The sequence below is a fragment of the Helicoverpa armigera genome, chromosome 29 (genome assembly GCF_030705265.1).
Source record: "Helicoverpa armigera isolate CAAS_96S chromosome 29, ASM3070526v1, whole genome shotgun sequence".
Taxonomy (NCBI): Eukaryota; Metazoa; Arthropoda; class Insecta; order Lepidoptera; family Noctuidae; genus Helicoverpa; species Helicoverpa armigera.
Window position 1 is genome coordinate 1,048,333 of NC_087148.1, and position 144,179 is coordinate 1,192,511.

The 144,179-nt window shown below is 36.4% G+C and overlaps 5 protein-coding genes and 1 long non-coding RNA gene across 7 annotated transcripts in view; 1 reads left to right on the forward strand and 5 right to left on the reverse strand.

Moving 5' to 3' along the window:
- Window positions 1-2,186: 2,186 nt before the first annotated feature.
- LOC110381395 (BLOC-1-related complex subunit 5) lies at window positions 2,187-71,739 on the reverse strand. 2 transcript variants are annotated; one of them, XM_064042546.1, is made up of 9 exons: window positions 71,440-71,739; window positions 70,972-71,054; window positions 9,383-9,486; window positions 8,958-9,071; window positions 8,520-8,686; window positions 6,871-6,946; window positions 6,226-6,338; window positions 4,940-5,074; window positions 2,187-4,262 (listed from the first exon to the last, which is right to left on the reverse strand). In XM_064042546.1, exons 3-9 carry the CDS (start codon window positions 9,477-9,479, stop codon window positions 4,182-4,184), a joined length of 783 nt encoding a protein of 260 aa, XP_063898616.1. In that variant the 5' UTR covers window positions 9,480-9,486; window positions 70,972-71,054; window positions 71,440-71,739; the 3' UTR covers window positions 2,187-4,181. The 2 variants fall into 2 exon arrangements, with proteins under 2 accessions (XP_063898616.1, XP_063898615.1); XM_064042545.1 differs by lacking the exons at window positions 70,972-71,054; window positions 71,440-71,739 and adding exons at window positions 10,401-10,512; window positions 11,194-11,222 and having other exon boundaries at window positions 3,218-4,262.
- LOC110381394 (ubiquitin-fold modifier-conjugating enzyme 1) lies at window positions 12,391-14,765 on the forward strand. Its single transcript, XM_021341711.3, has 4 exons — window positions 12,391-12,635; window positions 13,124-13,255; window positions 14,005-14,172; window positions 14,607-14,765. The coding sequence occupies exons 1-4, from the start codon at window positions 12,513-12,515 to the stop codon at window positions 14,691-14,693; spliced, it is 510 nt and encodes a 169-aa protein (XP_021197386.1). The 5' UTR covers window positions 12,391-12,512; the 3' UTR covers window positions 14,694-14,765.
- Window positions 71,740-81,574: 9,835 nt separating the features above from the next.
- LOC110381866 (uncharacterized) lies at window positions 81,575-84,315 on the reverse strand. The gene is made up of 2 exons (XM_021342280.3): window positions 83,995-84,315; window positions 81,575-83,324 (listed from the first exon to the last, which is right to left on the reverse strand). The coding sequence occupies exons 1-2, from the start codon at window positions 84,245-84,247 to the stop codon at window positions 81,607-81,609; spliced, it is 1,971 nt and encodes a 656-aa protein (XP_021197955.3). The 5' UTR covers window positions 84,248-84,315; the 3' UTR covers window positions 81,575-81,606.
- A 513-nt stretch (window positions 84,316-84,828) lies between these two features.
- LOC110381860 (fatty acyl-CoA reductase wat) lies at window positions 84,829-122,111 on the reverse strand. Its single transcript, XM_021342273.3, has 11 exons — window positions 121,934-122,111; window positions 107,184-107,379; window positions 94,536-94,629; window positions 93,830-93,952; window positions 90,549-90,703; window positions 90,010-90,126; window positions 89,124-89,233; window positions 88,833-88,894; window positions 88,028-88,247; window positions 87,111-87,291; window positions 84,829-86,580 (listed from the first exon to the last, which is right to left on the reverse strand). Exons 2-11 carry the CDS (start codon window positions 107,375-107,377, stop codon window positions 86,223-86,225), a joined length of 1,614 nt encoding a protein of 537 aa, XP_021197948.3. The 5' UTR covers window positions 107,378-107,379; window positions 121,934-122,111; the 3' UTR covers window positions 84,829-86,222.
- A 9,204-nt stretch (window positions 122,112-131,315) lies between these two features.
- Window positions 131,316-136,676, reverse strand: LOC135119061 (uncharacterized). Its single transcript, XM_064042516.1, has one exon. It carries the CDS (start codon window positions 136,674-136,676, stop codon window positions 131,316-131,318), a length of 5,361 nt encoding a protein of 1,786 aa, XP_063898586.1.
- Window positions 136,677-143,378: 6,702 nt separating this feature from the next.
- LOC110381864 (uncharacterized) overlaps window positions 143,379-144,179 on the reverse strand; it is a 1,150-nt gene continuing 349 nt past the window's right edge. The window contains exons 2-3 of the long non-coding RNA XR_010277965.1: window positions 143,862-143,930; window positions 143,379-143,461 (exon numbers count right to left, since the gene is read on the reverse strand). This is a non-coding gene — a long non-coding RNA (uncharacterized LOC110381864). The remainder of the gene's footprint in view (window positions 143,462-143,861; window positions 143,931-144,179) is intronic.

The following is a 144,179-nucleotide window of genomic DNA, read 5'->3' on the forward strand; positions in this document are numbered from 1 at the left end:
TTTCAAATCAGTTCAGTAACTTCTTCAGCCTTTAACAAACAAACAAAACAACTGTTTCTCATAAGTTTAGATCACTAAAGAGATAATATAAGTACCTACGTACTTGCAATAGGTAGGTACTGAAAATTATGGGCGGGTATTGTGACGCACGACAAAGGCTCAGAAAAACTTGTTTGTATACGTACCTACGTAATTCATTATTGTTGTAAACATATTATGAGAATTCTGAATGCATTTTTTTGTCTTATTACTCATATGCCTTTTACTCAAATAAGATGGGGTCGGCTTAAAGTTCAACTGTCTGCAGCTTAGTACGAATGTTTTACTTGAAGAGACTGCCATCTGGTCAAATCAACCCAGTTAGATATTTTTATGTAAGTATATATCTCATTAGATAATTCCTATCACATATATGTACTTCATGATATTCTATGGTGAATTGTAAAAAAAATAACCTAATCCAACCAGTGGTTTGGCCACAGGAATCATTTTTCTTTTTCATTATTTACAACATCATGTGTAAAGCAGAGATAAAGTTAGGAGTATTAAATGTTTTGACCAGTTGACAGCTGTCAGTTTCCAAGGCGAGAATTTCCTTTGTTTGTAATGACTGACTTTTATATGGTGTTCTAATTTTCGCACATTTTTATTTTATTGACTTTGTTTTTTATTATTATTTTTTGTGCTAATCGATATATATTAACCAGTATATTACCGTATTCAATTTAATGTGATTAGGTACGACACACTATATATACTACCTGATATGAAAAGGAGGATTTTTTTGTTAGTACCCTATTTCAAAAATTCTTTCTCTTTTGGATAGCTAGACCATCCCGAAGTGACATAGGCTCTATATTATCCCTGTGCAGGAAGTTGTTTCTATGTCATGACACTTGGTATGTACATAATTCATTAAAATTTAGCTTATAAAATACTAGCTGTTCGCCACGGTTCGACCAAAGTAAAATCTATACTAATATTATAAAGCTGAAGAGTTTGTTTGTTTGAACGCGCTAATCTCAGGAACTACTGGCCTGATTTGAAAATTTCTTTCAGTGTTAGATAGCCCATTTATCGAGGAAGGCTATAGGCTATAGGCTTTTTATCCGGGTTCGTGCCGTGGTTCCTACGGGATGCGGGTGAAACCGCTGACAGAAGCTAGTACTTAATAAAAACTATAATTTGGTACTTGAATATTGGATGAAAAGCAACTAATGTTTATTTTTTCTAGCTCTAGTAAATCGATTCAGCGTAGTTTTCGCATGAAATAGCGACTTTCCATAGTTACTTTCGCATTTTTAATATAACTAAGTAAATATATTTTTTTGTTTTTACAAGGAGAGATTTTTATCATAATCTATTATAAATATCTACATACAAATATGAAAATTTATATAAAATCATGATAGTATATAAATGGTCTAATATATAAAAAAAAACTAAGTAAAGATTTAACGTGATGATGAAATAAATAATAGTTGGTTAACAAAGCATGCTTATTGTTATTACATTACATAAATGAACGAAAACAATTTTTCTTAGCTATTTTTGGCACAAATCGCGCAATAGTAAAATTAAGTGCGTGCTCAATCAGGGTTTGACCTCTGACCTGCGAACTTGTACTGTAGACTGCACATCAGTGGTAACTGTCATGCACCTTAACTCAATAGTAATAAGTACGATTTTCCTATAAAACTGTTACCACTGACCTGAAGTTGACTGTAAGTCGAGGTCGCCTTGCTAGCATTGTAATAGATCTGCATAATTATCATTTGCAATATTTTATTTTTCTACACTAGATATCTGCCCGCGGCTTAACCCGCGTATAGTTCGATTATATCGCGTTTCCAAGAGAATTCTTCAAAAGTCCGGGATAAAAACTATCCTACGTTCTTTTTCAAGGTCAACTCTATCTCTGTACCAAATTTTATTAAAATCAGTTCAGTGGTTTAGACGTGAAAGCGTAACAGACAGACAGACAGAGTTACTTTCACATTTATAATAATAGAAGGGATTAATTGCACTGTTACAATATCCCATCTTGTTTTAACAGGCCACAAAAAATCACACAGTAGAAAGGCGTTTGTGTGTACGTTTGAACTTTAAACTTGCAAACGGTTGCACCCATTTTGATGAAATTTGGTAGGCAATGGTTATCCTGATGTGGGAAGTAAATCCTTCAGGTGGGTGAAACTGCAGGAGAAAACCAGTAGTAACTTTAAAACAAAATATTGTAGTATAGTTACCGGCACGGATATTGAGCTCTCGGCGGAAGAGTGGGGATCGCTTTGCGCACTGTACACATAAGGCAATAAACCAATAAATCACTTCTGCGCAGGTGAAGGTCAGGGCTCAATATCCGTGCCGATAACTATAACTTCAGGCTTCATTTATGTAATATCTAGGGATCTAAAAATAAAACTTCATATCTGAATATAATCATTATTATATTACACAACAAATTAATCATACATCATATGCTATACAGGTAACTTATATAACTACTTAAAAACTAGATATAATTATAAGTTTTTATAATTATATCTAGTTTTTTTTACACAAAGCTACTTTGAGATCTAAGCCTTATAATGTATACCTACTATTTAAACAATATCGAATTCATTGGATTTAAGCGTAAGCATACAATTCTTATATCGAACTACACATTAACCTTAGTACCACAAACACTACTAAACGTCTGTTGAACAGTTGTCTAAAAAAATGACGTTGATACAAGGTCCGATTTGCAGCTAATTTCTTTTTAAACAAGTGTTCAACAGATGTTTAAGTGTTTGTAGTGAGGCCAAAAATATCTATTATCTATCTATACTAATATTATAAAGCTGAAGAGTTTGTTTGTTTGTTTGTTTGAACGCGCTAATCTCAGGAACTACTGGTCCGATTTGAAAATTTCTTTCAGTGTTAGATAGCCCATTTATCGAGGAAGGCTATAGGCTACTTTTTATCCCGGTACGGGAAGTAGTTCCCACGGGATGCGGGTGAAACCGCTGGCAGAAGCTAGTAATAAATATTATAGATTATGCTATGAGTAGGGTAAACTCGTTAGAGTTGGCCATAGTTTTATCTAGACATAATAAAAACAAGAAAAAGTGTTGTTACAATCAGTCTTTTATTCTTATCATAATTAACAGTTATTAGTCTTGTAAAAATCAACGACAAATATCTTTTTATAATTCAAAACATATTAAAAACAATTTCTAAAAAAAAATAGAATTGGCCATCTCTCCCGGGGTATCAGGGTAAGTTGGCCATAGCTATACGGGATAGATGACCAGTACTTGATTTCCCTTTTCCCTTTCCCTTGTCCTGAAATTCGGCTCCTTTAGCTTCTTTTTTCTTCTTCTGTCCACATTTGGAGCACATATCATCAAACTCGGTACAGTTTTCATGATGACCTGTCACAAATAAGACACTGGAGCCAATCTTCCACAAGACGAGTCTTATAATAATTTTCTCCGCATCCAGCGCAGTTATCTGCTTCGTTTTCTTTATCTTCTTCGTCAGATGTATCACACAATACTGGTTCACTGAGATCAGAACTGCTTTCGCTAATACGCCTTACAGCTTTCCGTTTTCTATTCTTATCGTTCTTTTCGTATCAGTCTTCTTATCTTTGGGTTTAACCATATTTTTTTTGTGAATCTTCACTCCAACAACCACGAGTGGCTATGGCTTTTCTCTCATAATTATTTGGCATATGTAACAAAACACAAAACGCATTAATATCCCTTCACATAACAAGAATAATATGGCCATCTCAACCTGAATTTATGTGGTCATCTCTCCTCTTTGTGCGGGTGAGATGGCCATATCAAATTTTTGATTTAATTAAACATTAGCAGGCGCCATTTTGAGGTTAGAATAGACGTTAACATTTGATAAACATAATAAACTAAGCAAACATTTAAAAAATGCAATAAAAAGTAGTACCACATGATAAAATATGACCACACTGTACAATTTTTGCAATACCCTGTAAAATAAAAGTTTATTTACTTACTTTTTAACATAAATACGCGCAGCAGCGTCGTCGCACTGTGTTCCCGAGCGTGGCTTGCGGTGTACTGACGGCATTGTAGAGCCATCTAGCTATGCATGCCAAAAATAATTCGATTGGCCATCTCTCCCGTATGGCCATCTCTAACGAGTTTACCCTATCATTCGGTGTTCCATACAAATGGTTCCAAGCGTTTTTCCTCGGGCAGCAAAAGGTTTAATTCTTCTATGTCTATAAGAGTCTGAAACACAAAAAAAAAATATGTATTTAGTCTTTTCTTCACGCCTGAACTACTGATCCGATTTGTGTGAAATTTGATACAGACATAGTTTGGAACTTGAGAAAGGACGTAGGAAGTTTTTAGAATCACAAATTTATTTACAGTGTTATACAGTGTTCAGTTCTTAGCTGTCGTATATAGTATAAGTCCTGTAAAGATAGTCTAAGGTGTTTTAAAATAAATAAATGTAAAAGTTCTTCTTCCCAGCAAAACACATAGGAAGTGGTGAAGGGCGGGCGTTTTGGGGGCTGTCTTTTGTAAAATTGACTTTCAAAAAGTGCTGATATTCAGCCCACTTTGAATAAATGACTTTTGGTTTTGGTTTAGATGTTACCTGGTGATATGTCGTGGTGGCCTAGTGGGTAAAGAACCAACCTCTCGATATATGAGGGCGTGGGTTCGATCCCGGTCAAGCAAGTACCAATGCATCTTCTAAGTTTGTATGTACTTTCTAAGTATATCTTAGACACCAATGGCTGATATAAAGGTGAAGGAAAACATCTTGAGGAAACCTGGACTATATAGTCTGAAATCACCAACCCGCATTGAGCAAGCGTGGTGATTAATGCTCAATCCTTCTCCGTGTGAGAGGAGGCCGCAGCCCAGCAGTGGGACGATATAAAGGCTGTAACAGATACCTGGTGTAGCAGCGAGTTGCATCGAGACAGCTGGTGGGACAGCTCGTGCACGCGCGCGAGACGTTCCGCGTGGCGAGCGTTAGCGCGTTGCTTCTCCACCATAGCAGCGTATAGGCGGGACACTTCTCCATCAGCCTACACACGATAACAACTCATATAAGGCTAGCCGCTGATTGCAACTTTTCGTCACCGTGACTTTTTGTCACTTACGGCCAGTTTCTTCATCAAAAGATAAAGTTAAAGTAATGTCTAAAGTAAAAGTAACGGTCAAATTCGTTTTTTCAAGGCTAAAGTGACAGCAAAATTTATAGAAAAATTTAATTTAACCGTTACTTTTACTTTAGACATTACTTTGACCTTTACTTTGGCTTTAACTTTTGATGAAGAAACTGGCTGTTAGTCAAGTGCAATGAAAACTATACTGAGTGCGCTCATTATGGTGACAAATAGTTGCAGCAGGCAATGCCAGTGACGTGACTGTCACTCGCCCGGTACATTACAATGGGAGTCCGCTCACTGGTGACTTTTTGTCACTCAGCCGGCATACAAAAATGAACGCGATTTGTCACCCAAGAACAGATTCAGTGAGCGCATCGTGGGTGACAGCAGGTGACAGCGACAAAGAGTTACAATCAGCGGCGGGCCTAAGGTGATCAGCCAGCTGCGCAGGACATGTTATAGTGCACGAGCATTAGCTTGGACACAGGTGCACTCACTATTCCTTCACTCTCATAGCGCGATGGGACGGCAATCCGACACCACCGAAGAGAGATCACAAGCAGGACCGACATTTACGTGCGGGTTTATCAATCACCAACTTCCAGGCTCCAGGCAGCTTTGTAAAAGTTTGTAAAACTCGGCCCAACACGGGAATCAAAAACGAGACCTCGTGCTTAGCAGCCGCGCTTGCGACAGCTAGACCAACGAGGCAGTAGGTCTACTAAATTAATAATGTGACAATTGGATAACAATTGAATCTCAATAGCAGTTATAACCTTAACGGGTATTCTAAATTCTACTACTAGCATAGACATTGGTTTGATATTATATTAACCTGCCATTTGGTCTATAGGGTAGTCTGCTCTACAATCGTAAATTCATTATTGGTTCACAGAATAGGATAAAAACATTTATTTAAAACAAAAAAAGGAGGAGGAAGGGGGGAGGAGGAGGAAGGAAGAGGTAAAGGAGGAGGAGGAGGAGGGAAAGGAGGAGGAGGTAAAGGAGGAGGAGGAGGAAGTAAAGGAGGAGGAGGAAGACGAGGAGGAGGCGATGAATAATATTACCTCTTTAATTTTAGCAGCGAGTCCTATCTGTATGCCTGCGAGCGGATGTGCGCAGGCCGCGAGGTGCGCCTGCAGGCGACTCGTCACCCGCACCCACGGCCGGTAGTCCAGACCTACACCAATCAATAAATAATGTCGGGACATCTTACACACACGGTCGGTTAGCCCCATGCTAAGTTATTAATTAACTTGTGTTATGGGTGCTAACACAACTGATGAACTACATATAGCTACATAAATATACATATTGTAACACCCAGACCACGGCCAACAAGCATGCTCATCACACAAATGTCGACTGAACCGAGAATCGAAACCCGGTCCTCAGGTTCAGCAAGTATATTTTGGACACCAATGACTGTGTTTCGGATGGCACGTTAAACTGTAGGTCCCTGCTGTCATTGAACATCCTTGGCAGTCGTTACGGGTAGTCAGAAGGCAGTAAGTCTGACACCAGTCTAACCAAGTCGTATTTGGTTGCCCGGGTAACTGGGTTGAGGGGGTCAGATAGGGCAGTCGCTCCTTGTGGCACACTGGTACTCAGCTGCATCCGGTTAGACTGGAATCCGACCCCAACATAGTTGGGAAAAGGCTCGGGAGATGATGGTGATGAAATTAGTAAGTCGAAAACTTTGAAACACTTACCCTCAAGTACCTCAGGGTCCCGGGCTCCGGGCAGGCCGAGTGTCCCTCGCATTATAGGCAGGAACGTCGGTATCTCCTGAATCATATATTTATATAAGAACCCTACAAAAATTTTAAAACTACGAATTTTTATTCTAGTTTGTAGACCTTTAGTTGTAACATAGGAAATAATTTTAAGTTTGTAAATCCTAAATATCCTAAATAATATTATAAATGTGAAAGTAACTCTGTCTGTCTGTGTCTATCTTTTCTTCACACCTAAACTACTGCACCGTTGTGAAATTCGGTACAGACATAGTTTGGAACTTGACAAAGGACAGGATGGTTTATATTACAAAAAATAAAATTTATTCCGGACATATAGCGCCTATTGGTCAAACCAAAAATCTGCCGGAAGTCACTATTCCACGCGAACGAAGTCGCGGGTAAAAGCTAGCATAGTAATAGTTTTAATATCTGTTGTAAATCATGTATTATATTTTTGATAACTTAAATGTTTGATCCAGTCGTTACTGGTAGTCAGAAGCCAGTAAGTCTGACACCAGTCTAACCAAGGGGTATTGGGTTGCCCGGGTAACTGGGTTGAGGAGATCAGATAGGCAGTCGCTCCTTGTAAAGCACTGGTTCTCCGCTGAATCTGGTTAGACTGGAAGCCGACTCCAACATAGTTGGGAACAGGACTCGGAAGATGATGATAATGATGTTTAAATTATAAAGAGGTTTGAATTGAAAAATTAAAAGTTTTGGCACATTTTTGACACAAACTTCATCGCGTGTCTTCACACTTTCATAAACGGATATTTACTTTGGTAAAGCAAAACCAAAACTGGAACCATTGAGACTTCAAATTACATACGTAGTTAAGTGCGGAATTTAAAGGTAGAAAAAGAATAAAGGCTCGAGCAGACCGGATGCGTATGCGTAACCACGCGCGTAGTCACGCGCGTAGTTACGGCGTAACCATGAGTTGTAATGTATGGAAATGTATGACACACCGCTTGCGTAACGACGCGCGTGTCTACGTTACGCAAGCGGTGTGGCCTGTCTCATACATTTCCATACATTACAACTCATGGTTACGCCGTAACTACGCGCGTGACTACGCGCGTGGTTACGCATACGCATCCGGTCTGCTCGAGCCTTAAGTTAGCAAACAAACAAAACCATGTTATCTCAGTTACAGAGGTTTATGCGTATAAAATTCACTTGGTGTCTCATTTATAGAGGTAACTGTCATGATAAAACAAAATTACGAATTCCAGTTAAAGAGGTTTGCTTCGTCCCACTAACAGAGGTAAATCAATGCCAAGGTGATGGGACCGCAGCATGAGTTCCAGTTATGGAGATATTTCACTTATCCAGGTCCCACTTAACCAAGTTTCACTGTATTTTAATCTCATCGGGAATTTTATTGTAGACTAGCCGTTTTCCCGCGGTTTCACCCGCGTCCCGTGGTAACTACTGCCCGTACCGGGATAAAATATAGCCTATATTACTCGTGGATAATGTAGCTTTCGAATGGTGAAAGGATTTTTAAAAACTGTCCAGTAGTTTTTGAGCCTACTCATTACAACCAAACAAACAAACAAACAAAGTTTTCCTCTTTATAATATTAGTATAGATTTTCAGGGCGACGCCAAAAATCCTACCTGTAACCTCTGTATATCTTCGTCGAGCATCTGGTCTGCGGGTTGTTTGACGACGACGATGTCTCGCGGCCGCCGCGCTCGTCGCGGCTGCAGGCTCAACTGGCGACGCTGAAGTATTGACTTCTTGTTATCATTGCGTTGGCCTTTAGCTGAAGCTTTCGGGGAGTCTGGAGTAGTCAAAGTAAATTTATTCGCGTTTGTGACGCATAAAAGTACAAAACAGAACAAGCAAAAACATGGTGACATGTGGAAACTATGAACAAATGAAAAACATAAATAAAAATAAGTCAATAATAAGCATGACAACTGAAAAAAAGTAATTAGTCCGTCTTTTAGATAACCGTAAAATAATGGACACGTATTACTTTATTTTCTCTCACAAACAAAAAACAACGAAGATAAAACACGATTTAATTATTAGTCTGTATAAATGATTACCTCCAATAGGGCGGTCCACAGTATAAGATATGTATGGAAGCTCTGAGTCGGAACATATGCTCGTGCCTGGTGAATTGTTACCACTGGCGGGCAGCTCACTAGCTCTCCCAGGATCTGTGTCAGGAAACAATAAATCTAAATATATACAAATTAATGCCACCTTTTATTTATTTATTTTATTTTATTCATTTTAAGAAGGCTAATAGGATGTGGTGAAGGGAGGGAGTTTTTGGGGCTGTTTCATGTAATTCTAACGTTCGAAAACTGCTGTGTTTCAGCCTACTTTGAAGAAAACGATTTTTTATTTTGATTCTTGAATTTATACTGAGAAGGTCAGATAAGCAGTCACTTTGTGTAAAACAATTTGACTGTCCCTATAACATTGTATTAAGTTGGCAAAAAGGCTAGACAGATGATGACAATACCTGTAATGCTTGGAACAGCAATCGTGTGTCCTCTACGAACTGGTGGAGCCCTCAGGGTTTGCTTCTTTTGAGGAACGGACGACTGCTCCGAACCCATTGTGAAGCTAGAATTAATGAGCATGAACTTATTATCTTTACTTATAATTGGTGGATGTAAGTATGACGTCTGACAGAGAGGAATGGAAGAAATAGAATGTTGCGCCGACCCCAAATGACTTGGGAACAGGGCAGGAAGATGATGATGATGATGGCTTTCAAGGCCAATTCTGACCATGGCGGCTGTTTATTAGGAGATCAGCCAACTGGCTGTGTACGGGTGCTCACTCAATATTCCTTTATTCTCACAGCCTGATGGGACGGCATGCAATACCATCGGAGAGGCACAGGACTGTTCCAATAATTAAAACTGGAATTCACAAGTTCGATTGGCGGCCTTATCGATTTCCTCCAGACAACCTTTGGTATTGATGGCATAAATAACTCTTTTTCCCTAACGTCCGCTAGCAATATTCCATCCGCGGATTTTCTTACTAGATTGGTACCTACATTAGCAGGGGGGTTATCTCTTGATATAATTTTGAAATTAGCCCCATAAAAGTCCTAAGACGACCCACTGACCAAAATTTCAATCTCTAGAGTAAAACAACAGACAGAAAGAATATTATTGAGAATTTCACCCGCATCCTGTGGAAACCTCTGCACGAACCCGGATAAAAAGTAGCCTATAGCCTTCCTCGATAAATGGGCTATCTAACAATTAAAGAATTTTTCAAATCGGACCAGTAGTTCCTGAGATTAGCGCGTTCAAACAAACAAACTCTTCAGCTTTATAATATTAGTAAAGAAAAGATGGTCGTATGTAAGACTTAACACTAATCGAAGCAGTAGTAAAGTAGGTACCTACGTGATTTAATATTCGAGCCATTAAATAACTGTAATCAGGGTGTTGAATACCGAGTTTGGTAAACAATAAATGAGAAATACTGGTTAGTAGTACTAAAAATAGTTAGAACCTTACCTGTCGCTTATCAACAACAAGTTATAACGAGGAAAACATACTCAGGCACAGCCCTGTTTATTGAAAATCTAAATTAGATTCTGTTTGATAATTTTATCAAAACGAATCGAACGAAAGACTCAAAGAGTAAAGTAATATATAGGGAAAAGAGAGCCCTCTTGCGTGATAATCATGCAAACCTATTTGTCAATGCGCCATCTCTCTCTAAATTGGCCCCGAACTACCTACATAGCTATAGCTATAAAAAAATATATGCATCATATTCATAACATTTTCTATTAGGGTAAATAGCACCATGTAACTATAACATTGGTTATCGTTATAGTTACATTATGCTACTTACCCTAATAGAAAATGTCATCGTTAATATAGTAAAAGGTCGAAGGAAAACAAATAATTATTATGTATTATTACTTTTTATACGCGTGTACGCAGAATGCAAAAACCGCCATATTGATATTTTGTTATGATCGATGATCGGTTTTGTTAAGTTACTTGGAATACTGACACCAGGTCTTTTTAGATTAAAATTGATATTTGTGCTTTTTCAAACCGTATTTAATTTATTCGCCTATTTTATCTTTTTTTTAAGTGTCTAATATTTTCCTCATACTTTTCTCTAATTAATATTGCATAAATAATTTTATATTGACAAACAAAAACGATTATAGTGTAGTGCCATCTGTTGGTGATTTAAAGTATCTTTTAGATAGTAAATAGTTTCCGGGCCAAATAAAAGGTGGCGACTCTTCATTCACTTAGCTGTCAAAATGTACGGAGTGTCTCCCCCCTGGAAAGACTGTTGGAAATCCCTCTGAGAAACTCCGAAATAAGCTTTTTTTTCAGTAACAAGTAACAAACCTAGGTTTTGAAGTTTCAATAAATTACAAAATGTAAATAATCTGTGGTAATAGTGATGTACGTGGTTCATAATAACTTGACTAATGCCGGAATCGAACTTCGCTATGCGTTATTTGTTATGCGCGTTATTCGGCTACATACGACGAAATGTGGAGGGTTCCTTCGTCTATATTTGCCCGCATAAGGCATACGCGCGAATAACAAAAACTCCTATCCGTCCACCTGTCGGTTTTTGGCAAACTTCAAAGGACACTAATAAGCACACCGGTAGACCGGTATGCGGCACCAAGTTTGGCACACCACCGGCACGAAGTGTGGATGCCGTGTTTGGCGTTCGCGAATAGAGCATAGTCGCATGACAAATAACTCATAGCGAAGTGTGGTTTAAATCCCAGAAAACAAAAAAGAAGACGAAATAATTATTGTCACTCCCAGTAGCTCAAACATTTACGTTTTAATTAAAAACAGTGAGCGAAACTGGAGGTCTATCGTATTGATGCTACAAACGTTTTAGTCGATTTTATTTTAGATGCAACTTCACTATTCGACACGGCCACGTCACTTTGACGTTAACCTGAGTTCTTGTTGTCACTACGCAATGTTACCAAGTTAAGGTTTTCTCCGTAATTTAGGGAAAACTGGCAATACGCGTATTATAATTTAGGCCCTTATCTCCGTATTCTGTTAATCCTGTGGTGGATACTTACACCATAACTGAAAAACATCTCTTTGCCGCTTCCTCTTCAAACGTCTCTGCTATAGTGGTGTCTGGCCCTATTATATTACTACTAACTTGAAAGAACTGATTACTGTACTTCAGAAGACCATCCATCTGCCTAGTCTTTTCCCATCTACATTAGGGTTAGCTTCCAGCCTAATCGAATGCTGTACTAATATTTTACATGGATTGACTGCCGATCTGACCTAAACATAATTACCTAGGTACATTGGCTAATTGGCAAAACTGGTTGTCAAACTACTATTTAATTATTTTTACAATAATTAACATTAAAAACTATTCTAGTAAAACATATATAGTATAACAGATAAACATATTTGTTTCAGGGAATAATTTAGCATGCTATATGGCAACTCTAGTTTGACAATTAGAAAAGTCGGCCAAGAATAAATTTATAAAAAAAAAAAATTAGAAAAGTCACAAAAACACGTCCACACGATTTGTAAATTGTGTTCTAATTCGTAACTTTCTAAAATAAAATAACATGAAATAGTAAATAAATATACTACAAAATGGTAGACGAAAGTACTCGAAAGACTTTGAGTAGCATACCGTTGCTACAAACGAAAGCTGGGCCAAGAGATAAAGAGCTATGGACCACAAGGCTTAAAGAGGAATATCAGGCTCTGATCAAGGTGAGAACAGTAAAAATACCTTCATAATTTTCATTCAAAATATGTTAACAGAACATATACTAAATATGTCAACTGTTGACGGCATGAATAAATAATTACTATGTAAATATTGGTAGAATGTTTTATACCTATTAGAATGGAAGAGGCGTGTAAGTATCTTTGCTTTGCACTGTTTAGGAAGTCTTAGGTGATTAGATTATTAACAGAAGTACATTAACTTTGAAGCCGAACAAGTTAACAATTTAATAACTTAAGTGTACCTTTGTAGTGTTCAGACTGGCTACTTTCTGGCATTATTTAATCAGCTATGAAAAAGTAGTAGGTAACTATTTGGAAAGTTTTATGTAACAGTTATACGTAACTCTTGATGCAAGACAAATTACTGCAATTCAAGTTACTTCATATTCTATATCGGCTAGTATGATATATGAGAACAGCCAAGGCCGATAGTCGGCTAGTAACTAACAAGAAGTTTTCTGGTATTTCAGTATGTACAGAACAACAAGGCTGCTGACAATGACTGGTTTCGCTTGGAATCAGACAAAACAGGAACCAAATGGTTTGGCAAATGTTGGTACGTCCATAACCTGCTTAAGTACGAGTTTGATTTAGAATTTGATGTAAGTATAAAATTATTATTTTGATCTGACATTTATTCAGAACTAGTGGCTCCATTCATCCTAATCCTAACTTATATTATAAATGTGAAAGTAACTCTGTCTGTCTTTTCTTCACGCCTAAACTACTGAACCGATTTGTGTGAAATTTGGTACAGACATAGGTTGGAACTTGAGAAAGGACATAGGATAGTTTTTATTACAAAAAAATTAAATTTATTCCGGACATATAGCGCCATCTATTGGTCAAACCAAAAATCTGCCGGAAGTCACTATTCCACGCGAACGAAGTTGCGGGCAAAAGCTAGTTACAAATAAAATCCATAATTTTGCGATAAATGAAGAACCGCTCAACCGATTTTGACTTCACATAGGTAGTTGAATTCAGCAGTGTATTTTGATCACAGATGTATCAATATCTTGTAGGTGTTTTTGCAAACATTTGCGTTTGATACTTACAAGTGTTTTGGACTTATCTATCACGCATTGCCAATTGTTATTTTGTTGATTGTTGTCACAGCCAATGGTCCAAAAGCCTCGACAAACACGTCATAAGGCACTCTTTAGGCGGCTGGATCAAGGGACTGATGCAGTAGGCTGTACTCCTTGATACGGCGCGTACTGTGAGGAGGTTTCCGTCTCTAGGACCCTTACGACCTTGGACCCTGTGCCGATATTGGTGGCCAACTATTTTTTAAAAATTTTTGCCGTTCAATATTTGAAAATGTATAAATCTATGAAATAAATTTCAGATTCCCATAACTTATCCCACTACAGCACCTGAGTTAGCTTTGCCAGGACTCGATGGAAAGACAGCTAAAATGTACCGTGGAGGCAAGATATGTTTAACGGATCACTTCAAGCCACTATGGGCACGGAATGTGCCAAAGTTTGGTATCGCACATGCTATGGCTTTAGGGGTAAGGAATATTTTTAAAACTACTTCCCAAAATCAGATAAAATAAACCTTATAAATAGGGGATAGTTTAGCTTGCTAATAGAGCAAGTTTTTAAAACTCATTTCGGTTGTTTCGGAGCCTATAGTACAACGGTACATGTTATAATCAAATAAAAAAATTATTCCTTTTGATGAATAGAAGTATATCATCACCTAGCTCTATTGTCGACGAAACGAATTAAATGCAATTGGAGTATCATCATCTGCCTAGCCTTCTCCCAACTATGTTGGGGTTGGCTTCCAGTCTAACCGGATGCAGCCGACAACCAGTGTACCACAAGGAGCGACTGCCTATCTCAGAATTTAGAGAATAAACTTAATGTTTCCTCTTTATTATATTTGTATAGATATGAACAAGTTTCATCATCATGCTTATGCTTTGTTTTTTGTCTTCAGCTTGGACCCTGGTTAGCAGTGGAAATTCCGGAACTTATAGAAAAAGGTGTCATATCGTACCAGGAAAAGACAGAAGAAGCTAAATGACACACATGAAAATAATTGAATTGTATATATTATCTGTTATCTATCATTAATAAAAGCTTAATATGTTTTTTATTGCTGTATCTTCTTTTCAAATGTACCTCACCTGCCCGTGGTGCACTCTGCTCTGCAACAGGACGCTCTGGTTACCGATGTCGTGATGGCCTAGTAGGTAAAGAACGAACCTCTCAAGTACGACTGCGTGTGTTCGATTCCAGGTCATGCAAGTACCAATGCAACTTTTCTAAGTCTTTTAAATGTACTTCCTAAGTATATATTGGACACCAATGACTGTGTTTCGGATGGCACGTTAAAGTGTAGGTCCTGGCTGTTAATGAACATCCTTGGCAGTCGTTACGGATGGTCATAGTTAGGAAAAGGCTCGGGAGATGATGCTCTGGTGGCCGACTGGTAGGCGATATATTACCTCGACACAGCACCCAAGTGAGATATAAAAATGCCATGCTCGGAGATGGGCAGTAGCATCTCCGAAGCTAACCATATTAAAACCATACAAAAAACCGGCCAAGTGCGAGTCGGAATCGCGCAAGAAGTGTTCCATACCATTATTTAGAAAATGAGCAAAAAAACACGTTTGTATGGGAGCCCCCAAAATATTATTTTATTCTAGTTTTCAGTAGGTATTTGTTTATATAGCGACAACAGAAATACATCATCTGTGAAAATTTCAACTCTATCACGGTTTATGAGATACAGCCTGGTGGTAGACGGACGGACAGAGGAGCGAAAACAATAGGGGCCCGTTTTACCCTTCGGGAACGAAACCCTAAAAAGATGGACATTTGACGATGTGACGACGAATTTTCCATCGAGAAATCAAATAAAGTTTTATAATGGTAGTTGGAGCTGTAGCCACCAACACATGCATACTCGTAAGTACTTATCCAACCTGTCAACCGTATGTTTTATATTATTATGTTGCAATATTTTATTGCTAAAAATAAATTGCCTTGGAAATAGTACCTATACAGTGGTGAAATAAAGTCATAATTTTTATAATCTTATTATACAGTCGACTCTCCAAGCTAAACATTGGTATTCCTTAAAAGGTATTATTGCATTATATTTTGTAAAAATATATAAGCCTAAGGTGCTCGACAACATGAACGTTATACTTTCTTATAACATCCGTTTACTATCAATTTTTACGCATACCTACACGTTTCAAATGAAACAGTTTTTGAAAAGAGGACGTTTTTGTTATCGGAGAACTTGGGCCTTAGTTTTAGTCAAGACAGTTAAGACCGACCGCCACGTTAGACTTTGTCGAACCGATAATCGGACCAATTTGATGTAGTACGTTCTGCGTACTAAGATTCTACCGACTTTATGTAGAACGTGTGCGTTGCAATATTGCTATCAGTGACTTCTATTTTTCTCCTACAATAAATTGGTCACCGATTTATCGGAATAGGCGGAAGTACTCGATTTTCAACGTATTAAGAATTTGCTCTCCTCTCCGAGTCGGTCTGGCTGAACGGACCCTTAGGCCGCTGCCTCGAATTTTGCGGGCAGCGGGGCGGCAGCGGCGGCGGCGCGGGAGCGGCAGGATCTTACGCGTATAATCAAATGGACCGGCCCTCGAATACAGCGGCGCGGGGAGCGGGCAACGAGCGGTGAGCTCCAGTCAAACGGTGACCGCCCGCGCCGCCGCCGCTGCCGCCCCGCTGCCCGCAAAATTCGAGGCAGCGGCCTTAGGGTGCGTCTACAATATCGCCGGTGGGGGACTGGACGCCATAGATTCACAGACCCCCTCGAGGTCGGAGTGCCACTGGGCCTTTTTTAGAGGGTATACCGGGAACGTTTGTACCGCGGAGCCCCACATACCCCTCTCCCGTCCCCCGACGGGGCGGGCATGCGTAACAGCATTTTTAACCCATCCTACGAGCCTTTTCCCATCTATGTTGGGGTCGGCTTTCAGTCTAACCGGATGTAGCTGAGTACCAGTGCTTTACAAGGAGCGACTGCCCTATCTGACCCCCTCAACCCAATACCCTTTGGTTAGACTAGTGTCAGACTTACTGGCTTCTGACTACCCGTAACGACTGCCAAAGATGTTCAATGACAGGCGGGACCTACAGTTTAACGTGCCATCCGAAACACAGTCATTGGTGTCAGTATTTTTTACCCAGCGACAAAAAAAGGGTGCGCCTACACGGTGCATGTAGCTGGAGCAAGTTAACATGCGCAAGTGACAAGAGCACGCGGGCGGGTATTTTCCTTTGGTACATGCGCGAGTCGCTGGACCCACAAGTTTTTAAAATGCATGTACCTACCTACTCTGCGCATGTGCCGCAACTTACACAAGCTACTTGCAACGTGTAGGTGCACCTTTATTAACACAAGTTCGCTAGAAAAAGATCACGCAGGTTTCTTGAAATTTAAGATGTAACTAACGACATATCCTTTTCATCGCCCTAAGATTTGCTAGTAAAAAGCCAACTCAGGGTTAAGCTCGCCTCTGTAGGTACACACCTAACTGTATTGTGTGCAATTAATAGATAGGTATATGTCATACTGACTACACGCGCGAGTAAATACTCTAATGCCCTTTTTCACCAACAATCTCTTAACGTATCCCTTACTAAGTGTCACTTAGAATAAGGACTCCCCCAATAATAAAGGTTATAAGGGACACTTAAACTTTGGTGAAAACGAAATTCGTACTAAGTGTTCCCTAAATGCTCTTAGGGGATCCCTAAATTTAGGTATTTGTTGGTGAAAATGGGCATAAGAGGCTAGTTAGAATCTTTGCATCGCCAAATCGAACACACGTTCAAACATTATTCTCGAAATAGGCATATGTGCATAAGCAAATATTATCTAGGTACTTAGTTAAATATGTATTTAAGAAACTCCCCAGATCTTTGGAATAACGTCATCACTTATGATGACGAATATCCTTGGGCTTTCAATCCAGTAGGTATAGTTACCGGCACGAATCTTGAGCTCTGACCTACATCTGCGCAGAAGTAATTTATTAGCAAAGAACCAATCCCGAGTGACGGCTATGACGCGATGCACTGCGGGCCAATCACCGCTTTAGCCCGCCCCCGCGCCTCACTTCATACCACAAACGGGACCCAATAAATTACTTCTGCGCAGGTGAAGGTCAGAGCTCAAGATTCGTGCCGATAACTATAATGTGTCTATGTAATACTTACGTATTGGACCTACTAATGTAACATGCTCTTCTCAATTTTTTTTTTTTTTTAGAAAGAAAAATGAAAATTTTATGCATCCTTTTTGTGTTTTGGAGTCTTAGCTATGTGGTAAGTTATAAACCTATATTGGAATATTATTAGATTCAGTACCTACCTAACTCGATGTGTAGGTAATTGTTAAATGCGCGATACCTGAAAATAGTTTCATCAGAACAATGAGCAGAATCAACTAAACCACTTTCTAATAAAGGTTACATTTTTCGAAAAATCTTCATTAAAAATATTGCCATGTCTATTTATTAGTCTCGCCAAAAGCGTCGATCGCCCCGTCAAGCCCAAAGAAATGATACGAGTTGCCTCTAGAATTTACATTATAAACAGCTCATAAAACCGTTATTTTTCATCATTTTTTTCGGATTTCTAGATATTGGGATATGTGGCCTTTAAAAACATGCAACGAATTGAAGATATTGCTAATCTAAAAGCAATTCACATCACTGTTGGAGGGGCGACGACATTGAAGAAATTTTTCGAAAATTGTACCAACCTATTATGACTGCAACAGGGATATCTTAGAATCCCTTAATAACTAATTTACCTTAAATATTAATGTTGTTTTTTATTAATACAGCAAGCTGTAAGTACTTAAAAAATATGAACATACATATTTTATTTACATTAACTTAAAAACTACAAAAACATATTTTATTATATTAAATATTTAAAAAATATAGGTAATGAACGTCTAATAAAATAAGTTCAGATTATTATTCAACTCACCACATAGATGTTTGCCAAGATTCCAAGTCAGTAGCACGATAATTGTTAATTTCTCACATGAATGAAATAAAATGAAAGTTTAAAGCCCCGTATTCAAGGTAAACTCTTGCTAATGCCGGAACTACACTTCACCATGCGTTATTTGTCATGCGACTACGCTGTATTCGCTTGTAGCAGCAGTGCAGGTAATGTTTATATAAAACAGCGATGATGGTGTAAAGAGTATAATATACTCTTCTACTCGTTTTGTATTTACAAAATATATACTGAGTACAAATAAAAAAAGTACAAAAAATACAAAACGAGCGTAAGTGTAAAATCACAGGGGCCGAAGTAGTGCTAACGCTCAGGCGAGAGCGTCGCGCGATCGTCCAATAAGAACGCTCTGATAAGACTCTGTGAGTACCTAAAAGAAACGAGACAGATGCGCGCGCGAGCGAGATAGCACATGCGTAAATATAACGCGTTCGGCGCAAGCGGTCTTCATTCCCATGTTGTGGGTGGTGTAGCGAAGCGTACCTCACACGCTCAAATATTTGTTATGTGAGCGAACGCCAAACACGGCATCCACACTTCGTGCCGGAAAGGGATACTTTAAACTGCGTTTTCACATAACAGGCAGGAAGTAACCTCTAAAACTAATATTTCTGAAATATGTTGGACTTTATGAGAATGCTGATTTATTTTTATTATTTTCAGCAAGTAAGTAAGATTATTTTATCGATTACTGGCTGTTCCACGCAGTTGGATTCGCGTCCCGGGGAAACTTCTTCTCTTACCCGGTTAAAACATAGCCCATGTTTACCGCAGATAGTGTAGCAACTTAACAGTAAAATAATTATACAAATCGGTTCAGCAGTTCTACAACCTATATGATTCAAACAAACAAACAATCAATCTTCCCTTTACATTTTAATTAATAATTAACATAGACATAGGCTGTGTGCCCGCTTCCATAAGTGTATCATTAAATTTATTTTTAATGTATATTATGGATGTGAAGCATTCGTCCTTACATGTTAAAGATTTAATTTCTTGTATGAAATATGAACCTTGAAATATTACATCTCCTGAACAATATTTCGGTGCCAATTTATATTTGGTATTACAAATTACACTTGATACATTTTGCAGGGTGTAAGTACAATTTTTTGTTTATATCATTAAAATCTAGCTGTTTACCACGAAAAGAAAATGCATTTTGAGTTCAATGAGTTTCATGAACTCATATAGTCACTGTCGCCGTGTTTCCAAATGATTATCGTTATTTTATGAAATAGAATTACTAACAGATTATTTTATCGACTACTGGCTGTTCCACGCAGTTATTAGTTACAGAGCCTATTCAATTCAAACAAACAAACAATCAATCTTCCCTTTACATTTTAATTAATAATTAACATAGACATAGGCTGTGTGCCCGCTTCCATAAGTGTATCATTAAATTTATTTTTAATGTTTTTTTATGAATGTGAAGCATTCGTCCTTACATGTTAAAGATTTAATTTCTTGTATGAAATATGAACCTTGAAATTTTACATCCCCTTTAACAATATTTGGGTACCAATTTTTATTTGATAACATTTTCCAGCCGGTAAGTACAATTTTTTTTTTTATATCATTTAATTCTAGCTGTTTACCACGAAAAAAAAGAAAATGCATTTTGAGTTCAATGAGTTTCATGAACTCATATAGTCACTGTCGCCGTGTTTCCAAATGATTACCGTAATGTTATGAAGTAGAATTTCTGATTATTTTATTGACTACTGGCTGTTCCACGCAGTTGGATTCGCGTCCCGGGGAAAGTTCTTCTCATGCCCGGTCAAAACATAGCCCATGTTCACCGCAGATACGCATACGCAGAAAAGTATTATTCAAATCGGTTTAGTAGTTACAGAGCCTATTCAATTCAAACTAACAAATTTTAACTAGCTGACCCAACAAACTTCGAATCGTTTAAACCATCCCTAGATCTCTACAAACATTTTAAAACCAAAATAAGCAAAATTCGTTCAGACATTCCCGAGTTTTAAAGAGACTAACGAAAAGCTAATCATTTTTAAATAAGAAAATCTATTTATTTTTCAGGATGTAAGTACCATGATTTGTTTATATCATTAAAATCTAGCTGTTTACGACGAGAAGAAAGAAAATGCATTTTGAGTTCAATGAGTTTCATGAACTCATATAGTCACTGTCGCCGTGTTTCCAAATGATTACCGTAACGTTATGAAGTAGAATTTCTGATTATTTTATCGACTACTGGCTGTTCCACGCAGTTGGATTCGCGTCCCGGGGAAACTTCTTCTCTTACCCGGTTAAAACATAGCCCATGTTCACCGCAGATAGTGTAGCAACCTATCATTAAAATAATTAATAAAATCGGTTCAGCAGTTCTACAACCAATTCGATTCAAACAAACAAACTATCAGTTTTCTATTTACATATGAATTAATAATTAACATAGACATAGGCTGTGTGCCCGCTTCCATAAGTGTATCATTAAATTTATTTTTAATGTATTTTATGGATGTGAAGCATTCGTCCTTAGTCCTTACATGTTAAAGATTTAATTTCTTGTATGAAATATGAACCTTGAAATTTTACATCCCCTTTAACAATGTTTCGGTGCCAATTTATATTTGGTATTACAAATTACACTTCATAACATTTTCCAGCCTGTAAGTACCATTTTTTTAAAAATATCATTAAAATCTAGCTGTTTACCACGAGAAGAAAGAAAATGCATTTTGAGTTCAATGAGTTTCATGAACTCATATCGTCACTGTCGCCGTGTTTCCATATGATTATCGTAATTTTATGAAATAGAATTACAGATTATTTTATCGACTACTGGCTGTTCCACGCAGTTGGATTCGCGTCACGGGGAAACTTCTTCTCTTACCCGGTTAAAACATAGCCCATGTTCACCGCAGATAGTGTAGCAACTTAACAGTAAAATAATTATACAAATCGGTTCAGCAGTTCTACAACCTATATGATTCAAACAAACAAACAATCAATCTTCCCTATACATTTTAATTAATAATTAACATAGACATAGGCTGTGTGCCCGCTTCCATAAGTGTATCATTAAATTTATTTTTAAATTTTATGGATGTGAAGCATTCGTCCTTACATGTGTTATAAAGATTTAATTTCTTGTATGAAATATTAACCTTGAAATTTTACATCCCCTTTAACAATATTTGGGTACCAATTTTTATTTGATAACATTTTCCAGCCGGTAAGTACAATTTTTTTTTATATCATTTAATTCTAGCTGTTTACCACGAAAAGAAAGAAAATTCATTTTGAGTTCAATGAGTTTCATGAACTCATATAGTCACTGTCGCCGTGTTTCCAAATGATTACCGTAATGTTATGAAGTAGAATTTCTGATTATTTTATTGACTACTGGCTGTTCCACGCAGTTGGATTCGCATCCCGGGGAAACTTCTTCTCATGCCCGGTCAAAACATAGTCCATGTTCACCGCAGATACGCATACGCAGAAAAGTATTATTCAAATCGGTTTAGTAGTTACAGAGCCTATTCAATTCAAACAAACAAATTTTAACTAGCTGACCCAACAAACTTCGAATCGTTTAAACCATCCCTAGATCTCTACAAACATTTTAAAACCAAAATAATTTTTCAGGATGTAAGTACCATGATTTGTTTATATCATTAAAATCTAGCTGTTTACGACGAGAAGAAAGAAAATGCATTTTGAGTTCAATGAGTTTCATGAACTCATATGGTCACTGTCGCCGTTTTTCCAAATGATTATCGTAATTTTATGAAATAGAATTTCTGATTATTTTATCGACTACTGGCTGTTCCACGCAATTGGATTCGCGTCCCATGGAAACTTCTTCTCTTACCCGGTTAAAACATAGCCCATGTTCACCGCAGATAGTGTAGCAACCTATCATTAAAATAATAAATAAAATCGGTTCAGCAGTTCTACAACCAATTCGATTCAAACAAACAAACTATCAGTTTTCTATTTACATATGAATTAATAATTAACATAGACATAGGCTGTGTGCCCGCTTTCATAAGTGTATCATTAAATTTATTTTTAATGTATTTTATGGATGTGAAGCATTCGTCCTTACATGTTAAAGATTTAATTTCTTGTATGAAATATGAACCTTGAAATTTTACATCCCCTTTAACAATGTTTCGGTGCCAATTTATATTTGGTATTACAAATTACACTTCATAACATTTTCCAGCCGGTAAGTACCATTTTTTTAAAAATATCATTAAAATCTAGCTGTTTACCACGAGAAGAAAGAAAATGCATTTTGAGTTCAATGAGTTTCATGAACTCATATAGTCACTGTCGCCGTGTTTCCATATGATTATCGTAATTTTATGAAATAGAATTACAGATTATTATATCGACTACTGGCTGTTCCACGCAGTTGGATTCGCGTCCCGGGGAAACTTCTTCTCTTACCCGGTTAAAACATAGCCCATGTTCACCGCTGATAGTGTAGCAACCTATCATTAAAATAATTAATAAAATCGGTTCAGCAGTTCTACAACCAATTCGATTCAAACAAACAAACTATCAGTTTTCTATTTACATATGAATTGATAATTAACATAGACATAGGCTGTTTGCCCGCTTTCATGACTGTATCATGAAATTTTTTATTTATTCTACGAATGTAAAGCATTCGTCCTTACATGTTGAAGATTTAATTTCTTGTATGACTTGTTAACCCTGAAATTTTACAATCCCTTTAACAATATTTTGGTGCCAATTTATATTTGGTATTACAAATTACACTTGATAACATTTTCCAGGCGGTAAGAACCATTTTTTGTTTATATAATTTTAATCTAGCTGTTTATCACGAAAAGAAAGAAAATGCATTTTGAGTTCAATGAGTTTCATGAACTCATATAGTCACTGTCGCCGTGTTTCCAAATGATTACCGTAATGTTATGAAGTAGAATTTCTGATTATTTTATCGACTACTGGCTGTTCCACGCAGTTGGATTCGCGTCCCGGGGAAACTTCTTCTCTTACCCGGTTAAAACATAGCCCATGTTCACCGCAGATAGTGTAGCAACCTATCATTAAAATAATTATTCAAACCGGTTCAGCAGTTCTACAGCCTATTCGATTCAAACAAACAAACAATCAATCAATCGTCGCCGTGTTTCCATATGATTTTCGTTATTTTATGAAATAGAATTACAGTTTATTTTATCGACTACTGGCTGTTGAAATTTTTAATTTATTCTACGAATGTAAAGCATTCGTCCTTACATGTTAAAGATTTAATTTCTTGTATGACTTGTTAACCCTGAAATTTTACATCCCCTTTAACAATATATTGGTGCCAATTTATATTTGGTATTACAAATTACACTTGATAACATTTTCCAGACGGTAAGAACCATTTTTTGTTTATATAATTTTAATCTAGCTGTTTATCACGAAAAGAAAGAAAATGCATTTTGAGTTCAATGAGTTTCATGAACTCATATAGTCACTGTCGCCGTGTTTCCATATGATTATCGTTACTTTATGAAATAGAATTACAGTTTATTTTATCGACTCAGTTTCCACGCAGTTGGATTCGCATCCCGGGGAAACTTCTTCTCTTACCCGGTTAAAACATAGTCCATGTTCACCGCAGATAGTGTAGCAACCTATCATTAAAATAATTATTCAAACCGGTTCAGCAGTTCTACAGCCTATTCGATTCAAACAAACAAACAATCAATCTTCCCTTTACATTTTAACATAGACATAGGCTGTGTGCCCGCTTCCATAAGTGTATCATTAAATTTATTTTTAATGTTTTTTATGAATGTGAAGCATTCGTCCTTACATGTTAAAGATTTAATTTCTTGTATGAAATATGAACCTTGAAATTTTACATCCCCTTTAACAATGTTTCGGTGCCAATTTATATTTGGTACCTATTACAAATTACACTTGATACATTTTGCAGGGTGTAAGTACCATTTTTTTTTCATATCATTTAATTCTTGCTGTTTACCACGAAAATAAATGAAAATGCATTTTGAGTTCAACGAGTTTCATGAACTCATATAGTCACTGTCGCCGTGTTTCCATATGATTTTCGTTATTTTATGAAATAGAATTACAGTTTATTTTATCGACTCAGTTTCCACGCAGTTGGATTCGCATCCCGGGGAAACTTCTTCTCTTACCCGGTTAAAACATAGTCCATGTTCACCGCAGATACGCATACGCAGAAAAGTATTATTCAAATCGGTTTAGTAGTTACAGAGCCTATTCAATTCAAACAAACAAATTTTAACTAGCTGACCCAACAAACTTCGAATCGTTTAAACCGTCCCTAGATCTCTACAAACATTTTAAAACCAAAATAAGCCAAATTCGTTCAGACATTCCCGAGTTTTAAAGAGACTAACGAAAAGCTAATCATTTTAAATAAGAAAATCTATTTATTTTTCAGGATGTAAGTACCATGATTTGTTTATATCATTAAAATATAGCTGTTTACGACGAGAAGAAAGAAAATGCATTTTGAGTTCAATGAGTTTCATGAACTCATATGGTCACTGTCGCCGTTTTTCCAAATGATTATCGTAATTTTATGAAATAGAATTTCTGATTATTTTATCGACTACTGGCTGATCCACGCAGTTGGATTCGCGTCCCGTGGAAACTTCTTCTCTTACCCGGTTAAAACATAGCCCATGTTCACCGCAGATAGTGTAGCAACCAAACAGTAAAAGAATTATTCAAATCGGTTCAGCAGTTCTACAACCTATTCGATTCAAACAAACAAACAATCAGTTTTCTTTTTACATATGAATTAATAATAATTACCATAGACATAGGCTGTTTGCCCGCTTTCATAAGTGTATCATGAAATTTTTTATTTATTCTACGAATGTAAAGCATTCGTCCTTACATGTTAAAGATTTAATTTCTTGTATGACTTGTTAACCCTGAAATTTTACATCCCTTTAACAATATTTTGGTGCCAATTTATATTTGGTATTACAAATTACACTTGATAACATTTTCCAGGCGGTAAGAACCATTTTTTTTTTATATCATTTAATTCTAGCTGTTTACCACGAAAAGAAAGAAAATGCATTTTGAGTTCAATGAGTTTCATGAACTCATATAGTCACTGTCGCCGTGTTTCCAAATGATTATCGTTATTTTATGAAATAGAATTTCTGATTATTTTATCGACTACTGGCTGTTCCACGCAGTTGGATTCGCGTCCCGGGGAAACTTCTTCTCTTACCCGGTTAAAACATAGCCCATGTTCACCGCAGATACGCATACGCAGAAAAGTATTATTCAAATCGGTTTAGTAGTTACAGAGCCTATTCAATTCAAACAAACAAACAATCAATCTTCCCTTTACATTTTAATTAATAATTAACATAGACATAGGCTGTGTGCCCGCTTCCATAAGTGTATCATTAAATTTATTTTAATGTATTTTATGGAAGTGAAGCATTCGTCCTTACATGTTAAAGATTTAATTTCTTGTATGAAATATGAACCTTGAAATTTTACATCCCTTTAACAATGTTTCGGTGCCAATTTATATTTGGTACCTATTACAAATTACACTTGATACATTTTGCAGGGTGTAAGTACCATTTTTTTTTCATATCATTTAATTCTTGCTGTTTACCACGAAAATAAATGAAAATGCATTTTGAGTTCAACGAGTTTCATGAACTCATATAGTCACTGTCGCCGTGTTTCCATATGATTTTCGTTATTTTATGAAATAGAATTACAGTTTATTTTATCGACTACTGGCTGTTTCACGGAGTTGGATTCGCATCCCGGGAAACTTCTCCTCTTACCCGGTTAAAACATAGCCCATGCTTACCGCAGATAGTGTAGCAACCTATCATTAAAATAATTATTCAAATCGGTTCAGCAGTTCTACAGCCTATTCGATTCAAACAAACAAACAATCAATCTTCCCTTTACATTTTAACATAGACATAGGCTGTGTGCCCGCTTCCATAAGTGTATAATTAAATTTATTTTTAATGTATTTTATGGATGTGAAGCATTCGTCCTTACATGTTAAAGATTTAATTTCTTGTATGAAATATGAACCTTGAAATTTTACATCCCTTTAACAATGTTTCGGTGCCAATTTATATTTGGTACCTATTACAAATTACACTTGATACATTTTGCAGGGTGTAAGTACCATTTTTTTTTCATATCATTTAATTCTTGCTGTTTACCACGAAAATAAATGAAAATGCATTTTGAGTTCAACGAGATTCATGAACTCATATAGTCACTGTCGCCGTGTTTCCATATGATTTTCGTTATTTTATGAAATAGAATTACAGTTTATTTTATCGACTACTGGCTGTTGAAATTTTTAATTTATTCTACGAATGTAAAGCATTCGTCCTTACATGTTAAAGATTTAATTTCTTGTATGACTTGTTAACCCTGAAATTTTACATCCCCTTTAACAATATATTGGTGCCAATTTATATTTGGTATTACAAATTACACTTGATAACATTTTCCAGACGGTAAGAACCATTTTTTGTTTATATAATTTTAATCTAGCTGTTTATCACGAAAAGAAAGAAAATGCATTTTGAGTTCAATGAGTTTCATGAACTCATATAGTCACTGTCGCCGTGTTTCCATATGATTATCGTTACTTTATGAAATAGAATTACAGTTTATTTTATCGACTCAGTTTCCACGCAGTTGGATTCGCATCCCGGGGAAACTTCTTCTCTTACCCGGTTAAAACATAGTCCATGTTCACCGCAGATAGTGTAGCAACCAAACAGTAAAAGAATTATTCAAATCGGTTCAGCAGTTCTACAACCTATTCGATTCAAACAAACAAACAATCAGTTTTCTTTTTACATATGAATTAATAATAATTACCATAGACATAGGCTGTTTGCCCGCTTTCATAAGTGTATCATGAAATTTTTTATTTATTCTACGAATGTAAAGCATTCGTCCTTACATGTTAAAGATTTAATTTCTTGTATGAAATATGAACCTTGAAATTTTACATCCCCTTTAACAATGTTTCGGTGCCAATTTATATTTGGTACCTATTACAAATTACACTTGATACATTTTGCAGGGTGTAAGTACCATTTTTTTTTCATATCATTTAATTCTTGCTGTTTACCACGAAAATAAATGAAAATGCATTTTGAGTTCAACGAGTTTCATGAACTCATATAGTCACTGTCGCCGTGTTTCCATATGATTTTCGTTATTTTATGAAATAGAATTACAGTTTATTTTATCGACTACTGGCTGTTTCACGGAGTTGGATTCGCATCCCGGGGAAACTTCTCCTCTTACCCGGTTAAAACATAGCCCATGCTTACCGCAGATAGTGTAGCAACCTATCATTAAAATAATTATTCAAATCGGTTCAGCAGTTCTACAACCTATATGATTCAAACAAACAAACAATCAATCTTCCCTATACATTTTAATTAATAATTAACATAGACATAGGCTGTGTGCCCGCTTCCATAAGTGTATCATTAAATTTATTTTTAAATTTTATGGATGTGAAGCATTCGTCCTTACATGTGTTATAAAGATTTAATTTCTTGTATGAAATATTAACCTTGAAATTTTACATCCCCTTTAACAATATTTGGGTACCAATTTTTATTTGATAACATTTTCCAGCCGGTAAGTACAATTTTTTTTTATATCATTTAATTCTAGCTGTTTACCACGAAAAGAAAGAAAATTCATTTTGAGTTCAATGAGTTTCATGAACTCATATAGTCACTGTCGCCGTGTTTCCAAATGATTACCGTAATGTTATGAAGTAGAATTTCTGATTATTTTATTGACTACTGGCTGTTCCACGCAGTTGGATTCGCATCCCGGGGAAACTTCTTCTCATGCCCGGTCAAAACATAGTCCATGTTCACCGCAGATACGCATACGCAGAAAAGTATTATTCAAATCGGTTTAGTAGTTACAGAGCCTATTCAATTCAAACAAACAAATTTTAACTAGCTGACCCAACAAACTTCGAATCGTTTAAACCATCCCTAGATCTCTACAAACATTTTAAAACCAAAATAATTTTTCAGGATGTAAGTACCATGATTTGTTTATATCATTAAAATCTAGCTGTTTACGACGAGAAGAAAGAAAATGCATTTTGAGTTCAATGAGTTTCATGAACTCATATGGTCACTGTCGCCGTTTTTCCAAATGATTATCGTAATTTTATGAAATAGAATTTCTGATTATTTTATCGACTACTGGCTGTTCCACGCAATTGGATTCGCGTCCCATGGAAACTTCTTCTCTTACCCGGTTAAAACATAGCCCATGTTCACCGCAGATAGTGTAGCAACCTATCATTAAAATAATTAATAAAATCGGTTCAGCAGTTCTACAACCAATTCGATTCAAACAAACAAACTATCAGTTTTCTATTTACATATGAATTAATAATTAACATAGACATAGGCTGTGTGCCCGCTTTCATAAGTGTATCATTAAATTTATTTTTAATGTATTTTATGGATGTGAAGCATTCGTCCTTACATGTTAAAGATTTAATTTCTTGTATGAAATATGAACCTTGAAATTTTACATCCCCTTTAACAATGTTTCGGTGCCAATTTATATTTGGTATTACAAATTACACTTCATAACATTTTCCAGCCGGTAAGTACCATTTTTTTAAAAATATCATTAAAATCTAGCTGTTTACCACGAGAAGAAAGAAAATGCATTTTGAGTTCAATGAGTTTCATGAACTCATATAGTCACTGTCGCCGTGTTTCCATATGATTATCGTAATTTTATGAAATAGAATTACAGATTATTATATCGACTACTGGCTGTTCCACGCAGTTGGATTCGCGTCCCGGGGAAACTTCTTCTCTTACCCGGTTAAAACATAGCCCATGTTCACCGCTGATAGTGTAGCAACCTATCATTAAAATAATTAATAAAATCGGTTCAGCAGTTCTACAACCAATTCGATTCAAACAAACAAACTATCAGTTTTCTATTTACATATGAATTGATAATTAACATAGACATAGGCTGTTTGCCCGCTTTCATGACTGTATCATGAAATTTTTTATTTATTCTACGAATGTAAAGCATTCGTCCTTACATGTTGAAGATTTAATTTCTTGTATGACTTGTTAACCCTGAAATTTTACAATCCCTTTAACAATATTTTGGTGCCAATTTATATTTGGTATTACAAATTACACTTGATAACATTTTCCAGGCGGTAAGAACCATTTTTTGTTTATATAATTTTAATCTAGCTGTTTATCACGAAAAGAAAGAAAATGCATTTTGAGTTCAATGAGTTTCATGAACTCATATAGTCACTGTCGCCGTGTTTCCAAATGATTACCGTAATGTTATGAAGTAGAATTTCTGATTATTTTATTGACTACTGGCTGTTGAAATTTTTAATTTATTCTACGAATGTAAAGCATTCGTCCTTACATGTTAAAGATTTAATTTCTTGTATGACTTGTTAACCCTGAAATTTTACATCCCTTTAACAATATATTGGTGCCAATTTATATTTGGTATTACAAATTACACTTGATAACATTTTCCAGACGGTAAGAACCATTTTTGTTTATATAATTTTAATCTAGCTGTTTATCACGAAAAGAAAGAAAATGCATTTTGAGTTCAATGAGTTTCATGAACTCATATAGTCACTGTCGCCGTGTTTCCATATGATTATCGTTACTTTATGAAATAGAATTACAGTTTATTTTATCGACTCAGTTTCCACGCAGTTGGATTCGCATCCCGGGGAAACTTCTTCTCTTACCCGGTTAAAACATAGTCCATGTTCACCGCAGATAGTGTAGCAACCTATCATTAAAATAATTATTCAAACCGGTTCAGCAGTTCTACAGCCTATTCGATTCAAACAAACAAACAATCAATCTTCCCTTTACATTTTAACATAGACATAGGCTGTGTGCCCGCTTCCATAAGTGTATCATTAAATTTATTTTTAATGTTTTTTATGAATGTGAAGCATTCGTCCTTACATGTTAAAGATTTAATTTCTTGTATGAAATATGAACCTTGAAATTTTACATCCCCTTTAACAATGTTTCGGTGCCAATTTATATTTGGTACCTATTACAAATTACACTTGATACATTTTGCAGGGTGTAAGTACCATTTTTTTTTCATATCATTTAATTCTTGCTGTTTACCACGAAAATAAATGAAAATGCATTTTGAGTTCAACGAGTTTCATGAACTCATATAGTCACTGTCGCCGTGTTTCCATATGATTTTCGTTATTTTATGAAATAGAATTACAGTTTATTTTATCGACTCAGTTTCCACGCAGTTGGATTCGCATCCCGGGGAAACTTCTTCTCTTACCCGGTTAAAACATAGTCCATGTTCACCGCAGATACGCATACGCAGAAAAGTATTATTCAAATCGGTTTAGTAGTTACAGAGCCTATTCAATTCAAACAAACAAATTTTAACTAGCTGACCCAACAAACTTCGAATCGTTTAAACCGTCCCTAGATCTCTACAAACATTTTAAAACCAAAATAAGCCAAATTCGTTCAGACATTCCCGAGTTTTAAAGAGACTAACGAAAAGCTAATCATTTTAAATAAGAAAATCTATTTATTTTTCAGGATGTAAGTACCATGATTTGTTTATATCATTAAAATCTAGCTGTTTACGACGAGAAGAAAGAAAATGCATTTTGAGTTCAATGAGTTTCATGAACTCATATGGTCACTGTCGCCGTTTTTCCAAATGATTATCGTAATTTTATGAAATAGAATTTCTGATTATTTTATCGACTACTGGCTGATCCACGCAGTTGGATTCGCGTCCCGTGGAAACTTCTTCTCTTACCCGGTTAAAACATAGCCCATGTTCACCGCAGATAGTGTAGCAACCAAACAGTAAAAGAATTATTCAAATCGGTTCAGCAGTTCTACAACCTATTCGATTCAAACAAACAAACAATCAGTTTTCTTTTTACATATGAATTAATAATAATTACCATAGACATAGGCTGTTTGCCCGCTTTCATAAGTGTATCATGAAATTTTTTATTTATTCTACGAATGTAAAGCATTCGTCCTTACATGTTAAAGATTTAATTTCTTGTATGACTTGTTAACCCTGAAATTTTACATCCCCTTTAACAATATTTTGGTGCCAATTTATATTTGGTATTACAAATTACACTTGATAACATTTTCCAGGCGGTAAGAACCATTTTTTTTATATCATTTAATTCTAGCTGTTTACCACGAAAAGAAAGAAAATGCATTTTGAGTTCAATGAGTTTCATGAACTCATATAGTCACTGTCGCCGTGTTTCCAAATGATTATCGTTATTTTATGAAATAGAATTTCTGATTATTTTATTGACTACTGGCTGTTCCACGCAGTTGGATTCGCGTCCCGGGGAAACTTCTTCTCTTACCCGGTTAAAACATAGTCCATGTTCACCGCAGATACGCATACGCAGAAAAGTATTATTCAAATCGGTTTAGTAGTTACAGAGCCTATTCAATTCAAACAAACAAACAATCAATCTTCCCTTTACATTTTAATTAATAATTAACATAGACATAGGCTGTGTGCCCGCTTCCATAAGTGTATCATTAAATTTATTTTTAATGTATTTTATGGAAGTGAAGCATCGTCCTTACATGTTAAAGATTTAATTTCTTGTATGAAATATGAACCTTGAAATTTTACATCCCCTTTAACAATGTTTCGGTGCCAATTTATATTTGGTACCTATTACAAATTACACTTGATACATTTTGCAGGGTGTAAGTACCATTTTTTTTTCATATCATTTAATTCTTGCTGTTTACCACGAAAATAAATGAAAATGCATTTTGAGTTCAACGAGTTTCATGAACTCATATAGTCACTGTCGCCGTGTTTCCATATGATTTTCGTTATTTTATGAAATAGAATTACAGTTTATTTTATCGACTACTGGCTGTTTCACGGAGTTGGATTCGCATCCCGGAGAAACTTCTCCTCTTACCCGGTTAAAACATAGCCCATGCTTACCGCAGATAGTGTAGCAACCTATCATTAAAATAATTATTCAAATCGGTTCAGCAGTTCTACAGCCTATTCGATTCAAACAAACAAACAATCAATCTTCCCTTTACATTTTAACATAGACATAGGCTGTGTGCCCGCTTCCATAAGTGTATAATTAAATTTATTTTTAATGTATTTTATGGATGTGAAGCATTCGTCCTTACATGTTAAAGATTTAATTTCTTGTATGAAATATGAACCTTGAAATTTTACATCCCTTTAACAATGTTTCGGTGCCAATTTATATTTGGTACCTATTACAAATTACACTTGATACATTTTGCAGGGTGTAAGTACCATTTTTTTTTCATATCATTTAATTCTTGCTGTTTACCACGAAAATAAATGAAAATGCATTTTGAGTTCAACGAGTTTCATGAACTCATATAGTCACTGTCGCCGTGTTTCCATATGATTTTCGTTATTTTATGAAATAGAATTACAGTTTATTTTATCGACTACTGGCTGTTGAAATTTTAATTTATTCTACGAATGTAAAGCATTCGTCCTTACATGTTAAAGATTTAATTTCTTGTATGACTTGTTAACCCTGAAATTTTACATCCCTTTAACAATATATTGGTGCCAATTTATATTTGGTATTACAAATTACACTTGATAACATTTTCCAGACGGTAAGAACCATTTTTTGTTTATATAATTTTAATCTAGCTGTTTATCACGAAAAGAAAGAAAATGCATTTTGAGTTCAATGAGTTTCATGAACTCATATAGTCACTGTCGCCGTGTTTCCATATGATTATCGTTACTTTATGAAATAGAATTACAGTTTATTTTATCGACTCAGTTTCCACGCAGTTGGATTCGCATCCCGGGGAAACTTCTTCTCTTACCCGGTTAAAACATAGTCCATGTTCACCGCAGATAGTGTAGCAACCTATCATTAAAATAATTATTCAAACCGGTTCAGCAGTTCTACAGCCTATTCGATTCAAACAAACAAACAATCAATCTTCCCTTTACATTTTAACATAGACATAGGCTGTGTGCCCGCTTCCATAAGTGTATCATTAAATTTATTTTTAATGTTTTTTATGAATGTGAAGCATTCGTCCTTACATGTTAAAGATTTAATTTCTTGTATGAAATATGAACCTTGAAATTTTACATCCCCTTTAACAATGTTTCGGTGCCAATTTATATTTGGTACCTATTACAAATTACACTTGATACATTTTGCAGGGTGTAAGTACCATTTTTTTTTCATATCATTTAATTCTTGCTGTTTACCACGAAAATAAATGAAAATGCATTTTGAGTTCAACGAGTTTCATGAACTCATATAGTCACTGTCGCCGTGTTTCCATATGATTTTCGTTATTTTATGAAATAGAATTACAGTTTATTTTATCGACTCAGTTTCCACGCAGTTGGATTCGCATCCCGGGGAAACTTCTTCTCTTACCCGGTTAAAACATAGTCCATGTTCACCGCAGATACGCATACGCAGAAAAGTATTATTCAAATCGGTTTAGTAGTTACAGAGCCTATTCAATTCAAACAAACAAATTTTAACTAGCTAACCCAACAAACTTCGAATCGTTTAAACCGTCCCTAGATCTCTACAAACATTTTAAAACCAAAATAAGCCAAATTCGTTCAGACATTCCCGAGTTTTAAAGAGACTAACGAAAAGCTAATCATTTTTAAATAAGAAAATCTATTTATTTTTCAGGATGTAAGTACCATGATTTGTTTATATCATTAAAATCTAGCTGTTTACGACGAGAAGAAAGAAAATGCATTTTGAGTTCAATGAGTTTCATGAACTCATATGGTCACTGTCGCCGTTTTTCCAAATGATTATCGTAATTTTATGAAATAGAATTTCTGATTATTTTATCGACTACTGGCTGATCCACGCAGTTGGATTCGCGTCCCGTGGAAACTTCTTCTCTTACCCGGTTAAAACATAGCCCATGTTCACCGCAGATAGTGTAGCAACCAAACAGTAAAAGAATTATTCAAATCGGTTCAGCAGTTCTACAACCTATTCGATTCAAACAAACAAACAATCAGTTTTCTTTTTACATATGAATTAATAATAATTACCATAGACATAGGCTGTTTGCCCGCTTTCATAAGTGTATCATGAAATTTTTTATTTATTCTACGAATGTAAAGCATTCGTCCTTACATGTTAAAGATTTAATTTCTTGTATGACTTGTTAACCCTGAAATTTTACATCCCTTTAACAATATTTTGGTGCCAATTTATATTTGGTATTACAAATTACACTTGATAACATTTTCCAGGCGGTAAGAACCATTTTTTTTTTATATCATTTAATTCTAGCTGTTTACCACGAAAAGAAAGAAAATGCATTTTGAGTTCAATGAGTTTCATGAACTCATATAGTCACTGTCGCCGTGTTTCCAAATGATTATCGTTATTTTATGAAATAGAATTTCTGATTATTTTATTGACTACTGGCTGTTCCACGCAGTTGGATTCGCGTCCCGGGGAAACTTCTTCTCTTACCCGGTTAAAACATAGTCCATGTTCACCGCAGATACGCATACGCAGAAAAGTATTATTCAAATCGGTTTAGTAGTTACAGAGCCTATTCAATTCAAACAAACAAACAATCAATCTTCCCTTTACATTTTAATTAATAATTAACATAGACATAGGCTGTGTGCCCGCTTCCATAAGTGTATCATTAAATTTATTTTTAATGTATTTTATGGAAGTGAAGCATCGTCCTTACATGTTAAAGATTTAATTTCTTGTATGAAATATGAACCTTGAAATTTTACATCCCCTTTAACAATGTTTCGGTGCCAATTTATATTTGGTACCTATTACAAATTACACTTGATACATTTTGCAGGGTGTAAGTACCATTTTTTTTTCATATCATTTAATTCTTGCTGTTTACCACGAAAATAAATGAAAATGCATTTTGAGTTCAACGAGTTTCATGAACTCATATAGTCACTGTCGCCGTGTTTCCATATGATTTTCGTTATTTTATGAAATAGAATTACAGTTTATTTTATCGACTACTGGCTGTTTCACGGAGTTGGATTCGCATCCCGGGGAAACTTCTCCTCTTACCCGGTTAAAACATAGCCCATGCTTACCGCAGATAGTGTAGCAACCTATCATTAAAATAATTATTCAAATCGGTTCAGCAGTTCTACAGCCTATTCGATTCAAACAAACAAACAATCAATCTTCCCTTTACATTTTAACATAGACATAGGCTGTGTGCCCGCTTCCATAAGTGTATAATTAAATTTATTTTTAATGTATTTTATGGATGTGAAGCATTCGTCCTTACATGTTAAAGATTTAATTTCTTGTATGAAATATGAACCTTGAAATTTTACATCCCCTTTAACAATGTTTCGGTGCCAATTTATATTTGGTACCTATTACAAATTACACTTGATACATTTTGCAGGGTGTAAGTACCATTTTTTTTTCATATCATTTAATTCTTGCTGTTTACCACGAAAATAAATGAAAATGCATTTTGAGTTCAACGAGTTTCATGAACTCATATAGTCACTGTCGCCGTGTTTCCATATGATTTTCGTTATTTTATGAAATAGAATTACAGTTTATTTTATCGACTACTGGCTGTTGAAATTTTAATTTATTCTACGAATGTAAAGCATTCGTCCTTACATGTTAAAGATTTAATTTCTTGTATGACTTGTTAACCCTGAAATTTTACATCCCCTTTAACAATATATTGGTGCCAATTTATATTTGGTATTACAAATTACACTTGATAACATTTTCCAGACGGTAAGAACCATTTTTTGTTTATATAATTTTAATCTAGCTGTTTATCACGAAAAGAAAGAAAATGCATTTTGAGTTCAATGAGTTTCATGAACTCATATAGTCACTGTCGCCGTGTTTCCATATGATTATCGTTACTTTATGAAATAGAATTACAGTTTATTTTATCGACTCAGTTTCCACGCAGTTGGATTCGCATCCCGGGGAAACTTCTTCTCTTACCCGGTTAAAACATAGTCCATGTTCACCGCAGATAGTGTAGCAACCTATCATTAAAATAATTATTCAAACCGGTTCAGCAGTTCTACAGCCTATTCGATTCAAACAAACAAACAATCAATCTTCCCTTTTCATTTTAACATAGACATAGGCTGTGTGCCCGCTTCCATAAGTGTATCATTAAATTTATTTTTAATGTTTTTTATGAATGTGAAGCATTCGTCCTTACATGTTAAAGATTTAATTTCTTGTATGAAATATGAACCTTGAAATTTTACATCCCCTTTAACAATGTTTCGGTGCCAATTTATATTTGGTACCTATTACAAATTACACTTGATACATTTTGCAGGGTGTAAGTACCATTTTTTTTTCATATCATTTAATTCTTGCTGTTTACCACGAAAATAAATGAAAATGCATTTTGAGTTCAACGAGTTTCATGAACTCATATAGTCACTGTCGCCGTGTTTCCATATGATTTTCGTTATTTTATGAAATAGAATTACAGTTTATTTTATCGACTCAGTTTCCACGCAGTTGGATTCGCATCCCGGGGAAACTTCTTCTCTTACCCGGTTAAAACATAGTCCATGTTCACCGCAGATACGCATACGCAGAAAAGTATTATTCAAATCGGTTTAGTAGTTACAGAGCCTATTCAATTCAAACAAACAAATTTTAACTAGCTGACCCAACAAACTTCGAATCGTTTAAACCGTCCCTAGATCTCTACAAACATTTTAAAACCAAAATAAGCCAAATTCGTTCAGACATTCCCGAGTTTTAAAGAGACTAACGAAAAGCTAATCATTTTTAAATAAGAAAATCTATTTATTTTTCAGGATGTAAGTACCATGATTTGTTTATATCATTAAAATATAGCTGTTTACGACGAGAAGAAAGAAAATGCATTTTGAGTTCAATGAGTTTCATGAACTCATATGGTCACTGTCGCCGTTTTTCCAAATGATTATCGTAATTTTATGAAATAGAATTTCTGATTATTTTATCGACTACTGGCTGATCCACGCAGTTGGATTCGCGTCCCGTGGAAACTTCTTCTCTTACCCGGTTAAAACATAGCCCATGTTCACCGCAGATAGTGTAGCAACCAAACAGTAAAAGAATTATTCAAATCGGTTCAGCAGTTCTACAACCTATTCGATTCAAACAAACAAACAATCAGTTTTCTTTTTACATATGAATTAATAATAATTACCATAGACATAGGCTGTTTGCCCGCTTTCATAAGTGTATCATGAAATTTTTTATTTATTCTACGAATGTAAAGCATTCGTCCTTACATGTTAAAGATTTAATTTCTTGTATGACTTGTTAACCCTGAAATTTTACATCCCTTTAACAATATTTTGGTGCCAATTTATATTTGGTATTACAAATTACACTTGATAACATTTTCCAGGCGGTAAGAACCATTTTTTTTTTATATCATTTAATTCTAGCTGTTTACCACGAAAAGAAAGAAAATGCATTTTGAGTTCAATGAGTTTCATGAACTCATATAGTCACTGTCGCCGTGTTTCCAAATGATTATCGTTATTTTATGAAATAGAATTTCTGATTATTTTATTGACTACTGGCTGTTCCACGCAGTTGGATTCGCGTCCCGGGGAAACTTCTTCTCTTACCCGGTTAAAACATAGTCCATGTTCACCGCAGATACGCATACGCAGAAAAGTATTATTCAAATCGGTTTAGTAGTTACAGAGCCTATTCAATTCAAACAAACAAACAATCAATCTTCCCTTTACATTTTAATTAATAATTAACATAGACATAGGCTGTGTGCCCGCTTCCATAAGTGTATCATTAAATTTATTTTTAATGTATTTTATGGAAGTGAAGCATTCGTCCTTACATGTTAAAGATTTAATTTCTTGTATGAAATATGAACCTTGAAATTTTACATCCCCTTTAACAATGTTTCGGTGCCAATTTATATTTGGTACCTATTACAAATTACACTTGATACATTTTGCAGGGTGTAAGTACCATTTTTTTTTCATATCATTTAATTCTTGCTGTTTACCACGAAAATAAATGAAAATGCATTTTGAGTTCAACGAGTTTCATGAACTCATATAGTCACTGTCGCCGTGTTTCCATATGATTTTCGTTATTTTATGAAATAGAATTACAGTTTATTTTATCGACTACTGGCAGTTTCACGGAGTTGGATTCGCATCCCGGGGAAACTTCTCCTCTTACCCGGTTAAAACATAGCCCATGCTTACCGCAGATAGTGTAGCAACCTATCATTAAAATAATTATTCAAATCGGTTCAGCAGTTCTACAGCCTATTCGATTCAAACAAACAAACAATCAATCTTCCCTTTACATTTTAACATAGACATAGGCTGTGTGCCCGCTTCCATAAGTGTATAATTAAATTTATTTTTAATGTATTTTATGGATGTGAAGCATTCGTCCTTACATGTTAAAGATTTAATTTCTTGTATGAAATATGAACCTTGAAATTTTACATCCCCTTTAACAATGTTTCGGTGCCAATTTATATTTGGTACCTATTACAAATTACACTTGATACATTTTGCAGGGTGTAAGTACCATTTTTTTTTCATATCATTTAATTCTTGCTGTTTACCACGAAAATAAATGAAAATGCATTTTGAGTTCAACGAGTTTCATGAACTCATATAGTCACTGTCGCCGTGTTTCCATATGATTTTCGTTATTTTATGAAATAGAATTACAGTTTATTTTATCGACTACTGGCTGTTGAAATTTTAATTTATTCTACGAATGTAAAGCATTCGTCCTTACATGTTAAAGATTTAATTTCTTGTATGACTTGTTAACCCTGAAATTTTACATCCCCTTTAACAATATATTGGTGCCAATTTATATTTGGTATTACAAATTACACTTGATAACATTTTCCAGACGGTAAGAACCATTTTTTGTTTATATAATTTTAATCTAGCTGTTTATCACGAAAAGAAAGAAAATGCATTTTGAGTTCAATGAGTTTCATGAACTCATATAGTCACTGTCGCCGTGTTTCCATATGATTATCGTTACTTTATGAAATAGAATTACAGTTTATTTTATCGACTCAGTTTCCACGCAGTTGGATTCGCATCCCGGGGAAACTTCTTCTCTTACCCGGTTAAAACATAGTCCATGTTCACCGCAGATAGTGTAGCAACCTATCATTAAAATAATTATTCAAACCGGTTCAGCAGTTCTACAGCCTATTCGATTCAAACAAACAAACAATCAATCTTCCCTTTTCATTTTAACATAGACATAGGCTGTGTGCCCGCTTCCATAAGTGTATCATTAAATTTATTTTTAATGTTTTTTATGAATGTGAAGCATTCGTCCTTACATGTTAAAGATTTAATTTCTTGTATGAAATATGAACCTTGAAATTTTACATCCCCTTTAACAATGTTTCGGTGCCAATTTATATTTGGTACCTATTACAAATTACACTTGATACATTTTGCAGGGTGTAAGTACCATTTTTTTCATATCATTTAATTCTTGCTGTTTACCACGAAAATAAATGAAAATGCATTTTGAGTTCAACGAGTTTCATGAACTCATATAGTCACTGTCGCCGTGTTTCCATATGATTTTCGTTATTTTATGAAATAGAATTACAGTTTATTTTATCGACTCAGTTTCCACGCAGTTGGATTCGCATCCCGGGGAAACTTCTTCTCTTACCCGGTTAAAACATAGTCCATGTTCACCGCAGATACGCATACGCAGAAAAGTATTATTCAAATCGGTTTAGTAGTTACAGAGCCTATTCAATTCAAACAAACAAATTTTAACTAGCTGACCCAACAAACTTCGAATCGTTTAAACCGTCCCTAGATCTCTACAAACATTTTAAAACCAAAATAAGCCAAATTCGTTCAGACATTCCCGAGTTTTAAAGAGACTAACGAAAAGCTAATCATTTTAAATAAGAAAATCTATTTATTTTTCAGGATGTAAGTACCATGATTTGTTTATATCATTAAAATCTAGCTGTTTACGACGAGAAGAAAGAAAATGCATTTTGAGTTCAATGAGTTTCATGAACTCATATGGTCACTGTCGCCGTTTTTCCAAATGATTATCGTAATTTTATGAAATAGAATTTCTGATTATTTTATCGACTACTGGCTGATCCACGCAGTTGGATTCGCGTCCCGTGGAAACTTCTTCTCTTACCCGGTTAAAACATAGCCCATGTTCACCGCAGATAGTGTAGCAACCAAACAGTAAAAGAATTATTCAAATCGGTTCAGCAGTTCTACAACCTATTCGATTCAAACAAACAAACAATCAGTTTTCTTTTACATATGAATTAATAATAATTACCATAGACATAGGCTGTTTGCCCGCTTTCATAAGTGTATCATGAAATTTTTATTTATTCTACGAATGTAAAGCATTCGTCCTTACATGTTAAAGATTTAATTTCTTGTATGACTTGTTAACCCTGAAATTTTACATCCCCTTTAACAATATTTTGGTGCCAATTTATATTTGGTATTACAAATTACACTTGATAACATTTTCCAGGCGGTAAGAACCATTTTTTTTTTATATCATTTAATTCTAGCTGTTTACCACGAAAAGAAAGAAAATGCATTTTGAGTTCAATGAGTTTCATGAACTCATATAGTCACTGTCGCCGTGTTTCCAAATGATTATCGTTATTTTATGAAATAGAATTTCTGATTATTTTATCGACTACTGGCTGTTCCACGCAGTTGGATTCGCGTCCCGGGGAAACTTCTTCTCTTACCCGGTTAAAACATAGCCCATGTTCACCGCAGATACGCATACGCAGAAAAGTATTATTCAAATCGGTTTAGTAGTTACAGAGCCTATTCAATTCAAACAAACAAACAATCAATCTTCCCTTTACATTTTAATTAATAATTAACATAGACATAGGCTGTGTGCCCGCTTCCATAAGTGTATCATTAAATTTATTTTTAATGTATTTTATGGAAGTGAAGCATTCGTCCTTACATGTTAAAGATTTAATTTCTTGTATGAAATATGAACCTTGAAATTTTACATCCCCTTTAACAATGTTTCGGTGCCAATTTATATTTGGTACCTATTACAAATTACACTTGATACATTTTGCAGGGTGTAAGTACCATTTTTTTTTCATATCATTTAATTCTTGCTGTTTACCACGAAAATAAATGAAAATGCATTTTGAGTTCAACGAGTTTCATGAACTCATATAGTCACTGTCGCCGTGTTTCCATATGATTTTCGTTATTTTATGAAATAGAATTACAGTTTATTTTATCGACTACTGGCTGTTTCACGGAGTTGGATTCGCATCCCGGGGAAACTTCTCCTCTTACCCGGTTAAAACATAGCCCATGCTTACCGCAGATAGTGTAGCAACCTATCATTAAAATAATTATTCAAATCGGTTCAGCAGTTCTACAGCCTATTCGATTCAAACAAACAAACAATCAATCTTCCCTTTACATTTTAACATAGACATAGGCTGTGTGCCCGCTTCCATAAGTGTATAATTAAATTTATTTTTAATGTATTTTATGGATGTGAAGCATTCGTCCTTACATGTTAAAGATTTAATTTCTTGTATGAAATATGAACCTTGAAATTTTACATCCCCTTTAACAATGTTTCGGTGCCAATTCATATTTGGTATCTATTACAAATTACACTTGATACATTTTGCAGGGTGTAAGTACCATTTTTTTTTCATATCATTTAATTCTTGCTGTTTACCACGAAAATAAATGAAAATGCATTTTGAGTTCAACGAGTTTCATGAACTCATATAGTCACTGTCGCCGTATTTCCATATGATTTTCGTTATTTTATGAAATAGAATTACAGTTTATTTTATCGACTACTGGCTGTTGAAATTTTTAATTTATTCTACGAATGTAAAGCATTCGTCCTTACATGTTAAAGATTTAATTTCTTGTATGACTTGTTAACCCTGAAATTTTACATCCCCTTTAACAATATATTGGTGCCAATTTATATTTGGTATTACAAATTACACTTGATAACATTTTCCAGACGGTAAGAACCATATTTTTTTTTATAAAATTTTAATCTAGCTGTTTATCACGAAAAGAAAGAAAATGCATTTTGAGTTCAATGAGTTTCATGAACTCATATAGTCACTGTCGCCGTGTTTCCATATGATTATCGTTATTTTATGAAATAGAATTACAGTTTATTTTATCGACTCAGTTTCCACGCAGTTGGATTCGCGTCCTTCTTCTTTACCCGGTTAAAACATAGCCCATGTTCACCGCAGATACGCATACGCAGAAAAGTATTATTCAAATCGGTTTAGTAGTTACAGAGCCTATTCAATTCAAACAAACAAATTTTAACTAGCTGACCCAACAAACTTCGAATCGTTTAAACCGTCCCTAGATCTCTACAAACATTTTAAAACCAAAATAAGCCAAATTCGTTCAGACATTCCCGAGTTTTAAAGAGACTAACGAAAAGCTAATCATTTTTAAATAAGAAAATCTATTTATTTTTCAGGATGTAAGTACCATGATTTGTTTATATCATTAAAATCTAGCTGTTTACGACGAGAAGAAAGAAAATGCATTTTGAGTTCAATGAGTTTCATGAACTCATATGGTCACTGTCGCCGTTTTTCCAAATGATTATCGTAATTTTATGAAATAGAATTTCTGATTATTTTATCGACTACTGGCTGTTCCACGCAGTTGGATTCGCGTCCCGGGGAAACTTCTTCTCTTACCCGGTTAAAACATAGCCCATGTTCACCGCTGATAGTGTAGCAACCTATCATTAAAATAATTAATAAAATCGGTTCAGCAGTTCTACAACCAATTCGATTCAAACAAACAAACTATCAGTTTTCTATTTACATATGAATTGATAATTAACATAGACATAGGCTGTTTGCCCGCTTTCATAAGTGTATCATGAAATTTTTTATTTATTCTACGAATGTAAAGCATTCGTCCTTACATGTTAAAGATTGAATTTCTTGTATGACTTGTTAACCCTGAAATTTTACATCCCCTTTAACAATGTTTCGGTGCCAATTTATATTTGGTACCTATTACAAATTACACTTGATACATTTTGCAGGGTGTAAGTACCATTTTTTTTTCATATCATTTAATTCTTGCTGTTTACCACGAAAATAAATGAAAATGCATTTTGAGTTCAACGAGTTTCATGAACTCATATAGTCACTGTTGCCGTGTTTCCATATGATTTTCGTTATTTTATGAAATAGAATTACAGTTTATTTTATCGACTACTGGCTGTTGAAATTTTTAATTTATTCTACGAATGTAAAGCATTCGTCCTTACATGTTAAAGATTTAATTTCTTGTATGACTTGTTAACCCTGAAATTTTACATCCCCTTTAACAATATTTTGGTGCCAATTTATATTTGGTATTACAAATTACACTTGATAACATTTTCCAGGCGGTAAGAACCATTTTTTTTTATATCATTTAATTCTAGCTGTTTACCACGAAAAGAAAGAAAATGCATTTTGAGTTCAATGAGTTTCATGAACTCATATAGTCACTGTCGCCGTGTTTCCAAATGATTACCGTAATGTTATGAAGTAGAATTTCTGATTATTTTATTGACTACTGGCTGTTCCACGCAGTTGGATTCGCGTCCCGGGGAAACTTCTTCTCTTACCCGGTTAAAACATAGCCCATGTTCACCGCAGATAGTGTAGCAACCTATCATTAAAATAATTAATAAAATCGGTTCAGCAGTTCTACAACCAATTCGATTCAAACAAACAAACTATCAGTTTTCTATTTACATATGAATTGATAATTAACATAGACATAGGCTGTTTGCCCGCTTTCATAAGTGTATCATGAAATTTTTTATTTATTCTACGAATGTAAAGCATTCGTCCTTACATGTTAAAGATTGAATTTCTTGTATGACTTGTTAACCCTGAAATTTTACAATCCCTTTAACAATATTTTGGTGCCAATTTATATTTGGTATTACAAATTACACTTGATACATTTTGCAGGGTGTAAGTACCATTTTTTTTTCATATCATTTAATTCTTTGTTTAACGAAAATAAATGAAAATGCATTTTGAGTTCAACGAGTTTCATGAACTCATATAGTCACTGTCGCCGTGTTTCCATATGATTTTCGTTTTTTATGAAATAGAATTACAGTTTATTTTATCGACTACTGGCTGTTGAAATTTTAATTTATTCTACGAATGTAAAGCATTCGTCCTTACATGTTAAAGATTTAATTTCTTGTATGACTTGTTAACCCTGAAATTTTACATCCCCTTTAACAATATTTTGGTGCCAATTTATATTTGGTATTACAAATTACACTTGATAACATTTTCCAGGCGGTAAGAACCATTTTTTTTTTTATATCATTTAATTCTAGCTGTTTACCACGAAAAGAAAGAAAATGCATTTTGAGTTCAATGAGTTTCATGAACTCATATAGTCACTGTCGCCGTGTTTCCAAATGATTACCGTAATGTTATGAAGTAGAATTTCTGATTATTTTATTGACTACTGGCTGTTCCACGCAGTTGGATTCGCGTCCCGGGGAAACTTCTTCTCTTACCCGGTTAAAACATAGCCCATGTTCACCGCAGATAGTGTAGCAACCTATCATTAAAATAATTAATAAAATCGGTTCAGCAGTTCTACAACCAATTCGATTCAAACAAACAAACTATCAGTTTTCTATTTACATATGAATTGATAATTAACATAGACATAGGCTGTTTGCCCGCTTTCATAAGTGTATCATGAAATTTTTTATTTATTCTATGAATGTAAAGCATTCGTCCTTACATGTTAAAGATTGAATTTCTTGTATGACTTGTTAACCCTGAAATTTTACAATCCCTTTAACAATATTTTGGTGCCAATTTATATTTGGTATTACAAATTACACTTGATACATTTTGCAGGGTGTAAGTACCATTTTTTTTTTCATATCATTTAATTCTTGCTGTTTACCACGAAAATAAATGAAAATGCATTTTGAGTTCAACGAGTTTCATGAACTCATATAGTCACTGTCGCCGTGTTTCCATATGATTTTCGTTATTTTATGAAATAGAATTACAGTTTATTTTATCGACTACTGGCTGTTGAAATTTTTAATTTATTCTACGAATGTAAAGCATTCGTCCTTACATGTTAAAGATTTAATTTCTTGTATGACTTGTTAACCCTGAAATTTTACATCCCCTTTAACAATATTTTGGTGCCAATTTATATTTGGTATTACAAATTACACTTGATAACATTTTCCAGGCGGTAAGAACCATTTTTTTTTTATATCATTTAATTCTAGCTGTTTACCACGAAAAGAAAGAAAATGCATTTTGAGTTCAATGAGTTTCATGAACTCATATAGTCACTGTTCCAAATGATTACCGTAATGTTATGAAGTAGAATTTCTGATTATTTTATTGACTACTGGCTGTTCCACGCAGTTGGATTCGCGTCCCGGGGAAACTTCTTCTCTTACCCGGTTAAAACATAGCCCATGCTTACCGCAGATAGTGTAGCAACCTATCATTAAAATAATTATTCAAATCGGTTCAGCAGTTCTACAGCCTATTCAATTCAAACAAATTTTACATAGGCTGTGTGCCCGCTTCCATAAGTGTATCATTAAATTTATTTTTAATGTATTTTATGGAAGTGAAGCATTCGTCCTTACATGTTAAAGATTTAATTTCTTGTATGAAATATGAACCTTGAAATTTTACATCCCCTTTAACAATGTTTCGGTGCCAATTTATATTTGGTACCTATTACAAATTACACTTGATACATTTTGCAGGGTGTAAGTACCATTTTTTTTTCATATCATTTAATTCTTGCTGTTTACCACGAAAATAAATGAAAATGCATTTTGAGTTCAACGAGTTTCATGAACTCATATAGTCACTGTCGCCGTGTTTCCATATGATTTTCGTTATTTTATGAAATAGAATTACAGTTTATTTTATCGACTACTGGCTGTTTCACGGAGTTGGATTCGCATCCCGGGGAAACTTCTCCTCTTACCCGGTTAAAACATAGCCCATGCTTACCGCAGATAGTGTAGCAACCTATCATTAAAATAATTATTCAAATCGGTTCAGCAGTTCTACAGCCTATTCGATTCAAACAAACAAACAATCAATCTTCCCTTTACATTTTAACATAGACATAGGCTGTGTGCCCGCTTCCATAAGTGTATAATTAATTTTATTTTTAATGTATTTTATGGATGTGAAGCATTCGTCCTTACATGTTAAAGATTTAATTTCTTGTATGAAATATGAACCTTGAAATTTTACATCCCTTTAACAATGTTTCGGTGCCAATTTATATTTGGTACCTATTACAAATTACACTTGATACATTTTGCAGGGTGTAAGTACCATTTTTTTCATATCATTTAATTCTTGCTGTTTACCACGAAAATAAATAAAATGCATTTTGAGTTCAACGAGTTTCATGAACTCATATAGTCACTGTCGCCGTGTTTCCATATGATTTTCGTTATTTTATGAAATAGAATTACAGTTTATTTTATCGACTACTGGCTTTTGAAATTTTTAATTTATTCTACGAATGTAAAGCATTCGTCCTTACATGTTAAAGATTTAATTTCTTGTATGACTTGTTAACCCTGAAATTTTACATCCCCTTTAACAATATATTGGTGCCAATTTATATTTGGTATTACAAATTACACTTGATAACATTTTCCAGACGGTAAGAACCATTTTTTGTTTATATAATTTTAATCTAGCTGTTTATCACGAAAAGAAAGAAAATGCATTTTGAGTTCAATGAGTTTCATGAACTCATATAGTCACTGTCGCCGTGTTTCCATATGATTATCGTTATTTTATGAAATAGAATTACAGTTTATTTTATCGACTCAGTTTCCACGCAGTTGGATTCGCATCCCGGGGAAACTTCTTCTCTTACCCGGTTAAAACATAGTCCATGTTCACCGCAGATACGCATACGCAGAAAAGTATTATTCAAGTCGGTTTAGTAGTTACAGAGCCTATTCAATTCAAACAAACAAATTTTAACTAGCTGACCCAACAAACTTCGAATCGTTTAAACCGTCCCTAGATCTCTACAAACATTTTAAAACCAAAATAAGCCAAATTCGTTCAGACATTCCCGAGTTTTAAAGAGACTAACGAAAAGCAATTCATTTTTAAATAAGAAAATCTATTTTTTTGCAGGAAGTAAGTACCATGATTTGTTTATACTATTTAAAACTACCTTTTTAAAAAAAAGAGAAAGAAAATTAAATTTAAAAATAAATGAGATCAATGAGTTTCATGAACTTATAAAGTCACCGTCGCCATATGTATTTCCATATGATTATCGTAATTTTATGAAATAGAACTTCTGATTATTTTATCGACATATGGCTGTTCCACGCAGTTGGATTCGCGTACCGGGAAACTTCTTCTCAAGCCCGGTCAAAACATAGCCCATGTTCACCGCAGATAGTGTAGCACCCAAACAGCCCTTTACGCGGCAGTCCAGTTTTGCGTTACGGCATTTTACTGGATCCTGCAAAATGGACGCTGTGTTCACACGCAGTTTTGCAGAAGGTCGGTCCCGCAAAACTGGACCGCCGTGTGAAAGGGCTGTATCCTGTTTTTTGAACATCCCTACGCTAGTGATCAGGCGAAATTGACGTGAATACTTTGCTAGTCTATTGGTATTATCGACGTCGTCGGCAGCGAAGTAGAAGATTCTGTGTTCATCGTGACTCAATGCTCGACTTTATGTATTTTTGTCAATCACTTTCCCGCAAAAATCAGTGTCCAGCAAAAAATCGCATGCAGGAAGCCGTGTGAACACTGCTTTAGAAATATATGAGTCATTAAACGGGATCCCGCGTTTTACTGGACGAACGATCCAGTTTCAAGTGGCAAAACCGAATTGAACAAATCGACGGGAACAGCATTTTGCAGGATCCTGCATGCGGTTTGTTCATGTGAACACTAGCATATAATATCTTTTGCGATCAAACGGGATCCTGCAAAAAGATGGACTGCCGTGTGAAAGGGCTGTAACAGTAAAATAATTATACAAATCGGTACAGCAGTTCTACAGCCTATTCGATTCAAACAAACAAACAATCAATCTTCCCTTTACATTTTAATTAATAATTAACATTCAACAACACTAAAAATTCTATATTGTACTTTTGTTAGAAGCCACTTAGAGTACGCGTCTGAAATATGGAACCCATGTTACCACAAATATATTGACCGCATAGAGAGCATCCAAAAAAGATTTATTAAGTATTTGTGTTATCATCAAAAAGTAACGTATCAGTCTGAAAACTACCTCAACTTCTGTAAAAAATTTCATTTACTGCCTCTAGTTAATCGCCGCGAGATTTCTGATTGCGTTGGCTTGTTGAAGATTTTCAACAATAGTATCAACTGCCCTGATATTCTTTCCAAATTTTATTTCAATGCTCCTAAGAAGTCTAAAAGGTTTAATCCACCCTTGCGTGTGCCATTATCTTCAACAAATTATAGACAGAATTCGTACATTGTGCGTGCAAGCAGAAATTTCAACAGGTTGTGTAAGCAGCATGATATAGATCCATTCTTAACTAGTGTGTCCTGGGTCAGAAAGCGCTTAAGCCGAAACTTTTTCATTTAGCCTTCAATTAATATTAAGGTTGATATGTAATGTGAACAAGATTGTACTTAAACTGTTTACTAGTTATTTAGCAAGTATTCTCTTCTCTGTACTTAAGTGTCCATAGAATTTAGTATTGTACTGTACCCTATAAGTGAGGACTTGTTATTGGCTCTCATGTTAACTTACAGTTCCTTGTCTGTGTTTTTTAGCTGTTAGTCCTCCATACTACTTAAATAAATAAATAAACATAGACATAGGCTGTGTGCCCGCTTCCATAAGTGTAACATTAAATTTATTTTTAATGTATTTTATGGATGTGAAGCATTCGTCCTTACATGTTAAAGATTTAATTTCTTGTATGAAATGAATTGGTTAAAACATAGCCCATGTTCACCGCAGATACGCATACGCAGAAAAGTATTATTCAAATCGGTTTAGTAGTTACAGAGCCTATTCAATTCAAACAAACAAATTTTAACTAGCTGACCCAACAAACTTCGAATCGTTTAAACCGTCCCTAGATCTCTACAAACATTTTAAAACCAAAATAAGCCAAATTCGTTCAGACATTCCCGAGTTTTAAAGATACTAACGAAAAGCTAATCATTTTTAAATAAGAAAATGTATTTATTTTTGCAGGAAGTAAGTACCATGATTTGTTTATACTATTTAAAACTACCTTTGAAAAAAAGAAAAGAAAATGAAATTTAATAATAAATGAGCTCAATGAGTTTCATGAACTCATATAGTCACTGTCGCCGTGTTTCCATATGATTATCGTAATTTTATGAAATAGAATTTCTGATTATTTTATCGACTACTGGCTGTTCCACGCAGTTGGATTCGCGTCCGGGAAACTTCTTCTCTTACCCGGTTAAAACATAGCCCATGTTCACCGCAGATACGCATACGCAGAAAAGTATTATTCAAATCGGTTTAGTAGTTGCAGAGCGTATTCAATTCAAACAAACAAAATTTTAACTAGCTGACCCAACAAACTTCGAATCGTTTAATCCGTCCCTAGATCTCTACAAACATTTTAAAACCAAAATAAGCCAAATTCGTTCAGACATTCCCGAGTTTTAAAGAGACTAACTAAGAGCAATTCATTTTTAAATATAAGAAAAAATATTTTTTTCAGAAAGTAAGTACGATGATTTGTTTCTACTATTTAAAACTACCTATTAAAAAAAGAAAAAATGAAATTTAATAATAAATGAGCTCAATGAGTTTCATGAACTTATAAGGTCACCGTCGCCATATGTATTTCCATATGATTATCGTAATTTTATGGAATAGAACTTCTGATTATTTTATCGACATATGGCTGTTCCACGCAGTTGGATTCGCGTCCCGTGGAAACTTCTTCTCTTACCCGGTTAAAACATAGCCCATGTTCACCGCAGATAGTGTAGCAACCAAACAATAAAAGAATTATTCAAATCGGTTCAGCAGTTCTACAACCTATTCGATTCAAACAAACAAACAATCAGTTTTCTTTTTACATATGAATTAATAATAATTAACATAGACATAGGCTGTTTGCCCGCTTTCATAAGTGTATCATGAAATTTTTAATGTATTCTACGAATGTAAAGCATTCGTCCTTACATGTTAAAGATTTACCGTCTTACCACAAAAACTTTTAAACGTCAGTTTAAGATTTGTCTAAAAAAAATGACAAATTATGACGTTGACATAAGGTTCATTTTGCAGCCACAATTTTTTTAGACAAGTGTAAAACTGATGGTTAAGTTTTTGTAGTAAGGCCATTTATTTTTTGTATGACATGTTAACCCTGAAATTTTACAATCCCTTTAACAATATTTTGGTGCCAATTTATATTTGGTATTACAAATTACACTTGATAACATTTTCCAGCCGGTAAGTACCATTTTTTTTTAAATATCATTAAATTCTAGCTGTTTACCACAAAAAGAATGAAAATGCATTTTGAGTTCAATGAAATTCATGAACTCATATAGTCACTGTCGCCGTGTTTCCATATGATTATCGTAATTTTATGAAATAGAACTTCTGATTATTTAATCGACTACTGGCTGTTGAAATTTTTAATTTATTCTACGAATGTAAAGCATTCGTCCTTACATGTTAAAGATTTAATTTCTTGTATGACTTGTTAACCCTGAAATTTTACATCCCCTTTAACAATATTTTGGTGCCAATTTATATTTGGTATTACAAATTACACTTCATAACATTTTCCAGGCGGTAAGAACCATTTTTTGTTTATATAATTTTAATCTAGCTGTTTATCACGAAAAGAAAGAAAATGCATTTTGAGTTCAATGAGTTTCATGAACTCATATAGTCACTGTCGCCGTGTTTCCATATGATTATCGTTATTTTATGAAATAGAATTACAGTTTATTTTATCGACTCAGTTTCCACGCAGTTGGATTCGCATCCCGGGGAAACTTCTTCTCTTACCCGGTTAAAACATAGTCCATGTTCACCGCAGATACGCATACGCAGAAAAGTATTATTCAAATCGGTTTAGTAGTTACAGAGCCTATTCAATTCAAACAAACAAATTTTAACTAGCTGACCCAACAAACTTCGAATCGTTTAAACCGTCCCTAGATCTCTACAAACATTTTAAAACCAAAATAAGCCAAATTCGTTCAGACATTCCCGAGTTTTAAAGAGACTAACGAAAAGCTAATCATTTTTAAATAAGAAAATCTATTTATTTTTCAGGATGTAAGTACCATGATTTGTTTATATCATTAAAATCTAGCTGTTTACGACGAGAAGAAAGAAAATGCATTTTGAGTTCAATGAGTTTCATGAACTCATATGGTCACTGTCGCCGTTTTTCCAAATGATTACCGTAATTTTATGAAATAGAATTTCTGATTATTTTATTGACTACTGGCTGTTCCACGCAGTTGCATTCGCGTCCCGGGGAAACTTCTTCTCTTACCCGGTTAAAACATAGCCCATGTTCACCGCAGATAGTGTAGCAACCTATCATTAAAATAATTAATAAAATCGGTTCAGCAGTTCTACAGCCTATTCGATTCAAACAAACAAACAATCAATCTTCCCTTTACATTTTAATTAATAATTAACATAGACATAGGCTATGTGCCCGCTTCCATAAGTGTATCATTAAATTTATTTTTAATGTATTTTATGGATGTGAAGCATTCGTCCTTACATGTTAAAGATTTAATTTCTTGTATGAAATGAATTGGTTAAAACATAGCCCATGTTCACCGCAGATACGCATACGCAGAAAAGTATTATTCAAATCGGTTTAGTAGTTACAGAGCCTATTCAATTCAAACAAACAAATTTTAACTAGCTGACCCAACAAACTTCGAATCGTTTAAACCGTCCCTAGATCTCTACAAACATTTTAAAACCAAAATAAGCCAAATTCGTTCAGACATTCCCGAGTTTTAAAGAGACTAACGAAAAGCAATTCATTTTTAAATAAGAAAATCTATTTTTTTTGCAGGAAGTAAGTACCATGATTTGTTTATACTATTTAAAACTACCTTTAAAAAAAAAGAGAAAGAAAATGAAATTTAATAATAAATGAGCTCAATAAGTTTCATGAACTCATATAGTCACTGTCGCCGTGTTTCCATATGATTATCGTAATTTTATGAAATAGAATTTCTGATTATTTTATCGACTACTGGCTGTTCCACGCAGTTGGATTCGCGTCCCGGGGAAACTTCTTCTCTTACCCGGTTAAAACATAGCCCATGTTCACCGCAGATAGTGTAGCAACCTATCATTAAAATAATTAATAAAATCGGTTCAGCAGTTCTACAGCCTATTCGATTCAAACAAACAAACAATCAATCTTCCCTTTACATTTTAATTAATAATTAACATAGACATAGGCTATGTGCCCGCTTCCATAAGTGTATCATTAAATTTATTTTTAATGTATTTTATGGATGTGAAGCATTCGTCCTTACATGTTAAAGATTTAATTTCTTGTATGAAATATGAGTTATTCCCAATTTGTCATTAGTACCGATTGGTCACCAACTATTTTTTCCATACACCAAATCCCGATTGGTCATTCGAGCAAAATAAATAATTTAATATTTAAATTTTTAGTTCCGATTCGTCACCCGCATAAAATTTCACGTATCAGAGTACCGTCAGAAATAAAAGTGTTAGAAGAAATTTTAAATGAAACACTTCGATGTAGGTAAAGGTTTAAATAGCTCTCATATAAATATAATAAAATGTACAATAAAGCACAGGTGAAGACAACATGGGGATATTAACATGGGCATTTTATAAACCCGAAAATGTGACTTGATACTTTTTGTACCGGTAACAAAAGTACCAGGAGCCCATAACTAGCAAAGAGATTGTATACATAAAAATATTCACAAACAAGAAAATAAAGCTGACAGCGATGCGGATGAATATTTTGATACCTAGTTTTAATATCTCCCTATAATAAGATTATTTTGTAAAACTATTGAATAAAATAATATGTTGAAAGTTAGAAAATAAATATAAAATGTAATTAACAAAAATAATTTGAATCTAGTCAGCAGTTGTGTTGCACATACTGCAGTTTTTTTTTTAAATTGGACCTTGTTCGTATAAACAGAACGTTTCAGTTCAATTATCTTCTTAAACTTCTTGTTCTTACTATCCATACACAATTACTTATTTGCTTAAGTTTTGGTCACAAATTGTGCTATTTACTGTTTTTCCGGTATTCATTTTTACGAACTCACATGCACTTCAAGGGCGCTTAACAACCAACTTATAATGCATCTGCACCACATGTTTTTTTGCTAATACCGATAATAGTAAATAGTTCTGTTTTATTACCTGATTTTATATATAAAATAAGTAATACCGAGATTTTCAAAAAAATGGTTGATATACATAAAATACAATTCATCGACATGGTGTAAATTGGTATATTTATCTACAATTAGTATACAAGCTGTTGATTTGCATCCGTGCCATAGTCAAGGACGTAAATATGCTAATGATTCTCGACCCAAATCAACGAAAAAATGGGTAGGTAATTTTTTCATGTTTTTTTCTTATTTACGTATATCCGTCAGTGTAACCCAGCCGTACTTTAATTCGGCGCGTGTGTTACTAGCCTTACTACCGCGCTGCGCACTCACACAAACGCAAACGATACATGCACAAAGCATACGCAACGATCGTTCAATAAAAATCGTAGATCATCCAGCCTACCCAAATTCACCCAATCACAGTGCGAGTACTCCCACACACTCGCCTCGCCGCTCCCCGCGTGCCCTTGAAGCCGGAACAAACAAGCGCCGACGGCAAGCAGTGTGTTTGATGTCGCCGCCGCTGCTGCGTACGTGCGCTTTGAATTCCGCGACGTGTAGGTACAAAGTGCGAGATGACGGAAAACTACACGAACACGAGTTGGTGGCGATGGTCCGCCTGTATGCCATCAGTGACAACAGTGTACTAACAGCCATCCATCCTCCGAGCCTTTTCCCAATCATGTTGGGGTCGGCTTCCAGTCTAACCGGATTCAGCTGAGTACCAGTGCTTTACAAGAAGCGACTGCCTATCTGACCTCCTCAACCCAGTTACCCGGGCAACCCGATACCCCTTGGTTAGACTGGTGTCAGACTTACTGGCTTCTGACTACCCGTTACGACTGCCAAGGATGTGCAATGACAGCCGTACATACCTATGTTCCGGGAAATGTTTACCGACCGGGAACCCTCATCACGGAGGGTCATGCTGGTCATGTGACAGACTTATGTGCTAGGACCGTTAACTTAGTGCTTTCGACACATTAAAAACGAATGTGATAGTGTTATGTTAGCTGAAGGACAACCAGCTACTTCGTCGTGCTCGATTGTGCCAAGAGTGTGAAGGTGACAGCTTTGAACAGTACCTCCGGGTAACTAAACTAGGTAATTTATTTATTTGTACATTTTGTAAATACGTAGTCAGCTTAATCAATTTTATTAGTGTAAATAAGTTGATTTCTTAACTACGCCAATAATACCTACGAGCCGAAAGAATCACCTCGTGCCTACACTAACTAACACATCTTTCACCAATTTAATCGAAAAGTAAAAACAAAATTACTACGAAATCTTTACGCTGAATGTTAAAGCAAACCGAAAATGTTATCAATCAGCTGTTAACAGGTCAGTGAACTTTCCACTAGTATTACGTCATTAATAAGATTTCCGTGTTCCAAGGTCCTAAGACCGTTAAGAAGGAAGCAAAATTTCTAATTATTAACCAATTTAATTCAAAAATAAAAATTAAATCACTGCGAAAACTTTATGCTGAAAGATAAAGCAAAACGAACATTTTATCAATCAGCTGTTAACATGTTAATGAACTTTCTTTCGCGCACTAGTATTGCTTATTACTGTAGTTAATAAGATATCTGTGTTAAATTTATGCTCAAAAATTAGTAAGTAAAGTAAAACGAAGTTAATGACAATAATGAAGGTGATTTTCGAAACTTTAGGTAAAATGATTGCTATCGCGTATCACTCGGTCTCGCTCGCTCGCGCGCTCGCGCTGTCATGTCGTAGATAAGACACTCACACATCGACACTCACGCACACACGTAGACATTAGTTTTCTCTGTCTACGCACACATAGCTGCCATCACGCACACACTGTGGCCGCGGGGGAATTCTGTTACGATTTGTGTTTAACCGTGGGCTAAATTCTGAAATACCATGAAATTACAACATCAAAAAAAGCAGCGCATATTAGCTTTTTCCCACCTACCGTAATTCAAATCGATTATTTACGTATTTAATTTTAACCTCCTTGACTATGGCACGGATGCAAATCAACAGCTTGTATAAAATGTAAAATCCTGACACTCTTGACTGCTATACTCCTGTAAGTTATGCGGTCCTAGTACATGGTGGGCAGTTCCATGGACACTCGATGGTTGGTATATTACTCATCTGATTTATGCGATCCTGGTATTTTGGTTTTGGTCGTGCGTTGTGTGACGCCGTTGAAATCGCGATTTTATTAATAGCGTGTTGCCGATTCGTAAAGAAACATAACTAACATAAATAATAAAAAAAACATATTACAATATTGTAAAGCTTTTCTTGTTGACAGTACTTTTTACAAAATAAAGTACGGATGACCAATTGGGACTAAGCAAAATAAAATATTTTATGGAATGACAAATCGGGACACGTTTTTTATGGATGCCAAATCACTAAAATGACGAATCGGGCATAACTCGAAATATGAACCTTGAAATTTTACATCCCCTTTAACAATGTTTCGGTGCCAATTTATATTTGGTACCTATTACAAATTACACTTGATACATTTTGCAGGGTGTAAGTACCATTTTTTTTCATATCATTTAATTCTTGCTGTTTACCACGAAAATAAATGAAAATGCATTTTGAGTTCAACGAGTTTCATGAACTCATATAGTCACTGTCGCCGTGTTTCCAAATGATTACCGTAATGTTATGAAGTAGAATTTCTGATTATTTTATCGACTACTGGCTGTTCCACGCAGTTGGATTCGCATCCCGGGGAAACTTCTTCTCTTACCCGGTTAAAACATAGTCCATGTTCACCGCAGATAGTGTAGCAACCTATCATTAAAAGCATTATTCAAATCGGTTCAGCAGTTCTACAGCCTATTCGATTCAAACAAACAAACAATCAATCTTCCCTTTACATTTTAATTAATAATTAACATAGACATAGGCTGTGTGCCCGCTTCCATAAGTGTATCATTAAATTTATTTTTAATGTATATTATGGATGTGAAGCATTCGTCCTTACATGTTAAAGATTTAATTTCTTGTATGAAATGAATTGGTTAAAACATAGCCCATGTTCACCGCAGATACGCATACTCAGAAAAGTTTTACTCAAATCGGTTTAGTAGTTGCAGAGCGTATTCAATTCAAACAAACAAATTTTGATAAGCTGACCCAACAAACTTCGAATCGTTTAAACCGTCCCTAGATCTCTACAAACATTTTAAAACCAAAATAAGCCAAATTCGTTCAGACATTCCCGAGTTTTAAAGAGACTAACGAAAAGCAATTCATTTTTAAATAAGAAAATCTATTTTTTTTGCAGGAAGTAAGTACCATGATTTGTTTATACTATTTAAAACTACCTTTAAAAAAAAAGAGAAAGAAAATGAAATTTAATAATAAATGAGCTCAATGAGTTTCATGAACTCATATAGTCACTGTCGCCGTGTTTCCATATGATTATCGTAATTTTATGAAATAGAATTTCTGATTATTTTATCGACTACTGGCTGTTCCACGCAGTTGGATTCGCGTCCGGGAAACTTCTTCTCTTACCCGGTTAAAACATAGCCCATGTTCACCGCAGATAGTGTAGCAACCAAACAGTAAAAGAATTATTCAAATCGGTTCAGCAGTTCTACAACCTATTCGATTCAAACAAACAAACAATCAGTTTTCTTTTTACATATGAATTAATAATTAACATAGACATAGGCTGTTTGCCCGCTTCCATAAGTGTATCATGAAATTTATTTTTAATGTATTTTATGAAAGTGAAGCATTCGTCCTTACATGTTAAACATTTAATTTCTTGTATGAAATATTATTAACCTTGAAATTTTACATTCCTCTAACAATGTTTCGGTGCCAATTTATATTTGATAACATTTTGCAGGCTGTAAGTACAATTTTTTGTTTATACAAAACTAGCTGTTCACCACAAAAAGAAAGAAAATGCATTTTGAGTTGCCAATTAACCACAATGGGTTTCGTGAACCTATAAAGTCGCTTGCCACCGTATCTCCATATGATTTTCGTAATTTTGTGAAATACCTGTTATAAATAATACATTTTAAAAACACAACTTTACTGACTAAAATAACGAATGTTGTAGTTGCGATTGAATTACTGCAGCGAAATATTCATTTAATTTTACCTATTAATTAATTTCATGTCTGTTTTTACAAAACAGGAGGTAAGTTATTTCTGAATATTTTTTTTTTGAATTGATCCAATGAGAATTTAGTGTTGATGTTTTATATTTATGATTTGCAGTCTCCAGCTGTAAGTACCCATCAAATTTTTTTTTTTTTTTACCATCTCAGTAGCTGTTTGCCACGATTTCGTATATTTTTAATATGCTTAATGAATGAAAAGCAAACGTAAATGTTTTAGATTGAATTATAATCATACTAAATACTAGCTTCTGCCAGCGGTTTCACTCGCATCTCGTCGAAACCTCTGCACGAACCCGAATAAAAAGTAGATAAATATTTCTGAAATATTGTAGTGCTAATGAGTATTCAGTACCTATTTATGATTTGCAGCCTCCAGGTGTAAGTACAAATTATTATTTTATTATTGACTTCACGGTTGTTTGCCAGGATAATTTATTTTTAATGACTTTTATGAACGAAAAGCATTAATATATGTTATAGATTTATTTACTCGTACTTATGTTTGGACTTTAAAAGAGACTATGACCCTTGAGTTTGTTTCGGTTCACTCAAGATAGTCATTGAGGAAAAAGCGATTTTGTGTAGGTTAACTTTATTTATTATATTTGGGAAAACAAACAGTAGTACATTAAGGGTAAACAGCGTTGTCTTAACATTAAGCTTAACAAATGTACTACCCACAACAAAAAGTAATGTCAAAGTCTGAGTGGAGACGAGTTGTGCTTACTTTAAATTGGTTTTGTCGCAGCCCAAAGTACTGATACTCCTCTAAATAGTGTTTATTTATGAAAAAGCGATATTTTAAAACACGTGGGTACAATATCTAAACAATAGAACGCTTTACACTAAAATACCGAAACTCTTAACATTGCCATCAATCATCAGTATAGCCCATTTAGAGCAGGTGAAAATTTTATCAAATACGCATAGTTTTTCAAAAATGTTTTGAACTAACAAAAAGACAATTAATCATTAATTAAAACTGCATTATCATTTTTCTGAAACTCACTTCAAAAACTTTTCAAAACACCGACGAACATTCTGCCAGCAATAGGGTAGTTTCCAGGGTCGAAATAATGAAATAATATTTAGTCCGCTTTTTAGATAATCAAAAAATATTGGATACGTATTTTTTCTTTTTTTAATTAAACATAAAATGACAAAGATAATACGCTTCAAAAATTAGGAGTGGGGGCCTTTTACGTCACAGTCTCCTGAAAATTGTAGCAACTTGTGACGTCACACTCAACTTTAGCACGCTATATCTTAACAAGTTCTGATCCAATTTAAAAAAGAAAAAATACGTATCGCTTAATTTTGGACAATCTACAAGACGGACTAATTATTATTTTTTAGGAAACTACCCTATTAGTCCAAAACAAGGTTTAACCCATTTCTTAGCAATTGTACAAAATTCAGAATACACTCTCACGCATGCTTGGCTAACCCTATTGATGCTAGTAACATACTATAGTCATTAAAATCCTCTGAAATACACGTGAAGTCCTTAAAACGAAGATTTCGCATAGGTGCTCGCTTTTTTTGCAAAAGAGTTTATTTATTATGAATAGAAAAGTATGGAAGGAGAAAACATGCTGCGCCGATCCCAAATATAGTTGGGATAAGGGCAGGAGGATGATGGATGATTGGAAAAACAATACAATTGACTATAATCAATGAATAATGAAACTAATTCAGTCAGGAATGGTCATGATTTATAATTTCTGTGACATATTAACGAAATCATTTATTATTATTTTTTTACATAACAGGGCGTAAGTAACATAAACATATATTTGTGAAATATATTTCCTGCTATTGACTATTAAGTATTGATGACTTATATTTACGATTTCCAGGAAGTAAGTATAAATTATTATTTTAAATTATATTTAGAAGAGCTCGTGGTTAGGTCAAAGCTGCGCGGATCGATCGATCCTAAAGTTAAGCAACGCTTGGCGCGGTGGGTTCGCGGACCATCTTGTCATGACGAGTTCCTCCGGGCTTGGGAAGGCACGATAAATGGCTCCCTGCTATCATAAATATGAACATCTTTGGCACCCGTTAGGTAATCAGAAGTCAGAAAGTCTGACAACCAGTTGTACCAAGGGATTTGCCCGGGTGACTGAGTTGACGAGGTCAGACAGTCGCTCCTTATAAAACACGTTTGAGCTTGAGCTCTATCTGGTTAGAATGCAAACCGACCCCAACATAGTTGTGAAAAGGCTAGGCAGATGAAATGTAGAAGTACAAATGATTATTTCATTGCATAGCTGTTTTACACGAATTCAAGAATGTGCCACAAACATTTCTAAATGTTTTCTAAAAATTCGACGTCTTACCTACACCTACCTATATATTTTTATAAGAAAAGAACAGGCTTTAACACGGTTTTTTTTTTGTTGTTTTACAGGAAAGCACAGTTAGTAGTTAAATCAATTAATACTTCTGAATTTGTGATGCTTATCCACTGATGTTTTTCATTATTTTAATTTTATGTTTTTCAGACGGTAAGTTGGCATTCTTTCTTAGTTCGTTTTTTAGAGTTAATTTACGATATCTTTAAAAAGAGTACACATGCTAGATGACTATGTCTTAGTTTTAAGATTGTATTGTGTAAATTCTTTGTTGGAGGTCCTTTAAATAAATAAAATAGACACCTCATTTCATTTGATAAAACCAGCCAAGTGCGAGTCGGACTCGCACATAATGATACACTATGTTACTCAGGAAGAGTGTAGCTTTCCAAAAGTGAAAGATTTTTTCAAATCGGCTCTGTGGTTTCCCCTTCAGGGTACAAACAAAAAAAAACAATGTTTCCTCTTTATTACATAGGTATGTAAATAAAAAACATTTTATTTATTTACAAGGCACACCAACAACTTATTTACAATTACTTTCGCATATATACGATCACATTTATATCCGATCACAATTATGGTTAGTCCTGTGTAAAATAACATTATTTTAATTATATTTCTTTGTTAACATAACAGGCTGTAAGTAACTTTTACAGGAATATTATACAATTTATTAATGTGAGGCTGTTTTAATAATGTTTTTTTTGGTTTTTTTTTTCAGGCAGTAAGTACTATTTGTATCAAAGAAAAATATTAAATTTGAGTCAAATGTAGTTTGATTAAAATGGAATTGCAACATTTTTTTAAATTTATTATATGTATTACTCACAATTTCATTCATAAGAAAAAATGTGTTAAAATAAAATAATTAACGTTGATTTTGTATTTGTTTTTTTCATAACCACATAATAGGCCGTAAGTAACTTTAAAGAGCAATTTTCTGAAATATTTTTTGGTAATTCTGTTTTACTAGGCACGATAGCAGGGTTTAAAAAACAGATTTTAGTCATAGCTACTCGATTTAGAAACCATTGTTGAAAGATTCTGACCTACAGACAGACATGTGTTGCTGGGGAGTTTGTTCCACCACTTCTTCTTCCCAGCAACAACACATAGGAAGTGGTGAAGGGTGGGCGTTTTGGGGGCTGTCTTGTGTCTTTTGACGTTCGAAAAGTGATGTTTTGCAGCCAAACAATAAACGATTTTTGATTTCGATTTTGAACAACGTCCCGCACCCGGATAGAAAGCATACGGATATATAACAGTTTGTCTGTTGTTTGTCCAAAATATTATCCATTAAATTGTTGTTGTTTTTTTTACAGGAAGTAAGTGGCTTTGCATTTTCCATTTTACTTTTAAAACTCGTAATTAAGTTACGTTAGAATTTTCTGTTGCCATTTTGTTAAATAACGGAATATTTATTTACTTTAATTTTTCTGTATTTGAGATTAAATGTCATTTGTTTTATTTTTTCAGACAGTAAGTAGAATTGACTGCCCTTTTTTCGAATTCATGACCAAGTTACATGAATCATATTTCCTTAATATCCAATGAATACTTCTTATTAACTAAATTTGTTTTACGGTGTTACAAAATTACGCAAAAAATAGTTCAGGCTAGAATTGAACTTGGCTGCCTCAAACTGAAATGGAAAAACTCGATTTCAGCCTTTATTTGCCAACAGTTTCAATAATGTTAATGTTTGCATGCCGAATAGTAAAATCTAGCAGAGCTTTATTATATTTTAAGGCCCTTGTATACACTATACAGGAATGAATTTTAAGCAGAGCGCAAAAAATATAACTGGTGGTTCAGGATCAGAACATATCTGTATTTTTTTTTTCATATTTTTATCTGCCCTAAAATCAGCAAAATATGGGAACCAACTATTGTTATGCGCGCCGAGCTACGTTCGCGTCAGTAAACAGAGTGCCTAGTGTGCGAGTGTTAATAATGATTACACTCGCAAAAGTGAGCTCAAGTGTAATACGACCAAGTACTGATGACAGTCTTTATTAAATACACAATTCTGAGATAAGTACTACGTGATTCAATGGTATGATAATCTTTGCATCGAAAAAATTAACTTGCAAAACTCGCACTAGGCACTCAGCACTGGGGTGTCCCGTTAACGCCGCGCAGAGCTCGGTTACAAAATAAATATCTTTTGTTATCAATAACAATTTTTTGTACTAAAACACACCAAAATAAAAATTTACGTATATATAAAACTTATCTAACTACAAGCTGACAAAGTTTTCGCATTGAATAAAATGCAATCCTGTATCCTACCCATAGGTATCTGCAAAATAAAAATCCTATTCTACAAACATAAAACAAAAAAAAAATCTTATTGATTTATTTTTTTAAATTAACAGCCAGTAAGTACCAATTCAATTTTTTTTATTACATACTTATCTAATAACTAGTATTGATGAAATAAGATTTACTTATTTGATAACTTCACCTAAATTTTTTTTTATGATTTTCAGACAGTGAGTATATAGCTTTTTTCAATAAAATTGGTTACAGATATTTCTGTCAAAAGAACCGATAGTTATTGATTAATTTGAAAGATTTTATGACTAATTAAGTTATTACTTAGCAGTCAGTCTGTGCTGGTGACAATAATGTTTTCACTGTCGGTAAAATTATTTAAATAGCATGACTAAACGCTCACAATATTTCTTTACAAAACAGACGGTAAGTGCTATTGTCCATATAAAAAAAATATACTAATTATTTCGGAGGAATTTCCGCAATTTTTTTCACGGCATTATTAAATAATGCTCCTCTAAAGATTATTATAGAGATACTTGAAAATGTGCAAAAAAAAACTGTGTCCTAGGGCGTAAGCGATTTTAACACAATTAGCTATTTTTAATTATAAGTAATAATAAATACCTTATGAATATAAGATTTGATCATACCGTAATGTTACTTTGCTAGTACCAGCAAAATAAATCAAGTAATTAAAACAAAAGTGCAGTACTTACCCATTTACAAATTACAAACTTATAATCTATGTACCTATTTTTTCAGGAACTGGTATTTTTGTATTAAATAATTCGATTTTACCTTGTTGAACTAAAATGATTAAGAAGCGAAAGTAATTCTGTCTGTCTGTCTGTTACGCTTTCACGTCTAAACTACTGAACTGATTTTAATCAAATTTGGTGCAAAGATAGAGTTGACCTTAAGAAAGAACATAGGATAGTTTTTATCCCGAACTTTTGAAGAATTCTCGTGGAAACGCGATATAACCAAAATCTACGCAGGCGAAGCCGCGGGCGAAAGCTAGTTAGTTTATTAATATTTTGAATATTTTTTTTACTTTATGAAGTTTAAAGAACTGGTTTTAAAACTTTTTTTTATTTCTACAGGTGGAGAGGGCCTTGGTACTTATTTTTTTATTGATTTGACCTTCTTACACGGATTGGTACCGGGGGAAACCTATATCCTAGGTTCCCGTCGGAGGGACCTCAAACGGACTTTGATTATCTTTGTCAAAATAAATTATGTAGCGTTAATACCAGGATAAAATAAATCGGATCGGAAAAGGCTCGGATGACGGATGTTTTGCTATCTAATTAAAATATTTTTGTCAATAGGTATAAAATAAATCGGACATTGGGGATCGGGTTCATCCGGCACCAACCCGGCTATATATGTATACTAGATGATTATTATACTATATGAATATAATATAAAAAAAACTACTATTGCAATAGATGATCTCACGACCTGGGGCTCAATTCTGCTAATTTTACTTAAGCTACATACGATTGATATCCAACTGAGATTCAATTACGATCGAAGCGTATGCACGTTTTTATCCTTTTTTGTGATTCAATAATGAATAATTTTGTCTGCAATTGATTTACGATTGTAGAGCAGGCTACCCTGTAGACCAATGGCAAAACAATGGAATTTAATTGAAAAACGATAGGTGTTTTATTGGCAATAGAATTTCCGATAAGGTTAAAATTAATTGATATCAAATTGATACATTATTAAATTAGCAGAATCGAGCCATAACACTACCATGTTAGATTTGTTCTTCTTGACAAAGAGATACATGTATTTTAGGCACCTGCTACTTGTTTTTTATTTGCAACAATTGAAAAATTATTTTCGTAACAATGTTCAATCATTTAGCCTTGACAGGCATATAATATTGAATTTAGTTAGTATCTTGAAGTCAATTTGAAATGTTGTACCTATCAATAGCTTGTCACAGAAGTGTTGGCATTTTGCAACCATATTTAGTTAATAAATAATGTACCGAATTTAATAGATATTTTTATTTCAGGTGACGGTGAGTACGGCATTTATAAATACCTACTACGGCATTCCTGACCTCAGGACTAAAGAGTCCCGGATTTTTGCGAGGCGAACGTGGGGCCGAAGCCAACACGCTAAAGCCCTTTTGAGACAACTTTAACGAAATGGTGGCACAAAACCGACGATTATCACTGTAACACTATAGAAATGTACCCAAGGACAATCCCCGGTTCTGTGCTAAACTATTGCTAACTATGGATGGCTATTATTATACACTGTTTTCCCGCGGTTGCACTCACATCCCTGGGGAACTTCTTCTCGTGCTCGGTCAAAATATAGCCTGTGTTACTCAGGGATAGCGTAGCTACCCAACTGTGATTTTTTTTTCAAATTGGTTCAGTAGTTTCGGAAACATATAAACAAAAATTAATCCACTTTACTATACAGGATACTTTTTAAGCAGTGCGCAAAAAAAGTGGTGGTGGTGGTGATAATTAATACTTTTTAATCTTATGCTAATACATTATTAATGTGAGACAAATCTTATCACAGCTCGCAGTAAGTACCTATCTTTTAGTTTGATTGAATGATTTAATAGTAAAAAAGTATAAGAATATTTTTTAGCAATAAAGTCTGTTAACTTTATATGTTTTCTTACAGCCCGATGCAGTAAGTGATTTTTGTCCGAAGACCGAATATTTTTTTTTAATATAACTGTCATCTATATACTTATAATAAATCTGTAGAGAGTCAATTCTGTACATTAAATATATTTCCAAAATATCTATTAGTGATCGATACTGATGCCAAAAATGCAATCAGTAAAATTTTTGTCTGTCTGTCTGTCTGTATGTTCGTTATGGAAACAAAAACTACTTGACGGATTTTAATGAAACTTGGCACAAAAATTCTTCATACTCCTGGGCAGGTTTTAGGATATTTTTCATCACGCTACGATCAACAGGAGCAGTGATGAGAAATGTTGGGAGAACGGGAGAAGTTACTCCATTTTTTAAGCTTCCGTCGCGTGTGCAGCCCTAGTTAAGTAGTAATAGGCTAGGTAATCTATGCTAGATTTAGATAATTCGAAAAGCTGGTGATGATTATTTCTTTATCTCTTTGCACAAACTCCGAATCTAACGCGGACGAAGTCGCTGGCAGAAGCTAGTTAATAATAAAGTTGTGGTGGCCTAGTGGGTAAAGAACCAACTTGTCAAGTATGAGGGTGTTCGATTCGAGCGACTGCCTATCTGACCTCCTCAATCTAGTTATAGATAGTCCCCTGTACATCTGTGCCCAGGCAACCCGGTTATCCCTAGGTGAGATTTAGGTACCTATTGGCTTCTGACTACCCGTAACGACTGTCAAAGATGTTCAAAAGAAACTACATAAAATTTGGTGTCTCATCTCAGTCATGAGTCAGATCATGACGACAATGTTATAGGAAATTTTGAAGAAAAGAATAGAAATAAACCTTTTTTTTTATTTTTAGGAACCAGTGAGTATCTACCAATAAGTCTAATTATTTTTTAAAGAGAAAAAAATTACTAAGAATTATCAATCCTGTTTTTTTTTTCATAAAATTTAATATTTCACATTTCTCTGTGATCTTATTAGCAGTTTTTTAAAACTTAATAAAATGTTCTTAACATTTATAAATTTTCAGCCAGAGGTATTTTAATAATGCTATGTTTATTAAAGACATTTTCATAATATATTATATTTCCCCTAAAGCCGTTATAACAAGACAACAGATACTGAAACAAGAAAAAAATCTCGCATATAGATGAACCAAGGAATGTAACTAGTCCGTCTTTTAGATAAACCTTAATATTGGACACTTATTTTTTCTTTTCTCTCGCAAATAAATAACGACGAACATTTAAATAAAACTACTTTTACGGATTTTATCGCGGTTATATTAATATTATTTAATCCCCATAGGGTAGCTGTTTGTAACTAATATATCAAGACGACCAACACCTTAGTCTGCCCGTGACCACGGATGCTGTAAAGGATCCGAAACGTCGGGATTAAATAATATTAATATGACCGCGATAAAATCCGTAAAAGTAGTTTTGTTTAAATGTCTAATATTCGCGTAAGTGTCAGAAATCAATAACAACGAATTAAATTCAGAAATCAATAACACAACTGAATTTTGTATAACGCCACTTCAAGTGCCTACAAAATTTTACATGGACGTGACGTTACAAACCGTCATTCTCAATCTTTGTTGCATTTTGTTTTAATTTATCTATCATTAGATTACATTGTGATTATATTTTAGATGTTTTGTTAAAATAAAAAATACATGCCTAATATTATTTTATTATGTAAAATGCGGACTAATTACATTGAATATTTTCAGCAATGTCGACATACCTATTGTTCTATTTGGTCGGTTTGTGCTCCAACTCGCACTTAGCCGTTTTTAAGGTTCCGTACCCAAAGGGTAAAACGGGACCCTATTGTTTTCGCTCATCTGTCCGTCCGTCTGTCACCAGGCTGTATCTCATGAACCGTGATAGTTAGAGAGCTGAAATTTTCACAGATGATGTATTTCTTTTGCCGCTATAACAACAAATACTAAAAAGTAGAATAGAATAAATATTTTGGGGGGCTCCCATACAAAAAACATGATTGTTTCGCTCATTTTTGCTCAATATCGATAGCGGCAACTGTATTATAATTATGGAACGTTTTATAAATAATAGTACGAAACCCTTCGTGCGGGAGTCCGACTCGCACTTGGCCGTTTTTTTATAACATGACACTAATTTAACTTATGTTTTATTTAGCACGCGGTAAGTTTTTTTGTACAACATCCTCAGACCATAATATATTTATTTTTATTTCCTTTTTTTCAAATCTTACTTATACAAAATGTTTAATATCAACAGGCAACTGTAAGTTACTACAATTTATTCGTTTTAATGAATATGCTTTTCGTTTAATTTTTATTTCGATAGCCATGATATATCGGATGCACATGTCGTACCTACAATCACATTAAAATTACGATTAGCACAAAGAAAAAGAAGTAAAATACGTAAAAATTAAAAATAAATATTTTCAAACAAAGTAAATAGAATAAAAATGTGCAAAACTTAGAACACCATATAAGAATCAGTGATTACAACTGAAAACTGACACCTGTCAACTGGTCAAAACATTCGATACTCCTAACTTTATCTCTGCTTTACCTACATATATGATGTTGTAAATTATAAAAACGAAAAATGACTCCTGTGGCTTAACCACTGAATGGATTAGGTTAATATTTTTCCAATTCGCCATAGAATATTAAAAGTACATGTGATAGGATTTAATGTGATTAGGTACGACACACCCTGTATAATACTTTGACTTTGAGTAGGTATGTACCTATATATTTTTTTAATAATACACAATATTATTTTTCCAGGACCGATATGTAAGGAAAAAATACTTGCAAAAATATATTGAATTTTTTAAATAATTTTAAATGATTACTATACTAACGCAATTTTTTTATCTTTTTTCCATATTGAAACACAACTACATTTGATGGTGAGATTTTCAATAGTTTTTGTTAATGAAATTACCTACATATTTTAAAACTACTGCCTATATTACTGAAATGGTTATTTATTTTTCGTATTTCAGATTTAGGGCGTAAGTATTGTTGTAAATTATACAAGCTGTTGATTTGCATCCGTGCCATAGTCAAGGACGTAATTATGCTAATGATTCTCGACCCAAATCAATAAGAAAATTGGTACGTAATTTTTTTTTTTTCGGAATTCCGTCAATGTCATCTAGCCGTATATGAACTTGACGCATGTATTACTGGCCTTAAAACCGTGCTGCGCCCTCACACAAACGCAAACACAAAGCATACGCAACGATTATTCATAACTTTCATTCATAAAATTGGATTACTTCTGAAATACTACGACATTACAATGACAAAAAAAGCAGTACATATTAGCTATTTCCCGTCCACTGTAATTCCAATCGATTATTTACGTATTTTATGACCTCCTCCTGAACTATGGCACAAATGCAAATCAACACCTTCTATTATATAGCAATTATGATATGTAATAATTTTAATTATATAGTGCACTTTTTGTTCTACCCTACCACTATCAAATCTCTCTATGGTTTTAAGGTTGGCTGTAAGAGAACCCAATTCTGGGTTAAGCTCGCCATTGTACATAAACTGTCTTTATTCTTTTTATATGCATTGTTAAGTGTGCAATAAAGAATAAATTAAAAAATATAGTACTTAATTATATTTTTAGTGAATAGAGACTAGTAATACAAATATTGTATTTAATTTCAGAATCCAGTAAGTATACCTACTTTTAAAAAATCTTGTAAAAATAAATATTTAACAAAAAAAAACTTCATTAAGTTTATCTTTTTTTCTCATTTAAGATTATTGTGAGTACTTTAGAAATCACTTTTGGAAATACATTTTGTAATAATAGATTAACAAACACTAATGAAATCAAACTTGTTTTTTAGGATTCAGTAAGTTTAAGATAAAAACTTAATACTTACCAATTTTATTTTTTTAATGATAATAAACACCTAAAATAACTCTGTTTTTTTCTTGTAGAGCACGGTAATAAAACTTTATTTATATCCAATAACACTATATTTTTGTTATTTGAAATGTATGAGCAGTTCTTACATAATAATTTATATTGTTTTAATTTTTTCAATAGCTAATAGTGAGTAAATAGCCTTATAAGAAGGCTCTTATATACTTATCGTAATTTTCCTAAGAGCGCCCTGTATTAGAAACTAGCATTATGTAGAGTTAAAAAGGCCTTAAAATAAAAAACCTAAGAATTTTAAACCTTTAGCAAATGAAAGATATTTAATGTTTTGTTTTCTTACAGTATGAAGTAAGTTTCATGCAGTTACAGCATTCTACAGTTAAAAAATAAGCAGGAAAACTAATGTATAAAGAACCTCACCAACATTTTTAAGTCCATTAATCAGAAATCAGATTAACAATTTAAAAAGTTGCTTTAATATGGCGCATACAGACTCTTAACTTGTTCAAAGTTCATTATCTGATTAAAAAGTTACACAAAAACAAAATTTACCACTCAGACACATTTAATGATTACTTAAGCCATTTCTTAGTGAAGGATTTGTATGACATTCCGTCACTAGGCAGTGACTTAAGTAATCATTAAATGTCTCTGAGTTGGGGAGGTTAGTTCTTAGTTACCTTCTAAATCAGTGAATTTATCTCAGTCTAAAGTCTGAATAAGTTTCTTTCTTAAGTAATTTTGTATAGAACCGGTTCTTGAATCTTGAATTATTCGTATTATCCATATATTCTATATATTTTTTTTCTTCTCATGTAGACTATATTAAATACTGCACCTACCACTGCTATTTCCCCACCACCCAAAGGTAGACTGGGAGAAAACGCCTAAGGCGTTAAGTCCGCCATTGTACTGATTGTGCAAAAAGTATTATAAATAAATTGCGTTGATGTGAAGTTTGTTCCACCATTTCGTCTTCCCAGCAAAAACATGTAGGAAGTTGTGAAGGGTGGACATTTTCATCCGTCTTTTACAGTACATACCAAATGTAATACCCATTATGTTTTAGAAAGGGTAACCATGGAGTTTCTTGCCCGTTCTTCTCCATAGGAAGCTACTTTTGGAATGAGCAACTAGAATCAACCTTATTTATAATTTTTGCCATTCATAAGTGCTTGTAAAGGCCTAAATGAAATAAATGATTTGATTTGAGTAGTAAAGTTGACCTTCAAAAGGTGCGGATGATCAGTCTACTTTTAAGTAAATTACTTTTTATCTTCGCCTTGCTTAATATGGTTAATATGGTTTGACTAGACTTACCTTCTCTCACATTTTTTGGTTTCTCCGGTTATAAAGTTGCTTTTTGTCCAACCCTAGTAGGTACTCAGCTGCATCAGCGTAGACTGAAATGGAAAAAATATCATTTTACACACTGGCTTTGCAAATTAGAAGCAAGTTTAAAGTGAATGTAATAAATAAAGGGTCAGTATGTCTTAGGGGCAAAGGGCAGTTCATTACAATCATATTTGACATGAATATTCTATTTATTTATTGCAAAATGTATAGAGACAGTTACACGAATGCATCCTTTTCCTAGGTATACCTATATTACCATGTTAGGGCTCAGCTTGGGCTCAGCAAATTAACTTAAAACTAGATAAAACATGAATAGGTAAACATCAAAGATTGTTGTTTGTTTTTGTGTTAACTCGTTTATTGTAGGTAAGTCACGTAAAAGGGAAGCGAGTTATGTGTACCTACGTGAGGATATTAACTTTTGAAACTTACCACAAAAGATTTCAGGCGTCTTCTGTTTTAGCAGCAAATCATGAGAAAAGAGTACGATATTGGAATTAAAGTAATGGAATGAGTATAAAATAATATCGTTGCACTATAAAATTATACTTTACGGAACAGCAACACTTTTCACAGTCGTAAATTAGCTAATTTTGCAAATTATAAAACAAATGAACATCGGCGTCATTGGAAAAAACTGTTCGATTTTCAAAATGGTAATTTTTAATCTCACAAAGAGATTTCTCTGCTTCCGAATACACTTATCAAATATGTAGGGAATAACGTAACTCGCTTTATTAAGTGTTTATTAACAAATTACGACTATAATATTATAAAACAAAAAAACTTAAACTAAAAATAAACATCACAACTTCAAGTTTTCAAATTCGCGCGAACGCAAATAGAAAAAAAAATTGACAGATACAGATCATAGACTAAGAACGAGTCAAGAAGGAAGGACTCCAGTTTGAATGACTGGAGTCAATACCTACCTTCTACAAAATTAAAAAGCAGATTTGATTTTCCACCGAGCCAGTTTTGCAAACACAGACTTTTTAAACTTTAGTTTATTTGGAGACTTAAAAACATGTGTCGTGTTTTTATACATAACAATATCAGACACACGACCTTAGCTAAGAGAGTCATTTGTGTCGTAAAAAGTGACTGCGTTTTTGTTGTTCAAAGATTGGAATCCAGTAGAAACCACCGCAACAATATTCTTAGTCCTTGGTAAAGGCAGCCCCACACAGCCTCATGCTTTTTTCCATCCTTTTAATCAGGACGCACGTTTTTTACGTCGGAGTTTCTCTTTTACTTTTCATTTGTCTAGTACATACGTAGATGGTCACCATTAGATAGGCCTCATGGAGGCCAATCTACTAAGGTGCGCTCTATTAGCATGAATACGAGCCTTATCAGCAAGGAAATACAAGAATGTACTAACTTATATACTTGCTTATGCATATACTCTCCACACTCCCATCCCTCGTGAATTAAAATAAGAAATGATGTAGGTGTTATTTTATTTTTTTCTGTACGGGCTGCTTGAGGCTTTATAGTTTAAAGGGTCATAATAAAGTACCTACTAACGGCCAGTTTCTTCATCAAAAGTTAAAGTTAAAGTAATGTCTAAAGTAAAAGTTAAGGTCAAATTCGTTTTTTCAAGGCTAAAGTAACAGCAAAATTCGTAGAAAAATTGAATTTAACCGTTACTTTTATTTTAGACATTACTTTGACTTTTACTTTGGCTTTAACTTTTGATGAAGAAACTGGCTGTAAGTAATATATAACTGCGTATACTAACTTATTATAAAAATTGCAAAACTGATCGTTTCTTCATAGAATACGATCTAAAAAGTCTGTATACGCCATAATAATAGTTATGAGGCGGTTCCTAGACATACAATATAATTACACATTTAACGATATTGTGCAAATTACACGTTAGAGTTATAATAAGGATTGCGAAATTATTTTTAGCAAACAAAACTTTAATTGCACAATATTTTAGTCGATGATATTATTACGCAATTATATTGACAGTCTAGGGAGCATCTTATTGTTTTTTACTAAATGAGGGTTTTCTAAAATGGCGTCCACGAGGTGGCAGCACCGAGGCGTCAGGTCCAAGTACCCGTCAAAGTGCTTATCTTTACTATGAACCGTGAACGATTTTAGTGATTTTTATTGTATAATTAAAGCACTGCATTAGTGTTTTACAATTACAGTTGAGTAGATAAAAAAACTAAATCATATTGTGTAAACAAATTCTAGTACGTTGCGTTATCTGCCGTTCAACGCGCTTTTCCTTAGTACCAGTGACTTTTGCACCCCTCTTTCTAAGCTCAATTTTTAGTTCGGAAAACTTATTCCAACCGTAGTCCATAATAAAATCAATAACACTTCCAATATAACAGAATTTCAATAAACAATTAGTTTGGACCCTACAATTCCATACTATTTGACAGCTGTTTGGACCAGACGCATACGTGGCGCCACCCCGTGGCAGAAAAATTAGAGAAAACCCCATAGATATAATATAAGTAAACAAGATTGCGCACGCTCAAAATATATATTTACGAAAATGAACTCTATTCTAACGCAATAAGGTACTAAATTGGTTGCATAATACACAGAGGCAAATCCGAGCCGAGAGGGATAGTTCGAACGGAGGCTGTTTGTCTCTTTCTAACACCTTGCCAGCATAAAAAAATGTTGTGATCAAAAGTTTTGTCTTCCCAAAAAACAATTGAATCACTTATATTTTTATCTTATTTTAACAATTGTAAGTCAACAAATTAAAAACAATCGCATTAATTTATTCGTATTTATTATTAAAACATAAACAACATAAATTTTTATTTTGCTTTTTTTTTTATTTTCTAGCGGTAACCCTGAACATTCTTGGCGCGTAATCAGCATTTAAAATTTTGTTTATATTTTTTTGTATTAAATCAATTTAAACCATTAAAATGGTGAAAAAGTGTTGCGTTTCTACTTGCAAAAGTGAATCCTATGGTGGTTGCAATATATCGTTCCACAGGTTAGCTAATAATAACATTTTCGTAAACCAAACAACTAGGGTGCCCATGAATTCTTGTAACGAGTCAAAATATGGCTGATGGATTTTAAAACTGTTGTACTATTGTTATAGCTTCCCAAAAAATGAAGAAAGGCGACATAAATGGCTCAGCAGTCTATATATGAAGTAGAAATACAAAAAAAACAGTCTTCACTTCGAATCTTCCTGCTTTTATACTGCTAATTTCCGCTAATTATTAAAAGCCTTTATTAGTATCTTAAGGTCACAAACTGCCTAAGTTAAAACTTCAATACTAATCTGTGTTTAATATTCTTAGCAAATTCGGATTTGTCTCACATAGCTTAATCTCATAGTCACCCTATTAGAAAGGGACAGACAGCCTCCGTACTAACTATTTCACTCGGCTCGTTTTTTGGGTTTATATGCGCAGTCCTGTTTACTAATATTATGTCTATGGAAAACCCTCAATAAAATGCCATTTTTACTCTGTGGTGGAAACAAAAAAAGAGTCAAGTTTTATTTTGTAATTAATATTCAGAATACTTATATATTTTTTCTTGTTCACAGATTGGGGTATGTAGGACTGAATCCTTATAATTATCTCACGGAGAACAAAATGACTAGCGGAGGTGCCATAACGGAAGATCTAAGAAAGTACACAGCGCGTTAGAATTCGGTTATGCGGGGAACGAGGAACATGTCTTCTCCCTTGGATTCCTTGGACCCGATAATTTTTTAAATATTTATTTAAAATTGACAGATGTCTTAAAGAACCCGAACGCTTCGTTAGTTCCGTTGTAACTAATCGTTTAGGTTTTCCACCGTACCTATTTGACGTAAAAAAAGGCGCCTGACCTATAGTTATCGGTACGGATAATGAGCTTTCGGCGGAAGAGTGGGGAATGGGGATCGCTTTACGTACTGTACACTTAAGGCAATAAACCAATAAATCACTTCTGCGCAGCTGAAGGTCAGGGCTCAATATCCTTGCCGATGATTATACCTGCGTTATGGCTTCTCCACTCAACTTTGCTTACGCCGTGATATATTTCGTGTTTTTTTAATAATACATTATGTTGACTGAATTAAATATATTTTTTGCCTTTTGTTAACAGAAAGGGGTAAGTTGGTTACCGACAATTATCTAATTATAATTACTTTGTATCTTTGTATAGAAACTTTGACATCACCTAACTTCTTTCTAAGGAAAGGACAATGGACACTATTTGTATGGGATTTGGTACTCGCTCCAACAGTACCTAACCTAACGTATGATATATCATTAGAAAGGTATCGTTAACTACCAGAAAACTAACTGACACTTTATCAGCAACCAGTGAAACTAGACCTTATTTTGTATTTTTTATACCATATCCACATTTACTTAAATAAAATGTCATTATTTAAACCTGAAATTTTATTTTTTAGAAAATTGTAAGTATTCAAGCGACCATTTAATATGCCTGTAAAATGTGTTAAAATTAAATATTCAACCACAGTGGTGTTATTATTGCACGTTAATGTCGGTGGTGCTTGTGATCTCTCTCCGGTGGTGTCGGATTGTCGTCCCATCGCGCTATGAGAGTGAAGGAATAGAGAGTGCACCTGTGTCCAAACAAATGTGCGTGCACTATAATATGTCTTGCGCTGCTGGCTAATCTCCTTAGGTATATGAGAACAGCTGCCGTAGTCCAAATCGGCCTTTACGCCATTATTATTATTAATTAATTAATTGTAGAATTATACTAACAAGAACGTTATTCTAATGACAATCTTCATTTTCAGGAAATCCTGGTAAGTTTTAATAAGGATCTAGCATAATCCTGGATCCAGTGCAGTGCGATGCGCGCTCGAGAACGGTCGCGTTTTCGCTGCACAGTACGAATATTATATTCGCGTTTTGCGCGGCAATAGCCGCTGCCCGTCTTAGTCGCGATGAGTTCTAAACCGCTCATCGCCAACGAAGTGTTGGCATTCATTAATCATGCTATCGATTACATGGATGAGGTCAGCATCGTGCAGATCTGCAGATCAGCCTACAAAGAGGAGGAGGTTTGCAGTGCAAAGCTGCTGCTCTACAAGTCGCTCGGACAGCTCGAGCAGATGCCATCCCGCCGAAGGGACGGTGGCGACAAGAGCCTGCAGGACATCATCTCCCTGCTGAAGAGGACGGATCCTGATGACGTGCCTGAATTCGTGGCGAAGGACTTGCATAAGCTGCCTCCCGTCACGTTTGATCACGTCGACGTCACCAGGCTGTTGAAAGACATAACGTGTCTTAAGGCAAGCCTGGAAGACATGAAGTCCAAGATGGAAGCGTCACAGGTAACCATCAGTGACCTGCGTGGTGAAGTGGCGTTGTTGCGCAACGCTGTTTCTTTAAGTGGGTCATTAGATATATTGAATGTGAACACTCGTCGCGGGGCGCAAAATGCGTCCGTCATCAGTTTCGAGTCGGCGAATTCGAGTGCGTCACCGATTGCCGATGTCGCTGACGACGCACCCCGCCCCGCCGCCGCCGCCGCTGCTGTGTCAACACCTGTGGCCGAACCTTGCGTAGGAACATCGACCCCCAAACGCGCCTACGCAGTAGTAGCAGCCACCAACAAGCCCGCTGTGACGCAATCAAAGCGGACCAAAGCAAAAGGGGGTAAACAAACCCGTGGCACATCACAGCCACAGACTGGTCCTAAGAAGGACACGTGCGACAAGGATGGCTTCATTAAGGTAGAAAGGAGAAAAAAGAGGCCACCTTGTAGGAATCAGTGCGGTACCGCACAAACTGGACCCAACATCCTGCTGCGTCCTGCAGTACCAACGACGCAGCTGTACGTGTCCCGTCTACATCACACCACGACTGTGGAGCAGATCGTGGAGTATGTTCGATCCAAGACCAACTGGACCTTGAGGGTGGCGAAGTTGGAGTCGCGCCACAATACGAACTTCAATTCGTTTATGGTGCGAGTTCCAACTCATCACATCGACACATTCCTTAAGGAAGAGTTTTGGCCGAAGGGTGTCGTCTATCGGAGGTTCCGAGGATGGCTACGCGACACCTCGCAGCGTAACACGACGCCGACACTTCGTGTGCATTAGTTTTTAAGTTGTTTATATAAAATATGTATTAGTATATTATTTTTAATGTTATAATATTTATGTATAGTGTTTGCTATGGGCCTTGATGCCTGATTTAAATAAATAAATCAAATCATAAAGAATTCATATAAGTACTTACTTATTATCACAACATTATTTCGGCACAACTTACAAATACATTTTTTTTTTTAATTTTAGACTGAGGTTTGTTAAGCTAATATTCACCATTTAAAATATTTTTTTATTTAGGTAATGTATTTAAACATAAAAATATTAAATAATATATTTTTTATATTTTAGCTCTTTGTACGTATAGTTTTCTATTAAGTAACTTTTTTGAAATTAAAATGACGTTTTCAAATTTTACTAAAATCGCTTTTTTTTTTACTTTTTCCCTTAAAGAGAACGGTTAGTATAATTTATTTACTTATTTATTATTGTACAGATTTGGAGAAAAAATACACCGTCACATGTGGATCAAAAAGTTCTGAATATGAGAAAAAATAATGACATGTTTCAAACTTTTCTCCTATTAAAAAAAATATATTAGATACCCGTTATTATGGTGCTTCCAAAGATATGTATTGAATGTAGGTACTTATAAATTCTAATCATTTGACAATTATTCCAGAAATTCGTAAGTATCTAATAATTAAACATTGTAGCCTTGAAGTACAAAAACTTATGTTATGAGGGCTCTTTCTCATGGCCCAATAGTTTGGCAATAGACTGCCTCGTTGGTCTAGTGGTCGCGCGGCTGCTGTGCTCGGGGTCTCGGGTTCGATTCCTGGGTCGGGCCGAAATCGCTTTGTGGGTTTTCTTAAAAACTTTCACAAAGCAGCCCGTAGTCTGGAAGTTGGTGATTGATTCACCCGTGCATCGGAGAGCACGTAAATGTCGGTCCTGCTCCTGATCTCTTTCCGGTCGTGTCGGATTGCCGTCCCATCGGGTTATGAGAGTGAAGGAATAGGGAGTGCACCTGTGTATGCGCAAATGGTCGTGCACTATAATATGTCCTGCGCAGCTGACTGATCTCCTTAAATGAGAACAGCCGCCGTGGCCGAAATCGGCCGTGGACGCCATTATTATTAGTTTGACCCATAATGGCCAGTCCCAATAATTAATCTGTTGTTATGAGATTACTCTGATACCAGAGATAGAATTTGACATTACTTGTAAGGGGCTTATGTCAAAATTCTTTCTATAGTAAGGAAAACATTATATATGTAGGTAGATGGAATATTGAGAACAGCCGTAAGTGGATAACAAAATCTGCCGGGGCTGCGGGATTGTTCGCGCTAGTTACCGCGGCCTGGTACACAAAAGGCCTGCGACGGAACACGACGGTTTTTAGTCAGTAAGAGTCTGACACTCCCTCACCGCTGCTAACCCACAGCGGGAGGGGTCATTTGATGATTTTTGACGTCGTAAAAAAAAGTGGATAAAGACTGATTTACATTGAGTTAGTAACTGACGTCAGTGTAGGCGCCGAAAACTGACGCGTGCTATTTACACGAAGTCAGTGTAGTGTCAGTGTCTCGTCAGTAGTACTGTACTGACTTCAAATCAATTTACACGATGGCAGTGCCGGGTCAGCACTGACTTGTCAGTGGGCTGACGTCAGTTACTGACTCAATGTAAATCAGCCTTAACAAAATGAGTTAGGTACCTATGTACCTATAGGATTTACAGTTAGACTTATGTTTCTCATGTTAAATTTATTTCATTTTCCAGACATTCGTAAGTCTTCTTATATTATAATTATTATTTTACATAAGTGCAGTGTTTATATACTTTTGTAAATTGCTTTTCTAATATATTATTGTTTTTTTTTCAAACTTTAGCCACCTACTGTAAGTTTTTTTCAATTAAATAAAAAAACAGATTTATTGAGTGTCTACCTGTTTTTAATTCTATTTATTTATACGTTTTTCTAGAAAGTAAGTACATTTTTTTATTATTTTACCTAAAATACGTACCTACATAAATATAAATCTTTTTAAAATTGAAAAATTATTATTTTAGGTGGGAGTAAGTATGAGTTGTGCCTTGTAAAGTAAGACAGTACCTATTCATAAAACCAAACTGACTGTCAGCCGCTGAATGTGAGCTGGCACTCAATGACAGCATCTACACATTAATTAGAGCTCTGCCTCATTAGGACGCCAATGGCGACGTCGCCGGCCACGTATCCAAGCAGTTACCTAATATTGAAATGTATGGTACCTAACTCACTTGGCGACGACGGTTTGGCAACGTCACCCAATTGGAAGCGTGGCAACGAGCTACAGTTCTCTACGTGGCTTCTGGATGCCCTGGCAGCTTGGCGACGATGCCACGGTTGTCACTATAATGTACATGGTACAGTGCACCTCCCTCACTCAGTCTCCAGTCTCCAGTTAGCGTGCGATTTCTTCACTCTTCTTTCTTCTTTCAGCGACGACGTAAACAATTGATTGTCGAGACGCCATGGCCTCTCGAATTGGCGACCTTTGGATGCCAAAAGTAGCCAGACCTGCATCGCTGGCGACATCGCCATGGCATTATTAACTTAGCAGAATCTTAGAGCTCTGCCTCACTAAGTTAATAATGAATAGAAATTGAATCGCAATAGCAGTTTTAACCATATCGGGCATTCTGCTACTAATAAAAGACCAATCGTATTCCAATGACATTCGATTGGTTTGCGATTGGTCTGCCATTTGGTCTATACGGTAGTTTGCTCAACAATCATATTGCAATCGTAAATAATTTGCAGACAAAATGATTCATTATAGAATCTTTTCTTTCGGCGGCTGTCAGACAGTTTGGTTTGAACACAAAGTGTACGGTTTAACGAGTAATTTTCGTTTTTCAGTGTATGTGTTTGACTCGCGGCCCACTGCCAATCTTCAAACTTATAGGAAACCTACACTTCAGAGGAATAAAGGTAAAACCCTATTTAAACTACACTCCACTACTATTTGCCTGCTTAAATCACTTTGTGGGTTTTAGAAACATTCTCAAAGCAGCCCAGAGCTTGGAAGTGACCTCAAAAGTTATAAGTAGTTTACATCTCATATAAGTTCTTGACAGGCTTTTCTTATCGATGACAAAAATCATCAAATGGACCCTTCCCGCTGTGGGTTAGCAGCGGTGAGGGAGTGTCAGACTCTTACTGACTAAAAACCGTCGTGTTCCGTCGTAGGCCTTTTATGTACCAGGGCCGCGGTAACTCTTTCGAACAATCCCGCAGCTCCGGCGGGAAGTTCCTGACAGGCTATAATTTATTTACATATTTAAATAGAACGGCCAAAGCCAATTACACTATTTAACGTATAACTAATTTTAACTCAGTCATGCATCCTTCTCACAAAAATTCAAACATGCTGACATTATCACATTCCATTCATCCGAAAACACATTAAGATCGGTGTTTGAGTTCAGGAGAGCATTAATGGCGGCCGTCGTTCGAGGGAACGTGCCACAGTACGGGAACTTGGGACATCTAGTAAGCGATGTCTTCTGCCACGATGATAATTGTCCGGGACGAATAGGTTGCATATTCTTATAAGAGACTTCAGTAACTGGTCATAAACAAGGTATTATTTTTCCAGCGCTACGGACGTGGAGGAGGTTCATCAACCACGGATTCGGCTTCCACAGTGTGTCCGCCGTGCAACTGCAATGATTGCTTCACCACCAGCGGCCCCGGTGCTGACGAGGACAAGCGCAAGAAGCCTTGCTAACTCATTACATCAACTATACACCTTGTAGTTTGTTTTAACATACAAAAACAAACCATACGTTTAGGATCCTAATACTGTTTAACTAATATAAAACAGTCGCTTTCTCTGTCCCTGTATGTTTAAAACAATAAAACTACGCAACGGATTTTGATGTGTTTTTTTTAATAAACATAGTGATTGAGGAGTGTTTCGGATGGCACGTTAAACTGTAGGTCCCGGCTGTCATTGAACATCCCTGGCAGTCGTTACGGGTAGTCAGAAGTCAGTAAGTCTGATACCAGTCTAACCAAGGGGTATTGGGTTGCCCGGGTAACTGGGTTGAGGAGGTCAGGCAGGGCAGTCGTTTCTTGTAAAGCACTGGTACTCAGCTATATCCGGTTAGACTGGAAGCCGACCCCAACATAGTTGGGAAAAAGGCTCTGAGGATAATGAGTGATTGAGGAGGAAATGTAGTGTATATAGTATTAGAATTGCACCCCGTGCGAGGCAAGGTACCTACTAGTAATATTTAGACAGGTATGATGATATGGTATCCATCATAGCTGTCATTGAACATCTTTGGTAGTTGTTACGGATAGAAGCCAGTAAGAATCAGTCTGATCAAGGGATATTGGGTTGCCGTTTTCTGGATTGAGGAGGTCAGATAGGCAGTCGCTTCTTGTAAAACACTGGTACTCGGCTGTATCCGAGATTGGTAGTCGACCCCTACATACATGGGAAAAAGCTAGACAGTTGAAGAACAAGAAAAAATCGACTAAAATATGTACAACAATTTTAATCTACAATAATAACCTAAAGAGAACTAGTGGAATCTTTGATTCTTTTCAAGTCTTTGCAGATATCGGACTCATTGCTCGAGGAACACATAGACGCTTGAGATATGTGCAATAATTCCAGATCCAGGTCAGGTTTAGACTTCTTCAGACCAGGATCTGACATCGGAGTTTTCGCCTTCCTCGTCAACAACGATATGACATTCTTAACCACATTATTTTTCGATGTTTTACTCGACTGCGAAGAAGCTGAACTTTTGGCACCGCTTGAGATGCTCGTGAAAGAGTATTTAGAAGCATTGTCACCAATGAATATGACGCCTCTTTCTGATAAAAAGTCTTCTATGGAGTCATTAGAGAAGTAAGCCTGAGCGGCTTGCTCGATAGAATCAGTCTTCTTGTCCTGTTTGTACAAACCGAAGTTTTTACTATGCGAACTCTTTTTAAAACCAGAAGGCGCGCCTTCGTAATTGTAGCTGTGACATCTGATCACTTTCTCAGAAGAATCACTCAACTGCTCTCCCGGAGGCTTAGCTTCACTTTTCTTTACAATACTCTTGACAGATTTAGGTTTTTTGTGATCACGAACCTCTTCTTGAAAATTGACTTTTGTGTCTGTTGGTTTTCTGTGTTCTACAACTGTGTCTTTCTGTCTATCTGTCCTTGAGTCGTCATCGTTTCTAATTTCAGGTATTGTTTCAGAGCGAGGCAGCCTATTCCAATCCCTTCTTGTTAAACATTTGGAAAGTATATCATCAGACATGCTCAACTTTACGTTGTTTTTCCTTTCCTTCTGACACGCTTTGTAGCACTTGATTTTCTTTTCGATATAGTTCGATGATTCACTGAGGTACTGGTAGTCCGTGGTCTCCGTGTCAATATTACTGGTGCAAATGAGGGGCGTGGTCACGGAGGCATCTTGTCGGTAGTTAAAGATCTTTTTGATAACTTTCTTTTTCTTGCAGCAGCTACAGTTCCTAGAAAGGCAAAGGATCATAGTGCATATAAGACAGCACTGGATAACCAGTACAGTAGACAGGATCACCATAGTGTATTTTTTTGAGGTGAAATACTTCAAGAAGCAGCACTTCTTCTTCTCCTCTACGGGTTTTTCTGTCGTCGTTGTTTTGCACGGTTTGCACGGCGGCGGCTTAGTTGGTGGTTTAGGAGCTTCGTTCATTGTATTAAATTCAACCCTTTCTTCAGGAACCATCTCTGAGTCTAAGTCATCGCTCATAGGATAGGGCATCGCTTCTGCGGTCTTATTTTCCATCATTTTAATAATAAGGATGTCCTTAGTTTGCCTGTCCTTGCCTCCAGTTAGTGCTTTAATAAATTCAATGTCATCTTTGCTTATAGCTGGTTTATTAATACATTTATTAGAAACTGGATTGTACGCACTGAATGGCAACTCAGAACTTTCGTTTGTTAAACACGTGGGTATTTCAGTGCATCGTTTCTTTATCAGACTAAAGTAAGACTTCTTGCCATTGTAATAAGTGTCACAATGCACTGGTTTACAATCATTCAATGGATCTTCATCCACGTGCCTGCAGATTTTGGTGTCCTCAGGAAGATTATCTTTGTGAAGCGTGGTGTCAAATTTTATTTTGATAGTATCCCTTATGAACTTCTTCGGTCTTGATTTTGATTTATAGTCTACGTATATAGTGCAAAAGCCTTTTCTATCGTATGGGTCAAGCAGGGGTGCTACTAGTTGCAGCGTCTTCGTTGAGCCTGTGGAAATATTACAAGTTGGTATACATGATTCTCATCATGCACTGTTGGACGTAGGTCTCTCTTATCTTACGAATTATTGATCGTTCGAAAAAACAACATTGCTACACTATTTATACCTACTAATGAAGAAACATTTTCTTGTTTGTTTGTACTTTAAATGCTCCGATACCTCTGAGCTGATTTAATAATTATTGGAAAGCTACACTCTTTCCGAGTAGCATGGCTATATTTTATTCAGGCACGGGCAGTAGTTACCTCAGGAAGCGGGTGCAACCGCGGGGAAACGGCTAGTTAATAATGTTTGGTCTTTACAAAAGACTGACGCTAGTTTTTTTGCGGTATTTCTTCTCAAAGAAGGTTTCTGATAAAAAAGGTGCAGGAAAACATCTTGAGGAAACCATGACTATAAGGTTTGAAATCACCAACCCGCATTAAGCAAGCATGGTGATTAACGCTCAATCCTTCTCCGTGTGAGAGGAGGCCGCAGCCCAGCAGTGGGACGATAAAAAGGTTGTAACCAACCTCTGAAGGTACATACCTATATCTGGTAATATGAATATGCACGAGCTAACATAACTAAGTGATTTAATCTTCAGCTTGATGCGAATACCTTTCCTTGTATGTCATTACATCTAATCTACGCTACTTCTTCATCAAGTACTCTTACCTTCAGGAATATGGTCGGCGGCGGTTCCGATAACTTCAACAATATTACACTTCGCGTCATTCGCGTCTAAGCAACACTCATCCGGGTGTATTTCCACCGTACAATCTTCCCCGCTAGTATTATTTATCTCCGCGTAAAACTGCAGGCCAATAGAACACGGTATCACTTGACCCAAACCTGATTTCGAAACAATATTTTTACTAAACACAACCATAATTATGTTAAATAATATAAAACTTTTGTAAAAATTCATCTGAATAATTCAGTACTGTCATCGTAGTTACAGTTCTTGTGTCAGACTGTTTACGTTTGTTGTCAGACCGTCAGAACTCTGTGAAGAAATTTGCAGGTTGTCTATACTCCGCCATAGAAATTTTTGTTTCGTGGGTTAAACTTTTTTATAATTTTGACGTTTCGTAATATCACGCTTGTTTTCGTTTATGATAGGTGCAGATAGGTATCAAAAATATAAACGATTTACATGTTGGCTGAGGAATGAAGATATTAGATTCCTTTTTGACCATACCACTCACACATTGTACTCTTATTGTTAAATGCCTGTCCTACTTAATTATGATCTCTCTAGACGGATTTAGATCGGATCGCCGTCCCATCGCGCTATGAGAGTGAAGGAATAGAGAGTGCACCTGTGTCCAAGCAAATGTGCGTGCACTATAATTATGTCCTGCGCAGCTGGCTGATCTCCTCATATGAGAACAACCACGTGATTGATAATCGGCTAGGAGGACATCATCATACTTTTGAAGAAGGAATGCTTGAGGAATCACTGACTTTAGGGCCTATAAGTATGACAACAAAAAAAAAACAAAGACATTTTATTTAAGTTATTTAATATCATTCTTATTATAATGAAATGGCATTTATTACAAACTGTAGTATATAGTAACAATGTATGTCTTAAAAGCTAAGTACTGAGCAAAACACGTCATGTATCACAAATTATACTAAATATTTATAAATACGTATCGTAGGTACATTTTACATGTATATGTATGCAAAATAATGACAATAATTTGTTACCTGATTCCCATATTTGTTTGTAAAATTCAGGCGATTTATATTTGAATATTTTTTTACGTAAGTTTCTTCCTTCTTATCGAGTGAGCTGCAGGTTTTATCACCTAACAAGCCCTAGTGTCAGAGTTTTCTCAAATACGACTGACGACCTCTGAAGTTTCTACCTTGTATATATAATAATACCATAACATTGGGTACTACTTATAAACAAAAGAAATATCTCAAGCTACATTTTTCTGTCATCTGCACATTCTTTATTGAACCCCAGGCACCATCTCTTTAGGACAGTTTTTCTTTTCTGTTACATTTTACTATAAAAATCCCACTATTCTTATACCTATGTATGTACATAAACCCATAGGGAAAAATATTATAAACACCTTAAAATCTACTTCCATTTATCTTGTCTAGTTTGACCGCGACTACGTACAAGTTTCACCTTCCAATGTTTCTTACTTTAGGCACTCTTATTTCCCAACATTTTTTAGATATACAGTTGAATCTTAATTGTCTCATTTTTAATGTTAATAACTCTTTCATAATCTTGTAAAATAGGTGTGTATATTTGTCTTGTAAATTATTAAAAATCTTCAACGAAAAACATTATGGTATTTCGATTCATACATGGACACTTATTTCTGATCATACTTACATATTTCTTAATAAGTAGGTACATATCTAGGCTAGGTATACCTATAGCCAAAGTCTACGCAATTATTACCTAGTTTTAGGCTAACTTCACGCCTTGATCATAAAACACTGCATGTACTCATTTTAACTAGTAAGCAACACATTGCTATGATAAAAATAAAAGGCGTAGGTTGTTTTTACTTATTCCACAGTTTTTAAAGTAAATTCACCGTTATAAAAATCATTTACTGAGGCTTAGCACCAAAAAGCGTTTAAGGTGTTTTATTATTAATTATTTGGATCCAACAAACAGGACTGCTTTCACAAACGGCTCGACGGATTTTATTTCCAACCCACTTTCAAAAATACGAAACCAGAGCACCTACTTTAAGAAAGAAATTACTTAACTGCCATTCTTATCAGTTATCACATCGATATAAGCTATATTTTTCGAGTATTTCAAAAGACACAATAATTAAATTAAAGATCAACTAGCTTGTAGCACTCGAATAACACCTATTTAAAACCTTTTTACACATCCCTGAAATTAAGCTATAAATTCAGAAAGAAAAGCCTAGGATTCCACTGAAAATTGCCCATATTAACCTTAAGAAAAGCAGTCCTAAGATCGCACAGAAAGTGTAATGGAGTAGCCTTAGCCTGTTAAGTTTTTTGAGACCGGCTGGAACGGTATCAACAGGGTCTTTTAATAAATAGACCCTGACTCCTCGTATATAGTTGTAGAAGTAGTCGTTCCAATCCATGGTGCTCATATCGAAATCAAAGAGATGCTTGTCAGCCTCACACATTTCGCTGTAAAGTTTCTGTGTGTTGCTATTTTCGAATTTCCATTCCCGTGTCGCGAAATACGCCATCACTTCGGAGAATTTTGTTATTTTCGTGTAGGCTTTTCTTAACCTGGAAGAGAAATTGAATTATTCCTTAACAGTGTCTGTTTTGTTCATTAAACTAATAGTCTGGTGCCTGGGAAAAAGGCTTCTATATATACATCGAGGTGCTTGAGTCTGTCACCAGTCTAACCAAGGGGTATCGGGTTGCCCGGGTAACTGGGTTGAGGAGGTCACATAGGCAGTCGGTTCTTGTAAAGCACTGGTAGCCAGCTGAATCCGGATAGACTGGAAGCCGACCCCAACATAGTTGGGAAAAAAGCTCGGAGGATGATATAGAGGTGCGTGAAGTAGTAGGTACCCTCCGGGATGCGGGCATTGCTAGTCATAAATGTCATCATCAGTTCAATGACACCTTTATGCAGAAAGTCAAAGGTGTTAATATTCCCATGTAGACTTATTACAAGTTCTAGGTTTAATATTAAAAAAGGTTTTGTTTTTTGCAATTTGTATGCGGTCGAAACGTCGGGTGGAGAAAAAGGTATCGTACCTTTATAAATACATAGATTATTTATGAATAGAGATTAGATAAACACTTACATAGGTTTCTTGCCAATGATGACAGCAATGCCGTCTATGATGTAGGCTGGTACCCAGTGCAGCAAGAAGCAGTAGAGAGTATACAGGAACCGGGAAGAGGTGATGGTGAATAGGTAGTAGTATATAGCCTGTACTGTGGGCACTTGGAACCCGTAGACTTCGTTGTAGTGCATGAATTTCTCTGGAAAGACATAGTTTTTGATTTTGAGTAAAATTATTATAAAATAAGATCAAATAAGTTGGGAAATAATAAGTCTAGCCACATAAATTATTTATTGGACACCATGATTAAACTTCTAATTGAGCCGTGACAGAAGCCATGCTTGCTGCATGTTGCTTGCTTACATTTTAAACGTCTGAGTTAAACAATGCAAAGCTAAATAAATATATTTTATGATGTCATTTAATAGTATTTTAGAAGTTTACTGTTAGAATGCATGGTACAAATTTAGATGCTAAAAATAACCATCATGCTGAGTTGTATTTAGAGTGGTGTACTTAGAAGATAACTAGTGGCTAAGATAGTATTATTTAGATGCTTGTTAATTGTGGCTGCTTAGTAATTTAGAAGGCAACATACATTTTTGGTTGCGAATAATGATATTAAAAAGACTTATTTGAAACTTATTTGGGTGCTAATTAAACAGTCTGTTTAATTAGCACCCAAATAAGTTTTGCTACGCTATTGAGAGGTTTCCCTCAGTTGTAAACGAATATTATAAAGGCTCTTAAACTATTGAACTGTTTTTTTTCTTTAACTGTTGTATCAAATTTGATTTAACACATAGCGAAAGGGATCATTTGATGATATTCTAATAGCATGTAAAAACATTTACAGACACAAGAACCGTTCAACCGCTCTCATGATATAAATCATCTACTTATACAGCAAAAACATATCTGATTACTCAACATACCCCAAGTAAGAGGCTTCTGCTCTGAAGACACGTAATTATAAACTGGTGGCGGTAGGTCCGGAGGTGGGGCATCCTCGTGGTTACTCCTGGAATCCCTGGCCGTCCTCCAAGCAGCGGCTATACAGGCGCACACCACCATGTCTCCGGGTACCAGGTCGGCCACCACCTTCGCGTCGCAGTTCAGCACGTGCAGGAGCCCTACCGCTGCTCCAACTACCACCTGCGAGAATGGAAGAAGATGATATTTCTAATCTATACTAATATTATAAAGCTGAAGAGTTTGTTTGTTTGTTTGTTTGTTTGAACGCGCTAATCTCAGGAACTACTGGTCCGATTTGAAAATTTCTTTCAGTGTTAGATAGCCCATTTATCCAGGAAGGCTATAGGCTACTTTTTATCCCGGTACGGGCAGCAGTTACCACTGGACGCGGGTGAAACCGCGGGGAAACGGCTAGTATATTACATATTCATGTAAGAAATACTAAAGGCGTAATATTGGAAATCTGAAAGAATTTTTCTCACATTTTTTGTGGTTGTTTAGTTTGCAGCTAGATGTTTATTAGCCAGATGTTAATTTAAAGTTTAGAGATGGTTGCAATCCTTCTTTTTAACCAGATGTGGCAATGATGAGGCAAACATCCGCTGCGTTGATCTTTTCGCTATACTCTTACAGAAATATTGAACGATTTTTTTTGTGGTAGCTGTGAGTCTAGGTATCCATATGAGGGCTGTCTCAGAATATTGGTTGTGAAAAACTCTATCACTCGTAATAACTTGAAGCAAAAGTAATAAAAATACAACTTACACCAGTCGGTCCATAGACATTGTCTATCCATCCTGACACAGGCTCCTTAGCTGTTCCAATAACTGCAACGAAACATTATAATTTATTGAGAGAGAAAACAAATATATAAAAAAATCAGTAAGCCAAAATGTCGGTTGGCCTAAGGGCTCTATGTATATTCCATTAGTGTCTGAGACCTAGCGAGCGTTTCAGGTCTCCTTCTGACTTATTTGTGTAGTATACGTTTTTTCAGAGCTCAGGGAAGACCCTGATGGTTAATTAATGCTATTATATAAGTGTATATTTGCTTACCAATGGAAGGCCTGAAGAGCGCCACAGGTAGACCCTGTGAGTACTCCAGCACTATGTTCTCTGCTACTGCTTTGGTGTATGCGTATGTGTTGGGGAAGTCGCCCAATAGACTGTAAGAATAATCATTATTAAAGCAATGTCGTCAGAGAACTAAAGTTAGTTGACTGACGATTTAAAGAAGGTGGCGGGTAGTAGATAGATGCTGGCTGTCCAAAATCGGGATGCTTGGAGGGGAACTTAGGCACAGCAATGGACAGCAATTCGCTGCTATGATGATGATGATAATTAAGGGGATTGAATTTCATGTTAATGTGCAAATCTACTAAAGTACCGGATAACTTTTGTCGTAAAGTGTGTTTCGGAAGGCAAATAAAAATGGATCCCGTCTGTAATTTGTTCATCTTCAGTCTTTACAGGTAGTTAGAAACCAGAAAGTCTAATATCCAGTCTTAACAAGGGGTATAGCGGGTAATTATCTAAGGAGTTCAGATAGTATCGGCTTGCCCGGGGTGCTGGGATCTAGGGGTCATATAGTTAGTCGCTTTATGTAAAACACTAGCTTCTGCCAGCGGTTTCACCCGCATCCCGTGGGAACTACTTCCCGTACCGGGATAAAAAGTAGCCTACAGCCTTCCTCGATAAATGGGATATCTAACACTGAAAGAAATTTTCAAATCGGACCAGTAGTTCCTGAGATTAGCGCGTTCAAACAAACAAACAAACAAACTCTTCAGCTTTATAATATTATAGTATAGATTAGTACACAACTGCATCTATATTCGCTTTACGTAAAACAATATTGACATACTCAGCTGCATCTGTTCAGACTGGAAGCCACCAACATAGTTCGGTAAAAGCTAGGCATGATATCCTGGCGACTACTTACCCTGGTGTGATGCTGTCCAGAGTCCTGGCGTCGATGGTTTCCACCATATCAATCAGTTTGTCCCCTGGTAACGGACTCTCGTAGAATTTCTCATCAATGTTGGTTTGGGGACAGTTGCTGCAAAATTACCAGAAATATTAGTTGCTATATTTTGCCGAAGTATCTTGTGTTTATCAATGTCCTCGTGTAACCAATAGAACGTCAGTCGATCGATAGCAAAACGAATTGGTCGACAAACAAAACAAAGTCACATTTTTAGGGTATTTCTTTGTCGTTAAAGTTTCACATACTCACAGTCTACAGTTTTTCTTCGAAATATGTATTTACAATTATCAGTTTTATGTGAAAACCTTATTATTATCTGTTTATGCTAATCTACAGTTTCAGACACTTTTCTATTAAGTTTCTTATTGATATATTCCAAGACATAGGCACCAAATTATTTTCAGGTTTCTCATAGTTAACAATTAGTACTGCAAGTTTAAAAACACTATAGAGAATCATCAACAAAAAACTGGAGATACTAAAGCCTGTAATACCTGTAAGCTGTAGAAATATGTACGAAGGCCTTCAACTTGGTGCATCCTCGAGCCAGCTTGAACATCTCCCGCGTGCCTCGCACGTTGATCTCCACGGCAGTCTTCAGGGGCTCGTCGAACCTCACCGTCGCAGCCCCGTGGAATATCACATCCACCTGGATAAAGAGGATTTACAGCAAATCTTAAAATAATACAAAAATACTGTCTGTTTCAACAGCGTTTAGAAGGAAATGTCCCCGTAAAATTATTCTGATATAGGTATAAAAGCAATATTACTAGGTTTATTAAACTCCATTGGGTAAGCTTTTGCTTGAAAGAAAAACAGATATCTATTCATGCAAACTTTCTCGTTTATAGTATTAGGATATAAGAAGTATAATAAAGAATATGCACAATACATACCCACACGTTATATGAAATAGTGTAACTAACTACATAATATAATATAATAGTAACGGCGGGTGTTTTCGAAAGAGATCAGCCAGCTTAGGCATTATTTATTACTAGCTGATCCCGCGAACTTCGTATCGTTTAAACCTTCCCTGGACTTGTACGAACATTTTAAAACCAAAATAAGCCAAATCGGTCCAGCCATTCCCGAGTTTTAGTAAGACTAACGAACAGCAATTCATTTTTGTATATAAGATATTGTATAAGTGTGTCTATTCTCTAACTAATGTTACAACCAAAGTCTATGTTGTCCCACTGAGCTCAGGTTTATGTCAAACAGAGAAAGAATTTGCTCCTCTTAAGGTGCAGTAAATTTCAGACTTCAACTTCAGAAATTCTCAAGAAGTTCGTAATTCATCTGAATCAAAAACATGATTTTTGATTTTGAGCGAACGGATTCTTAATTAGGTATTTAAATTAATCTATTGTTGCCTTGTTGTTGCACACAGGAGATATCTTATCGAAGTTAAAACCTTGTCTCTAACATAGCATCCAACATCCTTAGAATACAAGTTTTCTCTATAAATAGGCCTGCCATTCCTAAACCCGTCGTCAACTAGAGTTCAAGTGTGACTTCTTGCTTACTTGCAAACTAGACAAACCTGTATGCTTAGCTTGTTTATTTGTAATAACTTTATGACTAAGTTACATGTACCTAAGGTCTTAGGGATAAGGGCAATAGCAGTAGTTGGTTAAGCAGAAATCTTAACACTTTTAAGTACCACCTCACTGGAAATTTTTAGTCGGCAGTTTTTTTGTACTCATAAATTAATAATAATGTCTGGACACATTTTTCACACACGGTCGGTTAGCCCCATGGTAAGTTATTAATTAACTTGTGTTATGGGTGCTAACACAACTGATAAACTACATATAGCTACATGTATACATATTGATAAATACATATTGTAACACCCAGACCACGGCCAACAAACATGCTCATCACACACATGTCGACCGAACCGAGAATCGAACCCAGGACCTCAGGTTCGGCAGTCCGGCATGGTGACCATTGCGCCATCGAGGTCGTCAAAAAAACTAATTAGTATGAAGATGAATGGCAAATTACTTGAAATGTTACTAAGGGATAATTTAGCTTTGTGGAGTTGAAAGAATTTTGTTACGAAAATAAGAACTTTTAAGTTTCAGTAAAGAAACAAAAAACACATAGGTAAAAAAAGATTTCGACGAATTGAGCAACTCCTTTTGGAGAAGTCGGTTAAGAAGAGGCTTAAAGGCAAGTGTGTATTTTGTATTTGATATCGAATACATATAAATCGAACTCTTCATAAAGTCATAAAGACAAGATTATACTCTTTGCTGAGCCTAGATGATTGTATAAAAACTAAGCTATTTTACATAAATATCACATGATTCACCTTCCTCTTACTTAGTCAGTCAACAAACGTCACGTTTCATGGTAAGTACGAAACACTTACTTAAGAGCAAATATTTGACTGTTTTAGAAGAAAAACTGCGTAGAATATTAATGTCGCAAACAAACTGTGGGATAACATTACGATCATTGCCAAAAACTATTGCAAATAGACGTCAGTTTATATAAAAAATGCTTTAACTAGGCAAATAATAATGTAACTTATTATACTTTATAATGTAACGGAGAAGGAAAACATCTTAAGAACACCTGGATTGTCTAAAAGTATGAAATCGCGTTCGCTTCTTCTCGCGTGGTGAATAACGCTCATTCCTTCTTTGTATGAGAAGAGGCCACAGAAAAGGTCTGATGTTGATGACTCTAAATTAGTACACTTATGTCTTATTTAAGGCTAGCCGCACACACTCAATAATATTGTCAATGCAAGATTGTCAAAATCTTCATCAATAAAATGATCCCCGCACACTACACAATATTATTGTCAATTTTTCATAGTACAATCTGACTCAGTCACTCCGCAGCTAGATTCATGTGCGCACGTTGAACATAATGGAACGAAAGAAAAAGGTCGTTGCATTGAGTATTTATTAATTTTACTAACTAAAAAAAGGCACTCAAAATTAAAATATTGCCGTGCGCCCGCACACGTCAATATGATTGACAATACCCCTGCCTCCCCCCGATATTGACGTGAAAAATCTGAATTTCTGGATAATCTACAATATTATTGAACAATACCGCAATACAGGTCGCACACACACAATATTATTGACAATACGTACTTTATTGACAATATTATTGAGTGTGTGCGGCTAGCCTTACATAGTTAAACTCAGACGTTTGGTTTTAATAATTCAGTAACTAATTATGTAACTTAAGTGAAACAGTATTCAAGAAAACGTATTCTAATCGTATCCCTAATAAGAAGTGTAGACTACATCCTAAGAAAATTAAATTAAAACACGATTTAGGACTTCTAATTTAGTCAAATGGAATAAGGCTTCTACAATAATATTACTACACAACATGAAACAAAAAAAAGACAAAGAAAAAAAAGGATCAGCATGGCGATCCAACGAGGTAATGCTGCCAGCCTCTTGGGCACGCTCCCAGTCGACAGCGATGGGGACCCGTTTTAGTTATAATATTACTTATGTTGATTTTCGATAAAGAGAAAGATAGACAATTATACAGTTGCTAAAAGCCGGAGACCACGGACTAGTAGGCGCAGCGTAGGACGTCCACCAACAAGGTGGACAGACGACCTTCTAAAGGTCGCCGGAAGACGCTGGATGCAGGTCGCCTCCAACAGGTATCTGTGGAGATCTAAGGGGGAGGCCTATGTTCAGCTGTGGACGTCCGCCGGCTGAGATGATGATGATGATGATACACAAGAAAGATTTCAAAAGGCAAAATAAGCTTAAAAAATACATACCTCATTCATAATTTTGATTCTATCTTCAGGACACATGCCGAGGTCCAACTGACCCATATCACCTTCCACTATTCTGATCTTCTGAATAAAATTAGGACATTCCTTGCGTAGTTTGTCGTACAGCTGAAAACAAAGACAAAATCGAAATCAGTCAAGCAGTTTAGGAGATGAGTCAACGTAGCTTTGTGAAAAGCTATTAATTGTTACAATTATTTCTAGTGATTTCACTAGCTTTCTAAGGGCACTCAAACTCTAAAACCGGCCAAGTGCGAGTCGGACTCGCGCACGAAGGTTTCCGTACCATTATTTATAAAACGGACAAAAAAATCACGGTTGTTGTATGGGAGCCCCCCAGAATATTTATTATATTCTAGATTTCAGTATTTGTTGTTATAGCGGCAATAGAAATACATCATCTGTGAAAATTTCAGCGCTGTCACTATCACGGGTCAGGAGATACAGCCTGGTGACAGACGGACGGACAGATTAGCGAAATCAATAGGGTCCCGTTTCACCCTTTGGGTACGGAAACCTAAAAACGTTTGTTCAAATAGCTCTTTTTGAACATCAAAAACAAAAGACAGCCCCCAAAACGCCCACCCTTCACCACTTCCTATGTGTTTTTGCTGGGAAGAATAAGTGGCGCAACAAACTCCCCAGCAACACATGTCTGTCTGTTAGGAACTATAAAAGGGATTGGTCTTACCACATCATCAAACTGTTCCTGTAGTCTTTTGGTAATGTCTTTATTCTTCTTAGGTCGCGCTAGAAGATATATTTTCTTTAAGTCTGGACAGGATCTGTAACAAAAGATATTTTACTTCAGCTATAGTTCGATAAAGATGCATTGGTTTAATTAGTCGACAGAGTGGCAGCGTCATCATCATCATCATCATCAGCCTATCGCAGTCCACTGCTGGACATAGGCCTCTCCAAGTGCACGCCACTGAGATCGAGTGGCAGCGTGGTCCGACTTGATTTTTAACAGATTTAAAAAAGGTCTCAGTTTACAATGTACAGATACCGGCACGGATATTGGGCTCTCGGCGGAAGAGTGGGGATCCCTTTGCGCACCCGTACGCATAAGGCAATAAGGCAGTAAATCGCTTCTGCGCAGGTGAAGGTCATGGCTCGATATCCGTGCCGATAACTGTATGTATGTTTACACGCGATTATCTCACGTTTGTCTGAACCGATTGCGATGCGGCAACATAGGATAAGTACCCAAGAATTAAAAGATAGTTTTAGATAAGTTTGAATTCGGTGGTTTTTTATGTAAAAAGGTTCGACTGTATCTTGGATGTGGGAAGCCCCAGACAGGATTTGAACTCTACTTGCGTATATCGTTAGGAACGAGGGTAACCGCAAATCATTTATGCATCACATAGCTAATGCACGGTGAATATCAATGATGCTTATTTTAAAAAGAACCTTATTCTTACTAATATTGTAAATGCGAAATTTATCTAACCCTGTCTATCTGTTTGTTGGGCTTTCACGCCAAGATTGATTTTAAATACTACGTACACAGATAGTCTAGAACCTGAGAAAAGACAAAGTCTACTTTTTATCTGTGTGCGAGAAGCTCTATCATAATACGAGTGCAATGGGGAACAGCTATTTCATAACGAAATTTAAAGAAGCGGATGATGGTGATGGCCCATCCATCTTCTACGTTTCGGAAGGCACGATGAGTTTGTAGTCCCGGCTGTCATCTGAATACCTTTGGCAGACGTTACGGGTAGTCAGAAGCCAGAAAGACAACCAGTCTTCTTACCATGATTGTATTGGGTTGCCTGGGTAACTGGGTTAAGGAGATCAGATAGGCAGTCGCTCTTTGTGGCACACTGGTACTCAGCTGCACCTGGTAATACTGGAAGTCGACCCCAAAATAGAAGAGATGACTCATTATTCTTCAAGCACTGTTTTCTTTCCACCGTTTTACAGGCCAAATGTGGCAACGTACTTTTAATAACATTACACCACTGCTTACTATAGTTATTCAAGCGTCCAGCAGTGGCTGTCCGTCACGTTTGTGTCCAGCATATAAATCAATGTAAGCTATCTTGATGGACGGTGCGCTTAATGCATTTACAAACAGTGATAGATGTCTGATAGTGTCGTGCTTGGGAAAGGTACTAGCTAGCTGGTTGGTACTTCAATGCCTGGTATGTTAAAACTAGATTCTGACGACGGTTTTGCTCTGAGTCCTGTGCAAAGTAATTCACGCACTCGGGTAAAAGTTATTTTTTTGCTTAGTTTTAGTAAGGTGATACATTATTGAGTAAAAATCAAATCGTTTATAATCAAATATCAAAGTGCACACTAAAATACAACATTATTTCTTCAAATCTAAACATACAACAACAAAACAAACATCTTGAGGAAACCTGGACTGTGTAGTCTGAAATCACCAACTCGCATTGAGCAAGCGTGGTGATTAATGCTCAATCCTTCTCCGTGTGAGAGGAGGCTGCAGCCCAGCAGTGGGACGATAAAAAGGCTGTAACTGTAACTAAACATATGTGCTAACATTATAATTACTTAAACTAGGTTGAACATGTGTCTCAGAAGAAGACCATTTGATCATTTGACAATATAAATTGTACTTTATACATTGTTAACACACGAACTTCATGATTGCGCATGAACGAAAATTGTAACGATTTACTTACTACGTATATATGTATGTCAAACAGTGATATTAAGATTTAAAATTATAGTTATCCCCCTTTCGCAATTATGCACATTTTTATAACTCCCTGTATTTTCTCTCTCTGTAGTAGTCATTGCGTGATTCCAAACATTCATATAAATCATCATCATCATCCCCCGAGCCTTTTCCAAATCTTGTTAGGGTCGGCTTCCAGTCTAACCGGATTCAGCTGAGTACCAGTGCTTTACAAGAAGCAACTGCCTATCTGACATCCTCAACCCAGTTACCCGGGCAACCCGATACCCCTTGGTTAGACTGGTGTCAGACTTACTGGCTTCTGACTACCCGTAACGACTGCCAAGGATGTTCAATGACAGCCGGGACCTACAGTTTAACGTGCCATCCGAAACACAGCCAATGGTGTCAAAGATATACTTAGAAAGTACGTACAAACTTAGAAAAGTTGCATTGGTACTTGCCTGACCTGGGATCGAACCCGCGCCCTCATACTTGAGAGGTTGGTCCTTTACCCACTAGGCCACCATTTTCTTTTCTCTCTCTGTAGTATTAATTGCGTGAACCCAAACATTCACATAGGTACATAAATATACATAAATATAAATATACGATAGGATTTGATGTGCAATACGAATACTCATGATGCATTTTATTACCACGTTGTTACCCATATAGATCGATCGTGAGAACTCCTGATTTACTCTTAAAAGCACGCTTCAGCGAATTTCCCAGAAATGATGCATTATTTATTACAAACAGGTGCAATTTTACCTGCATATGTTATATAGTTGTTCCACGCGGTTCCACCTGTACCAAGGGAATTACTTCCACAATACTTTAAAAACTATCCTGTCTTTTTTCAGGCTCTAGACTACATGAGTACCACATAATTAATCATTGTGTTACTGGGGAGTCAGTTGACTAAAGGACTGCGGGATTGTTCGCATGAGTTACCGCGGCCCTGGTACATAATGGGCTTAAGAAAGAACATGATGGGTTTTAGTCAGTAAGAGTCTGACTTTCCTCACGCTGCACACACAGCGGGAGGGTTCGTTACGATAAAAAATGTAATTTGTGTAGGTAGCATACATTTATATAGGTTCAATTTTTACGTGAAAGCCTGACAGACGCACACACTAACTTTCGCATTCATAATATTAGTAGGAAAAGGGTCCTTTTTTAAATAAGCATCATTGATATTCACAGTGCATCAGCTATCTGATGCATAAATGATGATTTGCGGTTACCCTCGTTCCTAACGATATAAGTCGAGTTAGTCCTGTCCGTGAGAATTTTTATATAAACTTTGAAAGCCCGCACATTGTCATGGTATGGGCATGCAATGAGGAGGGATGATACGCATGCAACAAAGTGTGTGCTAAGTATGAATGTAGATGGATGGAGAGGAAGAGGAAGACCTAAGAAAAGATGGATGGATTGCCTGAAAGATGAAAGAATAGGAAGGGAGTGAGTGTCAGTATGGCGAGTGACAGGGGAAAATTTAAGAGGATGACATATTGCGCTGACTCCAAATAAAATTGGGAACAGGGCAGGAGGTAGAAGAAGATATAATATAATATCTTGATTCCAATCAAAGTTTTCAGTCGGTCTGATACCGGCTAAATACCTGATCTCTGTAATGTGCGTACTACCATTCATCTTCGTACTGATTTATGAGCCCAAACGAACTATCGGCCGACTAAAAGTTTGTAGTATGCGTTGCGGTAAGTCAGTTATTTAAATTCTACGCGGTAATGTAGGAAAATTTTGCCTTTTTTACGTATGTTTGTAGGTAAATTTGATTTGATTAAGTTATGTGAATGTTGATCACGTATTTGTATCTAATAATATACGCAGTTCGCTAACTTGAATTGTTTGAATAAAGTTAAATATGAAACTAGCTTATGCCAACGGTTTTTTTAACGACGTCAAAAATCATCAAATGCCCCCTCCCGCTGTGGGTTAGTAGCGGTGAGGGAGTGTCAGACTCTTACTGACTAAAAACCGTCGTGTTCCGTCGTAGGCCTTTTATGTACCAGGGCCTAACTGCCGCGTTGGCCTAGCTGTCGCAAGTGCGGCTGCTGAGCACGAGGTTCGATCGATTCCCGAGTCGGGCCGAAATCGCTTTGTGGGTTTTAGAAGACTTTCACAAAGCATACGTGCATAGGGATATACCCACTGTTAATTCCTCTGAAAAAATATCTTCAAAAATATGTTAATTACTTCACATAATTATTTTTATCGGTCGATACGCAACCATAACTTTACCTGCATCAATTTAAGATGCAACTTAACCATCCTTGTCTAATCTCACAATAAACTTAACCAGCCGTAACATTAACCAAGCAGTTAAATTTAACCGTTAACTAACAATTGCTGTGACGAATGTTAATAACATAATCTATAGGTACTTACAAATAATAGGTTTGAATTCGAAAGTAAATCTGTATTACGCATCTAATACTAATATTATAAAGCTGAAGAGTTTGTTTGTTTGAACGCGCTAATCTCAGGAACTACTGGTCCGATTTGAAAATTTCTTTCAGTGTTAGATAGCCCATTTATCGAGGGAGGCTATAGGCTACTTTTTATCCGGGTACTTGAAGTAGTTCCCACGGGATTTCATTTTATTTTATTTTATTTATTTGGCTCACCAACAATCGTTTACACGATACAATTATTAAATACAAACATCATAAAACAATACTTGTGTAACAATCTCTTAAAGGATGCGGGTGAAACCGCTGGCAGAAGCTAGTCTATACTAATATTATAAAGCTGAAGAGTTTGTTTGTTTGTTTGAACGCGCTAATCTCAGGAACTACTTGTCCAATTTGAAAAATTCTTTCAGTATTAGATAGCCCATTTATCGAGGAAGGCTATAGGCTACTTTTTATCCGGGTTCATGCCGAGGTTCCCACGGGATGCGGGTGAAACCGCTGGCACGAGCTAGTTACTTATAAATAAAGTCCTCTACGGTGGCGTGTGTTTGTCTGTTTGCGATTAACCTAAAAAATTCTGAACTGATTCTCATATGGTTCTCACCTAAAGTAGATGGTTATAAGGAAAGGTTCACGTATACAATTTACTAGTGCTAAACCACGACTTGTCATTTGTTTAGTACAAAACATTTGAACCAACTCATCTACTGCACTAAAAACACGAAACAACCACACAAAACTGTCTTTAACTCTAAAACCACTAAACCGATTTACATAAAATTTCACACAAACATAGCTAGAAACCTGCCACACAACTTAGGCTACTTATCATCTACCGCACACAAGTAGTTCCTTCAGGATTCAAGCAAAACCGCGAGCAACCTCTAGTCTCATTTCTAGGCGTACATTGCTTGCGCAACCAAGGCTGTACGTGGTGAGGTCGTATGCCTTCAAAATACTAATTAAGAACAAACTTATATAAATCAATTGACAGCTGACTGTATTGTTGCTTGATACACGCCTCTTTCTGATCGGTATGAGCGGAATTTGTAATTAGTAGGGAGCTAATTATGGATGTCTCAGTTTTGTCCTGTCTTTGAAGTAAGAGTGTGGGTTTGAGTCCAAGTTTAACATCATCTGGCTAGTCTTTTCTAACTTTGTTGGGGTTTCAGTTTAAGGAAGTGCATAGGTATGAGTATGTACTAGTGTGCTACAAGGCTCGACTGTCTTCAACCCGGACAATATAAAAATGCAATAAAGTTGAAAATACTTTTTGACAGAATTTCAATACTCAATTCTTTCTTATGTTATACAGGAATTACATTTTATAATCTAAAAACAATATGGATTCTAGGACACAGCTTAAAGAAGTTGGAGACCTATACAGTAGGTGCACAGCTTATTTCAAAATCGGTTCTGACTACCAGTAGTAACAACTGCCAAAAATGTTGAAAGTACTTATAGAAATTCCTATAGACACTACGAGACTGAAAAACATCTTGAGAAAATTTCGACACAATTTTTTTTTTTTTTTGGACAATAATGTCTGGACACATTTTCACACACGGTCGGTTAGCCCCATGGTAAGTTATTAATTAACTTGTGTTATGGGTGCTAACACAACTGATAAACTACATATAACTGCACACATATACATATTGATAAATACATATTGTAACACCCAGACCACGGTCAACAAGCATGCTCATCACACACATGTCGACCGAACCGGGAATCGAACCCGGGACCTCAGGTTCGGCAGTCCGGCATGGTGACCATTGCGCCATCGAGGTCGTCTACCAAATTGTAAGTATACCGACTAATAAGTAGTCGTATGTATGTCCACTTAAACGAATACAAAGTTTTTATACGCCTCGTATACACCAAACATAAGTTTTGTGCACTTCAAAAATTCTCAAGATGTACCTACACTTGAGCTGCTGTGACGTTCTCAAGCGAGTAAAGACCCCAAGTGGCTATGTTCAATGTATCAATATATCAACGTATTCTTTAATATATTAAGAGAGAAGGAATGAGCGTTTTTCACAACGAGCTCGAGAGTCGGAGGCAACTTCAAACTAAGTTCAGGTTGCCTGTCTTTATCGGGGAGTCCCACATACCCCTCTCCCGTCCCCCGGCGGGAAGGGGACGCGTAATAGCATTTTTAGCCAAGCGACAACAAAAAAAAAAGGTTGCCTCACGATGTTTTCCTTCAGTATTAGTCTAAGCCAGTCGAAGGTGACCCAAAACTCTGCAGGGGCTGTGGGATTGTTCGCAGGAGTTACCGCGGCGCTGGTACATAAAGAGTTTCAGAAGGAACATGGTGGGTTTTACTCAGTAAGAGTCTGACACTGCCTCACGCTGCACCCACAGCGGGAGCAAAGTCGGTTAAAAGAGACAAAAGTCGGTTAAAAGAGGTGTCTCAAGACACTGGGAGTGAACCAATATAACACGGAATACGCATTATTACAACATTTACTTGATCCAATCATTGATGGATTAACCATAAACCATTCACTTCTGTTTGAATCGAAATCTTAAAATTAAATCAGAATCAATGCTGCTTTTCAATTTTAAACTCAGTGTTCATGCTTATAAGGTCTAATATTGAGTAACTAAAATGTTATTAGGTACAAGTATTAGCCTTTCAGTTTTATTAGTAGGTAATAAAAGGGTATATAATAAAAGGGTGACTATGATTTTGTACTATGAATAGATAATTTAGAATTTTAGCCGTCTCATTGTAGAATGAAGACCTTTTCATGAGGATAATAAACCTTATTTTAGGGCTGATTTTTCAATCGCCAGATAACTCCTATCTGAGGAATATTTTTAACGTTTTGACAGCTTTTGTATGGAAAATATGTCAAACCGCCATATTTATTCCTCAGATAGAAGTTAACTGATGATTGAAAAATCCAGCCTTAATGTTATATTCATTAAAGGTAGAATTCCGTGGATAGCGGCTACGACAGCCGCGCGCGGCTTACGACAGTCGTCGGCCGCACGCGACAATAGTCAACATATGAAAATGTATGGCGCCGCTGCCGAGGCCAGCGACAGTCGCGCGCGGCCGACGAATTTCGTGAGCCGCGCGCGGCCGTATGCATCTCAACATGGTCTAGCGCTTAATAACATCTATAGAATTTTAGTAAAACCAGAATTAAATTGTTTTTTATTTAGTCGGCAAAACTACCTTTTGTTTTCATTACAATACAAATGCTTTTGAATCAGTATTTGGTAGTATCCTTCATCATTTCTACTTTTAAAGAGATAGGTAGATTGGTAATCTATTTTCATAATACAGCCACAGCAACACGTCATCCTCTTCTTCTTCAAGGATATCAATTAGCACTTCGACTAGAGGGAACGGACGAACAAAATCGACTAATTTCAAGACAATGCCGCGCGCGGCTTACGAAATTCGTCGGCCGCGCGCGACTGTCGCTGGCCTCGGCAGCGGCGCCATACATTTTCATATGTTGACTATTGTCGCGCGCGGCCGACGACTGTCGTAGGCCGCGCGCGGCTGCGTCAGCCGCTACCCACGGAATTCTACCTTAAAAGTCAAAGTAATTCAGTATAATTAATATTCACTGCTTAAAACCCATACATATCATACCATAATCTCTATCTAATATAATTACACTAATATGATATCCTAAAAAAAATATGTGTACCTTAAAGGCTCCGAAACGACTGAAACTTAATTTCTTTCACTGTTGAAAAACTACACTCTTCCCGAGTAACAAAGGCTAATTTTATCCCGGTACGGGCAGTAGTTCCCAGCGGACACGGGTGGAATTACGGGAAATAGCTAGAACTGTCTTATATTATTTTATGTTTAAAAATCTTGGTTCTCTTAGCTCATCATCATCTCCTGAGCTTTTTATCAACTATGTTGGGGTCGGCTTCCAGTCTAACCGGATGCAGCTGAGCACCAGTGTTTTAAAAGGAGCGACCGCCTATCTGACCTCCTCAACCCAGTTACCCGGGCAACCCGATACCTACCCCTTGGTTAGGCTTCTGACTACCCGTAACGACTGCCAAGGCTGTTCAATGACAGTCGGGACCAGCTCAAATGATATAATTTAATACTTAATTAGGTCATGGAACTCAGATTTGCAATCGCTCTATAAAACACTGGTACTCAACTGCATCCGTTTCGACTGATTGCATAGTTACCATTTATTAAATTATCTTAGTTTATTGCATTACATCATTATCATCATCCTCCTGCCCTTATCCCAATTTTATTTGTGGTCGGCGCAGCATGTTTTCTCCTTCCATACTCTTCTATCTGCCGTCATCTCACAAGTAACATTCTTTCGTACCATATCTACTAGTTTATTTCATTACAATAGTCCTAGATAAGAATGCAGTATGATAAAACAAAATGTTGCATCTCAGGTTTCACGTAAATTAATGTAATGATAGTTATCTATTTTTTATCTATGATTACATCTTTATATTGAGAAATCAAAACTACATAGATGGTGAACAATTTAATTAAAATTACTTTAACTAGGGTTTTTTTTAACGGCGTCAAAAATCATCAAATGACCCCTTCCGCTGTGGGTTAGCAGCGGAGAGGGAGTGTCAGACTCTTACTGACTAAAAACCGTCGTGTTCCGTCGTAGGCCGCGTATGTACCAGGGCCGCGGTCCCTCGAACTCTTTCGAACATAGTATAGATAAAGATTGATTTTGGGTTTTGCAGGGCTCTAAAGAACATAAGGTGCGCTGGGCCCAAGGGATAAGAATGGTCAGACTATACAAAGCTAATTATCGCACTAATAGCTATGTACTAAACTGTATAGAATATAGTTATCGGCACGAATCTTGAGCTCTGACCTACATCTGCGCAGAAGTGGTTTATTAGCAAAGAACCAATCCCGAGTGACAGCTTTGACTCGATGCGCTGCGGGCAAATCACCGCTTTAGCCCGCCCCCGCGCCTCACTTCATACCACAAAAGGGACCCAATAAATTACTTCTGCGCAGGTGAAGGTCAGAGCTCAAGATTCGTGCCGATAACTATACCTTACTTTATTAAACTAACAATGGCCTAAAAATAACTGAAAAAAGAAAAGGATTTTTTGTTTTCAAAATACATAAAAATATACGACAGTAAAAATCTTGATTTCGCAAGAAATACGAAATATCTCTATTCGCTGCGCAAAACACGCAAATTATTATGTCGGTAATTTTATTACGAAATTATACTTCTTACGTGCTATACGTTTAAGTATATTAAACTAGCAGTTTCACACGGTTTCACCTGTATCCCGAGAAACAACTGCCTGTCTAACCTCCTCACTCAACCCAGTTACCCGGGCAACCCGATAGGTACCCCTTTTTTTCAAAAATCATCAATGACCCCTGCCGCTGTGGGTTAGTAGCGGTGAGGGAGTGTCAGACTCTTACTGACTAAAGACCTTCGTGTTCCGTTATAGGCCTTCTATGTACCAAGGCCGCGGTATCTATTTCGAACAACCCGCAGCCCTGGCAGGCCTTGGCCCTGCTGGGCTCCGCTGGGGAACCCGATACCCCTTGAAAACAGTTGTCAGATTTTCTTTCTGATATTTCTGAAATTTTGTGTATCTTTAAATCAGGAGTTCTTACTTCTACATTATAATAGGAAGCTTAATATCAGCAAGATGCAAAGTAAAGATAATAATTTTCGTTATTGAGGCAATTTATCAACTTTTTTGCCTTGAGTGTAACGAAGGGCTGCTTTCAAAAAGCAAACTATTTCCTTGTGGAATTAAAAATAACATTAAAAATAAGTAAGAATTGTTTATCCCGCAACTCACTAAAAAACACGGATATTGTTTTCTTCTGGTCTACTCGCTCTAGTAAACAGTAGGTACCAAATTTCGTGCGAAAATTTCTAAAATGTCCGCGAAACTGCAACCTTTTTGACCTGACCTGACTCATGCCGTAGCGTACACATTTTTTGCTCGCAAACAGAATCTGGCCAAAAGGCTAACTTATTTTTCAAAAAAGATCTACCTATTCTCTAGACGGCTAACCAAAAGGCTGGCTATTACCTCGGACAAAGGATCAGCATGTCGATCCAACGAGGTAATGCTGCCAGCCTCTTGGGCACGCTCCCAGTCGACAGCGATGGGGATGAATTTTTTGACGCGTTTTAGTTATAGGTAGTGGTTTTTTATTTTTTGGTTGTTTTACTAATATAGTTTTTTATATGTATGTATTGTAAAAAAGACCTTAACAATGTAATACCTTATCTTTTGCTCATTCAGCAATCGTATTTTCCATCAATAAGGATACTAGTAAATTGACATAGGAAGTAATTTAGGAAGTAGGTAGCTTATTGCAAATTCGTGTTCTAAGGCAACAAGGTTGTATTCCGTAGTTGTAATTGAGCTTTGTTGTCAAACATACTACTTGCTGATGATATTTTTGTGAAATCTAACATGCATCAGGACCAAGGCCTGTCGGGGCTGCGGGATTGTTCGCGGCTTTTGGCCGTGAATCTAGTAAGTATATCAATATATCTGCCCCGGTTTTCCCAAAAAACTTGTATCTGGTGACACCATAGGCACTCCATGACTTTAAAAGGAGATACGTTAAAAATAGAATGTATATAAGTAAATGAATAATAACCAGTAATATAAACAAGTAACTTAAAGTTCATTAAGTAAAAGACTAGGTACAGTTTATGGCATTAGTATTTATTAAATCTATATTCAACGAGGTTTTCAAATGCAAATTACAGGTTATTGCAAATTGCAATAGGCTTTATATTTAGTTCATACTAGTGTGACAAAGCTACATATTATGTAGAAAATATATTTAATGTACTTCTTATCGAGTAAGCTGCAGGTTTAATCACCTAACAAGCCCTAGTATCAGAGTTTTCTCAAATTCGCCTGACGGCCTCTGACGTGGAATTATAACAACGATTGTAGGTACGGGTGTGAGACCGAAATACGATTTTAGACAAAAAAATATTTATAACCGATATTAAAAAGAGGTTCGAGGGTCGTGGTGGCCTAGTGGGTAAACGACCAACCTCAAGTATGAGGGCGCGGGTTCGATCCCAGGTCAGGCAAGTACCAATGCAACTTTTCTAAGTTTGTATGTACTTTCTAAGTATATCTTAGACACCATTGACTGTGTTTCGGATGGCACGTTAAACTGTAGGTCCCGGCTGTCAGTGAACATCCTTGGCAGTCGTTACGGGTAGTCAGAAGCCAGTAAGTCTGACACCAGTCTTACCAAGGGGTATCGGGTTGCCCGGGTAACTGGGTTGAGGAGGTCAGGCAGGGCAGTCGCTTCTTGTAAAGCACTGGTACTCAGCTGAATCCGGTTAGACTGGAAGCCGACCCCAACATGATTGGGAAAAGGCTCGGAAGATGAGATGGTTATCAATACGATTTTTTTCACTATTATATTTTCAGATATAGACCAAGAGTTAACAAAATGCAAAGGCATAGAAAAAAATGCACACAAGTACCTAGCAGACTGCGTTAAAACAATCGCAAAGGTACCCGTTATGATTCACATATTGTCTCATGATACTCGTAAATGATTTTCCTTAAAGAACAAGTATAGTACCTACGAGTCTATGATATCTATGATACAACTTCAGTCACATACATAGGTACATTCTAGACTCTAGACTAGATCTTAATACAGTTTTACCAGTGTCCCAAAGAAACTACCTCGTAATAATAATTATAAAAATGTTAACGATACTTGAAAAATCCTCCCTATTATTCCAAAAAAGGAATCTAATCTAGCTAAAGTAATGTCTCTCTCTTTACTGTCGGGCTTAAACGCCAAAATATAGGTAAGTACAAGGGTAAGCTATTATCATCTCCCGAGCCTTCCGCTTCCTGAGCCATCCGCCAGTCTAATCGGATGCAGCTGATTACCAGTGTTTTACAACGAGCGACTGCCTATCCGACTTCCTCAACCCAGTACCAGTACCCAGTACCCAGTATCCGGGCAACCCAGTACCCCTTGGTTGGACTGGTGACAGACTTACTGGTTTTTGACTACCGGTAACGACTGCCAAGGATGTTCAATGACAGCCGGGACCTACAGTTTAACGTGCCCTCCAAAACACGGTCATTGGTGTCCAATATATACGTAGAAAGTACATACAAACTTAGAAAAGTTACACAGGTGAACTTTTAAGTTATAACTAAATTATGATTCCCATTACTAAGAACATAAAAACATAACATTAAATAGAACTAAACATACCTCAACAATTTCTCCAACACCAGCTTCCCAAGGAAGCCAGTTCCTCCAGTGAGCAGCACCGAGGAGCCAGCAAACATCTTCTGTATTTGAGACTCTCCCAGCGCCTCCCGTTCATCAACCATGTCCATGAACGTGATATCCCCTCCCTGCTTCGCTTCGAAGAGCTGGTTCTGAGTTATCATGTCTACCAACATGGCTGCAAAGAAGATAAAGGGAATTTAGGAAAACGTATATATGATTTTTTCTAATCTACTGTAAGGCCGTATGCAGAAAGAAAGCTGGAAGACGCTGGAAATTTATAAGCGCTTATCGGCGCTTGTCAGCGCTGGTAACCCGCGCAGGAAAATATATGGACACGCGCCGATAAGCGCTTATAATGTTCCAGCTTCATCCAGCTTTCTTTCTGTATAGGTACGGCCTAAGGTCGATTTTCACGCTTTGCACAGCCGGTCCTTGAATGGTTGACCATCTTATAGTTATCGGCATAAATCTTGAGCTCTGACCTACATCTGTGCAGAAGTGATTTGTTAGCAAAGAACCAATCCCGAGTGACGGCTATGACGCGATGCACTGCGGGCCAATCACCGCTTTAGCCCGCCCCCGCGCCTCACTTCATATCACAAAAGGGACCCAATAAATTACTTCTGCGGAGGTGAAGGTCAGAGCTCAAGATTCGTGCCGATAACTATATCATCTACGTAAAGTTCGCGGGTGTCATTTGAACATCAGTAGAGTTTATGATTTTGAGGAGCTCGTGGCTAGGTGACAGCCACACGTTGATTCGTGTCTTAAAGAAAGGTTAATATGAGGTATTTTAGTAAAATATATGAATAACGACTGCCGATTGAAATGTTATGAGTTGTAATGAGCCGGCATCCACCAAATTGATATCATCATCCTCCGAGCCTTTTTCCCAACCATGTTGGGGTCGGCATCCACCGAATTGACGCGCCCTCCGAAACACGGAGGAACTCGTCATGATCAGATGTTCACAAAACCACGGAACTACATCATTATGTTCTATAAAAACAAATATCTTTGCAATCGATAAACTAAAGACGACTATAAAATTTATTTATAACAATATATTTTAATACTTCGATACTATTCTTAAAAAAAAACCAGTTTTATGATCCACTTTAATATAATTCAACAATATTTAATAGATACACGTGTCTCTTATAAATATATCACCATCAACAGTTATTTTACATATTTATTTATAAAGGAAAAACTCGTTTGATTGAGATATTGAGGAAAACTATAAAAAAAATGGTTGTCAAGCCTCCATTAAGAATAATTAGCGATCAAAGATCATTTATATGCTTTAATTATTATATTCCGGAATCTATAATGGCGTCCACGGCCGATTTCAGCCACGGCGGCTGTTCTCATATAAGGAGATCAGCCAGCTGCGCAGGACATATTATAGTGCACGAGCATTTGCGCAGACACAGGTGCACTCCCTATTCCTTCACTCTCATAACCCGATGGGACGGTAATCCGACACGACCGGAGAGAGATCAGGCGCAGGACCGACATTAACGTGCTCTCCAATGCACGGGTGAATCAATCACCGACTTCCAGATTACGGGCTGCTTTGTGCAAGTTTTTAAAACCATACTATCTGGAATTTATACTAATATTATAACGCTTAAGAATTTGTTTGTTTGCTTTAACGTGCTAATCTTAGGAAGTACTGGTCGGATTTGAAATGCTCCTTCAGTGTTACATAGCCCATTTATTGAGGAAGGCTATATGCAACTTTTTATTTCCATATATATTTTAGTTTCCACGGGACACGGGTTTTACCTCTGAAACTAGTCTGGTATAAAGACAGATCCCTGTGTTTTGAGATGGGTAATCATCAGATGACCTCTCCCGCTGTGCGTATAGAGTGAGGGAGTGTCAGACTCTTACTGACTAAAAGCATACAAACTACTACTCCTTTTTGGGAAGTCGGCTAAAACAATGTTCCTTTTGGAGCCCTCTAAAAAGCCTTTTGTGGGTACCTACGTATGAGTACATTGACCTTCAAAACTTGTCATTCACATAATTTTTTTTGTGACTATTATTAACATCTTAACGAGCAAAAAAACTAATAAATTGGTCCCTGACCTAGGCCAAAACTAGACTCAAAAAGTTGATTTCTAAAAACCAGTTCAATGTCAGTATGTTAGAGCAAGTTTAAATATATATGTAAATGAGTTATATAATATATCATATAGCGGTATTTAACGTAGTATTTTTTTCCAAAAATAGCTGTGGAGTATTATAGTTTATGGTAATATTTATAACTGTTTTTATTAGTATCTTTGTAACTAATTAATTCTAAAACTACCGGTGTGATTTAAGAAGTTTTTTCATTGTCATAATGTTATATAATCCTGGATAAGTTTCTAAGTATATCTTAGACACCAATGACTGTGTTTCAGATGGCACGTTAAACTGTAGGTCCCGGCTGTCACTAAACATCCTTGGCAGTCGTTACGGGTAGTCAGAAGCCAGTAAGTCTGTCACCAGTCTAACCCTGGGGTACTGGGTTGCCCGGGTAACTGGGTTGAGGAGGTCAGATAGGCAGTAGCTTCTTGTAAAGCACTGGTACTCAGCTGAATCCGGTTAGACTGGAAGCCGACTCCAACCTAGACACCTGGATCTATTTTAGAGTGTTATTGTTTTCTGTAGTTTAGCCCGCGGCCCGTGGGAACTACTTTGCGCAGCCGGTTAAAAAGCAGCCTATAGCCATCTTCCGTAATTGGGCTATCCAACAGTGAAATATTTTTTTCCATAGCGACTTCAATCAAACTCTACAGCTTTTTAACACGCTTATATTAGCTTCACTTGTAACTATGTATGTAAGAAAATCTTGGAATCTTAATTTGACCCACTTCCCGGTCTTCGATTTGGATGAAATTTTGCACACGCTCTGAGTTCTGATGACAATACATGACTAGCGTGTTTTTTCGTTTTTTAAATAATATTAGCAAGTAGCATATACATACATGTTTTATGTTTTTTTTTTAAATTGTAATTTTAGTGATAAAATAGCTATAGAAAACGGTTGTTATTTAAAAATAAACCGGCAAAGTGCGAGTCGGAATAAAGTAAGTAGGTAGTTGATAGCACAGTTGGCCGACACACAAGTTACAAAACAGTTACTTAATACATAATATACCGTGGCTAGAATACTTAAATATATAGTGGTAAACGTCATTCAGACGTACTGAGAAATCCAGCCGTATGTAGGTATGTGGCTGAGCCAAACGAAAATATTTCAAGATATTTGTACCTAAGTACTGTTATTGAATAGAAATCGACATCATTATTTGGATAGTTATGATGGTTATTGTTATTATCATGCCTTAGATATAAATAAAAGGGTTCGTCTAACTATTGCACGTGTATCATAGAAACACGTGCAATAGTTAAAGAATTATATAATTAAAGGTCCTAGATCCATCCAAGTTGTTATATATTGTCTAGTATCATCTTAGCAGCCTTTTTTCTGACAGCGATTTCACACTAGTGGATTTTCTGCTCGGATTTTAGGTCGTTTGTGACAGTTTCAAAATCCGCTAGTGTGTGCTGGCAACTCTCCTTCAAGAACAACTAACATGGCCGAATATTGTTTTACAGACATTATTATTATTGTAGTAAGTACCTAAGCGTTAACTAGTTACTCAAAAAACTTAAAATACTTTATCAGTCTGTTCGACGTTCACGTCAAAACTACAGAACGGATTTTAGCAAAATTATTTTTGCCATTGCACTGAACCAATTTAGGGATTTGTTCAATTTACTAGATTTGTTTAGGGAAAAGAGAAAATCGTGTTGTTATTTTAGCATCCTCCGTGATTTGGTCAAATCCCTTAGGGAATTGATCAAATCCCCGTTTTTATCATATCCCTGCGACATATATAGTGTCTTCGTCGAGGCGAGGGTAAAACAGCAGGAAATAGTTAGTATACAATAATAATTGCAATTTTAAGCAACTGCACCGCCATTGCACATTAGCAGACATTCCAAACCACTCTAATATTGGTTCTAGTGACAGAAATAACTAAATACAGTTATTTCGTTTCTTGTACCTAATTACCATATTTCTAGAACATTGAACCTATCTTGCACAATTCCTACTAATATTGCAAATGCTAAGTACCTAAAGTATTTATGTCAGTCTTGTTAATGTTTTTTGGTCAAATATTTCGCGTAGGTATTCAAAAAGAATTAATTTAGTAGCTAAAATTGCAAGAATAATCTTCTAGAAAAGTTGAAAGACGATGAAAAATTCGGTATTTTTTGATATCGATGAGAGCAGACCGACATAGACTAGTAAGCGCAGCGTAGGACGTCCACCAACAAGATGGACAGACGATGTTATAAAGGTCGCCGTCGACGCTGGATGCAGGTCGCCTCCAACAGGTATCTGTGGAGATCTAAGGGGGAGGCCTATGTTCAGCAGTGGACGTCCGCCGGCTGAGGTGATGATGATGATGATGATGATGAGACAGACAACGTTAATAGATTGATCTGTAATACTTATGCAATGATTTTAGCTTAGTAAGTTAAATGCGATATTTTAAGAAAAAGACTAGGCTGAGACTCTTCTCGTATAAAACGAAATATTCTTCAAAATATCAAAGAAAATTATATATGTATTTTGTACATATTTCGGACTTTCAACCTTGCACTTGACCGATTAGAACAATCGCTAATCGTTTCGAATATAATCGCCGTAAAACTATATTATCGAGAATTCTATTCGATCACGTCACAAATACGAACCGATTAACTAATTATTCGCATAATAATCGAGTCCATTAACTATTTTACATAAAAGTCAACGTGGTTTCTCTATAAATAAAAGTAGATAGAAGTATGTTCTTAAATTATTTTGTTTGTTTGGGTGAATCGGATGTCACGTATTTCCCAAAAGTTTTTAGTTCCATTCCCAGGTAGAACAATAGTCATTTGACTGGGTTTTCCTGTGAGTTTCCTAGTAAGAGATTATTAATTTTCCAGTAGATATCTATGTTATAAGGTTGCAGTTTATGGCATATAGTTAAAAAAATAGTTAATAAATAAATGGAAAATCCAAAATATTTTGAAAAATGAGCACAAAAGATATACTTTCAATTGTTTAAGTTTACAAGGTGGTTTGTGTTTGTACCATAAAGGCTCCGAAACTACAGAACCGATTTGAAAAATTCTTTCACTGTTGGAAAGCTACACTCTTCCCGAGTAACATAGGCTATATTTTATCCCGGTAGGGGTAGTAGTTTTAACAGGACGCGGGTGAAACCGAGGTAAGAAGCTAGTACATTATAATTACTGAGTGCCCGTGTTGACAATCAATATAAGGTAAAATGTAAAACTACGAGTATGTATTGATTTTATAATGTTTGCGCAGTAAACTATGTAATACACGTGACCCTGAGGTCAGCAGTTTATGAGACGTACTCACACAGACAAATAAAATATGCGATCGCATGATTTTACTTCAAGTTCAATTATCAGATGTTATATCGGGTGTGTCGTTCATAATCACATTAAATGAAATGCGTTAATATACTGGTTAATATATGTCGATTAACACAAAGAAAAAAGAAAAATACGTAAAAATAAAATAATGCATTTTTCAAACAAAGTAAATAGAATAAAAATGTGCGAAAATTAGAACACCATATAGAAGTCAGTCATTACAAACAGCTGAAATTCTCCCTTGAAAACTGACAGCTGTCAACTGATCAAAACATTGGATACTCCTAACTTTATCTCTGCTTTACACATGATGTTGTAAATTATAAAAACGAAAAATGACTCCTGTGGTTAAACCACTGAATGGATTAGGTTATTTTTTTTACAATTCGCCATAGAATATCATAAAGTATATGCGATAGGATTTAATGTGATTGGGAACGACACACTCTGTATAAATAAGTATCGTTTTAAAATTAGATTTATTACATGCAAATCTATCAATATAAATTTCTTATAATTTCATTATGAAATTGCTGAACAAATCATCATGAAATTTTTCATGGAGATATCCTAAAACTGCATGTCTCTAATACATATTTTGTATATCAACGGTTCTTCAAACCTTACAGACAGACATGTGTTGCTGGGGAATTTGTTGCGCCACTTCTTCTTCCCAGCAAAAACACATAGGAAGTGGTGAAGGGCGGGCGTTTTGGGGGATGTCTTTTGTAAGCTTGGCCTTCAAAAAGTGCTGATTTTCAGCCTACTTTGAATGAAAAATATTGAGAAGTATTTTTTTATGATTGTAGAGGTAGTAGATTTATATTTAAATCTGATCAAAATATAATTTTATCGTTGTTAACTCATAAAATACTATTTATAACTTAAACTAACTGGTTAAGTATGCAAATAGTAACCAATAATATATTGGTTGGTTTAACCTAAAAAAATCTTACGGATACCAGATTATTAAATTAATTCAGGTTTTTCATGAATTTATAATCATGATATATGCAGATATTTTTTTAGAAGTCTGGATCAAAAGTGTTTAATTAGAAGTCAGCACGAAGGTTTCGGTACAAATATGTTTTAAATGTCCAAAAATCACTTCGATTACATATCTTCCAAAAATCTATGTTACTCTAGGTTTCAGTATTTTTAACAGGGTCAAGAGAAATATGTAATTTTTTACTTTGCCAAATACTGAATTCTGGAATTCAAACCTAAATCTTATTCTCAAATAGCGAAACCAAAAGTTGTAGGTAGCTTAGCTATATAAGTTCCTGATACACTATCAGAGATTTTATCGATTACACGTCATAACCAAGCACTCTTAAAAAAAGATTAATATTCAAAAAGCAACTACTGTACTTGTCTAAAATTTAATTAACTTGGACAAATATTGAACTGAACAACAAATATTAGTTCACTCGACAAATCTTACGTCAACTTAAACAATAATACTTATTTCAATATTAACTTAGACATACTTAAACTGCCTTAGCAAAGGCTAAATAATGTTATAAAATTTAAATTATTTTACATCCGCAAAACATCATCGTCATCCTCCGAGCCTTTTCACAACTATGTTGGGGTCGGCTTCCAGTCTAACCGGATTCAGCTGAGTACCAGTGCTTTACAAGAAGCGATTGCCTATCTGACCTCCTCAACCCAGTTACCCGGGCAACCCAATACCCCTTAGTTAGACTGGTGTCAGACTTACTGGCTTCTGACTACCCGTAACGACTGTCAAGGATGTTCATTGACAGCCGGGACCTACAGTGTAACGTGCCATCCGAAACACAGTCATTGGTATCAAATCATTACTTACTTAACTTTATTTTTGTTTCAGAATTTTCTAATTAAATGTTTTAATGACGGGTCTCCTAACCTTACGCTGAAATAATTTTGAAAATCCGACCAATAGTCGTTGAAATGATGATAATAATGATAGACACTTACCTAAATGTAACTGAACTAGTTACACCAAAAACGTTTTTTTCCTTTCCTTATTTACATACTAAACACTGTTCTCAAATCATGATTGTCTGTTGACATATCTAACTATAGTGTCAAAATCACCAGTTGCTAATAGAATTATCATATACGTACTAAAATGTAGCTCGTTCATCTAACGAGTAACTACGCAAATCTTTATCCTAAAGCATAAAAATATCTGTTTCTAGAACATTCTTTTATACGGTTAACTTCATCATCTGTATAGCCTTTTCCCGACTATGTTGTGGTTTCTGGAACATTCTTTAATTTTCGGTTAAATTCATCATGTGAATAGCCTTTTTTCAACTATGTTGGGGTCGGCTTCCAGTCTAATCGGATGCAGCTGAGTACCAGTGTGCCACATAGAGCGACTGCTTATCTGAGTTAGCAGTTTTCTGGGGAACTTCATGTGGTTTTATAGTCTTTGATCATAACCCTTGGTAAGACTGGTTGTCAGACTGTCTGGCTTCTGACTACCCGTAACGACTGCCAAAGTTGTTTAAATGACAGCCCAAAAATGTTTAAGTACCATTTTTGTTTGTTCGTACCTACTGACCGATTAGATAGAAACTACTGAACCGATTTTTAAATTTATTTCACTGTTGGAAAGCTACATTCTTCCCGAGTAATATTGACTATAATTTATTTTAAATACCGGGTACGGGAAGAGGTTCTGACGGGACGTAGTTGAAACCGCGGTAAGCCGCTAGCAGTTACAAAATTTTTCTACGCTTATTACAGTATATTATATACCGATTATAATACATTAGTACATTGCTAAACAATACAAGATTCAGCTTCCTTTAAAGTCAGCCAGTCATTAGGGGCTTCTAAACAATGATCAAATTATAATTGATCACTACTTTAGATCTAGGCGTTTATGTGATTCGACGTGCAGAACATACAGACACGTTTATTATCTGTCTACTTATACATTTTCTGGTTTCAACTTTTTGTATGTGCTTTTTTATTATAATGCGAAATTAAGTCGATCTGTCAGTTAAACACCAAAAAGACTGAACCACCAAAAAATAAGTTTAGTACAGAGATAGTCTAGAACCCTCGACTGGGTTGAGGAGGTCAGATAGGCAGTCGCTTCTTGTAAAGCACTGGTACTCAGCTGAATCCGTTTAGACTGGAAGCCGACCCCAACATAGTTGGGAAAAGGCTCGGGGGATGATGAGTCTAGAACCCTCGACTATACGACTGCCTCGTTTAGTTTTAGTGGTCGCAAGCGACTGCTATGACTGAAGTTTTGGGTTCGATTCCCGGGCCGGGCCGAAATCGCTTTCTGGGATTTATAAACTTTCACAAAGCAGCCCGTAGTCTGGAAGTTGGTAATTTAAAGACCCGTGCATCGGAGAGCACGTTAATGTCGGCCCTGCGTCGGGCTACGAGAGTGAAGGAATAGTGAGTGCACTTGTGTCTGCGCAAATGCTTGTGCACTACAACATGTCATGTACCTACTGCGCAGCTGGCTGATGTCCTATTAAGAACAGCCGCCGTGGCCGACAATGGACTAAAACGCCATTATGAGTAAACAATCAAGTTCTAACTTAATTTACTTAACCTTCTTGTTGCACATGTCAAGTTAAGAGTACACGGAAAACCTTTAGTCGGCCGATAGTTTGGGCTCATAAAACAGTATGAAGATGAATGCTAGTACGCACATTACAAAGATCAGGTATTTAGCCGGTATCAGACCGACTGAAACTTTAGTTGGAATAAAAATTTTCTTATAAATTGGCTTGTCTCAAACAAATCTTTACACTCTTTGACGGCGAAAAAAATAAACAAGAATGTGAAACGTATTTCTGAAAACCCTGTAATATACAAAGCACGATTTTGAAAAGTTTTCTAGATACAAAAAATTGAAAAGTAACCTCTTAAAATGATCTAAAATGTAAAGTAATCTCTTAAAATAATCTTCCAATAAAAATATCTGTATATTACTTATAAGCGTACATTGCAATTTACCTATAACGTTAACGTATACAGAACTTATTTGATTTTTTTGACTACCTACTCAACTTAATAATTGATATTATGGTTGGTTTGTAAAACATTACGAAAGTCCTGTCATCAGGCTTCTCTCCTATATTGTTTGGCTGCTGTCAGCGTCTTAAAAAAATGATAACCAACCATCAGGGCAACAGTCGCCCGACTGTTTAGTCTGCCGTCTGCAGCAATAGTGGGTTAAACAACTTAAGAGTCTAACTTGATTTACTTAACCTCACTTAGTTCTTGTTACACATGTCGAGAGCCAAGGATCCACGAGTATGTAATATAAGGTCAGCTCCGTCCAAGGTCAATTTTAGAGTATTTAACAAACAAACTGATGACAACCAGTTAAAAGAACAAATATTTGTTGTTTTAAAGATGATTTGCGTTTTATTTCAACCGACTGTGTTAAAGGAGAGTTCTAGGCTATTATAGTTATCGGTACGTATCTTGAGCTCTGACCTTCACCTGCGCAAAAAAAAAGTAATTTATTGGGTCCCTTTTGTGGTATGAAGTAAGGCGCGGGGGCGGGCTAAAGCGGTGATTGGCCCGCAGTGCATCGCGTCATAGCCGTCATTCGGGATTGGTTCTTTGCTAATATAATAATATTTTTAATAAATCACTTCTGCGCAGATGTAGGTCAGAGCTCAAGATTCGTGCCGGTAACTATAGGAGCTCAATTCTGCTACTAATATTAAACCAATTATTTTCCAATGGCATTCCATTGGTCTATATGGTAGTTTTGCTCTACAATTGTAAATCAATTGCAGACAAGATTGAAGCACAGAAAAAGATAAAAAAGTTTATTTAAAACAAAAATTGCGGAATGTTACATATGCTTTAAACGAGTTGAGTCCTGATTGAATCTCAGTTGGACATCAATCATATGTTGCTTTTTAAACTAAAAGTACTTAAATGCGATATTTTTTTACCGACGTCAAAAATCATCAAATGACCCCTCCCGCTGTGGGTTAGCAGCGGAGAGGGAGTGTCAGACTCTTACTGACTAAAAACCGTCGTGTTCCGTCGTAGGCCTTTTATGTACCAGGGCCGCGGTATCTCTTTCGAACAACCCGAACCTAAGATTTAAATCAGTTAAGTAGTTTTGTCGTGAAAACGCGACAGGCAGACAGACAAAGTTACTTTGAGTATAAGTAAGTACGTCAGGATAATGTAGGTACCTATGAGATAGAATCTTGTTTTATCTATTAGCATACGGATTGCTTAGGCTTAGATAAATCTAACTAGAAACACGTAGTTGTTTAACAACAATATCTATCTACCAATATTACAAAGTTGAAAAGTTTGTTTGTTTTGATGCGCTAATATCATGAACAGCTAATCACGAAAACGGAAAGAGAGACAACGTGCAGTTCATCTACTTTAAAATAATAAATCACAATTGATCACACATGTAAAAAAAAAAAAGTTGCATAACGAGATGTCAACCTTCGTACCACAAAAACTTTTAAACATCTGTTGAACACTTGTCTAAAAAAAATAGATTATGACATTGAAAAAAACGTCCATTTTACAGTCACACTTTTTTTAGACAGGTGTTCAACAGATGTTTAAGTTTTTGTAGTAAGGCTGCAAATGTCTAACTTCAGTATTGCAAAGTGGCAAAATTAGGCAAATTGTAATTCGTGAGAACGGTATTTATTTAAAACATGGGTATTAAACGAAGCCGGGGCGAGTCGCTAGTTTCACCCATAAAATATGTAAATATGCTATGCTAGGGTAAAGTGCTATATAAGTATGTAAATAAATACTTCGATAATTGTGATTCTGCTATACCTAGTTGATTCAAGAATGAAAACATATTTCCACTAGCCTTCAACCGCGGTTTTACCCGACTTCCGAGGGGGTATTTCCAGTATATCATCATTATCCGAGCCTTTTCCCAACTATGTTGGGGTCGGCTTCCAGTCTAACCGGATTCAGCTGAGTACCTGTGTGCCACAAGGAGCGACTGTACGGTATTTCAGGTATATAGCCTATGTTATTTTTATATACAAATGAGCTATAGTATTACTGAAAAGTTTCATCGTATAATCTATTCAATATTTTTAATATGAAATAACAAACAACTGTTTCAGTTTTTACATATTTATAGTCATTCTTTTTTTGGAAAAATGTAATTTAATTTTAAGTTCAGATGGAAAAATTATCAAATGGCCCCTCCCTCCCGCCGTGGGTGCAGCGTGAGGGGGTGTCAGACTCTTACTGACTAAAACCCATCATGTTCCTTCTGAAGCCCTTTATGTACCAGCGCCGCGGTAACTCGCGCGAACAATCCCGCAGCCCCAGCAGGTCGAGAATTGTACTAACCATCAAAACACTTTGATAACGTTAGAAATCTATTTTTTGTAAAAACGAGGTATTGTTCATGCAATGCAGTGTGGGGTCACCTAATGACAGCTTGACCTTAGAAAGCTACTTACATACATAAATTACTTGAAAAACTACACGTTATATGCCTAATTCCTCTTCGACTAATTTTTCAGAGACTTTCTAACTTCTAAATACTCTTCAACGTTCTAAAAATTATGCAGAAGTTAGAGAGTCAAGGATGCATCTATCATCTGCCTAGGCTTTTCCCTACTATGTCGGAGTTGGTTTCCGCTCTAACCAGATGCAGCTGAGTATGCAATGTGTCATATGGAGCAAGTGCCTATCTGTCCTCCTCAACTGCCTATCTGACCTCCTCAACTGCCTATCTGACCTCCTCAACTGCCTATCTGACCTCCTCAACTTCCTATCTGATCTCCTCAACCCAGTTACCCGGGCAACCCAATACCCCTCGATAAGACTGGTTGCAACACTTCCTGGCTTCTGACTACCCGTAACGACTGCCAAAGATGTTCAAATGTTGGAACGAAGTCGTGGTGGCCTAGTGGGTAAAGAATCTTTACTAGGCTACCCTCATACTCGAGAGGTTGGTTCTTTAGTAAAGAACCAACCTCCATGGGTCCATGGGTGGTGGGTTCGATTCCATGTCAGGCAAGTACCAATGCAACTTTTCTAAGTTTGTATGTACTTTCTAAATGTACCTTAGACACCAATGGCCACCTTAGACTCGAGGAAACCTGGAGTATATAGTCTGAAATCGCCAACCCGCATTGAGCAAGCGTGGTGATAAATGCTCAATCCTTCTCCGTGTGAGAGGAGGCCGCAGCCCAGCAGTGGGACGATAAAAAGGCTGTAACAGTAACAGTAAAAATGTGACTTCCGAATGACGGAGGATCTCGTCAAGACATAGGTTGTCAAACCAGAATCCAGTTATAATAAGAAGTAGGTATTTATTAGAATATTGCATTCTTAATAAGATTATCGTTTACGTAAATCCACGCGGTATTGATCTTCTAAGAATTTGATTTGCATCATTAATGACATCTTTGTCAATTGAGGAATTAACATTATAACTTTATTTACCTATCTTAATTTGCTTTCTGGGAAGAACAAAGAAATATTGTGATGACGCCGGTGGCTCTGTGGTTAATAAGTAGGTATCTCAAAGTTAGGAGTGTAGGTTCGAGGCAAGGCAAGTAAAATACTTATTAGTATGTATATTTTTACATTATTTATATTTGTACTTGATAATTCATCATAATCATCATCATCTCAGTCATAGGACGTCCAATGCTGAACATAGGCCTCCCCCTTAGATCTCCACAGATACCTGTTGGAGGCGACCTGCATCCAGCGTCTTCCGGCGACCTTTATAAGGTCGTCTGTCCACCTTGTTGGTGGACGTCCTACGCTGCGCTTGCTAGTCCGTGGTCTCCACTCCAGCACTTTTCGTCTTGATAATTTGCATATTTATATTATAAATGCGTAAGTAACTCTGTCTTTTCATGAGAAAATTACAGAAACAATTTTCTAAGGATAAATAGTCCAGAGCCTAAGAAAGGACTACTTTTCTTCTTACAGGGTTCTTTTTATCCAGGTACTGGAAACAGTTTCCACGAGATGCAGATGGAAACTGACTAGGTTTTTAACTTTGTAATTAAAAAAAAGTCGTGGTGACCTAGTGGGTAAAGCACCAACCTCTCATGTATGAGTGTGTGGGTTCGCTTCCAGGTCAGGCAAGTACCAATGCAACTTTTCTAACTTTGTATGTACTTTCTAAGTGTACCTTAGACACCAATGGCTGGCTCGAGGAAACCTGGACTATATAGTCTGAAATCACCAACCCGCATTGAGCAAGCGTGGTGGTTAACGCTCAATCCTTCTCCGTGTGACAGGAGGCCGCAGCCCAGCAGTGGGACGATAAAAAGGCTGCAACAGGCCTATTTCAAATGAATACGTTCCAATTGCATTGTTTTTAACAATCATATATAATTATTTAACTTGTTGACTTTCCAAAGGTTGCCTTTTAGACAATTTGAAAAGCAAATCGTTTGAGTACTTTCCATTTTAATTGTTTATTTGAATTCTTTTGAAACAATAGATTGACTGAATCATTTGATCACTACGAATAAATGGAAATGTTTGATTTGTATGTTGGTAAAATTTTACACACATATGTATTTTTTGTAACAGTTAAATTCGTGTTTTTTTTACCGACACCAAATAAAAAGAGGTTCGTAGTTTGTCCTGAATGTATGTATCTATGTATGCATGTTTATGCGCAATTATCTCATGTGAGGCTGAACAGATTTTGATGCGGTTTTCAGCAAAGTATTCTTCGGACTTAGAAGTACCTATATTAGTACCTATATTATACCTTAGTACCTATATATAATAAAAAATTGTATCGTTAATTAATTTCAGTATGCGTCTATTGTATACTAACTTATGCCTGTGGCGTTGCTCGCTTTATAGGTACCTACGTCTGTTTAGACAGGAATTAATTATTTTTTTCTCAAAAAATATTTAAAAAAGTATTGAAAACGACATTTCCAAAATACGCATAATTATAGAAAAGCCTACTTTAGAAGTACCTACAACACTGTTAAGTAGCTACAATATATTACATGAATACCTAAGTTTTATTGGTCAATAAAATTAATAATAAATATACGTTGACAAATTCACAAATAACCGCAAAAGATAAATACAATAGCAAAATAACCATAAACTTCACTAAGCATTATTAAGTTAAGTGTTTGCAAAATAAACTAGGTACTTTGTAAGTATGCAACTTAGTTAGAATTTATTGACACTAAAATTGTCTAAGTATAATAATATTTCTAAGAAAACTACAAGACATAAAATAAGTTACAATTTGAATTAAAAAATATTTTCAAAAAAAAAATTTGACTCACCTGCTAAATTAAAAAAAAAATCACAAACAGCAAAAAAAAAACACAAAACTGCACTTTTTTACTACTAAAAAGAGTCAAAACTAAAAACCGTCAAAACTAAAAATTTGCAATTTTAGTTAACGGTCGACCATAAGTCACAGACGTGTTGTTTCATTCCCGGTCAGAAACAGACTGCTGACTGGCCATTTCGTAATTTGTACGTGAGATGCGCGCGCGCATCTGACGTCACGGCTCGGAAAGCCCGATCGGCAATTTTCGGCTGTGGTCGTTGTGTGCTATTGTGTGACCCGTTTTGTAAACAATAGAAAGGTCTGATTGTCTGACTATCTTTTAAGACGGACAAAATAAACGTCAGTTTTTCTTAAACGTTTACTTTGAAAATTGTATGTGAAAATTCATACGTGGTACCTACCAGAATAGTTAGTTTACCGCTAATATACAAGTCGGTTTTCTCACATCTGTTTTATTTGAAAATTGAACGTGAAAATTCATAGAAAACAGTTCTTTTAAGAAAAGTGACGTTTATGTTATCCTTGATTAACGCTTAATCCTTCTCCGTGTGAGGGGAGGCCTGTGCCCAGCAGTGGGACGATATAAAGGCTGTCACAGTAACAGTATGTTATCCTTGAATCTCGGTCTTGGTCTAATAAAAATACTGTGACAATAAGACTGTTTAACACTTTCCCAACTATGTTGGGGTCGGCTTCCAGTCTAACCAAATGCAGCTGAGTACCAGTGTGCCACAAGGAGCGACTGCCTATCTGTCCTCCTCAATCCAGTTACCCGGGTATTACGATAGTTTTTGAAAAGGGTAAACAGGTTTAGATGATATGCAAAACGTGAGATATGATCTGCAATATTTTTAGGGATCCGTATATAAAGGGTAAAATGGGACCAAAACTTCGCTGTCTTGATAGTAAGACTGTATGACGAGTAACAGGGAAGAATGGAAGCGGAAAACATATTGTGCCGACAAATAAAATCAGGAACAGGGCATGAAAAATAAGATAGACTAATGTTTTATAGCAGAAGGTGGTAACAACAAATCAATATCTGCCTAGCCGATTCCCAACTATGTTGGGGTCGGCTTCCAGTCTTAGGTACCAGATGCAGCTGAGTATACCAGTGTTTTACATGAAGCGACTGCCTATCGGACCTCCTCAACCCAGTTACCCGTGCAACCCAATAGGCCATGGTAAGACTGGTTGTCAGACTTACTAGCTTCCGATTACCCGTAACGACTGCCAAAGATGTTCAAAGTACAGAGAATAGATAATGGTTAATAATATGAATTAACAGAAATAAATCTGTATGCATAAAGTAATGCACATTATTGCATACTGCGACAAAACATGAGTTACGTAAAATTGCTTGACACGGCATACAAAATTGCAATAACTTGCATACTTCCGATGTTTAAGTATAAGTATTATTTGTATTTATTTTGTGAATGTCATAAGAACACGTTTTTTGTGCTGCATACAAAAAGATTGTCCATTGCATATAAATCACCTTCTTCCGAGTTTCTCTGTAGGTATGCAATAAACTTAAAAAGTATTACTGCATCAATTCTTTTACCAAAATATTATATGTTTCATAGCTAGTTTTTCTTGCCCTGTTCCCAAGTTATCTGTTTTCCGCTTCCATTCCTCTCTGACAGTCGTCGTACTAACATCCACTCCCTTCTTATTCATGTCATCTCTCAGGCAATCAATCCATCTTTTCCTTGGTCTACCTCTGCCTCTCCATCCATCCACATTCATACTTACTTTAAACACTCTTTGTAGGTAGCATGTCATCCAACGATTTTATTTTCTGTTTAACTTGAACCCAAAATTAATATTTGCATTAGACCATTGTCCTTTCGAAAATCTTTCAAAAAATCACTTCTCATTGTGCAAATATGAGGGCATAAATTTTTGCATGCTTCAATTAACGTGTTCTTCATAAAACACTGTTTTTACTTTTTGTACCTTACAAATGTTTTTGGACCTACACAAAAACAAATATTGTGTTTTGAGAGCCCTCGCCACTGGAGTACATAAAAGGCCTACGACGGAACACGACGGTCGACGGAAGCTGTGGGTTAGCAGCGGTGAGGGAGTGTCAGACTCGTACTGACTAAAAACCGTCGTGATCCGTTGTAGGCCTTTTATGTACCAGGGCCGCGGTAACTCGCGCGAACAATCCAGCAGCCCAGGCCTTCATTTATAAATGAGCTATCTAGCACAGAACAATTTTTCTAACGGGACGACCTGACATACCTAAGTTTTTTGACCCGAAGGTCAAAATCCTTTCGCTGAATATCAATATAATAACCTACCTACACGACATTTTGAAAAAACGACGTCGAAATCGCATAAAACTCGGTTAAGCCACAAATAATATTTAAGAAAGTGGTTCTTATATGACCCATATCAAGTTTTATGTTTAAAATTATTGTTTTTTTTACGTATAGGTAAGTGTAATTTTTGACTTTGTACCTACTTGGAGTAAATTGACAATAATTTAGCGAACCGAGTGCCCAATAAATTATTGCGTTTGAGTTAACTGTAATGTAACTGTAGTGCCATAAATGTGGAACAGTTTTACCAATATACTACTTAGTCATTTTGAGTTTGAGTTATTGTACTTATCGCACGTAAAAAAACTGAGCTGAAAATCGGCTTCTTAGAAAGCGCTATCGTTACCTCTACTCTTTTTTTTTGAAACCTGAGAAATTTTTATACACTTAAGATTGTGTTCTATACTAATATTATAAAGCTGAAGAGTTTGTTTGTTTGTTTTTTTGTTTGTTTGAACGCGCTAATCTCAGGAACTATTGGTCCGATTTGAAAAATTCTTTCAGTATTAGATAGCCTATTTATCGAGGAAGGCTATAGGCTACTTTTTCGGGTTCGTGCAGAGGTTCCCACGGGATGCGGGTGAAACCGCTGGCACGAGCTAGTTCTTTAATAAAACGGTGGCTTTTCTCATTTAAGGAGATCAGTCAGCTACTCAGGACGTCATATTATAATAGTGAACAAGCATTTGCTTGGACACAGGTGCACTCACTATTCCTTCACTCTCATAGCGCGATGGGACGACAATCCGACACCACCGGAGAGAGATCACAAGCAGGACCGACATAAGAACTAGCCCAGTTTTATTGTCGTGCGGTGTGTCTAATCTATAGATTATTTAAATCTGTGGTCTTTACGCATATATCACAGACTGGTTTAGGGCTATTAAGAAAAACACGATTTCCTTTGTAAACTTCACGTAACTGGTTTAACTCTAGGTCAATAAGTGGTCTCAATGATTGTTATTTAACTTTAAAAGTGTGGCTATTGTCGTGTAGGTTCTATCAGTGTTTTGTTCTGAGTTTCATAGACTGCAAAATTTTTGTCAGCCGATACGTAGTTTGTTTGGGAAGTCGTGGTGGCGTAGTGGGTAAAGAGCCAATCTCTCAAGTTTCAGGTTAGGCAAGTACCAATGCAACTTATCTAAGTTTGTATGTACTTCCTTGGCAGTCGTTACGGGTAGTCAGAAGCCAGTAAGTCTGACACCCGTCTAACCAAGGGGTATCGGGTTGCCCGTGTATCCTGTTGAGGGGGTCAGATAGGCAGTCGCTTCTTATAAAGCAGTAGTACTCAGATAAATCCGTTTAGACTGGAAGCCGACCCCAACATAGTTGGACTGCCTATCTGACCTCTTCAACCCAGTTACCCAGTTAAAAGTCTGCAGTGTGAGGGTACTTTAATCGTTATTCATAACTTTATCCACTGGTGAATATTATGCATATCCGTTCAGTGGTTTTTGAGTTATCAACAAAAGTTATCAAGAAAATTTCATAAAAGTAACCCGAGCATACAAAAGGTAATAATTACAATTTGTTAAAATGGTAATTATGCGCAGACATAAAGGCGATTAAATCTCAATAAATTAAAAAGTCAATTACTTTAAACTGCGCAATACAATTCAATTTAATATGTTTCGCGGTAACTGTCTAGCTAATCAATCACCTGCCTAGCCTTTTCCCAACTATGTTGGGGTCGGCTTCCAGGCTAATTGGATGCAGCTGAGAGCCAATGTGCCACAAGGAGCGACTGCCTATCTGACCTCCTCAACACAGTTAACAGGTCAACCGCGTTAGTCGAATATGGGACATGCATGTATTCCTACTTTGAATGCTTCAAAATGAAGTAGAGCCCTCTACTTAAAAGAAATATAAGTACTTCACTCTATGTTCATAACATTTTATTACAGCCGTCTCATCATCAGCCTATCGCAGTCCACTGCTGGACATAGGCCTCTCCAAGTGCACGCCACTGAGATCGATTTTCGGCTTCTCGCATCCAGCTCCTGCCAGCCGTCTTGCGCAAGTCATCACTCCACCGTGCCTGAGGACACAGCCGTCTGCGTCTTATAATGTATGAAGGTACTTTATCTCTATACCAAATCTCATTTCAATCGTTGCTGCCGTTTCACCTACTTATTAACAAAGAACCCAACTTTTGCATTAATAATTTTATTTAAATATTAATTAAAACAAAAGAAAAAATGATTTAAGTATACCAAAAATTATGTATAAATGTTAATAAGTTCATCACAAATTATTATTCTTTGTATGATGAAATTTTAATACACAATAACCCTTTTGTTTTTGAGTGCATTCAACTGTTACAATAACATTGTATTTAAAAAGTCATCAAATTATTATTTTTGATGAGCAGTCAGATTTTGAGTTGCATATCGGGTTAACTACAGCTACATTATTGCAAATTAAATTATCATTACCATCGTTTGGCTAGCCTTTTCCTAACTATGTTGGGGTCGGCTTCCAGTCTAACAAGATGCAGCTGAGTATCAGTGTGCCACAAGGAGCGATTGCCCAGCAGATTGAGCTTCTCAACCCAGTTACCCGGGTAACCCAATACCCCTTAGTTAGAATGGTGTCAGACTTACTGGCTTCTCACTACCCGTAACGACTGCCAAGGATGTTTAATGACAGCCGGGACCTACAGTTTAACGTGCCATCCGAAACACAGTCATTGGTGTCTAAGATATACTTAGAAAGTACAAACAAACTTAGTAAAGTTGCATTGGTACTTGCCTGACCTGGAATGGAAACCCCGCCCTCATACTTGAGGTTGGTTCCTTGCCCACTAGGCCACTACGACTATCGTATAGTTTATATATTGAAAGTACTTCCTTTTTTGTAATTTGTCTTATTAATGAAAATAGGATAAACCATTTTGTTCTTACTTTCTTTTTTGTTATTTTCCGGTTAAAACAGTTAAGTCGTGTACTGCCTAGTTATATAGTTATATAGGTAGGTATAGTACCTATAAGTGAGCGCAATATGTAATTCACATAATGACCCGCTTATTCTTTACGTTACTGGCAAAGTTGAAATTGTGGCAAAAGTAAAACTTTCTAGATTTTTGGTCGACTTTCACTTATGTGCAGTACCCATATACTTATATATTTATAATATGTAGATTATGCAGGTATAGTATATGTATGTATGTTATGTAGGCACTTATGTTATATTATATGTAAGTTCAGACTTCATTTTCTTTCCTTTTTTCTGTGACAATAAATTATTATTTCTAAACGTTTTTGATCAACTCGGTTTATTAAATAAATCACCACAGATTTACAGAAAATTAATAAATAACAAGCTTGACTAACTTTTCCCATTGGACGCGGGTGAAACCGCTCGCGCTGGCGAAGTTATTATAATGCATATATTATATGTTTTTTTGGTATTAAACATTTACTTTACAAACGATCCAATAGTTTCTGAATTTAATGAGTTCAACCAAACACACTCTTCTGTTTAATAATATTTCATTTTAATCGACTTCGGGTGAACTCGGCATATAGGTAGGTATATATATCTCACATATTTTTCTCCTGTTCCTGTACTTTTACACATACGTATAGACAGCACAAATTAACTTTCAACTTCCACACTCAAACCGCACATAAGACCGCAACTTCAACCATTACAAACTGCCACAAACGGGAACTTTCTACAAGCACCAACTTCTCACTCCTCGCTGCAACATCACGCGGGGAAAGTTGGCGACTACATATGTATGATGTAATGTAAGTCATGTCGAGAGTGTTACCATGTGACCTAGGCCTGGTTTGTGCAGTCTTTATCGGGCTAGGCGGTTCCTTGTTGGTTTTTTTTTAGGTTTAACAGATGTCTATAAAATTTTGTTAAATATATCAATGGGACGCCGTGGTGAATAGATAGATACGTTATACATGTCTTTGGTGTTGGTCCTTGCTATACATGTATTTCTAATTAATTAATGCACCTACCATGTTATCTCTGCATCACCCTAAGGTTACCCTGGAGAGAATGCCTATGGCATTAAGTCCGCCTTTGTAATTCACTTTGTGATTGCATAAAGTTAAATGAATAAATAAGGTAAATACGTTTCAAGTTGCAGTTATAGGCAAAAACTGCTAATTTGAATAAACTGTGAAATTAATAATGAAAATATAAGTATCAGGATGTGTCCTTAATATTTATACGAATATCATAAAGCTGAAGAGTTAGTTTATTTGAACGCAATGATCTCAGGAACTTCTTAATCGGTTTAAAAAAATATTTCAGTGTTAGTTATAACTCATTTACCGTGAAAGGTTACTTTTTATTAAAAAATCGGCGTAGCATGTCTTCTTCTTCTTCTATACTTTTCTGTATGACGTCACCTGACAAGTAGTCTACCTAACAATTTTTCCAATCACACTGTAAAAAAAATGCCCCAAAAAATTTCACCAAAACCCTTAATCCTACCATTTTATTAATTCTTATAATAAGAACTGTTAAATTGTTAAATTCACACGAATAAATAAAATTTCCGTGCAACAACAATCAGGTCCATGCGTCACTGCGGTTTGCATGCGTAATAATGCAGAAATTGTATCATATTGATAACCGGTTTGCATTTCAATACTCGCCTTAAGGTGCATTTGCATCTGCGAGATTGTTCGCGCGAGTTACCGCGGCGCTGGTACTTAAAAGGCTTAGGAAGGAACATGATGGGTTTTAGTCAGTAAGAGTCTGACACTCCCTCATGTTGCACCTACAATGGGAGGAGTCATTTGATGATTTTCCTTTAATAACAGGTGGGACTGCATTGGTCAAGTGTTTTTCAATTGATCGACTTTCAAATTACATATAAAAGGATATTGCAGTTAAGTATTGCAATTAAACTTATACTTTTGTTGTTATTTATGTTACCTATCTATAGATATTAATATATGAAAAGGGGAATGCCCTAGCCTTAAGTGCAACTGGTATGATGGAAATTTATTTCAATGTTACACAGCCTGTTCATTGAAGAAGGTTTAAAATAGAACTGGACTTTATTTGCTTAGATAGGGTATGCGAAGTATGCGAAGAAGTTCCAACAGGAAGCAGGAAGGACTTACCTACTAGCCAAAGCTAGTTTTTAATATTCTGATTAACATGAAAATAAAATTTTGTATCCATGATAGATAAAGCAGCTGCACCCGATGAGACTAGAAGCAATTTGAGAAGAGGCCACAGCCCTGCAGTGAAACAGTAAAAAGGCTGATGATGATGTAAAAGGAATAAACTTGTAAATAATTCCCTACCATAAACATCCTTATATGGTTTAGCAAGTTAATAACACAAGCATATGGTTCTTTGACCTTTCATTTACTCCATTTAAGTACATAATCATCAGATGATCCTTGTGCTAATTAAATAATCAGGACATCATTTTGTATTATCTATGTAAGTCATCATCTGTCTAGCCTTTACCTAACTATACAGCGTATGTAACCAAATCCTTTGTTCGAAAGAGTTACCGCGGCCCTGGTACATAAAAGGCCTACGACGGAACACGACGGTTTTTAGTTAGTAAGAGTCTGACACTCCCTCACCGCTGCTAACCCACAGCGGGAGGGGACATTTGATGATTTTTGCAACGATAGAAAAAAATCCTTGTGAAAGAGTGTTCATGGAGTTTCTAGCCGGCTCTTCTCCATGGGAACTACTTCTAGGAACCGTGCAACTAGTGTGACGTTTCATAAAGCCTGCAATGGCCTATTTGAAATAAAAACATTTGACTTTACTATTTGGATTTTCCAATAGTTTGTAAAATTGAGTGTTTTAGAAAAAATAAAATTGTTACCTAATTTCCTTTAAGAAAATAGTTTGTTAAATAGATTTTTAACCGACTCCAAGAAAAGGCGGTTCTTAGTTTGACCTGTAGGTATGTAGATATGTGCGCGCTTTTCACACCGATTTAAATGTGGTTTTCCGCATAGGTAATACTTATTTTTTTCAAAGTCAAAGTGAAATCATTTTTTTTCATTTAGGCCTTTACAAGCACTTATTAATGTTAAAAATCTAACTAAGTAAGTTTGATTCTAGTTGCCCATTCCAAAAGTAGCTTCCTATGGAGAAGAACGGGCAAGAAACTCCATGGTTACTCTTTTTAAAAATAATATGGTATTAATAGATACAGTTTGTCAGACATTTTGTTTTATTTTATTTATTTATTTTATTACTAGCTGCTGCCCGCAACTTCGTTCACGTGGACGCTATAAAACAGCAAAGATTTCTTTATTTTGTATTCATGAGTAATACACCTGCGCTATAAATTTTGGAAACTTACCCATACGATAGAATCATTTATTTGCCTTAAACATGTGTATATGTTACGGGAAATTTGATAAGTCTGGGCACTATTAATAATGGCCGGCCTGTATTCATAATGCCCTACTCAATTAGGCAATATGATAAAACAGCATGGTTAATCAATTTTCCGGGCCATTATGAATAATGCCCACCCAATCTTGGGAAAAGTAATAAAATAGGTGAATTGCTGTGTTTTTACTTATTAAATGAAATCAAACTAACAATATTTTCTTAAAAAGGTAACAAAAAATATGCTATTGAACATAGTAGTTAAAAAATTAACTGTCAAAAATGTAATAACACAATTATAGTTTCTACGTACTTTGATAACAATATCACTTAAGAAAAATAGTGACATGAGAATAATCAACAGACATATCCAATAAGGAAGGACAGTGCAAGAAAGTTATTAAGTTTTGAACTATTTATTCTTGCGAGATAAGCTTTTGTGACATTTGGTGCATTCACAACGTGTTGAATTGCAGTCACCACTGCAGTTACGATGCTGGAAGCCTCGTCCAGCAAAATGCGAGTCTTTTCGAGCACATTCTCATGACTTCTTTCGTGGACCACTGACTGACCAAATATTCACAACTACAAATATTCAGCACTTTTTGAACTTCAGGAATTTACAAAAGATAGCCCATAAAAACCCAAAGCCAAAGCCAAACGCCCAAACAAACAATTCCTCAAAATCAAAGTAAACAGTTATAAAATTTCTCTGTACACCACGTTTGTTGTTGTATTTCCAGGAACTAAAATATAGAGAGAGTCAGGACTGGTGACGCGAGAGCAAGCGACGTACAGCTGTCCGTGTGAGAAGCAGCTCGTCCTCAGGTCGACACCCGCAGCCTTCAGTGTCTGCCCCTGAGACTTGTTAATGGTCATTGCGAAGCAAACACTCACAGGGAACTGTACGCGCTTGAATTGGAACGGGTAGTTATGAGATATGAGGGGAATGCGTGGTATAAACACTGCCTCGCCGACACCACAACCTGTCAGAATTTCTGCCTCAATGATGTTTCTGTGCAGTGAGATGACTTTAAGGCGGGTCCCGTTACACAACTTCGGAGGAGATAGATTCCGAAGAAGCATAATCGGGACGCCGACCTTCAGCTTGATGTTGTGCGCTGGAAGTCCACTTGCTGTAAGGGAGTTCAAAAACTCCACAGGATAGTGTGTGGCGTCATCTTGCTCTACTACAGTATTTATAGAGGTGTAGACCACCTCATTCCCCTCAATTTCCGAGAGAATGCTTTCGTTGATTACTGCAGCTTGATCATTTTTAGGCGTCAAAATGGCCCGTTCGCACACCCAAGAATTCTGTTGGTGCGGTATTCGACTGATGTCCCCGTACACACAGCGAATGAGTTCTTCTAAGCTGGATACTACTCTACCAAGAGACTCTGGCAGCACCACCTGCCCTCCTCTCCCTTCTGGTAGAGTGCCTTCGCCGAGACTTAGAAGTACGTCGGAGAATTCTTGGGCACGTGCATTGCCGCCGAGCTGAGCTCTCATATTGATGGTCAAGTGCAACGTCTGGACTCGCGACCATAACGATGACCGTTTCAACGAAGCATTCACCTCATCAGCCCTAGATCCTCGCGTCACCACGGGAAGCGTTTGTCGGAAATCGCCACTGAACAGAACTGTGACACCACCCATCAAGTGTTCATTCCTGCGGATATCCTGCAAGGTTCTGTCCACGGCCTCAACTGCCTTTCTGTTAGCCATGGTACACTCATCCCACACGATAAGAGAGCAATCCATGAGCACATGTCCCTTATCGCTGTCCCGTGACACACCACACACAGGCGTTTCGATGCTCTCTAAATCGATGGGGATCTTGAACATGGCATGTGCTGTTTTGCCACCAGGAAGCAGTGTGGCAGCGATTCCCGACGACGCTACAGCAATGGCAATTTTGCCTTGCCTCCTGACCTCAGCAAGAATGCCAGTAGTAACGAAGGTTTTTCCTGTTCCACCAGGAGCATCCAAGAAAAACATCTTACCCTGGTTGAGCCCAACGCTTTCTAAGACTGTGTCGTAAATATGTTTTTGTTCTGAAGAGAACGAAGCGACGTGGTCATCTCGTATGGCAGCCATTACGCCCGGGTCGTAATTTGTCTCGGCGGTATATTCCCGATTTCCACGGTCTTGGTGTTGTGACTGGGGGGATGGTAAACCGTATGTGGCCAGTGGACTGCCGCCGATAGAAATGACCACGTTTTGAAGTGAACTGAGACAGTTGTTCAGTACGCGTACATCAGTCGCTTCGACTTCGGCTTCAGTAGCACGCCTCAAAGTTCTTAGAAAATCTTCGGACAGACAATGGCGGTACTTATCCCATAACGCCATCGGATTTGCGACTCCACAGAACACCAAAATCACGGCAAACAGATGACGCAAGCGACTGGGACTATCACTGACGCTCGCCTCCGCGAGGGTGTCATCCCAATTTTGGTCACCGTCAAGAAGGTGTCGTGCTACGCAGGCTGTGCGGTATGTGGGATACTCCACGCCATCAACTGTCCTCAGGAAAACAAAAGACGTTGGGCCTCGGACCGTGTGGAGCAACAACCGCAGATAATAGCACTCGCCATTATTCGGGTGCACGGTGTAAACTCTCCCCAATGCAGAGTCCTTAAAGATTCCCGAAAAACCTTCCACAGCACGTCCACGTCGACGTCGGTTAAATACACCCCTTTGCTTATCGTACGTATAATACGACGGCACCTCGTCATAAGTAAGGGATCTCGCAAACAGGTCTACTTCACAGAGCCTGAAAAACGCCAGGAGAGTGGTTTGACGCGGATTTTCTAAGCGCTCAGCCACGTTGTCTGGATCAAAATATATGCGCTGGCCGTTCTCTAGGTGGACATCTAAATGCATGACAGTAGGATGCCTGTCATGTATAGAGAACGCCAGTATTCGCCAAACCGCCTCGGATGTGCTGATGTAGCGACCAGACTGGTACTTGGTCACTTCATCCCGATCAGTGCTCTGCAAAGCAAACGTCGCCTGGTCGCTCCCTTTGTTGACGTATTTGCAGATGTATTTAATCGACTCGACGCTCGTGCACGACTCGACGTTTATGTGCGTCTGGAAGGTCCTGGACAGTACCGGTGAGTATGGAACAATCCATCTATTATCGACCGGCTGCGCCTGACCACGCACGCTCAGCTCAGTAGAATGCCCACCCTCAGCTGGTGACCAGCGACGGTATGATGGATACCCATCCTCACCAGTCACTGTCTCGCTGGAAAATTTTTTCGGGAACCTTTTCGTGCATCGTCCATCTTTCATGCACGGGGAATTTGGATTTAGACTGCCACAGGGGCCATGAACCATGTGACTTTTCACAACCTGATGCAGAACAGGATCGATGTCAGGATCCGGGAGCTCAGCGCTTATGACTTGGTCAATCTGGTTGGGCCTGATCTTCTCTTCCAGCCACAAAAGCAGGTGCGCATGTGGCAAGCCGCGTTTTTGCCATTCCACGGAATACATAAAACAGCGGACTGCACCAAACACTTTTGACTTAGTGAGAAGATCCATGAGGCACTTCAACTTTAGATGGAAAACACGAGAGACCAAGTCATGTCTGTCGTACGACGCCTGTCCTGCAAAGAGTTCGGATGTGATTTCCGACCATTTAGGGTTTGTGGTGATGGTGATGAAGAGGTCCGGGCGACCAAACTTACGCACGTAACAGAACGCATCTTGCGTCCTTTCGTGCATGTACCGCGGACCTCCTGTGAAAGTGGAAGGGAGAATGACCATCCTTCCAACATCTTGAGCATTCGCATCATTTTGCATGGCATCCCTGAGATGGACGTAGTCCTCAGCTCTCAACTTTCTTTGGTTGGTCCTTATAAATACCAAACGCTCTGTCTCAATTTTTGCATACATATCAACCAGAAATTGACTGAAGAGCGTACGGTAATGATGGAGATAAGAGCCATTGTTTACCCTAAGTTGGATTAAAAAGCTGTAGAACTGCATGGCAGACGTTTTCTTGTTGTAATTTGGCGAGCCTGTCTGGGGGTCGACATTGTAGTGGGCGAAATGGTAGCCATCCTCTCCGCGACAGAACATGAGAGGATACTGGAGAGAATCGTACGCGCGGTGGGTCTCGCTGATCCTTTGAAGCCGGTCATCATGCGTGCGCAAAACGATATCTCTTTTATCACACTCCTGATCAACTAAGAGAACGGCTACTTCATTCGTCGTTGGAGCATTATACCGGCCTGGATGTGCTGCGATCGGTCTTCTATCTGCGCTGATGACGAACTTATAGCGATTGCGCTCGTTCTCAGGCACCGACGCCAAGGCGGCTTTGAAGTTATTAATGTGTGGATTTACAGTATGCAACATACTTTGCAACCCCCTGATAAGGCCAGAATCTAAGATGGGAATGTATCTGCTTCTAATGTTAGCTTGTTCATCAAAATCGCTAATAAAATATACTTGTAAAAATTTTGGCACATCAGTCGGTAGCAGCGAACCAATTTGGTGGTAAACCTGCCCCTGTACCTTGAATGTTGGCATGAAGCCTGTTTCAACGATTTGATTTGCGCCGAAAGAAGTCATTTGGAATGCGCTGTTATAAGCACGAATGTTTTTCAAAAAATGGCTGGACTTGGCATGCTCGCCATTCAGTAGGACTCTTAACAGGTCTGGCGGGTCTTGCATGGACTCCAAGCGTACCTTGCCAGATGCACAACACATACCATTAGGCTCCCCTTTCCATTTGCGGGCTTGGCAGTGAGCACACACTACGTCTAAGGCGCCAATATGTCCATGGGCGGCGTAGTTTATCGCAACATTGTACGTAAATCCACTTCCCTCTTTATTTAGCCACGGTTGTTGTTCAATTTCGTAATCTGTGGATTCGTCATCAGATGATGGGAGTTGCGTTACATTACGACGCAGGCGCTCTTGTTCGACTTGTGCAGCACGTTGTTCGTCCGACCAAGTTCCCCGAAACTCTTGAATTCTGACTCGTTCTTGGGATAGATGAGCAGACGCTTCGCCACGGGTTTCGTAATACCGCTGCCGAGCAGCTGCACGACGTTCTTCTCGCTGCTCATTTGTCTCCAACGAACGTGACAGTGCATGCTGAGAGCGATCTCTTCTTAAGCGGGTCTCTCGCTCTTCGTGATCTTCGATTGACCGAGAAAAAGAAGCATAACTCCGCTGTGATCCTAACCTCGCCTCTCTCTGCGTATACGTCTCGGATGCGCGAGACTCAGCGTGGCGTTCCCGGTCACATTCCAGTCTACCTTCACGCGCTTCAATACTCTCGGAAGATCGAGCGGCAGCAGTACGGGTGCGCTGCGAACTCAACCTCGTTTCTCGCTGCGTGTATGTCTCTGAAGCGCGAGATTCAATGTGACGCTCACGATCGCTCTCTAATCGGGCTTCTCGAGCCTCAGCACTCTCACAGGATCGAGCGGCATCAGTACGGGTGCGCTGCGAACTCAACCTCGTTTCTCGCTGCGTGTATGTCTCTGAAGCGCGAGATTCAATGTGGCGCTCACGATCGCTCTCTAATCGGGCTTCTCGAGCCTCAGCACTCTCACAGGATCGAGCGGCATCAGTACGGGTGCGCTGCGAACTCAACCTCGTTTCTCGCTGCGTGTATGTCTCTGAAGCGCGAGCTTCAATGTGACGCTCACGATCGCTCTCTAATCGGGCTTCTCGAGCCTCAGCACTCTCACAGGATCGAGCGGCATCAGTACGGGTGCGCTGCGAACTCAACCTCGTTTCTCGCTGCGTGTATGTCTCCGACGCGCGGGACTCGGCGTGGCGCTCCCGATCATTCAACAGCCGCAATTCGTATGCTTCCGTACTTTCCTGAGACCGTGACAATGCATTCTGCGTGCGCATGGTATCTAATCGCGACTGGCGCGCCGTACTACATTCACCGCTTCGAGCCTCTGCAATTCTATCTCGGGCAGCAGCCAACCTGGCCTCACGCTCATCAGCGGTTTCAAGGGATCGAGCAAGCCTTCTCCTTCGAGAAACTTTTGACGATTGTGATAGATTAGACCGCTTTCTAGTCATTTTGATATTTTATACTGAACTGTACTAAAATAGTTTATGAACACAAAGCGAACAGAAGATTTACATATATGTATTCTAACGATAGATAACTCTTATGTCGTCTGTTGACATCTTGTTGACGTATTGTGACAGGTAGTCATCCCCATTGATGTTAATTGTGAAAGTGACACAATGTTTTCGCTCGTATTTTGCCTACATTCTTCATTACTCACAAAGTATATTAATAAGAACCTTATATTTATATGTACGTGAATTCAAAATAATGTAATATGTTAAAACCAAGAACTTATTTTTATGGATGTTTGAATATTATTTTTTATAAAATAATAATTAAATCTTAGACTTGCAATTCTCTTTCAATGTGATGCATGTTTGTTATTGGATGAAATGAATAGTTATCCATGTTTATGAGAGGTATAGCTTATATGTCAGAACAAAATATGTAGAGTCTTTATGTATGTGGGGAAGTTCATAATTTCTTCGGGACGTGGGTGCCGCTTCCCATGGGAACTACTGCCCGCACCGGGATAAAATATACCCTATGTTACTCGCAGATAACGTAGCTTTAGCGAGGTGAGAGAATTATAAAAATGTCCCTGATGATGTGCTGATATTTCTTTTAGTGTTTTTATAGTAGCGAAATACACACGACGTCATATAATTTTTTCTTGAAAGTAAGAACATACTATGACAAAGTGAAGTCTGTTTTCATTGATATTTTAGCTACTCCCAGTTTTGTGGCACATCTGTTTCTGCATGATTTTCTTAATCAATAATTTTAAGATATTATTTCTATAAATTCTGTTTTTTGCTCAAGTTACTTATAAAAGCGTTATTTTCTATGTAAAGATTGATAAATAGGCCGATAAACTTACAAAGTTCAACATTCAAATATGTGTCATTATTGCACCCGCTGTTGCAGAAACGTTAACAGAAATTATCGTTCATTGCTCATCCCCCGTAGGTGATAGCGTGATAATATATATCCTATATGTTGAACCGGCCCCCAGGTAATATTCATGCAAAATTTGATTTAAATCTATGCAGTACTTTTCGAGTTCAGTGAGACCAAACATACAGACAAACAGACAAACAGACAAACAGATAAACAGACAAACAGACAAACAGACAAAAATTCTAAAAACTATATATTTGGGCTCAGAATCGATAATAGATCACCCCCCAAGTATTCTTTTCAAAAAATATTCAATGTACAGTTTTGACTTTCCTATCATTTTATTATATGTATAGATTACATAGGAGAAGTTTGAGGTATAAATTGAAGTGTATGAATTTTTTATGTAACAATGCTTTTTATCCTATTTCCTAGACATAACTGTATATATTTAGACATATTACCAATTTCCTAAAAAATCCTGAATCAGATAATATCATCAAATACTTACCTACATCAGTATAAGCGGAAAGTCTTCGATAAAAACAAAAGAGTAAACTAAACGTCACCAAGTTGCATGCGTTTAGTTTTTGCTTATTTGTAGGGGAATTACAACAACTGAGTTAACTATATCTACGAATACTAAAAATATCTTATTATGTAGTAAGTAGGTATATTTTTAGAGGCCAAAGGTCAAAGTGATCTTTATACATTTTACAAGTAATTTTCATCGATAGCTTTTTTGTGGAACTATATAATAAGTCGTCTCGTGGGAACTACTGCTCGTACCGGGATAAAATGTAGCCTATGTTACTTGGGAAGAGTGTAGCTTTCCAACAGTGAAAGAATTGCTCAAATCGGTTCAGTAGTTTCGGAGTCATTTAGGGAACAAAAACAATGTTCTTTTTATTCTATTTGAATAGATTTTGGAGCTGAAGACTTTGTTTGATCGCGCTAATATACTGGAACTATTTGAAAAAATCTTTCAGTGTTTGATAGCTCATTTATTAAGGAAGTCTATAGGGATACTACTATATATTACTTTTCAGCCGGCTCGAGTGCGCTAAAATAGCCCATTTTGTAGATTTAACACTATTTATCCAAGTGAGCGATTTAGTTCATTCGGGACATGAATGAAACCACGGGCCGAAGCCAGCTGTTATCAGAATAAAACAGGCTGCTTTTTAACCCTATACATAAGGGAAGAAGTTGCATCCTAAATAACATGACGAAGAAGTACATACATAATTGCATTAATTAACTACAACATTAAAAACAAATTATTACTACGACCGCAAACAGGATATGTTGACGACAACAAAACAAAATTATTAGGTAAGTACGTAATAATTTTTCCCACAAAAAATTTCAGACTACAATTAATAAAGTATTTTCCCGCCTATATAAGTCACCGATATGACATTTGCCATTTGAGTTTTAGGCCTAGGCAGACAAAAATGTTAACAAATCGTTCCTTAGCCAAGGTTGTTAGGGATCCAGACCTCTCATTTGCCCAGCCTTTTCCCAACTATGTTGGGGTCGGCTTCCAGTCTAACCGGCTGCAGCTGAGTACCAGTGTTTTACAAGTAGCGACTGCTTACCTGACCTCCTCAACCCAGTTACCCGGGCAACCCAACACCCCTAGGTAAAACTGGTTGTCAGACTTACTACCCATAACAACTGTTAAGAATGTTTAAATGACAACCGGGTCCTACAGTTTATAGTGCCATCCGAAACACTGATAAACTTACCTATGTACCTACTAATAAATATAGAACTATTTAGTAATCCTATGCTTATTTTATATGCATTGTACGGAACCCTCAGTACACCAGTCCAACTCGTACCTGACCGGTTTTACAACAACCCATGTTTCCTTAAATATTTTGTCCTCCGAGCGTTAAGGAAATAAAAGGCAAGTAAATGTTCAAATTATTACAAAGAATTGCAATTCCAAGGAAACTAGCCAATCAAGGTTCATAAAACTTTAAAAGCACTATTTTTGAAGAGTTTTGGAAAGGCTTCAAAGGGCCGGGAAGGAATTTACAAACAAGGTTTTCTTTTGTTTTTAATTATAATAAAAAAATCGTGGTGGCCTAGTGGGTAAAGAATACTAAAGAACCAACCTCTCAAGTATGAGTGTGTTTGTTCGATTCCAGGTCAGGCAAGTACCAATGCAACTTTGCTCCTATGTCCTTTCTAATTTAAGTATATCCTAGACACCAAATTACTGTGTTTCAGATGGCACGTTAAACAGTAGGTCCCGGCTTTCAATTAAAATCAAAAATCAAAATTCGTTTATTCAAACTTGGCTGCAAAACAGCACTTTTCGAACGGCAGAAAATTACAAAAGACGTGTGTTTTTGCTGGGAAGAAGAAGTGGCGCAACAAACTCCCAGCAACACATGTCTGTTTTTAGGTTAGAAGAACCTTTCAACAAATTATTGTATTTACATTTGTATGCAGTATGTATTGCATTATACAATATGCAACCACCACTTGCTAGCTAGCAATAAGTTTGACACTCAGACACAACAGAACTCAGAGGGTCAAATTAAGATTCCAAGATATTCTTACATACATACATAGTTACAAGTGAAGCTAATATAAGCGTGTTAAAAACAACTCAAAACTGTAACAAAAAACCTGAGCAGTAAACTGCAAATATACGTAACTGACAGTTATATTTAACCTCCGTTTTACGTCATAAAACTCGTAATTTGGCGGTAAAAATATGTACCTACAAGGTGCAATTTAGTAGTTATTTCCCGTGGTTTCACCCGCGACCTTGAAACATTTTCAAAAGTTTCCACCAACCATAAAATTCCTTCTAAGGGCCCTCTTAAAGCGTTGTATTTTTTGAGTCTCGAAGTGGGTCACCTATGCGTTAATTTACCAGTAAGGTACTAGACAGCCAGTCTAATTGGTCTATAGGTATAAAAATAAATACTAGCTGTTTCCCTCAGTTTCACCTACATACTTCCTGGGAATACCGCATCCCACAAGAGGGCAAAAAGCCCAATCCTTTCTGAGACTCTAGACTACATGTATTCCTTTAATTAAAATTACTCTGTTCAGTCAGTAGCTTTGGCGTGTAAGCGCAACAGACAGTCGTATTTATAATATTAGTAAGTATATAAACAATCATATAAGGCTGCCTGCTCACATTCGATATATACCTACTTAACCGATTTTTTGTAGGAGAAAAATAGAACACACTGATAGCAATAGTGCAACTCCCACGTCCTACAAAAAATCGGTCGTTTGTTTGTTGTCAAAAAACCAGTCTTACCTAGCGGTATTGGGTTGCCCGGGTAACTGGGTCGAGAATATCTCCTTGTGGCACACTGGTACCTACTCAGCTACACCCGGTTAGACTGGAAGCCGACCCCAACATAGTTGGATAAAAGCTATACCTACAGATGATGATATCGGTCCTACAAAAAGTATGTAAGTGGATTGGCAGCCTTTCTTGTTATTTTCCCCTTTATTTAGGGTGCATCTACACGGTGTATGTAGCTGGAGCAACTTAACATGCGCAAGAGACAAGAGCACGCGGGTGGGTATCTTGCTTTGGTACATGCGCGAGTCGCTGGACCCGCGCGTATTTAAAATGCATGTAACCTGCGCATGTGCCTCAACATGCGCAAGCTACTTGCACCGTGTAGATGCAATTTTTTTTAACGACGTCAAAAATCATCATGACCCCTCCCTCTGTGGGTTAGCAGCGGTGAGGGAGTGTCAGACTCTTACTGACTAAAAACCGTCGTGTTCCGTCGTAGGCCTTTTATGTACCAGGGCCGCGGTAACTCGCGCGAACAATCCCGCAGCCGTGTAGATGCACCCTTAGGTTTCAAGTGAACCCGTTTATGAACGTCAAAAGGCAGTGGTAGGGTTATTGAACCTTCTGATGACGTCTTTAGATGTTTTTTTTATTTATTTTTTGCATCAAGAAAGTCGTTCCTTAGGTTTTGGAAATATTCCAAGGTTGCTGAATTGAGATGGGTGCAGTTTTAGAATCTAATGTCTAAATCAATGCCTACCTAATATTATAAAGCTGAAGAGTTTCTTTGTTTGCTTGAACGTGCTTATCTTAGAAATTACTGGTCCGATTTGTAATTTTTTTTTTCAGTGTTACATAGCCCATTTATTGAGGAAGACTATACGCTCCTTTTTATTCGGGTTCGTTCAGTAGTTCTCATGGGGTGCAAGTGGTGCGCTGGCAGATGCTAGTTAGTGATAAAAACTAATGAAAAGGGTGTTTGTATTTTCGCATGCAAAGTTTAAGGTAAGGTACTAATGTAGCCAATTTTTTCAACGAAAGTAAAGTAAAAGTCAAAGTAATGTCTGAAGGAAAAGTAACGGTCAAATTAGTTTTTTTCTATTAGTTTTGCTGTTACTTGACAAAACCAATTTGACAATTTCAGACATTACTTTGACTTTTACTTTTGATGAAGAAACTGGCTGATAGTCATGTACCGTTACCGAGAAGATAAATGTAACCCAGAGTCAGATTACCTGATTTCTTTACAAAATAAATTTTTTCTTGTCAATATTACTTAATACCTGATATGCAAAGTTGAACGCCATTAAAAGAGGTCAAAAATCTGACAAGACCCAAAAATATTGAGCATGTCTTTGGAATTTGCTACATAATACAGACCTACATTTAGCATCAAAAGTGTATTATTCTTTCGTTGCTATAACGGTTGCAATGAAAGGTTTCCCTATCTAAACCAAATAAATATATCCTATCTTATAAAATATTAGCCAATTTCTCGTGGTTTCATTCGTTTCCCGTGGGTACTACTGCCATTTTCAAATCGGTTCAGTAGTCCCGGAGCTTTTAGGGTAAACAAAACAAATTTTATAGAAAATGCTGCTAAAATTCAACATAAATATTTTTTTTTATATTTATTTGAGAAAAATCCTGTCAAGATTATTTACCTTTATTTAATTACCTACTCAGTTGGAGTAGGATACTCTCATTAATGTCATTATAAGTATCAATGGGTTTTACCAAAACAATCTCTGACGCATAATCATTATACTTTATCTATACTAATATAATAACGAGGAAACATTTTATTGTTTTTTCGTACCCTTAAGGTAGTATCGTACCTTTTAGGTACTACTACTGAACCGATTTGAAAATTATTTCACTGTTGGGAAGCTACACTCTCCCCAAGTAACATAGGCTATATTTTATCCGGGTATGGGAAGAGGATTCTACGACGTGGGTGAAACCGATGTAAACAGCTTGTGCTATATAAACTACTGTTTGTTTTCCCGCATTTTCATTAGCGTCAAGTGGTAACTTCTTGTCGTACCGGTACTAAATATAGCCCATCTTACTCGGGATGAGAGTAGTTTTTCAACCACAAAAGGATTTTTCAAACTGGTTCATTAGTTTCGATGTCTGTATCATGATCCTATTACTATAGATTGGTATAGATTTGACGTGGAGGCAAGTTGAAAACCTGAGTCATGACGCTTTAAACTAGAACTAAGATCTAAAAGGCTACGCAGATGACGATAACTGGTTTGTTCTTGTAAATAAATTACAAGATATTATTGAAACTGTGTTAGATATTATCATATAAAAACATAAAAATATAAATAATCTATGCAGATGAGGAAAATGCTGACGTTTTTACCTACCTATCACAGCTGGAAGCTGAGTCATAGCAATTTAGGCAAAATTTTTGGAAAATATATAACGTATGGTTTAACGGGAAGATCATTTGATGATCATGACGACAGTGGACACTGTTCCACGTCAGAGGCCATTCAAAGAAAAACTGGTATTTTTGATAAATCAGTATAATTTAAATATTTTTGTCCAAAATACGTAGATGTTATCTTTCTTCATCTATTTAGATTGTGGAATCTGAAAAGAGAAGTAGATCATTAATTTTATTATGAATTTTAAATCTTTTTCAACATGACAGCCTTACTACAAAAACTTAAACATCTGTTGAACACTTGTCCTTAAAAAATGTGGCTGCAAAACGAACCTTATTTCAACGTCATAATCTGACATTTTAGACAAGTGTTCAACAGACGTTTAACAGTTTTTGTGGTAAGATGGCGATTGTTTGCGAAACATAGTTATTTGTCACACAAAATTGCAAAAAAAGTGTTATTAGTGCTAAATCGAGTAGACCAGAAGAAACATTGGTTGGATGAAGGAAAGAAGGCTACCTTTGACAAATAAACTTATAAGAAGATATCTTTCCAAAAGAACAACGGGCAAGAAACTCCATTATAAATAAAGTTTAAGTACTTACTGGAGTACTTGGGCCACCTGGGCCGCCTGGATGGTGTCCATTCGGGGGACCCGGCGGACCTTGACCACTCTAGAAGAAAAATATATTGTAATATCTATAATTGAGATCTATGGGATTTACTTCATTTATTTGCATTTATTGTAGGCTCGTCGGGCTATGAGAGTGAAGGAATAGCGAGTGCACCTGTGTCTGTGCAAATGCTTGTGCACTATAATATTATGTTCTGTGTCGCTGGCTGATCTGTGCACAGCCTTTGCACAGACACAGGTGCACTTACAATTCCATTACTATGGGCCATTGAAGCCTCAATGTAAAAGA

Excerpts from the sequence above, each read along its gene's own strand:
- LOC110381395 (XM_064042546.1), bottom strand. The coding sequence starts at position 9,479 with ATGGGTTCGGAGCAGTCGTCCGTTCCTCAAAAGAAGCAAACCCTGAGG. Across the intron at positions 9,072-9,382 it reads TGCTGTTCCAAGCATTACAG|ATCCTGGGAGAGCTAGTGAG; the intron begins GTATTGTCATCA and ends TTCCTGACACAG. Across the intron at positions 5,075-6,225 it reads TCGCTGCTAAAATTAAAGAG|GCTGATGGAGAAGTGTCCCG; the intron begins GTAATATTATTC and ends TATCGTGTGTAG.
- LOC110381394 (XM_021341711.3), top strand. The coding sequence starts at position 12,513 with ATGGTAGACGAAAGTACTCGAAAGACTTTGAGTAGCATACCGTTGCTA. Across the intron at positions 12,636-13,123 it reads AATATCAGGCTCTGATCAAG|TATGTACAGAACAACAAGGC; the intron begins GTGAGAACAGTA and ends CTGGTATTTCAG. Across the intron at positions 14,173-14,606 it reads CACATGCTATGGCTTTAGGG|CTTGGACCCTGGTTAGCAGT; the intron begins GTAAGGAATATT and ends TTTTGTCTTCAG.
- LOC110381866 (XM_021342280.3), bottom strand. The coding sequence starts at position 84,247 with ATGAATTTTTACAAAAGTTTTATATTATTTAACATAATTATGGTTGTG. Across the intron at positions 83,325-83,994 it reads CGCCGACCATATTCCTGAAG|GCTCAACGAAGACGCTGCAA; the intron begins GTAAGAGTACTT and ends ATATTTCCACAG.
- LOC110381860 (XM_021342273.3), bottom strand. The coding sequence starts at position 107,377 with ATGTTGGTAGACATGATAACTCAGAACCAGCTCTTCGAAGCGAAGCAG. Across the intron at positions 94,630-107,183 it reads GTGTTGGAGAAATTGTTGAG|ATCCTGTCCAGACTTAAAGA; the intron begins GTATGTTTAGTT and ends CTTTTGTTACAG. Across the intron at positions 88,895-89,123 it reads GCTCTTCAGGCCTTCCATTG|TTATTGGAACAGCTAAGGAG; the intron begins GTAAGCAAATAT and ends GTTTCGTTGCAG.
- LOC135119061 (XM_064042516.1), bottom strand. The coding sequence starts at position 136,676 with ATGACTAGAAAGCGGTCTAATCTATCACAATCGTCAAAAGTTTCTCGA.